At 50.2% G+C, this 144,179-nt stretch overlaps 2 protein-coding genes and 4 long non-coding RNA genes across 6 annotated transcripts; 2 read left to right on the plus strand and 4 right to left on the minus strand.

Moving 5' to 3' along the window:
* The first annotated feature begins 15,174 nt into the window (after positions 1-15,174).
* On the plus strand, positions 15,175-40,274 carry LOC144732963 (uncharacterized). The gene is made up of 3 exons (XR_013588287.1): positions 15,175-16,459; positions 38,070-38,130; positions 39,769-40,274. It is a non-coding gene; the product is annotated as an uncharacterized LOC144732963 (long non-coding RNA).
* LOC144732966 (uncharacterized) lies at positions 27,061-28,483 on the minus strand. Its single transcript, XR_013588290.1, has 2 exons — positions 28,074-28,483; positions 27,061-27,166 (listed from the first exon to the last, which is right to left on the minus strand). It is a non-coding gene; the product is annotated as an uncharacterized LOC144732966 (long non-coding RNA).
* A 1,481-nt stretch (positions 40,275-41,755) lies between the features above and the next one.
* LOC144732964 (uncharacterized) lies at positions 41,756-45,535 on the minus strand. Its single transcript, XR_013588288.1, has 4 exons — positions 44,615-45,535; positions 43,007-43,713; positions 42,605-42,921; positions 41,756-42,220 (listed from the first exon to the last, which is right to left on the minus strand). It is a non-coding gene; the product is annotated as an uncharacterized LOC144732964 (long non-coding RNA).
* Positions 44,549-107,473, plus strand: LOC144732965 (uncharacterized). The gene is made up of 3 exons (XR_013588289.1): positions 44,549-46,847; positions 47,222-47,282; positions 104,732-107,473. It is a non-coding gene; the product is annotated as an uncharacterized LOC144732965 (long non-coding RNA).
* Positions 107,474-112,877: 5,404 nt separating this feature from the next.
* On the minus strand, positions 112,878-113,819 carry LOC144732962 (aerolysin-like protein). The gene has a single exon (XM_078614633.1). It carries the CDS (start codon positions 113,817-113,819, stop codon positions 112,878-112,880), a length of 942 nt encoding a protein of 313 aa, XP_078470759.1.
* An 18,917-nt stretch (positions 113,820-132,736) lies between these two features.
* On the minus strand, positions 132,737-133,678 carry LOC144732967 (aerolysin-like protein). Its single transcript, XM_078614634.1, has one exon. The coding sequence runs from the start codon at positions 133,676-133,678 to the stop codon at positions 132,737-132,739; it is 942 nt and encodes a 313-aa protein (XP_078470760.1).
* Positions 133,679-144,179: the final 10,501 nt, after the last annotated feature.

Raw genomic sequence — 144,179 nt, forward strand, 5'->3', positions numbered from 1 at the left:
CTGCCCCAAGAATTGATGAAACTCCGGCGAGATGTAGGGAGAAGATTGTTAAGTTAACAGAAGCCCCTGTGTAAGCTAAGTTCCCCACTAGAGGGGGTAGACGGTTCATCCTGTTCCTACCCCTGCTTCAATTCCTACGGAGGCTAAACGTAGAAGTAGTGAAGGTGGAAGTAGTCAAAAGCTTATATTGTTTATGCGAGGGAAGGCTATGTCAGGGGCACCGAGTATTAGTGGTACAAGTCAGTTACCAAAACATCCGATTATAATTGGTATAACCATTTAAAAAATTATGACAAAAGCATGGGCAGTTACGATAACATTATAATTTGATTGTCCCCGAGTAAAGTACCTGGTTGGCTTAATTCTGTTCGAATTAGGATGCTTAAAGCGGTTCCTACTATTCTTGCTCAAGCCCCGGCTACTCGCCATTTTTTTATGTACGGGAGAGAACAATGACACCCCAATTGATGTCCAATTATGAGCCGAGCCAAACAAGGCTAAATCAAAAATTTAGGAGTCCATGCGCCTTACCCTTCAGAGGCTTTCGGAAGCATGCGAGGCTTTCAGGGAAAATTCCAATTCATGCCAATTGGCAAATGAGCGGCTGAGGGGTCTCCGTCTTTGCACACATAAATGGGCTCCAGGTGACAAAGCCTGGCTGCACTGTCCCGAGGTACCGGTGGGTTTATCACCCAAATTGTGTAAACCTTGGAGGGGGCCAGTTTTCAGATTCGGGCCGTTCGGCCCCAGTGTGTTCAAATTCGCTGGGGTCGACAGAGTTGGTTTGAACATCCCTCTCACCTAAAATCTTTCATCGCGCCACGTGAATTCATCCCATCTCCACTACACAGGGGCCGAGTGTCGGGTGTGTCAGGCAAGCTGAGGAGTGTTCCCACTGAGGTTGGTCCTCAGGGAAGTTATGTGATCCCATCCTCAGGTTCTGCGCGTTTAACTTTCCCCGAGCCGCCTGCGCCGTCTCCGGAAGCTTCGGGAGTGGAGGGCCCATCTGCCCGGCCGACTGCTCTTCGATGGGACATTTTCAAATTCCCTCCGGGACCCCCAGGGAGATTACACCCACCTCGCCTGGGGGCCCGACCACAAGGAATCGATCCAAGACTGTTCAGTTTTCGTGAGCCCTATACACACAAACACTCCCACACCGTCAGTTGGTTCTCACACTCATCATGTCGTATTGGACATTGGCTGAACCTGGCCTTTATTTTGCTTGCGGGTGTTGTTACACGGTGAGGGTGGGAGATGCTGGTGCTGGAGGGAGTCCCGAGGTTTAGTGTGATACCGCGTGTTTTTTTTATTTTCTCCTTATCCTCTCTTCTCTCTCTTCTCTTCTCTCTTCCGTTGTGTTTTGCCTACTGTTGGTTCTGTACCTTTGTTCCCTTTCCCCATTCGTCACTGCATATATCGTAAATATTGTACATATGGGATGGGGTATTTATTTGTTGAGGCACACTAAGGGGATTTTGTTTGTTTTGTTGAGGGGGAGTTGACAGCCGGAATGGCCGAGTTTTACGAAGGGGGAGGGCAGGTGCTGTAGTGACATCGCTAGATGTAAACATGCTGGGTGCAGTGCCGGCCCTAGAGGGGCATGGCTTGCGGTGGAGCGACATCGCGGATACCACAATGGTGTGGGTGTAGTACCGGCCCTAGTGGGACCATGTAAGTGCTAAATAATAGCTCTAGATGGCACCACGCTTTACGTGCAGTGCCGACCCTACAGGACAGGATGTGTGGGTGCCGGCCGAAGGATGAAGTTACGTGATGCCATGGCACTTGGGTTGACCCAGGAGGACATGTGACCGGTTAAGTTGACAAAGGGGGCCCAAGAGGGGGCTAGGGGGGGTCACGTGATTAGGACCCATATCCTTCCCGAGGATTTTGGAAGGTGGACATGGCCAAGGGCAGAGCCGGCCACGCCACAGAGAATATAAGCCGGGTCCGGAGAGGGACCAGGGTTGTTGTTCATCCTGGAAGAAACCCTTCGTCTACATTCTCCGTTCAATGAGTCTCCAACACATGGACCTGGGCCGAAGCTGTTGGTCCTGGTCCATAGTAGCAGTTACGTTGTAACTAGTGTAGTAAGCATGGTGGTCACCACCAGAGGTTGTGATTCTGTTAACGGGAAAGTTACCCCGTGTGTTGGAACTTAATAAATGTGTTGCCTCCAAGTCTACGTCTGCGACTCAGTTGAACCCATTCCAAGTGCATAGACCCTTGCTTCACTGGTCCTTTCGTACTGAGGAAGCAGCAAACATAGATAGAAACTGACCTGGATTACTCCGGTCTGAACTCAGATCACGTGGGGCTTTAATTGTTGAATAAACGAAATAGCTTTTGTGCCATTGGGGTGCCCCGATCCAACATCGAGGTCGTAAACTCTTTAGTTGATTCGGGCTCGTGGAAAGGATTGCGCTGTTATCCCTGGGGTAACTTGTTTCGTTAGGCAGCAAGTGATGCTGGGTCTATTAACATTAGTTTAACTAGTGCTTAGAGCTGTTACTCTAGGCTAAGAAAATTGTATTTTTGTCGTCGTGGATATTACTTTGTTCCGTGGTTACTTAATAGTGGTTATAGTGTCTTTATATATTATGGTATTTGTAATCTAATAAACTTAAGCTGTAACGCTTTTCTTTTTGATGGCTGCTTTTAGGCCTACTTAAGTTTATAAATTGGGATATTATTCAATTAATAGGAGGTATATCTCTGTTCACTAGGGCTGTACCTCTAGTGAATACAACTTTAAATATAGAGTGGTAGGGTGTTTAAATTATCCAGTAGTTTTGTTGCTCATCTATAAATTAAGATCAAGCTTAAACTTGTTTCTTAAGTAACCAGCTATCACTAGGCTCGGTAGGCTTTTTACCTCTGACCAGGATTCTTTCCAATCTTTTGCCACAGATACAGATTAACCCTCATAGGTAATCCCGGGGTAGTTCGTCTAGTTTCTGGATGGCGGCAATATATTCGGGTCTATTTTCTAAGCCATGATGCAAAAGGTACAATATTTTATATTTGCTTAGGTTTTGCTTGATCGAGCTATTTCATGTATTTTTCAATATTCCCTTGCGGTACTATTATGTTTAAAAAAAAATACTATCATTTATACTAGAAATGGGGTAATGGTTTGCGATAAGATTTGATTGTTTAATAATCAGAGATTAAGAATTGTTAGATAGCTATATTTAGATCAGTAGTCAGAAGATATTGAATCGCACAATACTATTTTCGTGTAAGGGAAATGCTTAACTTTTAAGCTATATTATTTTTCCAAGCGCACCTTCCGGTACGCTTATCATGTTACGACTTTTCTCTTGAAGGATGGGGAGAGTGATGGGCAGTTTGTGTGTTAGTCGACTCTGCGTTGCATTGGATTACATTTCCAAAAATTTGCTAAGCTTGTTTTCTCAAACTGCCGATTTCTCTATCTAAAATTTACCAGGCTCTCATAGGTCCATTGGCTCTTTCTCTCCCCCAGCCGCTTCGGGGTGTATTTCCATACAACTCTCTCTAAAAAAATGTTTTTACCAGACTTGCTGGGTCTTTCTGTCCCCCTGCCGCCGCGGGGTGGATTTCCGCACAGCTCTCTCATTGACATGCTAATTTATCTGCTCCAGCAGACCCACCTCTCTCTCTATCCCCCCCTCTCTCTATTTAAGGCGATGACACAGATGCATTGGGTCTCTGTGTGTCTATGTTGTGTGTCTCTCTCTCTCTGTGTCTCTGTGTTGTCACTTTCTGCTTGTGTGTCTGTCTGTGTGTCTCACTGTCTGTGTTTTGTCTCTCGCTCAAATTTAGGTCTACCTGATGACGAATGCTTGTGTTGCAATCAAAACGTCGTATTCTATTATTTAATTTATGTTATTTCTACGTGACTTGACCGAAAGAACCAAAGAGTAAATGTAAAGTTAACATGATTGCTAAGTTCAACATCCTGTCAACAAAGAAGCCAGATCCACACATTAAAAAGTTAGATGTTAACAAGATTGTCATCAATCAGAGTAACAGCCCAATTTCTGATAGACTAAAATCGGTACGAGCTAGAGGACTGAACATTGGAGTCACCCCCAAACACATCCCAGTGGATGATATCATTGCCCAGGCTGACGTAGCCCTCAAAGGTTTAGGTCACATTCCAGCAGACGTGGCAAAATCTGAAATCGCCGCCATCCTCAAAAACGCTAAGAAACCCATTAGTAACATCAGCAGGGACGAGCGCTCTGAACTCGCTCAATTGAAAAAGAGAGATGACATTGTCATCCTTTCAGCCGACAAGGGCAATACCACGGTCATCATGGATAAAACCACATACAACAACAAAATCCAGGACCTTCTTAATTATGGCAGTTATACCAAAATCAACAAATATCCTACAAACCGCCTGGCTAAAAAAAACAACAATATTATCACTAATTAGACTTCTCTAATCAAACCGACCAAGCTGCTCTCTCTAAAACCTTCAGCTACGAGACCACCCATATTTTATGGCCTTCCAAAAATCCATAAACACGGTACTCCACTCTGTCCGATCGGTTCTACCATCCACTCACCTACCTACAATCTGGCCCGATTTCTGTCTAAGACCCTGCTTCCATTCACGGGCAAGACCACCTCAGCAGTACTTAACTCAGCTCACTTGGTTTCTCTAATCAAGGACATTTCACTGTCTCCAGATGATTTGCTTGTCAGCTTCGATGTATAATGGTAGGTTTTTACCCTTTTAACTGGTACAAAACTGACACCTTTATTCAAGGCATCATGTTTGCAATGACCACAACACAAGTAGTCAATAAAGCAAACAAAAAGAAGCAACTCTGAGAAGGATAATAATATGCACTGTCCTTGAAGTTGATTAGCCCACACCCGAGACGGCTTTCTTTAGAGCCTAGTCCCCATTGGTGTAGGGCCAGATGACACCAGAAGGCGTACAACTCAAAAACAGTGCAATATCAGAGTATTGAGAGTTCGGGGTAAACATTTACACTATGAGATCTCTTTTACCAGTGGCAAAATATAATGGTAGGTTTTTACCCTTTTAACTGGTACAAAACTGACACCTTTATTCAAGGCATCATGTTTGCAATGGCCACAACACAAGTAGTCAATAAAGCAAACAAAAAGAAGCAACTCTGATAAGGAAAATAATATGCACTGTCCTTGAAGTTGATTAGCCCACACCCGAGACGGCTTTCTTTAGAGCCTAGTCCCCATTGGTGTAGGGCCAGATGACACCAGAAACGTACAACTCAAAAACAGTGCAATATCAGAGTATTGAGAGTTCGGGGTAAACATTTACACTATGAGATCTCTTTTACCAGTGGCAAAATATAATGGTAGGTTTTTACCCTTTTAACTGGTACAAAACTGACACCTTTATTCAAGGCATCATGTTTGCAATGACCACAACACAAGTAGTCAATAAAGCAAACAAAAAGAAGCAACTCTGATAAGGATAATAATATGCACTGTCCTTGAAGTTGATTAGCCCACACCCGAGACGGCTTTCTTTAGAGTCTAGTCCCCATTGGTGTAGGGCCAGATGACACCAGAAGGCGTACAACTCAAAAACAGTGCAATATCAGAGTATTGAGAGTTCGGGGTAAACATTTACACTATGAGATCTCTTTTACCAGTGGCAAAATATAATGGTAGGTTTTTACCCTTTTAACTGGTACAAAACTGACACCTTTATTCAAGGCATCATGTTTGCAATGACCACAACACAAGTAGTCAATAAAGCAAACAAAAAGAAGCAACTCTGATAAGGATAATAATATGCACTGTCCTTGAAGTTGATAAGCCCACACCCGAGACGGCTTTCTTTAGAGCCTAGTCCCCATTGGTGTAGGGCCAGATGACACCAGAAGGCGTACAACTCAAAAACAGTGCAATATCAGAGTATTGAGAGTTCGGGGTAAACATTTACACTATGACATCTCTTTTACCAGTGGCAAAATATAATGGTAGGTTTTTACCCTTTTAACTGGTACAAAACTGACACCTTTGTTCAAGGCATCATGTTTGCAATGGCCACAACACAAGTAATCAATAAAGCAAACAAAAAGAAGCAACTCTGATAAGGATAATAATATGCACTGTCCTTGACGTTGATTAGCCCACACCCGAGACGGCTTTCTTTAGAGCCTAGTCCCCATTGGTGTAGGGCCAGATGACACCAGAAGGCGTACAACTCAAAAACAGTGCAATATCAGAGTATTGAGAGTTCGGGGTAAACATTTACACTATGAGATCTCTTTTACCAGTGGCAAAATATAATGGTAGGTTTTTACCCTTTTAACTGGTACAAAACTGACACCTTTATTCAAGGCATCATGTTTGCAATGGCCACAACACAAGTAGTCAATAAAGCAAACAAAAAGAAGCAACTCTGATAAGGATAATAATATGCACTGTCCTTGAAGTTGATTAGCCCACACCCGAGACGGCTTTCTTTAGAGCCTAGTCCCCATTGGTGTAGGGCCAGATGACACCAGAAGGCGTACAACTCAAAAACAGTGCAATATCAGAGTATTGAGAGTTCGGGGTAAACATTTACACTATGAGATCTCTTTTACCAGTGGCAAAATATAATGGTAGGTTTTTACCCTTTTAACTGGTACAAAACTGACACCTTTATTCAAGGCATCATGTTTGCAATGACCACAGCACATGTAGTCAAGAAAGCCGTCTCGGGTGTGGGCTAATCAACTTCAAGGACAGTGCATATTATTATCCTTATCAGAGTTGCTTCTTTTTGTTTGCTTTATTGACTACTTGTGTTGTGGTCATTGCAAACATGATGCCTTGAATAAAGGTGTCAGTTTTGTACCAGTTAAAAGGGTAAAAACCTACCATTATATTTTGCTACTGGTAAAAGAGATCTCATAGTGTAAATGTTTACCCCGAACTCTCAATACTCTGATATTGCACTGTTTTTGAGTTGTACGCCTTCTGGTGTCATCTGGCCCTACACCAATGGGGACTAGGCTATAAAGAAAGCCGTCTCGGGTGTGGGCTAATCAACTTCAAGGACAGTGCATATTATTATCCTTATCAGAGTTGCTTCTTTTTGTTTGCTTTATTGACTACTTGTGTTGTGGTCATTGCAAACATGAAGCCTTGAATAAAGGTGTCAGTTTTGTACCAGTTAAAAGGGTAAAAACCTACCATTATATTTTGCCACTGGTAAAAGAGATCTCATAGTGTAAATGTTTACCCCGAACTCTCAATACTCTGATATTGCACTGTTTTTGAGTTGTACGCCTTCTGGTGTCATCTGGCCCTACACCAATGGGGACTAGGCTCTAAAGAAAGCCGTCTCGGGTGTGGGCTAATCAACTTCAAGGACAGTGCATATTATTATCCTTATCAGAGTTGCTTCTTTTTGTTTGCTTTATTGACTACTTGTGTTGTGGTCATTGCAAACATGAAGCCTTGAATAAAGGTGTCAGTTTTGTACCAGTTAAAAGGGTAAAAACCTACCATTATATTTTGCCACTGGTAAAAGAGATCTCATAGTGTAAATGTTTACCCCGAACTCTCAATACTCTGATATTGCACTGTTTTTGAGTTGTACGCCTTCTGGTGTCATCTGGCCCTACACCAATGGGGACTAGGCTCTAAAGAAAGCCGTCTCGAGTGTGGGCTAATCAACTTCAAGGACAGTGCATATTATTATCCTTATCAGAGTTGCTTCTTTTTGTTTGCTTTATTGACTACTTGTGTTGTGGTCATTGCAAACATGATGCCTTGAATAAAGGTGTCAGTTTTGTACCAATTAAAAGGGTAAAAACCTACCATTATATTTTGCCACTGGTAAAAGAGATCTCATAGTGTAAATGTTTACCCCGAACTCTCAATACTCTGATATTGCACTGTTTTTGAGTTGTACGCCTTCTGGTGTCATCTGGCCCTACACCAATGGGGACTAGGCTCTAAAGAAAGCCGTCTCGGGTGTGGGCTAATCAACTTCAAGGACAGTGCATATTATTATCCTTATCAGAGTTGCTTCTTTTTGTTTGCTTTATTGACTACTTGTGCTGTGGTCATTGCAAACATGATGCCTTGAATAAAGGTGTCAGTTTTGTACCAGTTAAAAGGGTAAAAACCTACCATTATATTTTGCCACTGGTAAAAGAGATCTCATAGTGTAAATGTTTACCCCGAACTCTCAATACTCTGATATTGCACTGTTTTTGAGTTGTACGTCTTCTGGTGTCATCTGGCCCTACACCAATGGGGACTAGGCTCTAAAGAAAGCCGTCTCGGATGTGGGCTAATCAACTTCAAGGACAGTGCATATTATTATCCTTATCAGAGTTGCTTCTTTTTGTTTGCTTTATTGACTACTTGTGTTGTGGTCATTGCAAACATGATGCCTTGAATAAAGGTGTCAGTTTTGTACCAGTTAAAAGGGTAAAAACCTACCATTATATTTTGCCACTGGTAAAAGAGATCTCATAGTGTAAAGCTTCGATGTAGTCTCTCTGTTCACCAAGGTACCTGTACCTGACACCATAGCAATCATTCAAGACTTGGTCCAACAGGGACTGAATCCTGATGTACCAACTGTTGGTGAGGCACTGCCTTACCAACACTTACTTCATCTGGATTGGTACATTCTACAAACAAAATGAAGGTACCCCTATGGATTCTCCCTTATCGCCAGTGGAAGCAAATGTTTTCATGGATAAATTTGAAACAGATGCCATCCTGACATCCACCCTACGTCCTTCCCTGTGGAAGAGATACGTAGATACTCTTAGGTTTTTTCCGGTAAAGTCACGTAGGTAAAAAATACAATTAAAATTTGAATAAAGTAATAATGAAAATAAAATAAAATAATAAATCACGACGTTTCAGAGGCAACACAAGTCTCCGTCATCAGGTGGGACCGTCACAGCTAAAATTACTGCATCAAGTGAGGAAAATTCCAAAAGACCAGCCCTTAAATACAAGTTAAGGGGGGAGGGGCTTATCTTAATGTGGTAATCAGGGAATGGAACGTGGGGGTGGTGGGCTAGGCTACAAGAGAAATTGGTCAACGTCGACCTGTGCAAGAAAACAATCGGTGTACCTCGACCTAAACCGGTGTTGGTTGAATACCCAAATACAAAAAAGCAGTACTGTTAAACGCTGGGGATGTCAACACTCAGTAAAGTAGAAAAGTACCTGTCAAATAAGATGGTACAAATATGTGTAGTTAAATCTTTTTTACATGGTTAATAACATCTTTCCAATGATTGCTCAGTTTGTACCCATCATCACGGTTGAAGTTATGTCTATGTTTGTATATCTGAATGGCTTCGTGTACAAACCTTTGATGGTAGCCAGAGGATTTGCAGAGCACCTTGGTCTCGGAAAAAACAATATCATGAGAGCCCACAGCGTTGTAGCAATGATCGGCAACGGCAGAAGACTCAATTTTGCCGTGTTTCAGATCTGACTTGTGCTCGCAGGCACGATCAGAGACATGACGTTTCGTTTCACCAATGTAACAATCACCCAGCTGCAACTCAGTTTATAGACTCCAGGGTATTGCAAGGCAGGGATGACATCCTTCCCAGATGGAATTAGATCACGGATTTTATGTACTGTACTGAATCGGACTTGGATCTTATGTTTGTTTAAAAATTTGGAGATCTTTTTGGTCACGCCTGCTATGTATGGCAACGTGATAGTTTTGATCGGAGTTTCAAGTGGCTGTTTCTGTATGGTGGGAGAAACAGCTTGGCGGATGGTACGGTCAGAGTATCCGTTCATCCTGAGAGCCCGATGTACATGTCTTAATTCACTGGCCAGGTGGTGTTGGTCAGAAATGCCATGAGCTCTGTGGTATAGCGTTTTGATGAGATAATTATTTTGAGATGGGTGGTGGTGGGAATCAGGTTTCAAGTAGGAATCTGTGTGGGTGGCTTTTCTGTAGACAGAATGTCCCAAGGATCCGTCAGGTCTCCTCTCAAACAGAATATCTAAGAATGGTAGTTTGCCATCTTTCTCCACTTCCATGATGAATCTGATGAATGGGTGTCTGGAATTGATGTGGTCCAAGAAGTGGTTCAATGCTGGGAGGCCATGTGGCCAAATGACGAAAGTGTCATCCACATACGTCTTCCACAGGGAAGGACGCAGGGTGGATGTCTGGATGGCGTCTGATTCAAACTTTTCCATGAACATATTGGCTATCACTGGTGACAAGGGGAAGCCCATAGGGGTACCCTCATTCTGTTTGTAGAAGGTGCTATTCCAGGTAAAATAAGTGTTGGTGAGGCAATGCCTAACCAGCACAGGTACATCCGAATTCAATCCATGTTGGACCAAGTCCTCAATTAGTGTTAGGGTGTCAGGCACTGGGACTTTGGTAAACAGAGATACTACATCAAAACTGACGAGGATATCATCAGGAGATAGTACCATGTCCTTGACCACAGAGACCAATTGGGTTGAGTTGAGTACTGCCGAAGAGGTCTTGCCTGTGAAGGGAAGCAGAGTGTCTGATAGAAAACGAGCTAGTTTGTAGGTAGCAGAGTTGATCGTCGACACGATGGGTCGTAGCGCGGTGCCTTCTTTATGGATCTTGGGAAGACCATAGAGTCTGGGAGGTCTTGCCGCCGAGGGTTTTAGAGAGGGACGTTTGGTTGGTTCGATTAGGGACGTCGAACTCGTGATGATCTTGTTAGTTTTTGTCGTTAGGCTGTTAGTAGGATCGCTTTTAATTTTGGAGTAACTCCCATCATTGAGTAGGTCCAGGATTTTGTTGTTGTATGATTCTTTATCCATGATGACCGTGGCATTGCCCTTTTCTACCGAGAGGATGACTATATCATCTCTCTTTTTTATGTTCGCGAGTTCAGAGCATTCGTTTTTACTAATGTTGCTAGTGGGTTTCTTAGCATTCTTAAGAATAGTGGCTATTTCAGCTCTTGCTACATCTGCATGGATGTGTCCTATGCCTCTGAGGGCTACATCAACCTGAGAAATCACATCATCTACTGCTATATATTTAGGTGTGACAGCAAAATTGAGACCTTTGGCCAGTACCGTTTTCAGATTGTCAGAAATTGGGATGTTACTCTGATTCATAACGGTCTTGTTGACATCCAGCTTTGTGATGTGTGGCTCTGGTTTCTTCTTAGATAAGAGGTTGAATTTAGAAATCAGGTTAGCTTTGCATTTGGCTGACATTGAGTCAGCAGAAGCAGAAGTCATGTTGTCAACGTGGTTCCAATCAGATGGGGACATTTTTTGTGTTAACATTAAATGTGTTTTTAAGAGAGTCTTGTCTAAATCGGAGTAACCTTATACTCTCCGAGATTAGTGATAGGCTAGCTTTAAATATAATCTGTTTAGAGTTCGGTCAGGACACAGCAGCAGATGTGAGTGTGAAAGCGATGGGTATTACCTTGTTATCACGGCATCTCTTGAGGAAGGCCAGCATCTCGATAAGCTGTGACTTCGTGTCTCGTTGTCTTTTTTTGCATTTTGACTGCTTGTGTTGTGGTTATTGCAAACATGATGCCTTGTATAAAGGTGTCAGTTTTGTACCAGTTTAAAGGGTAAAAACCTACTACTATATTTTGCCACTGGTAAAGGAGGTCTCATAGTGTACATGCTTACCCCGAGCTCTCAATACTCTGATAGTGCGCTGTTTATGAGTTGTACGCCTTTTGGCGTCATCTGGTCCAACACCAATGGAGACTAGGCTCTAAGAAAAGCTGTCTCGGGTGTGGACCAATCAACTTCAAGGACAGTGCATATCATTACCATTGTCAGAGTTGTTTCTTTTTGTTTGCATTTTGACTGCTTGTGTTGTGGTTATTGCAAACATGATGCCTTGTATAAAGGTGTCAGTTTTGTACCAGTTTAAAGGGTAAAAACCTACTACTAAGTTCACTATCGTTTATTCTTAGGCACGGATTTAGTGCAGGCTCAACAGATTCGCCAAAGAACCGCAAAAGCACTTACATTAAATGATGGCACCATGCAGATACCATCCAGCAGTGGATTGTTCCATGTCTTCTGATCATTATTTTGTCGAGGAGGTGTCGAGGTGTCTCAGAGGTTTGATTGATAAGCTGGCACTGCTAAGGTCCTGGATTCGAAATCAGGTCAGCACTCAGACCTCTGAGCGATGTGGCCATAATTCTCTTTCGCGCAATTGAAATTCGAATTAAAAAGCAAGATATCACTTCTGCTACGAGTTATCCGCACACCTACTAGCTTACGTGTTGATAACCTTGATGGAAGGGGTTGTATTCGTGCAGTCATTCGTGACCAGGTTGAGACAATCAAATCACCACACATGACTGTGCAGTTTAATCACAGGCGACTGCCTGGATTCGATCAGAGGTTTTCAGTGATGCTGGCTCAAAGGGTTGTGGATGTGATAATGATGATACTGAATGCAAACACAATGCAATGTATTTTTTAAGATATTTTATTTTGCATAACAATCCCAAAGCATTGCATAACATGCAAATGACTAGTTGCATGCAACTTCCTACAATTGAAGAACATGCAATTGTAATCTAAATACATTAATCCAGATGGTGATGCTGATGGAAGTGATGGTACTGCAAGAGCAGTTCTTGAATTCTTTGGTGTCATCTTTGTATAAATTGGTGCCAATTCGAGGCCAGTTATCATTATTTGTATTTTCATTGCAGTGTGAAATGGAAAACAAATATGCGCGTTTCTGAAAATAGGTGTCCCAACACAAATGAAGATTGTTTGATTGTATGGGGAATCTTTATCTTTCTGTCATCGTTTTGTTTAGTATCATTCACACGTGGATGTCGTCTCTCTACAATTTTGATAGAAATGTTGGTCAAGTCCATCGATTATTCTGTTCATGGCAGCATGCAGTTGTAATGCGAGCAAGGATTGAGGGGGGGTGGAGTCTGGGTCACGTGGGGAGTGGGTGGAGTTAGGGTCACGTGGGGTAGAGGATTTAGGGATAGAACCGGAAAAGGAAAGGACAACGGAGATCGACATCTGAGAGAGAGTCCTTTATTACACAGAGACTGTATTGTCAAGATATATGTTTGTATTATTTTGCCGTGGAGAATGTCCTTAGCTGTGTGCTCCGTGTGGGTTTTCACTGTTCGCCTTCTCATTTCTGAAGCCCATACAGCTTCCAGCTCTTTTACCTCCTTCCAGTCATTTATGTCGGTCATCCAACTTGTACTTTGATTTTCGATTTAAAGCTTTCATGACTGCAGGGATTCATCTTCTTGGTTCTTTCGGTAAAGTCACGTAGAAGGGAAATAATAAAATAATAAAATAATAAAACATAATAAAATACAATTCTCACGACGTTTCGGCCACAACGCAAGCAGCCGTCCTCAGGTGAAGAACAGGGCTGTCGGAAAGACAGCGTCTGAATGAACGCCACCAAGCTTGGCAGCGTATATTTATGCTGGGTTAGAGGAGGAGGGTGCCTTGACAAAGGAATTTGCATATCAACAGAGGGATTTAGCATATTTATGGAAAATGCAGGGATTAGTCACTACTTGTGGAATGTGTAGGTGGTCGGGGGGTATCAAAGTCATATTATGCTCGTGTATTATGTAGGATTATTAGTAATAAAGGGAAGGAATTTTAATAGGAGCTGCAGCAGCCAAACCACCACGTAAAAAAACTAAAATATAAACTACATCAATATCATCAATATACTCAATATACGCTCCAATAAGCTGAGCTACTAACAGTAAGTCATACATTACAATTCTATGTCACAAAAAAATATAATATGCCTCCAGCTAAACTTTTTTCTTACATCACACGGATATACGGTGAGGGAAAAAAGTATTTGATCCCCTGCTGATTTTGTACGTTTGCCCACTGACAAAGAAATGATCAGTCTATAATTTTAATGGTAGGTTACTTTGAACAGTGAGAGACAGAAAAACAACAACAAAATCCGGAAAAACGCATGTCAAAAATGTTTTAAATTGATTTGCATTTTAATGAGGGAAATAAGTATTTGACCCCTCTGCAAAACATGACTTAGTACCTGGTGGAAAAACCCTTGTTGGCAATCACAGAGGTCAGACGTTTCTTGTAGTTGGCCACCAGGTTTGCACACATCTCAGGAGGGATTTTGTCCCACTCCTCTTTGCAGATTTTCTCCAAGTCATTAAGGTTTCGAGGCTGACGTTTTGCAACTCGAACCTTCAGCTCCCTCCACAGATTTTCTATGGGATTAAGGTCTGGAGACTGGCTAGGCCACTCCAGGACCTTAATGTGCTTCTTCTTGAGCCACTCCTTTGATGCCTTGGCCGTGTGTTTAGGGTCATTGTCATGCTGGAATACCCGTCCATGACCCATTTTCAATGCCCTGGCTGAGGGAAGGAGGTTCTCACCCAAGATTTTATGGTACATGACCCCGTCCATCGTCCCTTTGATGCGGTGAAGTTGTCCTGTCCCCTTATCAGAAAAACACCCCCAAAGCATAATGTTTCCACCTCCATGTTTGACGGTGGGGATGGTGTTCTTGGGATCATAGGCAGCATTCCTCCTCCTCCAAACACGGCGAGTTGAGTTGATGCCAAAGAGCTCCATTTTGGTCTCATCTGACCACAACACTTTCACCCAGTTGTCCTCTGAATCATTCAGATGTTCATTGGCAAACTTCAAACGGGCATGTATATGTGCTTTCTTGAGCAGGGGGACCTTGCGGGCGCTGCAGGATTTCAGTCCTTCACGGCGTAGTGTGTTACCAACTGGTTTCTTGGTGACTATGGTCCCAGCTGCCTTGAGATCATTGACCAGATCCTCCCGTGTAGTTCTGGGCTGATTCCTCACCGTTCTCATGATCATTGCAACTCCACGAGGTGAGATCTTGCATGGAGCCCCAGGCCGAGGGAGATGGACAGTTCTTTTGTGTTTCTTCCATTTGCGAATAATCGCACCAACTGTTGTCACTTTCTCACCAAGCTGCTTGGCGATGGTCTTGTAGCCCATTCCAGCCTTGTGTAGGTCTACAATCTTGTCCCTGACATCCTTGGAGAGCTCTTTGGTCTTGGCCATGGTGGAGAGTTTGGAATCTGATTGATTGATTCCTTCTGTGAACAGGTGTCTTTTATACAGGTAACAAGCTGAGATTAGGAGCACTCCCTTTAAGAGTGTGCTCCTAATCTCAGCTCGTTACCTGTATAAAAGACACCTGGGAGCCAGAAATATTTCTGATCGAGAGGGGGTCAAATACTTATTTCCCTCATTAAAATGCAAATCAATTTATAATATTTTTGACATGCGTTTTTCTGGATTTTGTTGTTGTTATTCTGTCTCTCACTGTTCAAATAAACCTACCATTAAAATTATAGACTGATCATTTATTTGTCAGTGGGCAAACGTACAAAATCAGCAGGGGATCAAATACTTTTTTTCCCTCACTGTACCCCGTACTATATACTGCCATAGACAAACCCAACATTAAATTACACACTACATTACTATACACCACCTTAGACTATACATTGTAATATTACACTATGTATTATTCTACCGACCCTGTATACCACACTGCTGTATATTCACTATACAATTACGATACTATATATTACCTTATACATTATATTAAACATTACACTTTTATACTATTCATTATTATACAATCTGCTATACACTATACCATTGACCGTCGCGTGAAAGGTACTAAGAGGAAGCAACGAAATATGTCAATGGGAGAGTGGTGATAGGAGACTTGCAGCGGAGCAAAGACTCCATTCCCTCCGGAGACTACAAAAGTCAATGCCAGTGAGTGGACTGTGGTCTGAAAGTCACCGTAAACGGGAACACAATCAGTTAAGACCCGAAATGGTTTATTACGTCCTTCCAATGATTGCTCATGGTAGCCATCTGGAACTCTTTATAAGAATGGAAACAGTCAAGAAGTTAAAACATCACACACATGCAGCTGAAGTCAGATCTGTTCATCACAGCATTCAAGGACATCGTGAACCTAGCTGGCTTCACACCTCTAAGTTGCGATTGAACATTCATTTATGCATTTCTAGATAACACAAATAGTATTATTTTCAACACCTTTTGCTATGTCGACTGAATTTAACTTTTATAAATATTCCTTTTGTACCCAGACATCTGAAATTGTGTGCTCGGAGTATTGGACTAACATCATTTTGAAGATACTAGGGCTTCCAGGCACGTTTGTGACCATTTGCCCTCTCATTGTGTGCCATAACAACCCATGGGATGAATTTGGGAAACTTTTTCACTATACTGTATCATGAATATATAAATAAGTATAGACGTGTAAGTCAAGTATGACTGTGTATATATGCATTCCTCTGTGCCTCGATACTGACGTGTAGATTGTGTGGATATTCTTTTTTTCTGTCTGCAGCTGTTGCTTCCTCTGCACAATTGGTCTGATGGAGCAAAGGCACTTGGCACAGCTCGGTACCACAATGCAACAATGCGACCGGTGTGCATACTGCATGGATCGTCCTTGACATTTGACACGGCACAAGAGAACTCACACAGGAGAGAAACCATAATCTTTGGTTCTTTCGGTAAAGTCACGTAGGTATAAAATAAATCACGACGTTTCGGGCACTACACAAGCGTCCATCATCAGGTGGGAAAGCATGGTCTGCTGCTGAGGCAGACTGTTTTAAAGGGTTTGAAATAGGAGTAGCTCAAGGGTTATAAAGCAGTGGCCGGGGCTAGTGATGTTAATGTGAGAAGTTAGCATGTAAAAGTAAGCTAGAAGAGCGGCCTCCTAGACGAGGGCATGGAAGTGGCTATGTTAATGTGAGGGATTAGCATAATGTTAACGTGAGAAATTAGAGGGCACGAAAGTGGCTATGTTAATGTGACAGATTAGCATGATGTTAATGTGAGAAATTAGCATGTAACTGTGGAAAAGAAGAAGAGGAGCGGCCTCCTCGACGAGGGAGTGTAACCCAACGGGTGTAATCCAAAGGGCCTGTGAGTATGGATGAGAGTGCAATGCAATGGACATGTGAGCATGAGAGATCTGAGAGGCATAGAGAGACAGAGTCGAAAAAACAGCTGACATAGGCAGGTTGGATGGAAACATCACAGTCAGTTAAGACTTTACCTGGTTAATAACGTCCTTCCAATGATTGCTCAGTTCACTAAGAAGTTACGTGAGCCGTAACTTCTGAGCCGCAGCTCACGTAACTTCTGCCGCGACAATATCTGAATTTTTTCGCCTGAGGACGACTGCTCGTGTTGCGATTGAAACGTCGAGATTTATTTTTTCCTTTCTTTTTTCTACCGACGTGACTTTACCAAAATAACCAAAGAGTATGAAAGACATATTGTCTGCTGATCTTGTTCATAGCTGTGTACATCGATATCCCACATTGCTTACACGTGTAGGGGTGTTAGAGAGAGAGCCCGTTATGCATGGCAGCTTAGGGCAAACAAACATAGTGAGCGGGGCTACGTGAGTGCACAGGGGAGGTGCTCTCTACGACGTCCGCGCCAGGCACCCGGGGGGGCCCCACCCCTCAGCGGGGGGTTGGGTATAAAAGGGGACGTATCGGAGGGCTCGGGGTTCTTGTTAAGCTAACCAGTGAAGACTGAAGACGTCTTAGCTAGAGCCCTGGACTCCCCTGGTTCGCCGTCCTTATCAGGGCCGAACAGGACCGAGCCAGCGGCGTGGTCCCGAGATCCAGAGCCGGTGCTCCTGTCAGCGCTGGTCTGGGACTCAGGGTACCGGGCCCGACTTACCAGTGTCGGGCCAGATAGCCTCCCCTAGCCCGTTAGAGGAGGACTAGGAGGCAGGCTAGAAAGTAGCTAGCACGTGTATCCCCAGCTAGCCGGGTGAGGGGGCCGACACCCCCTCTAGAGTTGTATGCCACAACCGTGCTGTGTGTAATAAACCCGTGTGCCTCCAACTCCGGCGTCCAAGAGTCGTGAACTCTACTACATCTGGTGTCAGAAGTAAAGATCTACGAACATGGACACGCGCCGGACAGCTCGAGTCAGGGTACCGGAGGGGGAGGACACCGTTGCAGTCGGGGAGCCCGGGACGGCTGAAGAAAATACGGAGCAGTCGGGGTCGGATGCGTCCACACCGCAGCAACAGGAGAATGGGGAGCCGTCGACAGAGGGGCTGAGGGAGGCGCACGCTAAGCTGGCGGAGCTGCTGTACGCCGCTGCCGCCATGCTGGACCACATCATACAGCTGGGGGCTGCTGGACCGCCACGGGGCGACGGCAGCCGGCGACCACAGCGCCTTCCCGCCATTTCGACGGAGCACCACTTTGAAAATCCCGCCATCGCCGCAGCTGCTGTTGAGGGCGTGGCCGGGTTGAGCATCGAGTCCAACGGCGGGCATACACTACCTGCCGCGTCATCACCAACGGACGACACGTCACCACGGGTGCGACCGGCGATGCCATCGGTTGTTCGCGCCGAGGCAGAGCCGGGTGAGGGGGACGGGGGAGTGCGACCTTCCACGGCAGCCGCTGCGTTACATCAGCGACTACCTCCACTTAAAGAATTTGTGGGCGAGGAAGGCGACTGGGGCGGCTTCCAGCGGCGCTTCCTCGCTCACCAGGAAATGGTGCAGTGGACAGACGCCGAGGCTCTCCGCGCGCTGCCGGCACTCCTCGACAGCGACGCCCTCGCCACTCTAACATCGGCACCGAAGGAGAGGCGCTCCACGCTGCAGACGGCGATGCAGCTGCTGGCTGCAGTATACGGTCCGCCGTCGGACTGTCGCCAACATCTTTTACGATCGCCAGCGGGGGGCAAAGGAGTCGCCCCTGGCGTACCGCACAAGCCTCCTGGCACTGGCGAAGGCGGCCTTTCCACGGATGGACATCGAAGGGGTCGACGCCATGGTTACGGAAAAGATACTCCTGCTGGCGGACGACCTGGATATCGTCATCGTCGCACAAGACGACGCGGAGATGTGCTCCCTCCAAGCGGCACGACTCCTCCACGCAAACCTGCTCGCGCAATGACGGAAGGCCAGCAAGGCGGCGAGCGGGCGTGCCGTGGCTGCAGCCACCCTCCCGGCGGAAGAGATTTGCGCCATCGACCATCAACGGCAGCAGGGAGCGGGAGTACGGGCGGACCGGGGCGGTTCGAGCCATCTCGACCATCCATCGTCGTCGCCAGCGCTCCCGCACTGTTACAACTGCGGCATCCGGGGCCATGTCGCCTCAGGGTGCCGCTCTCCTCGGCAGCGGGGGACGACACCTCGACGGGACACCGGCCCTCTTCCCAAGCTCCATCATCATAACCCGGCGAGTCGCGGCACCCCCCATGTTTGGCCCACGCACACGCCCGTCACACACTCAAACACCGCAGCAAATGGGGGGTCGATATCGCGCACCATCGCACCAACACGCACCACTCTGGGTACTCATATCGAACCCAGCCAGTGGTCCGTGTTGGCCCATCGTGTTGTAGCCGCATCGTCGGGGTCGTCGGCCGTTGTGGGGCACATCGACGGGGTTGAGGTGCGCATCCTGGTCGATACGGGAGCATCGGCGACCATTATTTCGGAATTGATTTACAATATTCTCCCTGTCCAGAGCCGTCCTTTGATGCCCGTTAACGTGCCATTCTATGCTGCGAATGGGAGCTCACTTGGCATCATTGGACAAATTCGAGCCCAAATTTGTGTCGGGGATATTAAATTGTCTGGGCCGATTTTTGTTTCCTCCTCACTGGCGGTTCCGTGCCTGCTGGGGACGGACTTCCTGGCCAAAATGCCGATTAGGATATTAATCGACCAGGGATGCATTGAGCTCCCGTCGGGCCGACGCATGGTGTTTCTGCCATCCCCCGTTACGAGTCGGATGGCGTTCGCGACGGTGCCGGCGTTCGTAGATAGAACGGTGCGCGTTCCTCCGGGGGCACAAATGTTGATTCCTTTGAAACTTCGGCGGCCCTTCGCTAAGGGCATTGGGGCCCAGGGGGTTCTGCTGGGTCCGTCTAGGGCCGGGGTTAGTGGACCTCATTTACTTCCGGCCCAGACCATAGTAAGAGGGGACGGAGACCCCTTCATCGCGGTCCTCAATGTGGGCTCGCAGACGGTGGTGGTCCCACAGGGGACCGTGCTTGCTCACGCAACGCCGGTGCCCTGTGAGGAACCCGTCGCGAATCACGTGAGTGCTGTCTCTGCGCCGCGACCACATTCGGACAGCGATGAAGGGTGGCTCGAGGCGCTTTGTGCGGGATCGACGGACCTGTCAAATTCAGAGCATCACCAACTTAAAGCACTACTGTGAGAATTTTCTGACGTTTTCAGTCGGGACAAATACGATTTGGGCTGCACCCATCTGCTGCGTCACCATATTGATACGGGTGACAGCGCGCCGATACGCCAGAATCCTTTTCGGTTAAGTCCCACCGAAAAGGACCATGTCAAATCGGCTGTTGATGACATGTTAGCCGCTGACATCATTTCTCCTTCCACCAGCCCTTGGGGAGCGCCGATCGTCCTAGTTAAGAAACAGGACGGCTCGTTGCGGTTTTGCGTTGATTTTCGGCGCCTTAACAAAATTTTGGTGGCCGACGCATACCCGCTCCCACGGATGGACGAATCGCTTGACGCCTTGGCGGGAGCGTGATTCTTCTCCACATTGGATTTACTTTCGGGATTCTGGCAGCTTCCTCTGGACGATGATTCAAAGCCTAAAACTGCTTTCCGTACACCGCACGGCCTCTTCCAATTCAACCGGTTGCCGATGGGACTCCACTCAGCGCCGGCAACTTTCCAGCGTTTGATGGAATTAGTTTTGGCTGGATTGCAATGGGACTCGTGCTTGATTTATTTGGATGACGTTATCGTCTTTGGTAAAACATTTGACGAACATCTCCAGAGGTTGCGGGCGGTTTTCCAAAAGATGCGGGCTGCTAATTTGAAATTCAAACCCCAAAAATGTCATCTATTACGCGAATCGGTGCGTTATTTGGGACACATCGTGGGACGCTCAGGTATTGCTACCGATCCCGCCAAAACGCAGTGCGTCAGCTCCTGGCCGACTCCCACCTCGGTGGGGGAGGTCACGAGTTTCATTGGCTTCGCGTCCTATTACCGACGGTTTGTCGCGGATTTTGCGACGATTGCGAAACCCCTACACGCTTTAACATCAAAAGGGGTTCGGTTCCACTGGGGACAGGAGGAGGAGGCTGCTTTCGGCTCCCTTCGGGACGCTCTGGTGAAAGCTCCTCCCTTGGTTTACCCCGATTTTTCTAAGCCCTTTTTGCTTGACACCGATGCGAGCAACACGGGTATTGGGGGCGTGCTTTCCCAGGTGGTTGACGGTGTGGAACGGGTGGTCGCGTACGGTAGTCGGGTGTTGTCTCCTGCGGAGCAGAGATATTGTGTCACCCGTCGGGAACTGTTGGCAATTGTCTATTTCATCCAACAGTATCGCCCATATCTGTACGGTCGGCATTTCACCGTCCGCACAGATCATGCGGCACTACAGTACGCCCTGCGAGTTCAACAACCATCGGGACAATTGTCTCGATGGTTGGAGATTCTCCAGGACTTTGATTTTGAAACCACCTACCGTAAGGGCGTTCGCCACACCAATGCGGACGCTCTGTCGCGCATGCCAACCACCTCCGAATGTGCATGCCTCCTGGGGTCTGGACGTTGCAGGCCTCCGCGGGACATATCGGTTCCGGTCTTGGCGGCCGCCGACGACGACGAAACATTGATTACTAATTCGATCGCACAACAGGGAAAAGATTCCCTGTTGGGGTTGCCCGTCACTGAATGGGGGCGCCTCCAGATGGAGGATACCTCCCTCCTCGGGTGGCGTCGTCGCGTCGGCGGTGCTGGGCGGGGGAGGGGTGGTGCCAACGCATGGGAAATGGTGCAAGGTCTGCTGATGCATTGGGACGGGAAATCCCATCGACACCGGCTGGTGGTCCCTTCTGGGTTGTGGGGCAAGGTGGTGTGGGCCGCTCACGAGCGCCTCCTACACCTGGGGACCCAAAAGAACCTCGCCTTGCTACAACTTGATTTTTTTTGGCCAGGCATGACGAGGGATGTCGGGGATTTATTGGGGTCATGCCCTCGGTGCGCGCAACGAAAACCGCCAGCACGGGAGTCTTACCCACCCTTGCAATCAATCAAAGTGTCCAGAATAAATGAGCTTGTCGCGCTGGATATTTTGGGCCCATTCCCCGCCACCCCCAGGGGCAATAGATATTTGTTGACTGGTGTGGAGTATTTTATGCGCTGGCCTATGGCCTGGCCCCTTGCCAACCAGTCGGCAGCAGCCATCGTGGAGGCCTTTGTTCAGGGATATGTCCTGGACAAAGGTGCTCCGGAGCGGCTGCTGACCGACCAGGGCAGAAATTTTTCCGGCAAACTACTCCAACAAGTCTGTGAGCTCCTGGGCACGAAGAAAATTTGTACCTCCCCGTATCACCCGCAAACTGACGGGATGGTCGAGCGTCTGCATCGCACCATCACGTCAATGTTGTCACAGCAGGTTTCGGACTCACAGACCGATTGGGACCTGCAAATTCAAGGGGTCTTGGCGGCATACCGAATGGCCCCCCATGCAGCTACGGGATTTTCCCCCTTCTACCTCATGTACGGCCGCGAACCTGACCTGCCTGTTCGTGCCCAGCTGCAGATCCCCGCGCCGCAGGGAAAAACTAAATTGGCTGACCATGTAAAATTTAATCTGGCCAAATTAACAGAGGCACGGGATGCTGCCATGCAAAACTCTGACCTCCGTCAGAAAGCGAATGAGCGGCTCAGACTGGGTCGGGCGCACATGCTGCAGTGGAAGCCGGGGGACAAGGCATGGCTGCACTGTCCCCAGGTGCCACTTGCAACCTCCTCTAAGCTGGTGCGACCGTGGCGGGGCCCTGTGGAGGTGGTCGAGGTTTTGCGGCCGCAGTGCGTGCGCATCAAATGGGGGAAGCGGCGGTGGTTCGTGCACCCCTCTAGATTAAAACCCTTTGTTGCGGTACACATCCCCACTTCACACACGCGTGGCCAAACATGTGGGGGGTCGACCGACTCACTGGGTCCGTCTCCGTCGCTCTCATCTAATGTCTTGCCGGCTGTGCCACCTCCAGGTGCATCAGGAGTGACGGGCTCACGCCCGATCACCCCTCCTGGGGAGGCCAAGGGTCAAGCGGCGTCGGATGAGGACTCACTCCAAGACGGACAGTTGCCACCTGACGGTCCGCCACCCGGGGTTACCCCGTGTGAGGGGCCCGCTGCAAGGACGCGCGCTAAAATGCGCAGACTGTTGTGAGGCCGGAAGATGTGTACATAGGTTGTGTTCATTGTGTGTTGTGTGTGTGGGGTGTTCCCTGCTCATTGGATGTACATATGTTGGGTTCGCCATGTGTTGTGTGTGTGGTGGATTCCCTGCAAATTGTATATAGGCTGTTTTTACGGAATTCGAATTTATTCGGGGGGGGTGCGTCTGGTTGTTTCTCTTCTCGCTGTTGCGTTCTTGTTGTGTTCTTGTTGTTGTTCTTGTTATTGTTGAAAAATAGTGAAGCACACGCGCGCTCAGGGGGTAAATGCGCTTTTATTGTCGTTTTTTTGTGTGTTGGCAGCCGGGACGGCTGCAAGCTATGCGGGGGGGGGGGGGGGGGTGATGTAGGGGTGTTAGAGAGAGAGCCCGTTATGCATGGCAGCTAAGGGCAAACAAACACAGTGGGCGGGGCTACGTGAGTGCACAGGGGAGGTGCTCTCTACGACGTCTGCGCCAGGCACCCGGGGGGGTGGGGCGGGGGGGCCGGGGGGGGCCCCACCCCTCAGCGGGGGGTTGGGTATAAAAGGGGATGTATCGGAGGGCTCGGGGTTCTTATTAAGCTAACCAGTGAAGACTGAAGACGTCTTAGCTAGAGCCCTGGACTCCCCTGGTTCGCCGTCCTTATCAGGGCCGAACAGGACCGAGCCAGCGGCGTGGTCCCGAGATCCAGAGCCGGTGCTCCTGTCAGCGCTGGTCTGGGACTCAGGGTACCGGGCCCGACTTACCAGTGTCGGGCCAGATAGCCTCCCCTAGCCCGTTAGAGGAGGACTAGGAGGCAGGCTAGAAAGTAGCTAGCGCGTGTATCCCCAGCTAGCCGGGTGAGGGGGCCGACACCCCCTCTAGAGTTGTATGCCACAACCGTGCTGTGTGTAATAAACCCGTGTGCCTCCAACTCCGGCGTCCAAGAGTCGTGAACTCTACTACACACGTGTAGAGGAGTAAAATGGGGACGTGACGTCATGTGTGCCGTTCAGTGTGATGACGTCACGTCTCCTAGAGTACTTAAGGGAGACCCCGTGATGAAAGCGGGGTCACTGTGGGAACGGGTAGAGTACGAAGGGTGAAGAGGGAACCAGGGGTAGAGAGGGATCGAGTAGTGAGTCTGGGGAGAAGCCGGTGGTAGCCGATAGAGGTGCTCTCTCCGGTCGGTGGAGTCGGCAGAGTCCCCGATCCGACATGAGAGAGACCGGAGCTAGCCGGGCAGGGACCAGAACTCAGTGTAGGACCCCTAGCCCCTTGGAGTTGTGTACCTTTGTGTGTATTGTGAAGTCTTTAATAAACCCTTGGCGAAAGCCCATAAGGTACCTCCGTCTCCGAGTGCGTCCGTGGGAACTCCTCAACACACGTACACACCACACACAATGAAATAAATATAAACTAGAACGACTTCCAGGGATGGGCAAAGATCGAGGAATCTCTTTCAATGGAGCGAGTTAAGTGTATTCGATTCAACATCTCTCTGTCCGTCTGTGTCTCTGTTCCCCTCTGTGTGTCTCTCTCTGCCTGTCTCTGTGTCTATGTCGTCTCTGTATATCTGTGTTCCTCTTGTCTGTCTGTCTGCCTGTCTTGTCTGTCTGTGTGTGTCTATCAGCGTCTGTCCAACCGTAATCAACGACTGTCAGTAGCAGCAGGCGCCCGTTCAACTCCCAGGACTGCACGCCACTCAAACTTGCTCCCAACACACAAAGACAAAGATCCCCCGTATAGCCAGAGGTGTAAAAAGTACTCAAAAATGTTACTCAAGTAAAGTACAAGTACTTGAGTATTAAAGAAGTAAAAGTAACAACAAGAATGAAAACTAGAGATTCTTGTTTAAGCTTTTAATCTCAAAAAACATTAAATGAAATGCATACAATGTTTTATCCTGCTTTAGAACTGTTTGTATTTAATCATCAAACTATAAGTCTATCTAATGCCAGTATGCAACATGCTACTCAAAGTTGTCAAACCTCAGATTTAACTTAAGCAGAAGATGATTTTCAAAATTTTGAGTGTCAAGCCTAGCTCTTTTGGGGCTGAAAAACAATCCTGCAGTGCTGAAAAGCCTCTCACAGGCAGCCGATGCAGGAAGAGGTGTATTAGTCTTGATAGAGAGGCTGCAAATAGCAGGGAACGTGAGCAGAGACTCCCTGGTGTCTGAAACACAGGCCAGATATCCATCCAACTCTTTGCTGGCTTCATGTGTTGTCGGTTTCAAAGAAGCGAAAAAATCTTCATCATCAGATGAACTGTTGGCCAATTCCTTATTGTGGTCCAAAGGCTCCAGATGCACTCTGATGTAGCCCATGCCTACAAGCAGAGTAAGCAGACACAAAGAAAGGTTTGGTTGAGGGGCTTCTGACTGGGAACAAACTTTATGGATTTTGTCATTAACTACATTTACGTGCAGTCATCTACATCTAAATGTCTAAAATCATGCAAATCCCTTATTTTAGCATAAATTTTAACAGCATTTCCAAGCCACATATGATACGAGAGTTTTGTTTCACGAAACACTGAGGGATAACTACAACCTGCTGCAAGTATACTATACATCAATATTCATATTGAGATCACAGCCAAAGATCGGATCATAATATTCCTAAAAAGTGCAAAAAAATAGGAAATATTGGTATGGCTCAAATGTTGCCCATATTAGAATTCGCAGCAGCCACCCCAGCTGTGTATTCGTTTCCGCTTGCAAGATGTCGAGTACTTTTGCAACTGGACGCATTGTGTTGGCCCACTCTGTCAGGAACAGCATTTCTGCTGGATTAAACCTACAGGAGAAATCGGCATAATCAAAGAGTATACAACAACAACAACCCACATTTGTTTACATCAATAGAGGGGAAAAACACTTACATTGGAACCTCAAGAGAGGTGCATATATTCCTAAGTGCGCCTTCTCCTGCTTCTTTGCAAATTTGAAAAATTCTGTCAACAGCCATAAAAGTTGACTTCCACCGCGTTTGGTTTGGCCTTAAAAGCTGAAGCCTGCTTTTTGCTTCAACAGCTTAAGCTGCTAGAGCCGATTGGCTGCTTTTATTCCATAAAGCTTGGCATTTGCCAAAGACAGATCTGTAGAGTTTCTTGTAGTGTTCATTTGAGAGAGCTTTTTGGGCATCAACGTTTGAGACTAGGTTAAGTAAGTGACAGGCACACTTTTGATGTTTTGGTAGCTGGAATTCGAAGTCATCGTCTTGGTCCAGGACTCGAGAGGCATCTTGGAATTCCACACCATCACTTCCCTCACCACAGCCTTCAGAATCAGTGTCATCACTTTCACACCTTCTTGCCTCAGTCTCGATATCATTGTTTTCCACACCAAAAACTCTGAAAGCCTTCAGAAAGTTGGAACCACTGTCTGTGGTTGTGCAAACAACCTTGTCACGTATTTCATACTCTGAGTGGATATCATTCATAGCACTGGCCAGTACCTCAAAAGTATGAGAGCCCATTAATCTTTTGCAGGCAAGTGCAGCGGAATGTCTTTCAAGACTTTCAGGGTTGATCCAGTGAGCAGTTACACCAATGAATGACTATCTACGTGCAGTCCAACAATCCGTTGTGGTTGCAATCCATTCAACTTCACTCATGGCAGCAGTCACTTTCTGTTTCATGATCAGAGCAGCTTCAGCTATCTTGGAGCGTAAAGTAGGCCTTGTAATGACAGAAATGCCAGGCTGCAGTGTACTAATCAGCTCTTTAAATGATGGCAAATCAACAGTGCTGAAAGGATGAGTCCTTGAATGATGTACCTTAATATAGCTTTGTTCACGGTGACTGGAGACACATGTTTGACTGGGAAAACTGAGTCAACTTTCAGTTGCTTACTGCTGGAAGCCATGGGTGGAGGTCCCGATCTTTCTCTTCTGTGCTGTCAATTTAGAGTAGTTTTTGAGGTGATTTGGGTGCATTCTCTGTAAAAACAACAAATAAATATTTATATTCAATATAAATGTAACAATTACACATGCACTCTCTGATTACAGCATTAATAAAACTGACATTTGCATCCAATTGCACACTTTATAATGTTAGATACTTGTTGATTTTAGAAATACAGTAGCATTTAGTGACTATCAAACATTAATTTTATTTCTGATTATATTGACAAAAAAACAGGACTGTAAGGCTGACATGACAGGGTGAATTGATTTCATTACATTAGTTTTGACGGTAACACTTTACAATAAGGTTCGTTAGTTAACTACATTAGTTAACATGAACTAATAATGAACTGCACGTATACAGCATTTATTAATCTTTGTTCATGTTAATTTCAACATTTACTAATACTTTATTAAAATCTTGTTAACATTAGTTAATGCACTGTGAACTAACATGAACAAACAATGAACAGCTGTATTTCTATTAACTAACGTTAACAAAGATTAACAGATACAGTAACAAATGTATTGCTCATGGTTAGTTAATGTTAGTTAATACATTAACTAATGAACCTTATTGTAAAGTGTTACCGTTTTGACAATGCAACATGATGTTTGGTAATTATTAAAAATAAAAATTTCTCGCTTGGTTTTCTTGTGTTGTGCATGAATTCAAACACAATGAGAGCACGGAATGATAATGATGATTCAAAGCAATACTGCTATAGGCGCCAAATTTCCCGTGGACCTAACGTTACCATAGCAAATCATTTACAGACAATTACAAATGCATTTTAGCATTTTATTACGTGAGCCTGGTATTGTCAATCGCATGCATTAGTGAAAATAGGCCTACTACACATATAAAAGGCGCGCCGTCAAGGTCAAAACATGCACAAAAAAACTATCAGTAAAACAAAATACTTAACGTACCTACCTCAATATGCTTCCTTAAGTTTGATGGCGAACTTTTGAAGGCCGATATTTCCTTATAAAGCGGGAGACAAAGGACACATTTCATCTTGAATGAATCCTTATTAATACCACAAAAAAAAGATTTCGCTAAGATACGGCCACGGGTGCTCTTGATCCTGTGGCTGATTTTGGACTGTGCTCGCAGCTGAATCACGTTCTTCCTCCATTTTCTTCCACTGATTGACTGTTATAATTTCTCTAATTTCCAGGTCAAGGTGCTGTGCATTGTGGTAATAGATGTGACATGACGTCACTTCCAAAGGACCAATGAACATGTCTGACCAATTTCATGTAATGTGAAAACGATTTTCATAGGCAGAATAAATAACATTTAAATTAAACTGGGCATCAGTGCAATTCAATTGGTTTGGTAATAGTGTAATGTAGTAACTCCACGGGAGACGACTTCACGGGTAACACACTCTTTATTTTATCAAACTTGGTTACAGGTGACTAACACCTACTTTGTATCTCGGGTGACAAACACCCACTTCGCTACTTGGCGACTAACGCCCACTGAGTTACTCGGATGACCCACATCCACTTAGTACTCGGGTGACAAACATCCACTTAGCTACTTGGCGACTAACGCCCACTGAGTTACTCGGATGACCAACATCCACTTAGTACTCGGGTGACAAACACCCACTTAGCTACTTGGCGACTAACGCCCACTGAGCTACTCGGATGACCCACATCCTCTTAGCTACTTGGCGACTAACGCCACTGAGCTACTCGGATGACCAACATCCACCTAGTACTCGGGTGACAAACACCCACTTAGCTACTTGGCGACTAACGCCCACTGAGCTACTCGGATGACCAACATCCACTTAGCTACTCGGCGACTAACGCCACTGAGCTACTCGGATGACCAACATCCACTTAGCTACTCGGCGACTAACGCCACTGAGCTACTCGGCTTCACTAGGTCTTCAGCTCCGTCTTCGGGTCTTCAACTGGGTAACTCTCCCCGAGTGCTCTCGCGCGTCCCCCTTTATACCCCACCTGCGGACGTCGCTGCGAGCACCCACTTATTCGACCAATCACCGGGTGCCGGCTACGATCCTCTTTTCCCACATCTCATCGTGCCTCACCACTCACTCCGCGCCGCCTCGTCATCTGTCACTCCCGGCGCGCGCGTCCACACCACGCCCACAACGCGTGCCCAACCCCGCACCCCGCGCCGCCCCGTGATCCATCACTGTCACAGTCGGCGCACGTCAATACCACCACTACATCACCCCCTACCACATAGCTCGCAGCCGCCCCGGCTGCTACAAAAATTACAAACCCTCCCTGTGTGCCCCGTAACACAACACAACAACAAGAACAACAACTAAGCTAACAACACAACACGACGCGAACACCACCATCCGCAACCCTCAACCAATGCCACCGCGACAACAGAACAATATATACAAACCGGCGAGTGACAATAGCAATGTGTATACAAAAAAAATAAATGGAAAATTTTTTTTTTCTTTCGACTCGTGCAGTGTCCCCTTTTCTTCCGAGCGTCCCTACAACGGGACATTATCCCGGCAGAGGGGAACACCGGGCGAGCTCGGTGTAGAGCACAAACAAAACCCGTCCTCATGAAAATTGTTGAGACCTAGCCCGAGTCCGCCTTGCCGGTCCGTCGTACGGCACCAGACGCGGTTGAACGTCCGGTGGTGCCGGCGGTTCAGGAAGACATCGGCCAGGCATCGAGGACTCGTGCGTGCCCCGGGGTTCAGGCTCTCGATGGTCAGCAGCCGTCAAGCCCGAGGCACCTGGGGGTGGGTCAGGTGGAGACACGTGAGGAGCAGACTGCGACACCTCCCTCCCCGAGTCGACGGTCACATCACACGCCCGGTCGTCACGGCACAGAACGGGGTCACACGGTGCCGCATAGGGCTTCAGTCGGGAGGGGTGCACATACCAACGGCGTTTCCCCCATTTAATCTGTATACTCTGGGGCCGTGCAACCCGCACAATTTCCACCGGTCCCCTCCAAGGTCTCAACAACTTGGGGGACGTAGCCAACGGTGCGTGTGGACAATGCAGCCAGGCCTTATCGCCTGGTTTCCAATCATGCGTATGCACCCTCCGCTCATGCAATTTCTCGTTTGCAATTTGCCGCGACCGCGAATTCAACCTTGCCCCCTCCCGCGCTTCAGTCAATTTGGCGATATTAAATTTGATGTGGTCTGCCAATTTAGATTTTGCACGTGGCTGGGAAATCCCCAGTTGGACGTCCATGGCCGGATCGGCCTCCCGCCCATACATAAGAAAAAATGGGGAAAACCCTGTCGCCGCATGAGGGGCCATTCGATAGGCCGCGAGTACCCCCGGCACCTGTAAGTCCCAATCAACCTGATCGTCGCAGACCTGTTGGCACAACATAGACGTAATCGTTCTGTTCAGACGCTCAACCATCCCGTCAGTCTGCGGGTGGTAGGGGGAAGTACGCACTTTCTTTGTACCCAACAGGTCGCACACCTCGCGCAACAAAACGCTCGAAAAATTCTTCCCTTGATCCGTCAGCAAGCGTTCGGGGGCGCCCTTGTCCAACACATAACCCTGGACAAAGGCGTCCGCCACCGCCGCAGCCGACTGGTTGGCGAGCGGCCATGCCATAGGCCATCGGGTGAAGTATTCCACGCCAACCAGCAGGAACCTATTTCCCCTTGGTGTAACCGGAAAGGGCCCCAAGATGTCCAACGCTACCAATTCGTTTATACGCGAAACCTGAATGGATTGCAGCGGTGGATTAGCCGCCAATGGTGGCGGTTTCCTTTTGGCGCACTCTACGCATCCCTTAAGAATATTCGCCACGTCGTTACCCATCCCCGGCCAATAATAGTCTCGCTGGATTAGGGCGAGCGTTTTGTGAAAACCCAGATGCATGAGCCGTTCATGAGCTGCCAGAACAATCCTACCCCGCATAGCAACAGGCACCACGAGCACGTGACGCCGGGACATGTTGTCCCACCTCATCAACAGGCCCTGTCTGCACACCCAGGAACCGACCCGCGCCTCCCCTTGTTCGGGAGCGCCAACTTTCCGACGCAGCGTAAGTAGGGAGCTGTCGGACATCTGGAGGCGGCCCCACTCAATGAGGGGCAACGACAACAGCGAATCCCTCCCCGTGGGGGCGTCCTCTCCCGGGGTGTCAGTGGCGGCGAGCGCAACTCCCGGGGCGCCGGCGACCGGGGGTTTGCACCGCGCTGATCCCAACAAACATGTGCAGTCCGTGCACGGCGGCAACCGCGACAAGGCGTCCGCGTTTGAGTGCCGCAACCCTTTTCGGTAAATCGTCGTGAATTGGTAGTCTTGAAGGACCTCCAACCATCGGGACAATTGGCCCGATGGCTGCGCCACGCGCATAGCGTATTGTAGAGCCGCATGGTCCGTCCGGACCGTAAAATGACGGCCGTAAAGATACGGCCTGAATTGCTGTGTAAAAAACACAATGGCTAACAATTCACGACGAGTTACGCAATAGCGTTGTTCTGCGGGGGAAAGAACCCTACTACCGTAGGCGACCACCCGTTCAACCCCCCCGACCAACTGTGAGAGCACCCCCCCGATACCCGTATTGCTGGCGTCCGTGTCAAGCAAAAACGGTTGTGTGAAATCGGGGTAACACAAGGGGGGAGCCTGCACCAAAGCGTCACGGAGGGAGCAGAACGCATCCTCCTCCTCTGCCCCCCAGTGAAACCTCACACCCTTAGCCGTCAAAGCGTGCAGGGGCTTGGCTATGGTGGCAAATTGCTTGACAAAACGACGGTAATAGGAGGCAAAACCAATGAAACTACGAACCTCCGTGACCGAGGTTGGCGTTGGCCATGAGCTGACGCAATGCGTCTTAGCAGGGTCCGTCGAGATCCCTGAACGACTCACGATATGGCCCAAATACCTGACAGATTCCCGAAGCAGAAAACATTTAGCCGGTTTAAATTTTAGCTTAGCGGAACGCATCCTGAGGAACACCGCTCTCAGTCGCTGGAGGTGCTCCTCGAAAGTCCGACTAAAGACGATAATATCGTCAAGATAAATCAAACAGGTATCCCATTGGAGGCCTGACAAAACCAATTCCATGAGTCTCTGGAACGTGGCGGGGGCGGAATGTAAGCCCATGGGCAAACGGTTGAATTCAAAAAGGCCCCCAGGTGTGCGGAAAGCAGTTTTAGGTTTAGACTCGTTATCGAGTGGCAATTGCCAAAATCCAGAAAGCAGATCGAGTGTGGAAAAAAACTGCGCTCCCGCCAAGGCATCCAGCGACTCATCCATCCTGGGGAGCGGATACGCATCCGCCATCGAGATTTTGTTTAAGCGGCGGAAATCGACACAAAATCGCAAGGACCCGTCCTGTTTCTTTACTAGGACAATAGGAGCACCCCACGGACTAGAAGAGGGCGAAATGATATCGGCCGCCAACATATCATTAACCGCCGATTGCACATGTTCCTTCTCGGCCGGGCTGAGCCGGAAAGGATTCTGACGAATAGGGGCCGCGTCCCCTGTAGCTATGTGGTGGCGCAACAGGTCAGTGCAGCCGATATCGTACTTATGTTTGCTGAACACGTCAGCAAACTCGATGAACAAACCCCTCAATGCTCCCAATTGCACCCCGGACAAGTTAGCAGAACCCGCACACAGCGAGTCCAACCACTCAGTCCCCTCATCACTTTGAGGATGCGACTCGACAGTAAAATCTGCTTGAGCCACGAGCCGTTCCTCAACGGGCAGCGGCGCGGCGTGAGCCAGCACCGTTCCCTGCGCAATTACGGCCGGCCGCGACCCCGTATTCAGGACCATTACGAACGGCTCACTGTCCCCTCTCACCATGGTTTGAGCAACCGCTAAGTCGAGGCCCTTACTGGCTCTGTTTGACGGCCCCAACAGCACCCCCTGTGCCTCCGCACCCACCTCGAGTGGCTTCCTGAACCGAAGGGGTACTAACATTTGCGATCCCGGGGGTACCCGTACAGTGTGAGTCGCCAGCGCCTGCACCGTCGCACAAACCGTGCGCACTTTGATAGGGCTTGACAAGAAGGCAACCCGCCGACCTGACGGAAGCTCTATGCAGGCCTGATCAATAAGAATTTTGATGGGCATTTTTGACAAAAAGTCCGTACCTAGCAAACAGGGAACGGCCAGCGATGATGATACAAAAATAGGGCCCGCTAATTTAATGTCCCCAATGCAAATAGTCGCCCGAATCTGGCCGATGATCCCCAGGGATCCCCCATTCGCCGCATAAAATGGCACATCTACCGGCAGAAGGGGTCTACTTTGGACGGGAAGGATGTTATAAATAAGGTCCGAGATGATGGTGGCCGACGCACCCGTGTCAACAAGCACCCGGACCTCAACCCCGTCAATGAACCCCGTTACCACGGACGACCCGGCTGACGCAGCCACGATCCTGTGGGCCAATTCGGACCACTCGACTGCTTGCGGGCCGCGTACGGACCCCCCCCGCCGAATTGAACCCCCGGCACCCAGCCGCGAACCCCCCACCGCGAAGCGGCGACCCGAATGTGCCGTGTTTGTGGACCGAACGTGTGAGGTGCCGCGACTTGCCGGGTTTTGTTGGGACGACTTGTGGCCCTGGTCGTCGTCCCGACGTGGTCCTGCGATGCGCGGACGCGGGGCCCGGCACCCGGCTGCGACGTGACCCCGAAGGCCGCAGTTGTAGCAGACGACGGACGTCGTAGGTTTCGGTTGCTCCAGCTTGCGGGGCGAACGTGTGGGCGAACGACCTCCCGTTCTCCACTCCCCCGGACACGGTGCAGCGAAGGCCCGCTCCTGCACCGCAGCTGGCTGAGGTTCGGCGATCGTGGCGGCCAGTGCCGCATTCCCCGGCCATTTGCAGACGACCCCCGGCTTGCGTTTGAGGACCTCGTACGCGTGAATGCTCGTGGCGATCGCCAGGGAGCAGATCTCCATCTCGTCTGCCACGTTGATGGGGACCCCCAACTCGTGGGCCAACACCAGCAGCTGCTCCGTCACCATGGCGTCCTTCCCCTCCTTATCCATGCGGGGAAAAGCCGCGTCCGCCAAGGCGAGCAGTGCCGTGCGGTAGGCTAGCGTCGTTTCCCCAGCCACCTTCCGCCGATCGTAGAACTGGTGGCGGCACGTGGAGGGCGGCCCGAACACCTTCGCCATCAGGTGTAGTGCGGCCTGGAGCGTAGAGCGGGACGACCTTGCAGCAGATGTGAAGGCTGCAAGCGCGTCGTCGTCAAGCATCGCTGGCAACGCACGCAGGGCAGTGGTGTCGGACCACCCCGACATCTCCTGATGAGCGAGGAACCTTCGTTGGAAGGCTCCCCAGTCGCCCCCATCCGCCTTGAACGCCGACAGCGCGGGCAATCTTTGCTGGAGGACCCGATCGTCGTCGACGTCGGAGAGATTTTCCCGCGCTCCGCTGGAGTTGTGTAAAATGTCGGCTCGGTTGTCAGGCGCAAAATGGAGGGCTCCGGCGCGCGCCGATGACGTGGGCTGCGCTGCGCGGAGGTGTCCGGCCACGTGGCGTCCGTCTTTCCCGCCAATCGGTGGCGGCCCCCCAAAAACGGCGGCAACTTCCAGGCTTTTGGCGCGAAGCGCCCTTTGGCGGGAATCCTCCACCGTCGCTTCCTCCACGACCCCCGCAGCCGTTTTTCCGCTCGCCGGAACGGAGATGTCGGCCAAGACAGCGGCGGCGGCGAGTACCAACTCCGCCAAGCGGGCGTGCGCGTCCTGGAGGCCGGTGTCGGAGGCAAGCGGAGCGTCGGCCATCACCGCGAAGTGCTGCATCGGCGGCAACTCCTCGTCCTCTACTCCCGAGGTCGGTGTCCCCGGTACGCAGTCGTCATCCCGACCTCGCTCGTGGGTACGGGTAGTCTTCCTTGTGTCCATACTTCTTGAAGACAGGTTTACTTCTGACGCCAGTTGTAATGTAGTAACTCCACGGGAGACGACTTCACGGGTAACACACTCTTTATTTTATCAAACTTGGTTACAGGTGACTAACACCTACTTTGTATCTCGGGTGACAAACACCCACTTCGCTACTTGGCGACTAACGCCCACTGAGTTACTCGGATGACCCACATCCACTTAGTACTCGGGTGACAAACATCCACTTAGCTACTTGGCGACTAACGCCCACTGAGTTACTCGGATGACCAACATCCACTTAGTACTCGGGTGACAAACACCCACTTAGCTACTTGGCGACTAACGCCCACTGAGCTACTCGGATGACCCACATCCTCTTAGCTACTTGGCGACTAACGCCACTGAGCTACTCGGATGACCAACATCCACTTAGTACTCGGGTGACAAACACCCACTTAGCTACTTGGCGACTAACGCCCACTGAGCTACTCGGATGACCAACATCCACTTAGCTACTCGGCGACTAACGCCACTGAGCTACTCGGATGACCAACATCCACTTAGCTACTCGGCGACTAACGCCACTGAGCTACTCGGCTTCACTAGGTCTTCAGCTCCGTCTTCGGGTCTTCAACTGGGTAACTCTCCCCGAGTGCTCTCGCGCGTCCCCCTTTATACCCCACCTGCGGACGTCGCTGCGAGCACCCACTTATTCGACCAATCACCGGGTGCCGGCTACGATCCTCTTTTCCCACATCTCATCGTGCCTCACCACTCACTCCGCGCGGCCTCGTCATCTGTCACTCCCGGCGCGCGCGTCCACACCACGCCCACAACGCGTGCCCAACCCCGCACCCCGCGCCGCCCCGTGATCCATCACTGTCACAGTCGGCGCACGTCAATACCACCACTACAATAGCAAGGGAAAATAGAATGAAGTGATCTCCAAAAAATAAGTACTTTTTGACTGTAGATAAAATTGTAAGGAGTAAAAAGTACTTTTTTTTCTAAAAAAATGTAATTAAGTAAAAGTATTGATTTTTATTCATACTCAAGTAAAGTAAAAATCCCCAAAAATAATACTTAAGTACAGTAATCAAGTAAAATTACTCAAGTACTTTACACCTCTGCGTATAGCCTTAACATACTGTAGGGGCAAGTGCTGTTAGCGAGCACCTATTAAGGGTGGGACGGCACACGAGGGGGTGGGTGGCCAGCACCACGCCCGGCCGCCTTTGTCTCCCTAGTGGCGATGTTTACACACAGAACAGGGTACTCGTTTGAGGCTGAGTCGACGTAGGGGAGGCTCAGGACCGGTTTAGAAAGTCGTCACTGGCGGTGTTGGCCACGAGCGGGAATGGAACTCGGCTGGTCGGGTGCGGAGCGCAGCGTTCACCACGACACTGCCGCTCCCTTCTGTCAACAAACTTGAACTCTGACTCCGCTCTCTGACGTCACCGCTCAGCGTGACCTCATCGGCGTCAAACGCCAGGGAGAGATGTACCTCGCTAGTAACGTCATGTCACCACCCCCCGACCACCGTGCTCTTGAGCGTGACGTTACCTCCGCTCGGCCGCTGCCGATATCTGTTCCAGTGCCAATCCTTATTTGGGCAAAGCTATGCCCGGTGACTGGCGCCTCATTAACATAATGTATCGTGAAAGCCGTCGCGAGTTTATTGCGACGGTTTCAGCACCCACGCCCCATCTCTTGTGCACCAGATCTTATTTATTCACGATGTACTTACAAAAAAATACGCAGATTACCTGCTGGATCTCCTCTCTGTTTTAAAGAACAAATTTGACCTAAGGTCTACACTCATTTACCAGCTTCATATTCCCTATTGCCGTAGATATACTGGAGGAAGGGCCTTTGCTATTGATGCCCCCAGGGTCTGGAATGCTGTTGCCAATAAATTGAAACTTGAGTCACTACCTATGAGATCTTCACCCAAAACTGCTCTAGAGGAGTTGTACACCCCTAGCTGCCAGTGCTATTCAGTGGCCTAAAATAAAATGTTTCGCTCCGGATGATCGCTACAAAGTATGATCTGTGTTTTGATTTAGTGTGCTGATCTTAAAGGTGCATTGAAAAATTATAATACTCCGATTGATGCTCCTGCTGTTGTGGAGTGACTCATGCAGCCAGCTATGGCTGCAGGGTTTTGGTAGTACATGTTGTTTATGCCATTTATTGTGAAAATTCCGTCACAGTTCCTATGATCACTGTTTCATTGCTTTCATGGCATTATTTTGGTGATTTCGAAAAGTGTATTGGTTTAGCCATGTTTGTTTGTTGTAGTACATAGTTAGACTGATGGCATTAATCTAAGTTGTCTTGTGGTTGTTGTTGGTTGTTTGACTTACATCCCACTGGGATTTTTGCACACAGCGTTGGTGTACAGTGCTTTTTCTGCAATATTTTGCTGTCTTTTCTCGTATTTTCTGTTTGCACTCAGTCACATATTCACTTTAAGATGTTTTTTTGTTCATGTTTATGTTTTTTGTTTGTTGCGGTTGCACCCGATTCAAGAGCCGAATGGTTCACAGGGCTACACCTAATAAATGAACATGAACTTGATCCCTCGACATATGGGCTGGGCTCATTAACATAAGTTAAGACCCACTCGTTGTGGGAGGGCAGTGTCCTGTACCCCGCAAGTGACGTCATGTCACCTGCCGCGTGACGTCGCGAGGTAACAGGAAGCTGCTGCTCCTCGCGTGCACTAAAATCCGAGGTGAGAAATTCTCATCGCGGTTGTGGCGGTGGTTGTTGTTGTTTGTGGTGGTTGTTGTTTGTGGTGGTTGTGGTGGTGGTTGTTGTTGTTTGTGGTGGTTGTTTGTGGTGGTTGTGGTTGTTGTCTACCAAGGTCGATCCTCGCTCTCTCGTAGGGGTGTCAATTGAGTAGCAGCGAGCATGGAAGCGATGTCCCGGTTGGATCTTACAACCCGGGGCCTAGCCACACAGGGCCTTGCCTCCTGCCCTTGCCTGCTTTAATTATCTTGCTTAAGTTCAATTTGTCACGACCTGGCTCACTACTTTGTAACTTTTTTTAAATATTCACACATATTTTTTTTCATTTTACCAGGCCAAGCCAACCTGAGCTATACCGCTCTTGTCTTCAGAAGCGACCTGCCCACAACAACAAGGTGAGGCTTTGTCAACAGCGTGGTGGTGTTCACTCTAGACGCGTGGTGGTGTTCACTCAAGACGCGTGGCGGTGTTCACTCTAGACACGTGGTGGTGTTCACTCTTGACGCGTGGTGGTGTTCACTTTAGATGCGTGGTGGTGTTTACTCTAGACGCGTTGTGGTGTTCACTCTAGACGCTTGGTGGTGTTCACTCTAGACACGTGGTGGTGTTCACTCTAGACGCGTGGTGGTGTTCACTCTAGACGCGTGGTGGTGTTCACTCTAGACACGTGGCGGTGTTCACTCTAGACGCGTGGCGGTGTTCACTCTAGACGCGTGGCGGTGTTCACTCTAGACACGTGGCGGTGTTCACTCTGGACGTGTGGTGGTGTTCACTCTAGACGCGTGGTGGTGTTCACTCTGGACGTGTGGCGGTGTTCACTCTAGACGCGTGGCGGTGTTCACTCTGGACGCGTGGCGGTGTTCACTCTAGACATGTGGCGGTGTTCACTCTGGGCACGTGGCGGTGTTCACGCCTCCTACACCTGGGGACCCAAAAGAACCTCGCCTTGCTACAACTTGATTTTTTTTGGCCAGGCATGACGAGGGATGTCGGGGATTTATTGGGGTCATGCCCTCGGTGCGCGCAACGAAAACCGCCAGCACGGGAGTCTTACCCACCCTTGCAATCAATCAAAGTGTCCAGAATAAATGAGCTTGTCGCGCTGGATATTTTGGGCCCATTCCCCGCCACCCCCAGGGGCAATAGATATTTGTTGACTGGTGTGGAGTATTTTACGCGCTGGCCTATGGCCTGGCCCCTTGCCAACCAGTCGGCAGCAGCCATCGTGGAGGCCTTTGTTCAGGGATATGTCCTGGACAAAGGTGCTCCGGAGCGGCTGCTGACCGACCAGGGCAGAAATTTTTCCGGCAAACTACTCCAACAAGTCTGTGAGCTCCTGGGCACGAAGAAAATTCGTACCTCCCCGTATCACCCGCAAACTGAAGGGATGGTCGAGCGTCTGCATCGCACCATCACGTCAATGTTGTCACAGCAGGTTTCGGACTCACAGACCGATTGGGACCTGCAAATTCAAGGGGTCTTGGCGGCATACCGAATGGCCCCCCATGCAGCTACGGGATTTTCCCCCTTCTACCTCATGTACGGCCGCGAACCTGACCTGCCTGTTCGTGCCCAGCTGCAGATCCCCGCGCCGCAGGGAAAAACTAAATTGGCTGACCATGTAAAATTTAATCTGGCCAAATTAACAGAGGCACGGGATGCTGCCATGCAAAACTCTGACCTCCGTCAGAAAGCGAATGAGCGGCTCAGACTGGGTCGGGCGCACATGCTGCAGTGGAAGCCGGGGGACAAGGCATGGCTGCACTGTCCCCAGGTGCCACTTGCAACCTCCTCTAAGCTGGTGCGACCGTGGCGGGGCCCTGTGGAGGTGGTCGAGGTTTTGCGGCCGCAGTGCGTGCGCATCAAATGGGGGAAGCGGCGGTGGTTCGTGCACCCCTCTAGATTAAAACCCTTTGTTGCGGTACACATCCCCACTCCACACACGCGTGGCCAAACATGTGGGGGGTCGACCGACTCACTGGGTCCGTCTCCGTCGCTCTCATCTAATGTCTTGCCGGCTGTGCCACCTCCAGGTGCATCAGGAGTGACGGGCTCACGCCCGATCACCCCTCCTGGGGAGGCCAAGGGTCAAGCGGCGTCGGATGAGGACTCACTCCAAGACGGACAGTTGCCACCTGACGGTCCGCCACCCGGGGTTACCCCGTGTGAGGGGCCCGCTGCAAGGACGCGCGCTAAAATGCGCAGACTGTTGTGAGGCCGGAAGATGTGTACATAGGTTGTGTTCATTGTGTGTTGTGTGTGTGGGGTGTTCCCTGCTCATTGGATGTACATATGTTGGGTTCGCCATGTGTTGTGTGTGTGGTGGATTCCCTGCAAATTGTATATAGGCTGTTTTTACGGAATTCGAATTTATTCGGGGGGGTGCGTCTGGTTGTTTCTCTTCTCGCTGTTGCGTTCTTGTTGTGTTCTTGTTGTTGTTCTTGTTATTGTTGAAAAATAGTGAAGCACACTCGCGCTCAGGGGGTAAATGCGCTTTTATTGTCGTTTTTTTGTGTTGGCAGCCGGGACGGCTGCAAGCTATGCGGGGGGGGGGGGGGGTGATGTAGGGGTGTTAGAGAGAGAGCCCGTTATGCATGGCAGCTAAGGGCAAACAAACACAGTGGGCGGGGCTACGTGAGTGCACAGGGGAGGTGCTCTCTACGACGTCTGCGCCAGGCACCCGGGGGGGCCCCACCCCTCAGCGGGGGGTTGGGTATAAAAGGGGATGTATCGGAGGGCTCGGGGTTCTTATTAAGCTAACCAGTGAAGACTGAAGACGTCTTAGCTAGAGCCCTGGACTCCCCTGGTTCGCCGTCCTTATCAGGGCCGAACAGGACCGAGCCAGCGGCGTGGTCCCGAGATCCAGAGCCGGTGCTCCTGTCAGCGCTGGTCTGGGACTCAGGGTACCGGGCCCGACTTACCAGTGTCGGGCCAGATAGCCTCCCCTAGCCCGTTAGAGGAGGACTAGGAGGCAGGCTAGAAAGTAGCTAGCGCGTGTATCCCCAGCTAGCCGGGTGAGGGGGCCGACACCCCCTCTAGAGTTGTATGCCACAACCGTGCTGTGTGTAATAAACCCGTGTGCCTCCAACTCCGGCGTCCAAGAGTCGTGAACTCTACTACACACGTGTAGAGGAGTAAAATGGGGACGTGACGTCATGTGTGCCGTTCAGTGTGATGACGTCACGTCTCCTAGAGTACTTAAGGGAGACCCCGTGATGAAAGCGGGGTCACTGTGGGAACGGGTAGAGTACGAAGGGTGAAGAGGGAACCAGGGGTAGAGAGGGATCGAGTAGTGAGTCTGGGGAGAAGCCGGTGGTAGCCGATAGAGGTGCTCTCTCCGGTCGGTGGAGTCGGCAGAGTCCCCGATCCGACATGAGAGAGACCGGAGCTAGCCGGGCAGGGACCAGAACTCAGTGTAGGACCCCTAGCCCCTTGGAGTTGTGTACCTTTGTGTGTATTGTGAAGTCTTTAATAAACCCTTGGCGAAAACCCATAAGGTACCTCCGTCTCCGAGTGCGTCCGTGGGAACTCCTCAACACACGTACACACCACACACAATGAAATAAATATAAACTAGAACGACTTCCAGGGATGGGCAAAGATCGAGGAATCTCTTTCAATGGAGCGAGTTAAGTGTATTCGATTCAACATCTCTCTGTCCGTCTGTGTCTCTGTTCCCCTCTGTGTCTCTCTCTCTGCCTGTCTCTGTGTCTATGTCGTCTCTGTATATCTGTGTTCCTCTTGTCTGTCTGTCTGCCTGTCTTGTCTGTCTGTGTGTGTCTATCAGCGTCTGTCCAACCGTAATCAACGACTGTCAGTAGCAGCAGGCGCCCGTTCAACTCCCAGGACTGCACGCCACTCAAACTTGCTCCCAACACACAAAGACAAAGATCCCCCGTATAGCCAGAGGTGTAAAAAGTACTCAAAAATGTTACTCAAGTAAAGTACAAGTACTTGAGTATTAAAGAAGTAAAAGTAACAACAAGAATGAAAACTAGAGATTTTTGTTTAAGCTTTTAATCTCAAAAAACATTAAATGAAATGCATACAATGTTTTATCCTGCTTTAGAACTGTTTGTATTTAATCATCAAACTATAAGTCTATCTAATGCCAGTATGCAACATGCTACTCAAAGTTGTCAAACCTCAGATTTAACTTAAGCAGAAGATGATTTTCAAAATTGTGAGTGTCAAGCCTAGCTCTTTTGGGGCTGAAAAACAATCCTGCAGTGCTGAAAAGCCTCTCACAGGCAGCCGATGCAGGAAGAGGTGTATTAGTCTTGATAGAGAGGCTGCAAATAGCAGGGAACGTGAGCAGAGACTCCCTGGTGTCTGAAACACAGGCCAGATATCCATCCAACTCTTTGCTGGCTTCATGTGTTGTCGGTTTCAAAGAAGCGAAAAAATCTTCATCATCAGATGAACTGTTGGCCAATTCCTTATTGTGGTCCAAAGGCTCCAGATGCACTCTGATGTAGCCCATGCCTACAAGCAGAGTAAGCAGACACAAAGAAAGGTTTGGTTGAGGGGCTTCTGACTGGGAACAAACTTTATGGATTTTGTCATTAACTACATTTACGTGCAGTCATCTACATCTAAATGTCTAAAATCATGCAAATCCCTTATTTTAGCATAAATTCTAACAGCATTTCCAAGCCACATATGATACGAGAGTTTTGTTTCACGAAACATTGAGGGATAACTACAACCTGCTGCAAGTATACTATACATCAATATTCATATTGAGATCACAGCCAAAGATCGGATCATAATATTCCTAAAAAGTGCAAAAAAATAGGAAATATTGGTATGGCTCAAATGTTGCCCATATTAGAATTCGTCAAGTGTATGTTGCTTGCATTCATTTACCTCGTTTTATGATGGTTTCATCATTTGTCCAAGAGGTCCGAAATTTAGGGAGAAGGATGGCAGCTGCGATGATCTCAGGATCTTCAAACATATGCTTGAATCGTGTTTGGATTCCTTGTTGTAGGGCATCCACAAGTGGGTCACAGTACCTGAGAGAATGGTGAAGTCGCTGAAGTTTCAAGCTTAACTGATGGACACTAGGCAGCAGCCACCCCAGCTGTGTATTCGTTTCCGCTTGCAAGATGTCGAGTACTTTTGCAACTGGACGCATTGTGTTGGCCCACTCTGTCAGGAACAGCATTTCTGCTGGATTAAACCTACAGGAGAAATCGGCATAATCAAAGAGTATACAACAACAACAACCCACATTTGTTTACATCAATAGAGGGGAAAAACACTTACATTGGAACCTCAAGAGAGGTGCATATATTCCTAAGTGCGCCTTCTCCTGCTTCTTTGCAAATTTGAAGAATTCTGTCAACAGCCATAAAAGTTGACTTCCACCGCGTTTGGTTTGGCCTTAAAAGCTGAAGCCTGCTTTTTGCTTCAACAGCTTAAGCTGCTAGAGCCGATTGGCTGCTTTTATTCCATAAAGCTTGGCATTTGCCAAAGACAGATCTGTAGAGTTTCTTGTAGTGTTCATTTGAGAGAGCTTTTCGGGCATCAACGCTTGAGACTAGGTTAAGTAAGTGACAGGCACACTTTTCCAGGACTCGACCAATGAATGACTATCTACGTGCAGTCCAACAATCCGTTGTGGTTGCAATCCATTCAACTTCACTCATGGCAGCAGTCACTTTCTGTTTCATGATCAGAGCAGCTTCAGCTATCTTGGAGCGTAAAGTAGGCCTTGTAATGACAGAAATGCCAGGCTGCAGTGTACTAATCAGCTCTTTAAATGATGGCAAATCAACAGTGCTGAAAGGATGAGTCCTTGAATGATGTACCTTAATATAGCTTTGTTCACGGTGACTGGAGACACATGTTTGACTGGGAAAACTGAGTCAACTTTCAGTTGCTTACTGCTGGAAGCCATGGGTGGAGGTCCCGATCTTTCTCTTCTGTGCTGTCAATTTAGAGTAGTTTTTGAGGTGATTTGGGTGCATTCTCTGTAAAAACAACAAATAAATATTTATATTCAATATAAATGTAACAATTACACATGCACTCTCTGATTACAGCATTAATAAAACTGACATTTGCATCCAATTGCACACTTTATAATGTTAGATACTTGTTGATTTTAGAAATACAGTAGCATTTAGTGACTATCAAACATTAATTTTATTTCTGATTATATTGACAAAAAAACAGGACTGTAAGGCTGACATGACAGGGTGAATTGATTTCATTACATTAGTTTTGACGGTAACACTTTACAATAAGGTTCGTTAGTTAACTACATTAGTTAACATGAACTAATAATGAACTGCACGTATACAGCATTTATTAATCTTTGTTCATGTTAATTTCAACATTTACTAATACTTTATTAAAATCTTGTTAACATTAGTTAATGCACTGTGAACTAACATGAACAAACAATGAACAGCTGTATTTCTATTAACTAACGTTAACAAAGATTAACAGATACAGTAACAAATGTATTGCTCATGGTTAGTTAATGTTAGTTAATACATTAACTAATGAACCTTATTGTAAAGTGTTACCGTTTTGACAATGCAACATGATGTTTGGTAATTATTAAAAATTTCTCGCTTGGTTTTCTTGTGTTGTGCATGAATTCAAACACAATGAGAGCACGGAACGATAATGATGATTCAAAGCAATACTGCTATAGGCGCCAAATTTCCCGTGGACCTAACGTTACCATAGCAAATCATTTACAGACAATTACAAATGCATTTTAGCATTTTATTACGTGAGCCTGGTATTGTCAATCGCATGCATTAGTGAAAATAGGCCTACTAGACATATAAAAGGCGCGCCGTCAAGGTCAAAACATGCACAAAAAAACTATCAGTAAAACAAAATACTTAACGTACCTACCTCAATATGCTTCCTTAAGTTTGATGGCGAACTTTTGAAGGCCGATATTTCCTTATAAAGCGGGAGACAAAGGACACATTTCATCTTGAATGAATCCTTATTAATACCACAAAAAAAAGATTTCGCTAAGATACGGCCACGGGTGCTCTTGATCCTGTGGCTGATTTTGGACTGTGCTCGCAGCTGAATCACGTTCTTCCTCCATTTTCTTCCACTGATTGACTGTTATAATTTCTCTAATTTCCAGGTCAAGGTGCTGTGCATTGTGGTAATAGATGTGACATGACGTCACTTCCAAAGGACCAATGAACATGTCTGACCAATTTCATGTAATGTGAAAACGATTTTCATAGGCAGAATAAATAACATTTAAATTAAACTGGGCATCAGTGCAATTCAATTGGTTTGGTAATAGCAAGGGAAAATAGAATGAAGTGATCTCCAAAAAATAAGTACTTTTTGACTGTAGATAAAATTGTAAGGAGTAAAAAGTACTTTTTTTTCTAAAAAAATGTAATTAAGTAAAAGTATTGATTTTTATTCGTACTCAAGTAAAGTAAAAATCCCCAAAAATAATACTTAAGTACAGTAATCAAGTAAAATTACTCAAGTACTTTACACCTCTGCGTATAGCCTTAACATACTGTAGGGGCAAGTGCTGTTAGCGAGCACCTATTAAGGGTGGGACGGCACACGAGGGGGTGGGTGGCCAGCACCACGCCCGGCCGCCTTTGTCTCCCTAGTGGCGATGTTTACACACAGAACAGGGTACTCGTTTGAGGCTGAGTCGACGTAGGGGAGGCTCAGGACCGGTTTAGAAAGTCGTCACTGGCGGTGTTGGCCACGAGCGGGAATGGAACTCGGCTGGTCGGGTGCGGAGCGCAGCGTTCACCACGACACTGCCGCTCCCTTCTGTCAACAAACTTGAACTCTGACTCCGCTCTCTGACGTCACCGCTCAGCGTGACCTCATCGGCGTCAAACGCCAGGGAGAGATGTACCTCGCTAGTAACGTCATGTCACCACCCCCCGACCACCGTGCTCTTGAGCGTGACGTTACCTCCGCTCGGCCGCTGCCGATATCTGTTCCAGTGCCAATCCTTATTTGGGCAAAGCTATGCCCGGTGACTGGCGCCTCATTAACATAATGTATCGTGAAAGCCGTCGCGAGTTTATTGCGACGGTTTCAGCACCCACGCCCCATCTCTTGTGCACCAGATCTTATTTATTCACGATGTACTTACAAAAAAATACGCAGATTACCTGCTGGATCTCCTCTCTGTTTTAAAGAACAAATTTGACCTAAGGTCTACACTCATTTACCAGCTTCATATTCCCTATTGCCGTAGATATACTGGAGGAAGGGCCTTTGCTATTGATGCCCCCAGGGTCTGGAATGCTGTTGCCAATAAATTGAAACTTGAGTCACTACCTATGAGATCTTCACCCAAAACTGCTCTAGAGGAGTTGTACACCCCTAGCTGCCAGTGCTATTCAGTGGCCTAAAATAAAATGTTTCGCTCCGGATGATCGCTACAAAGTATGATCTGTGTTTTGATTTAGTGTGCTGATCTTAAAGGTGCATTGAAAAATTATAATACTCCGATTGATGCTCCTGCTGTTGTGGAGTGACTCATGCAGCCAGCTATGGCTGCAGGGTTTTGGTAGTACATGTTGTTTATGCCATTTATTGTGAAAATTCCGTCACAGTTCCTATGATCACTGTTTCATTGCTTTCATGGCATTATTTTGGTGATTTCGAAAAGTGTATTGGTTTAGCCATGTTTGTTTGTTATAGTACATAGTTAGACTGATGGCATTAATCTAAGTTGTCTTGTGGTTGTTGTTGGTTGTTTGACTTACATCCCACTGGGATTTTTGCACACAGCGTTGGTGTACAGTGCTTTTTCTGCAATATTTTGCTGTCTTTTCTCGTATTTTCTGTTTGCACTCAGTCACATATTCACTTTAAGATGTTTTTTTGTTCATGTTTATGTTTTTTGTTTGTTGCGGTTGCACCCGATTCAAGAGCCGAATGGCTCACAGGGCTACACCTAATAAATGAACATGAACTTGATCCCTCGACATATGGGCTGGGCTCATTAACATAAGTTAAGACCCACTCGTTGTGGGAGGGCAGTGTCCTGTACCCCGCAAGTGACGTCATGTCACCTGCCGCGTGACGTCGCGAGGTAACAGGAAGCTGCCGCTCCTCGCGTGCACTAAAATCCGAGGTGAGAAATTCTCATCGCGGTTGTGGCGGTGGTTGTTGTTGTTTGTGGTGGTTGTTGTTTGTGGTGGTTGTTGTTTGTGGTGGTTGGTGGTTGTGGTGGTGGTTGTTGTTGTTTGTGGTGGTTGTTTGTGGTGGTTGTGGTTGTTGTCTACCAAGGTCGATCCTCGCTCTCTCGTAGGGGTGTCAATTGAGTAGCAGCGAGCATGGAAGCGATGTCCCGGTTGGATCTTACAACCCGGGGCCTAGCCACACAGGGCCTTGCCTCCTGCCCTTGCCTGCTTTAATTATCTTGCTTAAGTTCAATTTGTCACGACCTGGCTCACTACTTTGTAACTTTTTTTAAATATTCACACATATTTTTTTTCATTTTACCAGGCCAAGCCAACCTGAGCTATACCGCTCTTGTCTTCAGAAGCGACCTGCCCACAACAACAAGGTGAGGCTTTGTCAACAGCGTGGTGGTGTTCACTCTAGACGCGTGGCGGTGTTCACTCTAGACACGTGGTGGTGTTCACTCTAGACGCGTGGTGGTGTTCACTCTAGACACGTGGCGGTGTTCACTCTAGACGCGTGGCGGTGTTCACTCTAGACGCGTGGCGGTGTTCACTCTAGACACGTGGCGGTGTTCACTCTGGACGTGTGGTGGTGTTCACTCTAGACGCGTGGCGGTGTTCACTCTGGACGTGTGGCGGTGTTCACTCTAGACGCGTGGCGGTGTTCACTCTGGACGCATGGCGGTGTTCACTCTAGACGTGTGGCGGTGTTCACTCTGGGCACGTGGCGGTGTTAACTCTAGACGCGTGGCGGTGTTCACTCTAGACGCGTGGTGGTGTTCATTCTGGACACATGGCAGTGTTCACTCTAGACACGTGGCTGTGTTCACTCTAGACGTGTGGTGGTGTTCACTCTAGACACGTGTTCACTCTAGACGTGTGGTGGTGTTCACTCTAGACGCGTGGCGGTGTTCACTCTAGACGCGTGGTGGTGTTCACTCTAGATGCTTGGCGGTGTTCACTCTAGACGCTTGGCGGTGTTCACTCTAGACGCGTGGAGGTGTTCACTCTAGACGCGTGGCGGTGTTCACTCTAGACGCGTGGCGGTGTTCACTCTAGACGCGTGGTGGTGTTCACTCTAGATGCTTGGTGGTGTTCACTCTAGACACGTGGTGGTGTTCACTCTAGACGCGTGGTGGTGTACACTCTAGACGCGTGGGGTGTACACTCTAGACGCGTGGCGGTGTTCACTCTGGATGCGTGGCGGTGTTCACTCTGGACGCGTGGTGGTGTTCATTCTGGACGCGTGGCGGTGTTCACTCTGGATGCGTGGCGGTGTTCACTCTAGACGCGTGGCGGTGTTCACTCTAGATGCGTGACGGTGTTCACTCTAGACGCGTGGCGGAGTTCACTCTGGACGCGTGGCGGTGTTCACTCTGGACGCGTGGTGGTGTTCATTCTGGACGCGTGGCGGTGTTCACTCTGGATGCGTGGCGGTGTTCACTCTAGACGCGTGGCGGTGTTCACTCTAGATGCGTGATGGTGTTCACTCTAGACGCGTGACGGAGTTCACTCTGGACGCGTGGCGGTGTTCACTCTGGACGCGTGGCGGTGTTCACTCTGGACGCGTGGCGGTGTTCACTCTGGACGCGTGGCGGTGTTCACTCTAGATGCGTGGCAGTGTTCACTCTGGATGCGTGGCGGTGTTCACTCTGGACGCGTGGCGGTGTTCACTCTGGACGCGTGGCGGTGTTCACTCTAGACGTGTGGCGGTGTTCACTCTGGGCGTGTGGCGGTGTTCACTCTAGATGCATGGCGGTGTTCACTCTGGACGCGTGGCGGTGTTCACTCTGGACGCGTGGTGGTGTTCACTCTAGACATGTGGTGGTATTCACTCTGGACGCGTGGCGGTGTTCACTCTAGACGTGTGGCGGTGTTCACTCTGGGCATGTGGCGGTGTTCACTCTAGACGCGTGGCGGTGTTCACTCTAGACGCGTGGCGGTGTTCACTTTAGACGCGTGGCGGTGTTCACTCTAGACGCGTGGCGGTGTTCACTCTAGACGCGTGGCGGTGTTCACTCTGGACGCGTGGCGGTGTTCACTCTGGACGCGTGGCGGTGTTTATTCTGGACGCGTGGCTGTGTTCACTCTAGACGCGTGGCGGTGTTCACTCTAGACGCGTGACGGTGTTCACTCTAGACGCGTGGCGGAGTTCACTCTAGACGTGTGGCGGTGTTCACTCTGGACGCGTGGCGGTGTTCACTCTGGACGCGTGGCGGTGTTCACTCAAGACGCGTGGCGGTGTTCACTCTGGAAGCGTGGCGGTGTTCACTCTGGACGCGTGGCGGTGTTCACTCTGGACGCGTGGCGGTGTTCACTCTGGACGCGTGGCGGTGTTCACTCTGGACGCGTGGCGGTGTTCACTCTAGTCGTGTGGTGGTGTTCACTCTAGATGCTTGGTGGTGTTCACTCTAGACATGTGGTGGTGTTCACTCTAGACACGTGGTGGTGTTCACTCTAGACGCGTGGTGGTGTACACTCTAGACGCGTGGGGTGTACACTCTAGACGCGTGGCGGTGTTCACTCTGGATGCGTGGCGGTGTTCACTCTGGACGCGTGGTGGTGTTCATTCTGGACGCGTGGTGGTGTTCACTCTGGATGCGTGGCGGTGTTCACTCTAGACGCGTGGCGGTGTTCACTCTAGATGCGTGACGGTGTTCACTCTAGACGCGTGGCGGAGTTCACTCTAGACGTATGGTGGTGTTCACTCTGGACGCGTGGTGGTGTTCACTCTGGTCGCGTGGCGGTGTTCACTCAAGACGCGTGGCTGTGTTCACTCTGGACGCGTGGCGGTGTTCACTCTGGACGCATGGCGGTGTTCACTCTGGACGCGTGGTGGTGTTCACTCTGGTCGCGTGGCGGTGTTCACTCAAGACGCGTGGCGGAGTTCACTCTGGACGCATGGCGGTGTTCACTCTGGACGCGTGGCGGTGTTCACTCTGGACGCGTGGCGGTGTTCACTCTGGACGCGTGGCGGTGTTCACTCTGGACGCGTGGCGGTGTTCACTCTGGACGCGTGGCGGTGTTCACTCTGGACGCGTGGCGGTGTTCACTCTAGTCGTGTGGCGGTGTTCACTCTGGGCATGTGGCAGTGTTCACTCTAAACGCGTGGCGGTGTTCACTCTGGACGCGTGGTGGTGTTCACTCTAGACATGTGGTGGTATTCACTCTGGACGCGTGGCGGTGTTCACTCTAGACGTGTGGCGGTGTTCACTCTGGGCATGTGGCGGTGTTCACTCTAGACGCGTGGCGGTATTCATTCTGGACGCGTGGTGGTGTTCACTCTAGACATGTGGTGGTATTCACTCTGGACGTGTGGTGGTGTTCACTCTAGACGCGTGGCGGTGTTCAATCTGGACACGTGGCGGTGTTCACTCTAGACGTGTGGCGGTGTTCACTCTGGACACGTGGCAGTGTTCACTCTGGACACGTGGCGGTGTTCACTCTAGACACGTGGCTGTGTTCACACTAGACGCGTGGTGGTGTTCACTCTAGACACGTGTTCACTCTAGACGCGTGGTGGTGTTCACTCTAGTCGCGTGGTGGTGTTCACTCTAGATGCTTGGCGGTGTTCACTCTAGATGCGTGGTGGTATTCACTCTAGACGCGTGGTGGGGTGTTCACTCTAGACGCGTGGCGGTGTTCACTTTGGATGCATGGTGGTGTTCACTCTAGACGCGTGGCGGTGTTCACTCTAGATGCTTGGCGGTGTTCACTCTAGATGCGTGGTGGTTTTCACTCTAGTCGCGTGGTGGTGTTCACTCTTGATGCTTGGCGGTGTTCACTCTAGACGCGTGGCGGTGTTCACTCTAGACGCGTGGCGGTGTTCACTCTAGACGCGTGGCGGTGTTCACTCTAGACGCTTAGTGGTGTTCACTCTAGATGCGTGGTGGTGTTCACTCTAGACGCGTGGTGCTGTACACTCTAGACGCGTGGGGTGTTCACTTTAGACGCGTGGCGGTGTTCACTCTAGATGCGTGGCGGTGTTCACTTTAGATGCGTGGCGGTGTTCACTCTAGACACGTGGCGGTGTTCACTCTAGACGCGTGGCGGTGTTCACTCTGGACGCGTGGCGGTGTTCACTGGACGCGTGGCGGTGTTCACTCTAGACGCGTGGTGGTGTTCACTCTAGACGCGCGACGGTGTTCACTCTAGACGCGTGGCGGAGTTCACTCTAGACGTGTGGCGGAGTTCACTCTGGACGCATGGCGGTGTTCACTCTGGACGCGTGGCGGTGTTCACTCTGGACGCGTGGCGGTGTTCACTCTGGACGCGTGGCGGTGTTCACTCTGGACGCGTGGCGGTGTTCACTCTGGACGCGTGGCGGTGTTCACTCTAGTCGTGTGGCGGTGTTCACTCTGGGCATGTGGCGGTGTTCACTCTAAACGCGTGGCGGTGTTCACTCTGGACGCGTGGTGGTGTTCACTCTAGACATGTGGTGGTATTCACTCTGGACGCGTGGCGGTGTTCACTCTAGACGTGTGGCGGTGTTCACTCTGGGCATGTGGCGGTGTTCACTCTAGACGCGTGGCGGTATTCATTCTGCACGCGTGGTGGTGTTCACTCTAGACATGTGGTGGTATTCACTCTGGACGTGTGGTGGTGTTCACTCTAGACGCGTGGCGGTGTTCAATCTGGACACGTGGCGGTGTTCACTCTAGACGTGTGGCGGTGTTCACTCTGGACACGTGGCAGTGTTCACTCTGGACACGTGGCGGTGTTCACTCTAGACACGTGGCTGTTCACACTAGACGCTTGGTGGTGTTCACTCTAGACACGTGTTCACTCTAGACGCGTGGTGGTGTTCACTCTAGTCGCGTGGTGGTGTTCACTCTAGATGCTTGGCGGTGTTCACTCTAGATGCGTGGTGGTATTCACTCTAGACGCGTGGTGGGGTGTTCACTCTAGACGCGTGGCGGTGTTCACTTTGGATGCATGGTGGTGTTCACTCTAGACGCGTGGCGGTGTTCACTCTAGATGCTTGGCGGTGTTCACTCTAGATGCGTGGTGGTTTTCACTCTAGTCGCGTGGTGGTGTTCACTCTTGATGCTTGGCGGTGTTCACTCTAGACGCGTGGCGGTGTTCACTCTAGACGCGTGGCGGTGTTCACTCTAGACGCGTGGCGGTGTTCACTCTAGACGCTTAGTGGTGTTCACTCTAGATGCGTGGTGGTGTTCACTCTAGACGCGTGGTGCTGTACACTCTAGACGCGTGGGGTGTTCACTTTAGACGCGTGGCTGTGTTCACTCTAGATGCGTGGCGGTGTTCACTTTAGACGCGTGGCGGTGTTCACTCTAGACGCATGGCGGTGTTCACTCTAGACGCGTGGCGGTGTTCACTCTGGACGCGTGGCGGTGTTCACTGGACGCGTGGCGGTGTTCACTCTAGACGCGTGGTGGTGTTCACTCTAGACGCGCGACGGTGTTCACTCTAGACGCGTGGCGGAGTTCACTCTAGACGTGTGGCGGTGTTCACTCTGGATGCGTGGCGGTGTTCACTCTGGACGCGTGGCGGTGTTCACTCAAGACGCGTGGCGGTGTTCACTCTGGACGCATGGCGGTGTTCACTCTGGACGCGTGGCGGTGTTCACTCTGGACGCGTGGCGGTGTTCACTCTGGACGGGTGGCGGTGTTCACTCTGGACGCGTGGCGGTGTTCACTCTGGACGCGTGGCGGTGTTCACTCTGGACGCGTGGCGGTGTTCACTCTGGACGCATGGCGGTGTTCACTCTGGACGCGTGGCGGTGTTCACTCTGGACGCGTGGCGGTGTTCACTCTGGACGCGTGGCGGTGTTCACTCTGGGCATGTGGCGGTGTTCACTCTAGACGCGTGGCGGTGTTCAATCTGGACGCGTGGCGGTGTTCACTCTAGACGTGTGGCGGTGTTCACTCTGGGCATGTGGCGGTGTTCACTCTAGATGCTTGGCGGTGTTCACTCTAGATGCATGGTGGTGTTCACTCTAGTCGCGTGGTGGTGTTCACTCTTGATGCTTGGCGGTGTTCACTCTAGACGCGTAGCGGTGTTCACTTTTGATGCTTGGCAGTGTTCACTCTAGATGCGTGGTGGTGTTCACTCTAGTCGCGTGGTGGTGTTCACTCTTGATGCTTGGCGGTGTTCACTCTAGACGCGTGGCGGTGTTCACTCTAGATGCGTGGCGGTGTTCACTCTAGACGCGTGGCGGTTTTCACTCTAGACGCTTAGTGGTGTTCACTCTAGACGCGTGGCGGTGTTCACTCTAGACGCTTAGTGGTGTTCACTCTAGAAGCGTGGTGGTGTTCACTCTAGACGCGTGGTGCTGTATACTCTAGACGCGTGGGGTGTTCACTTTAGACGTGTGGCGGTGTTCACTCTAGACGCGTGGCGGAGTTCACTCTAGACGTGTGTCGGTGTTCACTCTGGATGCGTGGCGGTGTTCACTCAAGACGCGTGGCGGTGTTCACTCTGGACGCATGGCGGTGTTCACTCTGGACGCGTGGCGGTGTTCACTCTGGACGCGTGGCGGTGTTCACTCTGGACGGGTGGCGGTGTTCACTCTGGACGCGTGGCGGTGTTCAATCTGGACGCGTGGCGGTGTTCACTCTGGACGCGTGGCGGTGTTCACTCTGGACGCATGGCGGTGTTCACTCTGGACGCGTGGCGGTGTTCACTCTGGACGCGTGGCGGTGTTCACTCTGGATGCGTGGCGGTGTTCACTCTGGGCATGTGGCGGTGTTCACTCTAGACGCGTGGCGGTGTTCAATCTGGACGCGTGGCGGTGTTCACTCTAGACGTGTGGCGGTGTTCACTCTGGGCATGTGGCGGTGTTCACTCTAGATGCTTGGCGGTGTTCACTCTGGGCATGTGGCGGTGTTCACTCTAGACGCGTGGCGGTGTTCAATCTGGACGCGTGGCGGTGTTCACTCTAGACGTGTGGCAGTGTTCACTCTGGGCATGTGGCGGTGTTCACTCTAGATGCTTGGCGGTGTTCACTCTAGATGCGTGGTGGTGTTCACTCTAGTCGCATGGTGGTGTTCACTCTTGATGCTTGGCGGTGTTCACTCTGGACGCGTGGCGGTGTTCACTCTGGACGCGTGGCGGTGTTCACTCTGGGCATGTGGCGGTGTTCACTCTAGACGCGTGGCGGTGTTCAATCTGGACGCGTGGCGGTGTTCACTCTAGACGTGTGGCGGTGTTCACTCTGGGCATGTGGCGGTGTTCACTCTAGATGCTTGGCGGTGTTCACTCTAGATGCGTGGTGGTGTTCACTCTAGTCGCGTGGTGGTGTTCACTCTTGATGCTTGGTGGTGTTCACTCTAGACGCGTAGCGGTGTTCACTCTAGATGCTTGGCGGTGTTCACTCTAGATGCGTGGTGGTGTTCACTCTAGTCGCGTGGTGGTGTTCACTCTTGATGCTTGGCGGTGTTCACTCTAGACGCGTGGCGGTGTTCACTCTAGACGTGTGGCGGTGTTCACTCTAGACGCGTGGCGGTGTTCACTCTAGACGCTTAGTGGTGTTCACTCTAGACGCGTGGCGGTGTTCACTCTAGACGCTTAGTGGTGTTCACTCTAGACGCGTGGTGGTGTTCACTCTAGACGCGTGGTGCTGTATACTCTAGACGTGTGGGGTGTTCACTTTAGACGTGTGGCGGTGTTCACTCTAGACGCGTGGCGGAGTTCACTCTAGACGTGTGGCGGTGTTCACTCTGGATGCGTGGCGGTGTTCACTCTGGACGCGTGGCGGTGTTCACTCTAGATGCTTGGCGGTGTTCACTCTAGACGCGTGGCGGTGTTCACTCTAGACGCGTGGCGGTGTTCACTCTAGATGCGTGGCGGTGTTCACTCTAGACGCTTAGTGGTGTTCACTCTAGACGCGTGGCGGTGTTCACTCTAGACGCTTAGTGGTGTTCACTTTAGACGCGTGGTGGTGTTCACTCTAGACGCGTGGTGCTGTATACTCTAGACGCGTGGGGTGTTCACTTTAGACGTGTGGCGGTGTTCACTCTAGACGCGTGGCGGAGTTCACTCTAGACGTGTGGCGGTGTTCACTCTGGATGCGTGGCGGTGTTCACTCTGGACGCATGGCGGTGTTCACTCTGGACGCATGGCGGTGTTCACTCTGGACGCGTGGCGGTGTTCACTCTGGACGCGTGGCGGTGTTCACTCTGGACGGGTGGCGGTGTTCACTCTGGACGCGTGGCGGTGTTCACTCTGGACGCGTGGCGGTGTTCACTCTGGACGCGTGGCGGTGTTCACTCTGGACGCATGGCGGTGTTCACTCTGGACGCGTGGCGGTGTTCACTCTGGACGCGTGGCGGTGTTCACTCTGGACGCGTGGCGGTGTTCACTCTGGGCATGTGGCGGTGTTCACTCTAGACGCGTGGCGGTGTTCAATCTGGACGCGTGGCGGTGTTCACTCTAGACGTGTGGCGGTGTTCACTCTGGGAATGTGGCGGTGTTCACTCTAGACGCGTGGCGGTGTTCAATCTGGACGCGTGGCGGTGTTCACTCTAGACGTGTGGCGGTGTTCACTCTGGGCATGTGGCGGTGTTCACTCTAGATGCTTGGCGGTGTTCACTCTAGATGCGTGGTGGTGTTCACTCTAGTCGCGTGGTGGTGTTCACTCTTGATGCTTGGCGGTGTTCACTCTGGACGCGTGGCGGTGTTCACTCTGGACGCGTGGCGGTGTTCACTCTGGGCATGTGGCGGTGTTCACTCTAGACGCGTGGCGGTGTTCAATCTGGACGCGTGGCGGTGTTCACTCTAGACGTGTGGCGGTGTTCACTCTGGGCATGTGGCGGTGTTCACTCTAGATGCTTGGCGGTGTTCACTCTAGATGCGTGGTGGTGTTCACTCTAGTCGCGTGGTGGTGTTCACTCTTGATGCTTGGCGGTGTTCACTCTAGACGCGTAGCGGTGTTCACTCTAGATGCTTGGCGGTGTTCACTCTAGATGCGTGGTGGTGTTCACTCTAGTCGCGTGGTGGTGTTCACTCTGGATGCGTGGCGGTGTTCACTCTGGACGCGTGGCGGTGTTCACTCTGGACGCGTGGTGGTGTTCACTCTGGATGCGTGGCGGTGTTCACTCTGGACGCGTCGCGGTGTTCACTCTGGACGCGTGGCGGTGTTCACTCTGGACGTGTGGCGGTGTTCACTCTGGGCGTGTGGCGGTGTTCACTCTAGACACGTGGCGGTGTTCACTCTAGACGCGTGGCGGTGTTCAATCTGGACGCGTGGCGGTGTTCACTCTAGACGTGTGGCGGTGTTCACTCTGGGCATGTGTCGGTGTTCAATCTGGACGCGTGGCGGTGTTCACTCTAGACGCGTGGCGGTGTTCACTCTAGACGCGTGGCGGTGTTCACTCTGGACGCGTGGCGGTGTTCACTGGACGCGTGGCGGTGTTCACTCTAGATGCGTGGCGGTGTTCACTCTAGACGCGCGACGGTGTTCACTCTAGACGCGCGGCGGAGTTCACTCTAGACGTGTGGCGGTGTTCACTCTAGACGCGTGGCGGTGTTCACTCTGGACGCGTGGCGGTGTTCACTCTGGACGCGTGGCGGTGTTCACTCAGGACGCGTGGCGGTGTTCACTCTGGACGCGTGGCGGTGTTCACTCTGGACGCGTGGCGGTGTTCACTCTGGACGGGTGGCGGTGTTCACTCTGGACGGGTGGCGGTGTTCACTCTGGACGCGTGGCGGTGTTCACTCTGGACGCGTGGCGGTGTTCACTCTAGACGCGTGGCGGTGTTCACTATAGACGCGTGGCGGTGTTCACTCTGGACGCGTGGCGGTGTTCACTCTGGACGCGTGGTGGTGTTCATTCTGGACGCGTGGCGGTGTTCACTCTAGACACGTGGCTGTGTTCACTCTAGACGCGTGGTGGTGTTCACTTTAGACACGTGTTCACTCTAGACGCGTGGTGATGTTCACTCTAGTCGTGTGGTGGTGTTCACTCTAGATGCTTGGCGGTGTTCACTCTAGACGCGTGGTGGTGTTCACTCTAGATGCGTGGCGGTGTTCACTCTAGACGCGTGGCGGTGTTCACTCTAGATGCTTAGTGGTGTTCTCTCTAGACGCATGGTGGTGTTCACTCTAGACGCGTGGCGGTGTTCACTCTAGACGCGTGGCGGTGTTCACTCTAGACGCGTGGCGGTGTTCACTCTAGACGCGTGGCGGTGTTCACTCTAGACGCTTAGTGGTGTTCACTCTAGACGCGTGGCGGTGTTCACTCTAGACGCTTAGTGGTGTTCACTTTAGACGCGTGGTGGTGTTCACTCTAGACGCGTGGTGCTGTATACTCTAGACGCGTGGGGTGTTCACTTTAGACGTGTGGCGGTGTTCACTCTAGACGCGTGGCGGAGTTCACTCTAGACGTGTGGCGGTGTTCACTCTGGATGCGTGGCGGTGTTCACTCTGGACGCGTGGCGGTGTTCACTCTGGACGCATGGCGGTGTTCACTCTGGACGCGTGGCGGTGTTCACTCTGGACGCGTGGCGGTGTTCACTCTGGACGGGTGGCGGTGTTCACTCTGGACGCGTGGCGGTGTTCACTCTGGACGCGTGGCGGTGTTCACTCTGGACGCGTGGCGGTGTTTACTCTGGACGCGTGGCGGTGTTCACTCTGGACGCGTGGCGGTGTTCACTCTGGGCATGTGGCGGTGTTCACTCTAGACGCGTGGCGGTGTTCAATCTGGACGCGTGGCGGTGTTCACTCTAGACGTGTGGCGGTGTTCACTCTGGGAATGTGGCGGTGTTCACTCTAGACGCGTGGCGGTGTTCAATCTGGACGCGTGGCGGTGTTCACTCTAGACGTGTGGCGGTGTTCACTCTGGGCATGTGGCGGTGTTCACTCTAGATGCTTGGCGGTGTTCACTCTAGATGCGTGGTGGTGTTCACTCTAGTCGCGTGGTGGTGTTCACTCTTGATGCTTGGCGGTGTTCACTCTGGACGCGTGGCGGTGTTCACTCTGGACGCGTGGCGGTGTTCACTCTGGGCATGTGGCGGTGTTCACTCTAGACGCGTGGCGGTGTTCAATCTGGACGCGTGGCGGTGTTCACTCTAGACGTGTGGCGGTGTTCACTCTGGGCATGTGGCGGTGTTCACTCTAGATGCTTGGCGGTGTTCACTCTAGATGCGTGGTGGTGTTCACTCTAGTCGCGTGGTGGTGTTCACTCTTGATGCTTGGCGGTGTTCACTCTAGACGCGTAGCGGTGTTCACTCTAGATGCTTGGCGGTGTTCACTCTAGATGCGTGGTGGTGTTCACTCTAGTCGCGTGGTGGTGTTCACTCTGGATGCGTGGCGGTGTTCACTCTGGACGCGTGGCGGTGTTCACTCTGGACGCGTGGTGGTGTTCACTCTGGATGCATGGCGGTGTTCACTCTGGACGCGTCGCGGTGTTCACTCTGGACGCGTGGCGGTGTTCACTCTGGACGTGTGGCGGTGTTCACTCTGGGCGTGTGGCGGTGTTCACTCTAGACACGTGGCGGTGTTCACTCTAGACGCGTGGCGGTGTTCAATCTGGACGCGTGGCGGTGTTCACTCTAGACGTGTGGCGGTGTTCACTCTGGGCATGTGTCGGTGTTCAATCTGGACGCGTGGCGGTTTTCACTCTAGACGCGTGGCGGTGTTCACTCTAGACGCGTGGCGGTGTTCACTCTGGACGCGTGGCGGTGTTCACTGGACGCGTGGCGGTGTTCACTCTAGATGCGTGGCGGTGTTCACTCTAGACGCGCGACGGTGTTCACTCTAGACGCGCGGCGGAGTTCACTCTAGACGTGTGGCGGTGTTCACTCTGGACGCGTGGCGGTGTTCACTCTGGACGCGTGGCGGTGTTCACTCAAGACGCGTGGCGGTGTTCACTCTGGACGCGTGGCGGTGTTCACTCTGGACGCGTGGCGGTGTTCACTCTGGACGGGTGGCGGTGTTCACTCTGGACGCGTGGCGGTGTTCACTCTGGACGCGTGGCGGTGTTCACTCTAGACGCGTGGCGGTGTTCACTATAGACGCGTGGCGGTGTTCACTCTGGACGCGTGGCGGTGTTCACTCTGGACGCGTGGTGGTGTTCATTCTGGACGCGTGGCGGTGTTCACTCTAGACACGTGGCTGTGTTCACTCTAGACGCGTGGTGGTGTTCACTTTAGACACGTGTTCACTCTAGACGCGTGGTGATGTTCACTCTAGTCGTGTGGTGGTGTTCACTCTAGATGCTTGGCGGTGTTCACTCTAGACGCGTGGTGGTGTTCACTCTAGATGCGTGGCGGTGTTCACTCTAGACGCGTGGCGGTGTTCACTCTAGATGCTTAGTGGTGTTCTCTCTAGACGCATGGTGGTGTTCACTCTAGACGCGTGGCGGTGTTCACTTTAGACGCGTGGTGGTGTTCACTCTATACGCGTGGGGTGTTCACTCCAGACGCGTGGCGGTGTTCACTATAGACGCGTGGCGGTGTTCACTCTAGACGCGTGGCGGTGTTCACTCTGGACGCGTGGTGGTGTTCACTTTAGACGCGTGGCGGTGTTCACTCTAGACGCGTGGCGGTGTTCACTCTGGACGCGTGGTGGTGTTCATTCTGGACGCGTGGCGGTGTTCACTCTGGATGCGTGGCGGTGTTCACTCTAGACGCGTGGCGGTGTTCACTCTGGACGTGTGGCGGTGTTCACTCTGGACGCGTGGCAGTGTTCACTCTGGTACGCGTGGCGGTGTTCACTCTAGACGCGTGGCGGTGTTCACTCTAGACGCGTGGCGGTGTTCACTTTAGACGCGTGGCGGTGTTCACTCTAGACGCGTGGCGGTGTTCACTCTAGACGCGTGGCGGTGTTCACTCTGGACGCGTGGCGGTGTTCACTGGACGCGTGGCGGTGTTCACTGGACGCGTGGCGGTGTTCACTCTAGACGCGTGGCGGTGTTCACTCTAGACGCGCGACGGTGTTCACTCTAGACGCGCGGCGGAGTTCACTCTAGACGTGTGGCGGTGTTCACTCTGGACGCGTGGCGGTGTTCACTCTGGACGCGTGGCGGTGTTCACTCAGGACGCGTGGCGGTGTTCACTCTGGACGCGTGGCGGTGTTCACTCTGGACGCGTGGCGGTGTTCACTCTGGACGGGTGCGGGTGTTCACTCTGGACGCGTGGCGGTGTTCACTCTGGACGCGTGGCGGTGTTCACTCTGGACGCGTGGCGGTGTTCACTCTGGACGCGTGGTGGTGTTCACTCTGGATGCGTGGCGGTGTTCACTCTGGACGCGTCGCGGTGTTCACTCTGGACGCGTGGCGGTGTTCACTCTGGACGTGTGGCGGTGTTCACTCTGGGCGTGTGGCGGTGTTCACTCTAGACACGTGGCGGTGTTCACTCTAGACGCGTGGCGGTGTTCAATCTGGACGCGTGGCGGTGTTCACTCTAGACGTGTGGAGGTGTTCACTCTGGGCATGTGTCGGTGTTCAATCTGGACGCGTGGCGGTGTTCACTCTAGACGCGTGGCGGTGTTCACTCTAGACGCGTGGCGGTGTTCACTCTGGACGCGTGGCGGTGTTCACTGGACGCGTGGCGGTGTTCACTCTAGACGCGCGACGGTGTTCACTCTAGACGCGCGGCGGAGTTCACTCTAGACGTGTGGCGGTGTTCACTCTGGACGCGTGGCGGTGTTCACTCTGGACGCGTGGCGGTGTTCACTCAAGACGCGTGGCGGTGTTCACTCTGGACGCGTGGCGGTGTTCACTCTGGACGCGTGGCGGTGTTCACTCTGGACGGGTGGCGGTGTTCACTCTGGACGCGTGGCGGTGTTCACTCTGGACGCGTGGCGGTGTTCACTCTAGACGCGTGGCGGTGTTCACTATAGACGCGTGGCGGTGTTCACTCTGGACGCGTGGCGGTGTTCACTCTGGACGCGTGGTGGTGTTCATTCTGGACGCGTGGCGGTGTTCACTCTAGACACGTGGTTGTGTTCACTCTAGACGCGTGGTGGTGTTCACTTTAGACACGTGTTCACTCTAGACGCGTGGTGATGTTCACTCTAGTCGTGTGGTGGTGTTCACTCTAGATGCTTGGCGGTGTTCACTCTAGACGCGTGGTGGTGTTCACTCTAGATGCGTGGCGGTGTTCACTCTAGACGCGTGGCGGTGTTCACTCTAGATGCTTAGTGGTGTTCACTCTAGACGCGTGGCGGTGTTCACTCTGGACGTGTGGCGGTGTTCACTCTGGACGCGTGGCAGTGTTCACTCTGGTACGCGTGGCGGTGTTCACTCTAGACGCGTGGCGGTGTTCACTCTAGACGCGTGGCGGTGTTCACTTTAGACGCGTGGCGGTGTTCACTCTAGACGCGTGGCGGTGTTCACTCTGGACGCGTGGCGGTGTTCACTGGACGCGTGGCGGTGTTCACTGGACGCGTGGCGGTGTTCACTCTAGACGCGTGGCGGTGTTCACTCTAGACGCGCGACGGTGTTCACTCTAGACGCGCGGCGGAGTTCACTCTAGACGTGTGGCGGTGTTCACTCTGGACGCGTGGCGGTGTTCACTCTGGACGCGTGGCGGTGTTCACTCAGGACGCGTGGCGGTGTTCACTCTGGACGCGTGGCGGTGTTCACTCTGGACGCGTGGCGGTGTTCACTCTGGACGGGTGCGGGTGTTCACTCTGGACGCGTGGCGGTGTTCACTCTGGACGCGTGGCGGTGTTCACTCTGGACGCGTGGCGGTGTTCACTCTGGATGCGTGGCGGTGTTCACTCTGGACGCGTCGCGGTGTTCACTCTGGACGCGTGGCGGTGTTCACTCTGGACGTGTGGCGGTGTTCACTCTGGGCGTGTGGCGGTGTTCACTCTAGACACGTGGCGGTGTTCACTCTAGACGCGTGGCGGTGTTCAATCTGGACGCGTGGCGGTGTTCACTCTAGACGTGTGGCGGTGTTCACTCTGGGCATGTGTCGGTGTTCAATCTGGACGCGTGGCGGTGTTCACTCTAGACGCGTGGCGGTGTTCACTCTAGACGCGTGGCGGTGTTCACTCTGGACGCGTGGCGGTGTTCACTGGACGCGTGGCGGTGTTCACTCTAGATGCGTGGCGGTGTTCACTCTAGACGCGCGACGGTGTTCACTCTAGACGCGCGGCGGAGTTCACTCTAGACGTGTGGCGGTGTTCACTCTGGACGCGTGGCGGTGTTCACTCTGGACGCGTGGCGGTGTTCAATCAAGACGCGTGGCGGTGTTCACTCTGGACGCGTGGCGGTGTTCACTCTGGACGCGTGGCGGTGTTCACTCTGGACGGGTGGCGGTGTTCACTCTGGACGCGTGGCGGTGTTCACTCTGGACGCGTGGCGGTGTTCACTCTAGACGCGTGGCGGTGTTCACTATAGACGCGTGGCGGTGTTCACTCTGGACGCGTGGCGGTGTTCACTCTGGACGCGTGGTGGTGTTCATTCTGGACGCGTGGCGGTGTTCACTCTGGATGCGTGGCAGTGTTCACTCTAGACGCGTGGCGGTGTTCACTCTGGACGTGTGGCGGTGTTCACTCTGGACGTGTGGCGGTGTTCACTCTGGACGCGTGGCGGTGTTCACTCTGGACGCGTGGCGGTGTTCACTCTGGACGCGTGGCGGTGTTCACTCTAGACGCGTGGCGGTGTTCACTTTAGACACGTGGCGGTGTTCACTCTAGACGCGCGGCGGTGTTCACTCTAGACGCGCGGCGGTGTTCACTCTAGACGCGCGACGGTGTTCACTCTGGACGCGCGGCGGTGTTCACTCTGGACGCGTGGCGGTGTTCACTCAAGACGCGTGGCGGTGTTCACTCTGGATGCGTGGCGGTGTTCACTCTGGACGCGTGGCGGTGTTCACTCTGGACGGGTGGCGGTGTTCACTCTGGACGCGTGGCGGTGTTCACTCTGGACGCGTGGCGGTGTTCACTCTGGACGCGTGGCGGTGTTCACTCTGGACGCGTGGCGGTGTTCACTCTGGACGTGTGGCGGTGTTCACTCTGGGCATGTGGCGGTGTTCACTCTAGACACGTGGCGGTGTTCACTCTAGACGCGTGGCGGTGTTCAATCTGGACGCGTGGCGGTGTTCACTCTAGACGTGTGGCGGTGTTCACTCTGGGCATGTGTCGGTGTTCAATCTGGACGCGTGGCGGTGTTCACTCTAGACGTGTGGTGGTGTTCACTCTAGATGCTTGGCGGTGTTCACTCTAGATGCGTGGTGGTGTTCACTCTAGTCGCGTGGTGGTGTTCACTCTTGATGCTTGGCGGTGTTCACTCTAGACGCGTGGCGGTGTTCACTCTAGATGCTTGGCGGTGTTCACTCTAGATGCGTGGTGGTGTTCACTCTAGTCGCGTGGTGGTGTTCACTCTTGATGCTTGGCGGTGTTCACTCTAGACGCGTGGCGGTGTTCACTCTAGACGCGTGGCGGTGTTCACTCTAGACGCGTGGCGGTGTTCACTCTAGACGCTTAGTGGTGTTCACTCTAGACGCGTGGTGGTGTTCACTCTAGACGCGTGGTGCGGTACACTCTAGACGTGTGGGGTGTTCACTTTAGACGCGTGGCGGTGTTCACTCTAGACGCGTGGCGGTGTTCACTTTAGACGCGTGGCGGTGTTCACTCTAGACGCGTGGCGGTGTTAACTCTAGACGCGTGGCGGTGTACACTCTGGACGCGTGGCGGTGTTCACTCTGGACGCGTGGCGGTGTTCATTCTGGACGCGTGGCGGTGTTCACTCTGGACGCGTGGCGGTGTTCACTCTAGACGCGTGGCGGTGTTCACTCTAGACGCGCGACGGTGTTCACTCTAGACGCGTGGCGGAGTTCACTCTAGACGTGTGGCGGTGTTCACTCTGGACGCGTGGCGGTGTTCACTCTGGACGCGTGGCGGTGTTCACTCAAGACGTGTGGCGGTGTTCACTCTGGACGCGTGGCGGTGTTCACTCTGGACGCGTGGCGGTGTTCACTCTGGACGCGTGGCGGTGTTCACTCTGGACGCGTGGCGGTGTTCACTCTGGACGCGTGGCGGTGTTCACTCTGGGCTTGTGGCGGTGTTCACTCTAGACACGTGGCGGTGTTCACTCTAGACGCGTGGCGGTGTTCAATCTGGACGCGTGGCGGTGTTCACTCTGGACGCGTGGCGGTGTTCACTCTGGACGCGTGGCGGTGTTCACTCTGGACGCGAGGCGGTGTTCACTCTGGACGCGTGGCGGTGTTCACTCTGGACGCGTGGCGGTGTTCACTCTGGGCTTGTGGCGGTGTTCACTCTAGACACGTGGCGGTGTTCACTCTAGACGCGTGGCGGTGTTCAATCTGGACGCGTGGCGGTGTTCACTCTAGACGTGTGGCGGTGTTCACTCTGGGCTTGTGGCGGTGTTCACTCTAGACGTGTGGCGGTGTTCACTCTAGACGCGTGGTGGTGTTCACTCTGGACACGTGGCGGTGTTCACTCTAGACGCGTGGCGGTGTTCACTCTAGATGCTTAGTGGTGTTCTCTCTAGACGCGTGGTGGTGTTCACTCTAGACGCGTGGCGGTGTTCACTCTAGACGCGTGGTGGTGTTCACTCTAGACGCGTGGTGGTGTACACTCTATACGCGTGGGGTGTTCACTCTAGACGCGTGGCGGTGTTCACTATAGACGCGTGGAGGTGTTCACTCTGGACGTGTGGTGGTGTTCACTCTGGACGCGTGGCGGTGTTCACTCTGGACGCGTGGCTGTGTTCACTCTGGATGCGTGGCGGTGTTCACTCTAGACGCGTAGCGGTGTTCACTCTGGACGTGTGGCGGTGTTCACTCTGGACGCGTGGCGGTGTTCACTCTGGACGAGTGGCGGTGTTCACTCTGGACGAGTGGCGGTGTTCACTCTGGATGCGTGGCGGTGTTCACTCTGGACGCGTGGCGGTGTTCACTCTAGACGCGTGGCGGTGTTCACTTTAGACGCGTGGCGGTGTTCACTCTAGACGCGCGGCGGTGTTCACTCTAGACGCGCGGCGGTGTTCACTCTAGACGCGCGACGGTGTTCACTCTGGACGCGCGGCGGTGTTCACTCTGGACGCGTGGCGGTGTTCACTCAAGACGCGTGGCGGTGTTCACTCTGGATGCGTGGCGGTGTTCACTCTGGACGCGTGGCGGTGTTCACTCTGGACGGGTGGCGGTGTTCACTCTGGACGCGTGGCGGTGTTCACTCTGGACGCGTGGCGGTGTTCACTCTGGACGCGTGGCGGTGTTCACTCTGGACGTGTGGCGGTGTTCACTCTAGATGCTTAGTGGTGTTCTCTCTAGACGCGTGGTGGTGTTCACTCTAGACGCGTGGCGGTGTTCACTCTAGACGCGTGGTGGTGTTCACTCTAGACGCGTGGTGGTGTACACTCTATACGCGTGGGGTGTTCACTCTAGACGCGTGGCGGTGTTCACTATAGACGCGTGGAGGTGTTCACTCTGGACGTGTGGTGGTGTTCACTCTGGACGCGTGGCGGTGTTCACTCTGGACGCGTGGCTGTGTTCACTCTGGATGAGTGGCGGTGTTCACTCTAGACGCGTAGCGGTGTTCACTCTGGACGTGTGGCGGTGTTCACTCTGGACGCGTGGCGGTGTTCACTCTGGACGAGTGGCGGTGTTCACTCTGGACGAGTGGCGGTGTTCACTCTGGATGCGTGGCGGTGTTCACTCTGGACGCGTGGCGGTGTTCACTCTAGACGCGTGGCGGTGTTCACTTTAGACGCGTGGCGGTGTTCACTCTAGACGCGCGGCGGTGTTCACTCTAGACGCGCGGCGGTGTTCACTCTAGACGCGCGACGGTGTTCACTCTGGACGCGCGGCGGTGTTCACTCTGGACGCGTGGCGGTGTTCACTCAAGACGCGTGGCGGTGTTCACTCTGGATGCGTGGCGGTGTTCACTCTGGACGCGTGGCGGTGTTCACTCTGGACGGGTGGCGGTGTTCACTCTGGACGCGTGGCGGTGTTCACTCTGGACGCGTGGCGGTGTTCACTCTGGACGCGTGGCGGTGTTCACTCTGGACGTGTGGCGGTGTTCACTCTGGGCATGTGGCGGTGTTCACTCTAGACACGTGGCGGTGTTCACTCTAGACGCGTGGCGGTGTTCAATCTGGACGCGTGGCGGTGTTCACTCTAGACGTGTGGCGGTGTTCACTCTGGGCATGTGTCGGTGTTCAATCTGGACGCGTGGCGGTGTTCACTCTAGACGTGTGGTGGTATTCACTCTAGATGCTTGGCGGTGTTCACTCTAGATGCGTGGCGGTGTTCACTCTAGTCGCGTGGTGGTGTTCACTCTTGATGCTTGGCGGTGTTCACTCTAGACGCGTGGCGGTGTTCACTCTAGATGCTTGGCGGTGTTCACTCTAGATGCGTGGTGGTGTTCACTCTAGTCGCGTGGTGGTGTTCACTCTTGATGCTTGGCGGTGTTCACTCTAGACGCGTGGCGGTGTTCACTCTAGACGCGTGGCGGTGTTCACTCTAGACGCGTGGCGGTGTTCACTCTAGACGCTTAGTGGTGTTCACTCTAGACGCGTGGTGGTGTTCACTCTAGACGCGTGGTGCGGTACACTCTAGACGTGTGGGGTGTTCACTTTAGACGCGTGGCGGTGTTCACTCTAGACGCGTGGCGGTGTTCACTTTAGACGCGTGGCGGTGTTCACTCTAGACGCGTGGCGGTGTTAACTCTAGACGCGTGGCGGTGTACACTCTGGACGCGTGGCGGTGTTCACTCTGGACGCGTGGCGGTGTTCATTCTGGACGCGTGGCGGTGTTCACTCTGGACGCGTGGCGGTGTTCACTCTAGACGCGTGGCGGTGTTCACTCTAGACGCGCGACGGTGTTCACTCTAGACGCGTGGCGGAGTTCACTCTAGACGTGTGGCGGTGTTCACTCTGGACGCGTGGCGGTGTTCACTCTGGACGCGTGGCGGTGTTCACTCAAGACGTGTGGCGGTGTTCACTCTGGACGCGTGGCGGTGTTCACTCTGGACGCGTGGCGGTGTTCACTCTGGACGCGTGGCGGTGTTCACTCTGGACGCGTGGCGGTGTTCACTCTGGACGCGTGGCGGTGTTCACTCTGGACGCGTGGCGGTGTTCACTCTGGGCTTGTGGCGGTGTTCACTCTAGACACGTGGCGGTGTTCACTCTAGACGCGTGGCGGTGTTCAATCTGGACGCGTGGCGGTGTTCACTCTGGACGCGTGGCGGTGTTCACTCTGGACGCGTGGCGGTGTTCACTCTGGACGCGAGGCGGTGTTCACTCTGGACGCGTGGCGGTGTTCACTCTGGACGCGTGGCGGTGTTCACTCTGGGCTTGTGGCGGTGTTCACTCTAGACACGTGGCGGTGTTCACTCTAGACGCGTGGCGGTGTTCAATCTGGACGCGTGGCGGTGTTCACTCTAGACGTGTGGCGGTGTTCACTCTGGGCTTGTGGCGGTGTTCACTCTAGACGTGTGGCGGTGTTCACTCTAGACGCGTGGTGGTGTTCACTCTGGACACGTGGCGGTGTTCACTCTAGACGCGTGGCGGTGTTCACTCTAGATGCTTAGTGGTGTTCTCTCTAGACGCGTGGTGGTGTTCACTCTAGACGCGTGGCGGTGTTCACTCTAGACGCGTGGTGGTGTTCACTCTAGACGCGTGGTGGTGTACACTCTATACGCGTGGGGTGTTCACTCTAGACGCGTGGCGGTGTTCACTATAGACGCGTGGAGGTGTTCACTCTGGACGTGTGGTGGTGTTCACTCTGGACGCGTGGCGGTGTTCACTCTGGACGCGTGGCTGTGTTCACTCTGGATGCGTGGCGGTGTTCACTCTAGACGCGTGGCGGTGTTCACTCTGGACGTGTGGCGGTGTTCACTCTGGACGCGTGGCGGTGTTCACTCTGGACGAGTGGCGGTGTTCACTCTGGACGAGTGGCGGTGTTCACTCTGGATGCGTGGCGGTGTTCACTCTAGATGCGTGGCGGTGTTCACTTTAGACGCGTGGCGGTGTTCACTCTAGACGCGTGGCGGTGTTCACTGGACGCGTGGCGGTGTTCACTCTAGACGCGTGGCAGTGTTCACTCTAGACGCACGATGGTGTTCACTCTAGACGCGTGGCGGAGTTCACGCTAGACGCGTGGCGGAGTTCACGCTAGACGTGTGGCGGTGTTCACTCTGGACCCGTGGCGGTGTTCACTCTGGACGCTTGGCGGTGTTCACTCAAGACGCGTGGCGGTGTTCACTCTGGACGCGTGGCGGTGTTCACTCTGGACGCGTGGCGGTGTTCTCTCTGGACGGGTGGCGGTGTTCACTCTGGACGCGTGGCGGTGTTCACTCTGGACGCGTGGCGGTGTTCACTCTGGACGTGTGGCGGTGTTCACTCTGGGCTTGTGGCGGTGTTCACTCTAGACGTGTGGCGGTGTTCACTCTAGACGTGTGGTGGTGTTCACTCTGGACACGTGGCGGTGTTCACTCTAGACACGTGGCTGTGTTCACTCTAGACGCGTGGTGGTGTTCACTTTAGACACGTGTTCACTCTAGACGCGTTTTGGTGTTCACTCTAGTCGTGTGGTGGTGTTCACTCTAGATGCTTGGCGGTGTTCACTCTAGACGTGTGGTGGTGTTCACTCTAGATGCGTGGCGGTGTTCACTCTAGACGCGTGGCGGTGTTCACTCTAGATGCTTAGTGGTGTTCTCTCTAGACGCGTGGTGGTGTTCACTCTAGACGCGTGGCGGTGTTCACTCTAGACGCGTGGTGGTGTTCACTCTAGACGCGTGGTGGTGTTCACTCTAGACGCGTGGAGGTGTTCACTCTGGACGTGTGGAGGTGTTCACTCTGGACGCATGGCGGTGTTCACTCTAGACGCGTGGCGGTGTTCACTATGGACGCGTGGCGGTGTTCACTCTGGACCCGTGGCGGTGTTCACTCTGGACGCGTGGCGGTGTTCACTCTGGACGCGTGGCGGTGTTCACTCTAGATGCGTGGCGGTGTTCACTTTAGACGCGTGGCGGTGTTCACTCTAGACGCGTGGCGGTGTTCACTCTAGACGCGTGGCGGTGTTCACTCTGGACGCGTGGCGGTGTTCACTGGACGCGTGGCGGTGTTCACTCTAGACGCGTGGCAGTGTTCACTCTAGACGCGCGACGGTGTTCACTCTAGACGCGTGGCGGAGTTCACGCTAGACGTGTGGCGGTGTTCACTCTGGACCCGTGGCGGTGTTCACTCTGGACGCGTGGCGGTGTTCACTCAAGACGCGTGGCGGTGTTCACTCTGGACGCGTGGCGGTGTTCACTCTGGACGCGTGGCGGTGTTCACTCTGGACGGGTGGCGGTGTTCACTCTGGACGCGTGGCGGTGTTCACTCTGGACGCGTGGCGGTGTTCACTCTGGACGCGTGGCGGTGTTCACTCTGGACGCGTGGCGGTGTTCACTCTGGACGCGTGGCGGTGTTCACTCTGGACGCGTGGCGGTGTTCACTCTGGACGCGTGGCGGTGTTCACTCTGGACGCGTGGCGGTGTTCACTCTGGACGTGTGGCGGTGTTCACTCTGGGCATGTGGCGGTGTTCACTCTAGACGCGTGGCGGTGTTCAATCTGGACGCGTGGCGCTGTTCACTCTAGACGTGTGGCGGTGTTCACTCTGGGCATGTGGCGGTGTTCACTCTAGATGCTTGGCGGTGTTCACTCTAGATGCGTGGTGGTGTTCACTCTAGTCGCGTGGTGGTTGTTCACTCTTGATGCTTGGCGGTGTTCACTCTAGACGCGTGGCGGTGTTCACTCTAGATGCTTGGCGGTGTTCACTCTAGATTCGTGGTGGTGTTCACTCTAGTCGCGTGGTGGTGTTCACTCTTGATGCTTGGCGGTGTTCACTCTAGACGCGTGGCGGTGTTCACTCTAGACGCGTGGCGGTGTTCACTCTAGACGCGTGGCGGTGTTCACTCTAGACGCTTAGTCGTGTTCACTCTAGACGCGTGGTGGTGTTCACTCTAGACGCGTGGTGCTGTACACTCTAGACGTGTGGGGTGTTCACTTTAGACGCGTGGCGGTGTTCACTCTAGACGCGTGGCGGTGTTCACTTTAGACGCGTGGCGGTGTTCACTCTAGACGCGTGGCGGTGTTCAATCTGGACGCGTGGCGGTGTTCACTCTAGACGTGTGGCGGTGTTCACTCTGGGCATGTGTCGGTGTTCAATCTGGACGCGTGGCGGTGTTTACTCTAGACGTGTTGCGGTGTTCACTCTGGGCATGTGGCGGTGTTCACTCTAGATGCTTGGCAGTGTTCACTCTAGATGCGTGGTGGTGTTCACTCTAATCGCGTGGTGGTGTTCACTCTTGATGCTTGGCGGTGTTCACTCTAGACGCGTGGCGGTGTTCACTCTAGATGCTTGGCGGTGTTCACTCTAGATGCGTGGTGGTGTTCACTCTAGTCGCGTGGTGGTGTTCACTCTTGATGCTTGGCGGTGTTCACTCTAGACGCGTGGCGGTGTTCACTCTAGACGCGTGGCGGTGTTCACTCTAGACGCTTAGTGGTGTTCACTCTAGACGCGTGGTGGTGTTCACTCTAGACGCGTGGTGCTGTACACTCTAGACGTGTGGGGTGTTCACTTTAGACGCGTGGCGGTGTTCACTCTAGACGCATGGCGGTGTTCACTTTAGACGCGTGGCGGTGTTCACTCTAGACGCGTGGCGGTGTTCACTCTAGATGCTTAGTGGTGTTCTCTCTAGACGCGTGGTGGTGTTCACTCTAGACGCGTGGCGGTGTTCACTCTAGACGCGTGGTGGTGTTCACTCTAGACGCGTGGTGGTGTACACTCTATACGCATGGGGTGTTCACTCTAGACGCGTGGCGGTGTTCACTATAGACGCGTGGCGGTGTTCACTCTGGACGCGTGGTGGTGTTCATTCTGGACGCGTGGCGGTGTTCACTTTGGATGCGTGGCGGTGTTCACTCTAGACGCGTGGCGGTGTTCACTCTAGACGCGTGGCGGTGTTCACTCTGGATGCGTGGCGGTGTTCACTCTAGACGCGTGGCGGTGTTCACTATAGACGCGTGGCGGTGTTCACTCTGGACGCATGGTGGTGTTCATTCTGGACGCGTGGCGGTGTTCACTTTGGATGCGTGGCGGTGTTCACTTTAGACGCGTGGCGGTGTTCACTCTGGACGTGTGGCGGTGTTCACTCTGGACGTGTGGTGGTGTTCACTCTGGACGCGTGGCGGTGTTCACTCTGGACGCGTGGCGGTGTTCACTCTAGATGCGTGGCGGTGTTCACTTTAGACGCGTGGCGGTGTTCACTCTAGACGCGTGGCGGTGTTCACTCTAGACGCGTGGCGGTGTTCACTCTGGATGCGTGGCGGTGTTCACTGGACGCGTGGCGGTGTTCACTCTAGACGCGTGGCGGTGTTCACTCTAGACGCGCGACGGTGTTCACTCTAGACGCGTAGCGGAGTTCACTCTAGACGTGTGGCGGTGTTCACTCTGGTCGCGTGGCGGTGTTCACTCTGGACGCGTGGCGGTGTTCACTCTGGACGCGTGGCGGTGTTCACTCTGGACGCGTGGCGGTGTTCACTCTGGACGGGTGGCAGTGTTCACTCTGGACGCGTGGCGGTGTTCACTCTGGACGCGTGGAGGTGTTCACTCTGGACGCGTGGCGGTGTTCACTCTGGACGCGTGGCGGTGTTCACTCTGGACGCATGGCGGTGTTCACTCTGGACGCGTGGCGGTGTTCACTCTGGACGCGTGGCGGTGTTCACTCTGGACGCGTGGCGGTGTTCACTCTGGACGTGTGGCGGTGTTCACTCTGGGCATGTGGCGGTGTTCACTCTAGACACGTGGCGGTGTTCACTCTAGACGCGTGGCGGTGTTCAATCTGGACGCGTGGCGGTGTTCACTCTAGACGTGTGGCGGTGTTCACTCTGGGCATGTGTCGGTGTTCAATCTGGACGCGTGGCGGTGTTCACTCTAGACGTGTGGCGGTGTTCACTCTGGGCATGTGGCGGTGTTCACTCTAGATGCTTGGCGGTGTTCACTCTAGATGCGTGGTGGTGTTCACTCTAGTCGCGTGGTGGTGTTCACTCTTGATGCTTGGCGGTGTTCACTCTAGATGCGTGGCGGTGTTCACTCTAGATGCTTGGCGGTGTTCACTCTAGATGCGGGGTGGTGTTCACTCTAGTCGCTTGGTGGTGTTCACTCTTGATGCTTGGCGGTGTTCACTCTAGACGCGTGGCGGTGTTCACTCTAGACGCATGGCGGTGTTCACTCTAGACGCGTGGCGGTGTTCACTCTAGACGCTTAGTGGTGTTCACTCTGGATGCGTGGCGGTGTTCACTTTAGACGCGTGGCGGTGTTCACTCTAGACGCGTGGCGGTGTTCACTCTAGACGCGTGGCGGTGTTCACTCTGGATGCATGGCGGTGTTCACTGGACGCGTGGCGGTGTTCACTCTAGACGCGTGGCGGTGTTCACTCTAGACGCGCGACGGTGTTCACTCTAGACGCGTTGCGGAGTTCACTCTAGACGTGTGGCGGTGTTCACTCTGGACGCGTGGCGGTGTTCACTCTGGACGCGTGGCGGTGTTCACTCAAGACGCGTGGCGGTGTTCACTCTGGACGCGTGGCGGTGTTCACTCTGGACGCGTGGCGGTGTTCACTCTGGACGCGTGGCGGTGTTCACTCTGGACGGGTGGCGGTGTTCACTCTGGACGCGTGGCGGTGTTCACTCTGGACGCGTGGCAGTGTTCACTCTGGACGCGTGGCTGTGTTCACTCTGGACGCGTGGCGGTGTTCACTCTGGACGCATGGCGGTGTTCACTCTGGACGCGTGGCGGTGTTCACTCTGGACGCGTGGCGGTGTTCACTCTGGACGCGTGGCAGTGTTCACTCTGGACGTGTGGTGGTGTTCACTCTGGGCATGTGGCGGTGTTCACTCTAGACACGTGGCGGTGTTCACTCTAGACGCGTGGCGGTGTTCAATCTGGACGCGTGGCGGTGTTCACTCTAGACGTGTGGCGGTGTTCACTCTGGGCATGTGTCGGTGTTCAATCTGGACGCGTGGCGGTGTTCACTCTAGACGTGTGGCGGTGTTCACTCTGGGCATGTGGCGGTGTTCACTCTAGATGCTTGGCGGTGTTCACTCTAGATGCGTGGTGGTGTTCACTCTAGTCGCGTGGTGGTGTTCACTCTTGATGCTTGGCGGTGTTCACTCTAGACGCGTGGCGGTGTTCACTCTAGATGCTTGGCGGTGTTCACTCTAGATGCGTGGTGGTGTTCACTCTAGTCGCGTGGTGGTGTTCACTCTTGATGCTTGGCGGTGTTCACTCTAGACGCGTGGCGGTGTTCACTCTAGACGCGTGGCGGTGTTCACTCTAGACGCGTGGCGGTGTTCACTCTAGACGCTTAGTGGTGTTCACTCTAGATGCGTGGTGGTGTTCACTCTAGACGCGTGGTGCTGTACACTCTAGACGTGTGGGGTGTTCACTTTAGACGCGTGGCGGTGTTCACTCTAGACGCGTGGCGGTGTTCACTTTAGACGCGTGGCGGTGTTCACTCTAGACACGTGGCGGTGTTCACTCTAGACGCGTGGCGGTGTACACTCTGGACGCGTGGCGGTGTTCACTCTGGACGCGTGGCGGTGTTCATTCTGGACGCGTGGCGGTGTTCATTCTGGACGCGTGGCGGTGTTCACTCTGGACGCGTGGCGGTGTTCACTCTGGACGCGTGGCGGTGTTCACTCTAGACGCGCGACGGTGTTCACTCTAGACGCGTGGCGGAGTTCACTCTAGACGTGTGGCGGTGTTCACTCTGGACGCGTGGCGGTGTTCACTCAAGACGCGTGGCGGTGTTCACTCTGGACGCGTGGCGGTGTTCACTCTGGACGCGTGGCGGTGTTCACTCTGGACGCGTGGCGGTGTTCACTCTGGACGGGTGTCGGTGTTCACTCTGGACGCGTGGCGGTGTTCACTCTGAACGCGTGGCGGTGTTCACTCTGGACGCGTGGCGGTGTTCACTCTGGACGCGTGGCGGTGTTCACTCTGGACGCGTGGCGGTGTTCACTCTGGACGCGTGGCAGTGTTCACTCTGGACGCGTGGCGGTGTTCACTCTGGGCATGTGGCGGTGTTCACTCTAGACACGTGGCGGTGTTCACTCTAGACGCGTGGCGGTGTTCAATCTGGACGCGTGACGTTGTTCACTCTAGACGTGTGGCGGTGTTCACTCTGGGCATGTGGCGGTGTTCACTCTAGACACGTGGCGGTGTTCACTCTAGACGCGTGGTGGTGTTCACTCTGGACACGTGGCGGTGTTCACTCTAGACATGTGGCTGTGTTCACTCTAGACGCGTGGTTGTGTTCACTTTAGACACGTGTTCACTCTAGACGCGTGGTGGTGTTCACTCTAGTCGCGTGGTGGTGTTCACTCTAGATGCTTGGCGGTGTTCACTCTAGACGCGTGGTGGTGTTCACTCTAGATGCGTGGCGGTGTTCACTCTAGACGCGTGGCGGTGTTCACTCTAGATGCTTAGTGGTGTTCACTCTAGACCCGTGGCTGTGTTCACTCTAGACGCGTGGTTGTGTTCACTCTAGACGCGTGGTGGTGTACACTCTATACGCGTGGGGTGTTCACTCTAGACGCGTGGCGGTGTTCACTCTAGACGCGTGGCGGTGTTCACTCTAGACGCGTGGTGGTGTTCACTCTGGACGCGTGGTGGTGTTCATTCTGGACGCGTGGCGGTGTTCACTCTGGATGCGTGGCGGTGTTCACTCTAGACGCGTGGCGGTGTTCACTCTGGACGTGTGGCGGTGTTCACTCTGTACGCGTGGCGGTGTTCACTCTGGACGCGTGGCGGTGTTCACTCTGGACGCGTGGCGGTGTTCACTCTGGACGCGTGGCGGTGTTCACTCTGGACGCGTGGCGGTGTTCACTCTGGACGCGTGGCGGTGTTCACTCTGGACGCGTGGAGGTGTTCACTCTGGACGCGTGGCGGTGTTCACTCTAGACGTGTGGCGGTGTTCACTCTGGGCATGTGGCGGTGTTCACTCTAGACGCGTTTTGGTGTTCACTCGACGCGTGGTGGTGTTCACTCTAGACACGTGTTCACTCTAGACGCGTGGTGGTGTTCACTCTAGTCGCGTGGTGGGGTTCACTCTAGATGCTTGGCGGTGTTCACTCTAGACGCGTGGTGGTGTTCACTCTAGACGCGTGGCGGTGTTCACTCTGGACGGGTGGCGGTGTTCACTCTGGAAGCGTGGTGGTGTTCACTCTGGACGCGTGACGGTGTTCACTCTGGACGCGTGGCGGTGTTCACTCTGGGCATGTGGCGGTGTTCACTCTAGACGCGTGGCGGTGTTCACTCTAGACACGTGGTGGTGTTCACTCTGGACACGTGGCGGTGTTCACTCTAGACACGTGGCTGTGTTCACTCTAGACGCGTGGTGGTATTCACTTTAGACACGTGTTCACTCTAGACGCGTGGTGGTGTTCACTCTAGTCGCGTGGTGGTGTTCACTCTAGATGCTTGGCGGTGTTCACTCTAGACGCGTGGTGGTGTTCACTCTAGACGCGTGGCGGTGTTCACTCTAGACGCGTGGCGGTGTTCACTCTAGATGCTTAGTGGTGTTCTCTCTAGACGCGTGGTGGTGTTCACTCTAGATGCGTGGTGGTGTTCACTCTAGACGCATGGTGGTGTACACTCTATACGCGTGGGGTGTTCACTCTAGACGCGTGGCGGTGTTCACTCTAGACGCGTGGCGTTGTTCACTCTAGACGCGTGGCGGTGTTCACTCTGGACGCGTGGTGGTGTTCATTCTGGACGCGTGGCGGTGTTCACTCTGGATGCGTGGCGGTGTTCACTCTAGACGCGTGGCGGTGTTCACTCTGGACGTGTGGCGGTGTTCACTCTGGACGTGTGGCGGTGTTCACTCTAGACGCGTGGTGGTGTTCACTCTAGACGCGTGGTGCTGTACACTCTAGACGTGTGGGGTGTTCACTTTAGACGCGTGGCGGTGTTCACTCTAGACGTGTGGCGGTGTTCACTTTAGACGCGTGGCGGTGTTCACTCTAGACGCGTGGCGGTGTTCACTCTGGACGCGTGGCGGTGTTCACTCTGGACGCGTGGCGGTGTTCATTCTGGACACGTGGCGGTGTTCACTCTGGACGCGTGGCGGTGTTCACTCTGGACGCGTGGCGGTGTTCACTCTAGACGCGCGACGGTGTTCACTCTAGACGCGTGGCGGAGTTCACTCTAGACGCGTGGCGGTTTTCACTCTGGACGCCTGGCGGTGTTCACTCTGGACGCGTGGTGGTGTTCACTCTAGATGCTTGGCGGTGTTCACTCTAGACGCGTGGTGGTGTTCACTCTAGATGCGTGGCGGTGTTCACTCTAGACGCGTGGCGGTGTTCACTCTAGATGCTTAGTGGTGTTCACTCTAGACGCGTGGCGGTGTTCACTCTAGACGCGTGGTGGTGTTCACTCTAGACGCGTGGTGGTGTACACTCTATACGCGTGGGGTGTTCACTCTAGACGCGTGGCGGTGTTCACTCTAGACGCGTGGCGGTGTTCACTCTAGACGCGTGGTGGTGTTCACTCTGGACACGTGGTGGTGTTCATTCTGGACGCGTGGCGGTGTTCACTCTGGATGCGTGGCGGTGTTCACTCTAGACGCGTGGCGGTGTTCACTCTGGACGCGTGGCGGTGTTCACTCTAGATGCGTGGCGGTGTTCACTCTAGACGCGTGGCGGTGTTCACTCTAGACGCTTAGTGGTGTTCACTCTAGACGCGTGGTGGTGTTCACTCTAGACCCGTGGTGCTGTACACTCTAGACGCGAGGGGGTGTTCACTTTAGACGCGTGGCGGTGTTCACTCTAGACGCGTGGCGGTGTTCACTTTAGACGCGTGGCGGTGTTCACTCTAGACGCGTGGCGGTGTTCACTCTGGACGCGTGGTGGTGTTCACTCTGGACGCGTGGTGGTGTTCATTCTGGACGCGTGGTGGTGTTCACTCTGGATGCGTGGCGGTGTTCACTCTAGACGCGTGGCGGTGTTCACTCTGGACGTGTGGCGGTGTTCACTCTGTACGCGTGGCGGTGTTCACTCTGGACGCGTGGCGGTGTTCACTCTGGACGCGTGGCGGTGTTCACTCTGGATGCGTGGCGGTGTTCACTCTGGACGCGTGGCGGTGTTCACTCTGGACGCGTGGCGGTGTTCACTCTGGACGCGTGGCGATGTTCACTCTGGATGCGTGGCGGTGTTCACTCTAGACGTGTGGCGGTGTTCACTCTGGGCATGTGGCGGTGTTCACTCTGGGCATGTGGCGGTGTTCACTCTAGACGCGTGGTGGTGTTCACTCGACGCGTGGTGGTGTTCACTCTAGACACGTGTTCACTCTAGACGCGTGGTGGTGTTCGCTCTAGTCGCGTGGTGGTGTTCACTCTAGATGCTTGGCGGTGTTCACTCTAGACGCGTGGTGGTGTTCACTCTAGACGCGTGGCGGTGTTCACTCTGGACGGGTGGCGGTGTTCACTCTGGACGCGTGGCGGTGTTCACTCTGGACGCGTGGCGGTGTTCACTCTGGACGCGTGGCGGTGTTCACTCTGGACGCGTGGCGGTGTTCACTCTGGACGCGTCGCGGTGTTCACTCTGGACGCGTGGCGGTGTTCACTCTGGACGCGTGGCGGTGTTGACTCTTGACGCGTGGCGGTGTTCAATCTGGACGCGTGGCGGTGTTCACTCTAGACGTGTGGCGGTGTTCACTCTGGGCGTGTGGCGGTGTTCACTCTGGGCATGTGGCGGTGTTCACTCTATAGCCACGTGGCGGTGTTCACTCTAGACACTTGGCGGTGTTCACTCTAGACGTGTGGCGGTGTTCACTCTAGACGCGTGGCGGTGTTCACTCTAGACACGTGGCGGTGTTTACTCTGGACGCGTGGCGGTGTTCATTCTGGACGCGTGGCGGTGTTCACTCTGGATGCGTGGCAGTGTTCATTCTAGAGGCGTGGCGGTGTTCACTCTAGACGCGTGACGGTGTTCACTCTAGACGCGTGGCGGAGTTCACTCTAGACGTGTGGTGGTGTTCACTCTGGACGCGTGGTGGTGTTCACTCTGGACGCGTGGCGGTGTTCACTCAAGACGCGTGGCGGTGTTCACTCTGGACGCGTGGCGGTGTTCACTGTGGACGCATGGCGGTGTTCACTCTGGATGCGTGGCGGTGTTCACTCTGGACGCGTGGCGGTGTTCACTCTGGACGCGTGGCAGTGTTCACTCTGGACGCGTGGCGGTGTTCACTCTGGACGCGTGGCGGTGTTCACTCTAGACGCGTGGCGGTGTTCACTCTAGACGCATGGTGGTGTTCACTCTGGACACGTGGCAGTGTTCACTCTAGGCACGTGGCTGTGTTCACTCTAGACGTGTGGTGTTGTTCACTCTAGACACGTGTTCACTCTAGACGCGTAGTGGTGTTCACTCTAGTCGCGTGGCGGTGTTCACTCTAGACGCGTGGTGGTGTTCACTCTAGACGTTTGGCTGTGTTCACTCTAGACGCGTGGCAGTGTTCACTCTAGATGCGTGGCGGTGTTCACTCTAGACGCGTGGCGGTGTTCACTCTAGACGCTTGTTGGTGTTCACTCTAGACGCGTGGTGGTGTTCACTCTAGACGTGTAGTGGTGTTCATTCTAGACGCGTGGTGTTGTTCACTCTAGACACGTGGTGGTGTTCACTCTAGACGCGTGGTGGTGTTCACTCTAGTCGCGTGGCGGTGTTCACTCTAGACGCGTGGTGGTGTTCACTCTAGACGCGTGGCAGTGTTCACTCTAGATGCGTGGCGGTGTTCACTCTAGACGCGTGGCAGTGTTCACTCTAGACGCTTGTTGGTGTTCACTCTAGACGCGTGGTGGTGTTCACTCTAGACGTGTGGTGGTGTTCATTCTAGATGCTTGGTGGTGTTCACTCTAAACACGTGGTGGTGTTCACTCTAGACGCGTGGTGGTGTTCACTCTAGACGCGTGGTGGTGTTCACTCTAGACACGTGGCGGTGTTCACTCTGGATGCGTGGTGGTGTTCACTCTATACGCGTGGTGGTGTTCACTCTAGACGCGTGGCGGTGTTCACTCTAGACGCGTGGCGGTGTTCACTTTAGACGCGTGGTGGTGTTCACTCTAGACACGTGGTGTTGTTCACTCTGGATGCGTGGTGGTGTTCACTCTAGACGCATGGTGGTGTTCACTCTAGACGTGTGGCGGTGTTCACTCTAGTCGCGTGGTGGTGTTCACTCTAGATGCTTGGTGGTGTTCACACTAGACGCGTGGTGGTGTTCACTCTAGATGCGTGGCGGTGTTCACTCTACTCTGGACGTGTGGTGGTGTTCACTCTAGACGCGTGGCGGTGTTCACTCTGGACACGTGGCGGTGTTCACTCTAGACATGTGGCGGTGTTCACTCTGGGCACGTGGCGGTGTTCACTCTAGACGCGTGGCGGTGTTCACTCTAGACGCGTTGTGGTGTTCACTCTAGACACGTGGCGGTGTTCACTCTAGACACGTGGCTGTGTTCACTCTATACGCGTTGTGGTGTTCACTCTAGACACGTGGTGGTGTTCACTCTAGATGCTTGGCGGTGTTCACTCTAGACGCGTGGTGGTGTTCACTCTAGACACGTGGCGGTGTTCACTCTAGACTCGTGGCGGTGTTCACTCTAGATGCTTGGTGGTGTTCACTCTAGACGCGTGGCGGTGTTCACTCTAGACTCGTGGCAGTGTTCACTCTAGACGCGTGGTGGTGTACACTCTAGACGCATGGGGTGTTCACTCTAGACGCGTGGCGGTGTTCATTCTGGACGCGTGGCGGTGTTCACTCTGGATGCGTGGCAATGTTCATTCTAGAGGCGTGGCGGTGTTCACTCTAGACGCGTGACGGTGTTCACTCTAGACGCGTGGCGGTGTTCACTCTAGACGCGTGGCGGTGTTCACTCTAGACGCGTGGCGGTGTTCACTCTAGACGCGTGGGGGTGTTCACTCTAGACGCGTGGCGGTGTTCACTCTAGACGCGTGGCGGTGTTCACTCTGGACACGTGGAGGTGTTCACTCGAGACACGTGGTTGTGTTCACGCTAGACGCGTGTTGGTGTTCACTCTAGACACGTGTTCACTCGAGATGCGTGGTGGTGTTCACTCTAGTCGCGTGGTGGTGTTCACTCTAGATGCTTGGCGGTGTTCACTCTAGACGCGTGGTGGTGTTCTCTCTAGACGCGTGGCGGTGTTCAATCTAGACGCGTGGTGGTGTACACTCAGACGCATGGGGTGTTCACTCTAGACACGTGGCGGTGTTCACTCTAGACACGTGGCGGTGTTCACTCTAGACGTGTGGCGGTGTTCACTCTAGACGCGTGGCGGTGTTCACTCTAGACGCGTGGCGGTGTTTACTCTGGACGCGTGGCGGTGTTCATTCTGGACGCGTGGCGGTGTTCACTCGAGATGCGTGGTGGTGTTCACTCTAGTCGCGTTGTGGTGATCACTCTAGATGCTTGGCGGTGTTCACTCTAGACGCGTGGTGGTTTTCCCTCTAGACGTGTGGCGGTGTTTACTCTAGACGCGTGGTGGTGTTCACTCTAGCCGCGTGGCGGTGTTCACTCTAGACGCGTGGCGGTGTTCAATCTAGACGCGTGGTGGTGTACACTCAGACGCATGGGGTGTTCACTCTAGACACGTGGCGGTGTTCACTCTAGACACGTGGCGGTGTTCACTCTAGACGCGTGGCGGTGTTCACTCTAGACGCGTGGCAGTGTTCACTCTGGACGCGTGGCGGTGTTCACTCTGGACGCGTGGCAGTGTTCACTCTGGACGCGTGGCGGTGTTCACTCTGGACGCGTGGCGGTGTTCACTCTAGACGCGTGGCGGTGTTCACTCTAGACGCGTGGCGGTGTTCACTCTAGACGCATGGTGGTGTTCACTCTGGACACGTGGCAGTGTTCACTCTAGGCACGTGGCTGTGTTCACTCTAGACGCGTGGTGGTGTTCACTCTAGACGTTTGGCTGTGTTCACTCTAGACGCATGGCAGTGTTCACTCTAGATGCGTGGCGGTGTTCACTCTAGACACGTGGCGGTGTTCACTCTAGACACTTGTTGGTGTTCACTCTAGACGCGTGGTGGTGTTCACTCTAGACGTGTAGTGGTGTTCATTCTAGACGCGTGGTGTTGTTCACTCTAGACGCGTGGTGGTGTTCACTCTAGTCGCGTGGCGGTGTTCACTCTAGACGCATGGTGGTGTTCACTCTAGACGCGTGGCAGTGTTCACTCTAGATGCGTAGCGGTGTTCACTTTAGACGCGTGGCAGTGTTCACTCTAGACGCTTGTTGGTGTTCACTCTAGACGCGTGGTGGTGTTCACTCTAGACGTGTGGTGGTGTTCATTCTAGATGCTTGGTGGTGTTCACTCTAAACACGTGGTGGTGTTCACTCTAAACACGTGGTGGTGTTCACTCTAGACGCGTGGTGGTGTTCACTCTAGACGCGTGGTGGTGTTCACTCTAGACACGTGGCGGTGTTCACTCTGGATGCGTGGTGGTGTTCACTCTATACGCGTGGTGGTGTTCACTCTAGACGCGTGGCGGTGTTCACTCTAGACGCGTGGCGGTGTTCACTCTAGACGCGTGGTGGTGTTCACTCTAGACACGTGGTGTTGTTCACTCTGGATGCGTGGTGGTGTTCACTCTAGATGCATGGTGGTGTTCACTCTAGACGTGTGGCGGTGTTCACTCTAGTCGCGTGGCTGTGTTCACTCTAGACGCGTTGTGGTGTTCACTCTAGACACGTGTTCACTCTAGACGCGTGGGTGTGTTCACTCTAGTCGCGTGGTGGTGTTCACTCTAGATGCTTGGCGGTGTTCACTCTAGACGCGTGGTGGTGTTCACTCTAGACACGTGGCGGTGTTCACTCTAGACTCGTGGCGGTGTTCACTCTAGATGCTTGGTGGTGTTCACTCTAGACGCGTGGCGGTGTTCACTCTAGACTCGTGGCAGTGTTCACTCTAGACGCGTGGTGGTGTACACTCTAGACGCATGGGGTGTTCACTCTAGACGCGTGGCGGTGTTCATTCTGGACGCGTGGCGGTGTTCACTCTGGATGCGTGGCAATGTTCATTCTAGAGTCGTGGCGGTGTTCACTCTAGACGCGTGACGGTGTTCACTCTAGACGCGTGGCGGTGTTCACTCTAGACGCGTGGCGGTGTTCACTCTAGACGCGTGGGGGTGTTCACTCTAGACGCGTTGCGGTGTTCACTCTAGACGCGTGGCGGTGTTCACTCTGGACGCGTGGAGGTGTTCACTCGAGACACGTGGTTGTGTTCACGCTAGACGCGTGTTGGTGTTCACTCTAGACACGTGTTCACTCGAGATGCGTGGTGGTGTTCACTCTAGTCGCGTGGTGGTGTTCACTCTAGATGCTTGGCGGTGTTCACTCTAGACGCGTGGTGGTGTTCCCTCTAGACGCGTGGCGGTGTTCAATCTAGACGCGTGGTGGTGTACACTCAGACGCATGGGGTGTTCACTCTAGACACATGGCGGTGTTCACTCTAGACGTGTGGCGGTGTTCACTCTAGACGCGTGGTGGTGTTCCCTCTAGACGCGTGGCGGTGTTCAATCTAGACGCGTGGTGGTGTACACTCAGACGCATGGGGTGTTCACTCTAGACACGTGGCGGTGTTCACTCTAGACGTGTGGCGGTGTTCACTCTAGACGCGTGGCGGTGTTCACTCTAGACGCGTGGCGGTGTTTACTCTGGACGCGTGGCGGTGTTCATTCTGGACGCGTGGCGGTGTTCATTCTGGACGCGTGGCGGTGTTCACTCGAGATGCGTGGTGGTGTTCACTCTAGTCGCGTTGTGGTGATCACTCTAGATGCTTGGCGGTGTTCACTCTAGACGCGTGGTGGTTTTCCCTCTAGACGTGTGGCGGTGTTTACTCTAGACGCGTGGTGGTGTTCACTCTAGCCGCGTGGCGGTGTTCACTCTAGACGCGTGGCGGTGTTCAATCTAGACGCGTGGTGGTGTACACTCAGACGCATGGGGTGTTCACTCTAGACACGTGGCGGTGTTCACTCTAGACACGTGGCGGTGTTCACTCTAGACGTGTGGCGGTTTTCACTCTAGACGCGTGGCGGTGTTCACTCTAGACGCGTGGCAGTGTTCACTCTGGACGCGTGGCGGTGTTCACTCTGGACGCGTGGCAGTGTTCACTCTGGACGCGTGGCGGTGTTCACTCTGGACGCGTGGCGGTGTTCACTCTAGACGCGTGGCGGTGTTCACTCTAGACGCGTGGCGGTGTTCACTCTAGACGCATGGTGGTGTTCACTCTGGACACGTGGCAGTGTTCACTCTAGGCACGTGGCTGTGTTCACTCTAGACGCGTGGTGTTGTTCACTCTAGACATGTGTTCACTCTAGACGCGTGGTGGTGTTCACTCTAGTCGCGTGGCGGTGTTCACTCTAGACGTGTGGTGGTGTTCACTCTAGACGTTTGGCTGTGTTCACTCTAGACGCGTGGCAGTGTTCACTCTAGATGCGTGGCGGTGTTCACTCTAGACGCGTGGCGGTGTTCACTCTAGACGCTTGTTGGTGTTCACTCTAGACGCGTGGTGGTGTTCACTCTAGACGTGTAGTGGTGTTCATTCTAGACGCGTGGTGTTGTTCACTCTAGACACGTGGTGGTGTTCACTCTAGACGCGTGGTGGTGTTCACTCTAGACGCGTGGTGGTGTTCACTCTAGTCGCGTGGCGGTGTTCACTCTAGACGCGTGGTGGTGTTCACTCTAGACGCGTGGCAGTGTTCACTCTAGATGCGTGGCGGTGTTCACTCTAGACGCGTGGCAGTGTTCACTCTAGACGCTTGTTGGTGTTCACTCTAGACGCGTGGTGGTGTTCACTCTAGATGTGTGGTGGTGTTCATTCTAGATGCTTGGTGGTGTTCACTCTAAACACGTGGTGGTGTTCACTCTAGACGCGTGGTGGTGTTCACTCTAGACGCGTGGTGGTGTTCACTCTAGACACGTGGCGGTGTTCACTCTGGATGCGTGGTGGTGTTCACTCTATACGCGTGGTGGTGTTCACTCTAGACGCGTGGCGGTGTTCACTCTAGACGCGTGGCGGTGTTCACTCTAGACGCGTGGTGGTGTTCACTCTAGACACGTGGTGTTGTTCACTCTGGATGCGTGGTGGTGTTCACTCTAGATGCATGGTGGTGTTCACTCTAGACGTGTGGCGGTGTTCACTCTAGTCGCGTGGTGGTGTTCACTCTAGATGCTTGGTGGTGTTCACACTAGACGCGTGGTGGTGTTCACTCTAGACGCGTGGCGGTGTTCACTCTACTCTGGACGTGTGGTGGTGTTCACTTTAGACGCGTGGCGGTGTTCACTCTGGACACGTGGCGGTGTTCACTCTAGACATGTGGCGGTGTTCACTCTGGGCACGTGGCGGTGTTCACTCTAGACGCGTGGCGGTGTTCTCTCTAGACGCGTTGTGGTGTTCACTCTAGACACGTGGCAGTGTTCACTCTAGACACGTGGCTGTGTTCACTCTAGACGCGTTGTGGTGTTCACTCTAGACACGTGTTCACTCTAGACGCGTGGTGGTGTTCACTCTAGTCGCGTGGTGGTGTTCACTCTAGATGCTTGGCGGTGTTCACTCTAGACGCGTGGTGGTGTTCACTCTAGACACGTGGCGGTGTTCACTCTAGACTCGTGGCGGTGTTCACTCTAGATGCTTGGTGGTGTTCACTCTAGACACGTGGCGGTGTTCACTCTAGACTCGTGGCAGTGTTCACTCTAGACGCGTGGTGGTGTACACTCTAGACGCATGGGGTGTTCACTCTAGACGCGTGGCGGTGTTCATTCTGGACGCGTGGCGGTGTTCACTCTGGATGCGTGGCAATGTTCATTCTAGAGTCGTGGCGGTGTTCACTCTAGACGCGTGACGGTGTTCACTGTAGACGCGTGGCGGTGTTCACTCTAGACGCGTGGCGGTGTTCACTCTAGACGCGTGGGGGTGTTCACTCTAGACGCGTGGCGGTGTTCACTCTAGACGCGTGGCGGTGTTCACTCTGGACGCGTGGAGGTGTTCACTCGAGACACGTGGTTGTGTTTATGCTAGACGCGTGTTGGTGTTCACTCTAGACACGTGTTCACTCGAGATGCGTGGTGGTGTTCACTCTAGTCGCGTGGTGGTGTTCACTCTAGATGCTTGGCGGTGTTCACTCGAGACGCGTGGTGGTGTTCCCTCTAGACGCGTGGCGGTGTTCAATCTAGACGCGTGGTGGTGTACACTCAGACGCATGGGGTGTTCACTCTAGACACGTGGCGGTGTTCACTCTAGACACGTGGCGGTGTTCACTCTAGACGTGTGGCGGTGTTCACTCTAGACGCGTGGCGGTGTTCACTCTAGACGCGTGGCGGTGTTTACTCTGGACGCGTGGCGGTGTTCATTCTGGACGCGTGGCGGTGTTCACTCGAGACGCGTGGTGGTGTTCACTCTAGACACGTGGTGTTGTTCACTCTGGATGCGTGGTGGTGTTCACTCTAGACGCATGGTGGTGTTCACTCTAGACGTGTGGCGGTGTTCACTCTAGTCGCGTGGTGGTGTTCACTCTAGATGCTTGGTGGTGTTCACACTAGACGCGTGGTGGTGTTCACTCTAGACACGTGGCGGTGTTCACTCTACTCTGGACGTGTGGTGGTGTTCACTCTAGACGCGTGGCGGTGTTCACTCTGGACACGTGGCGGTGTTCACTCTAGACATGTGGCGGTGTTCACTCTGGGCACGTGGCGGTGTTCACTCTAGACGCGTGGCGGTGTTCACTCTAGACGCGTTGTGGTGTTCACTCTAGACACGTGGCAGTGTTCACTCTAGACACGTGGCTGTGTTCACTCTAGACGCGTTGTGGTGTTCACTCTAGACACGTGTTCACTCTAGACGCGTGGTGGTGTTCACTCTAGTCGCGTGGTGGTGTTCACTCTAGATGCTTGGCGGTGTTCACTCTAGACGCGTGGCGGTGTTCACTCTGGACGCGTGGAGGTGTTCACTCGAGACACGTGGTTGTGTTCACGCTAGACGCGTGTTGGTGTTCACTCTAGACACGTGTTCACTCGAGATGCGTGGTGGTGTTCACTCTAGTCGCGTGGTGGTGTTCACTCTAGATGCTTGGCGGTGTTCACTCTAGACGCGTGGTGGTGTTCCCTCTAGACGCGTGGCGGTGTTCAATCTAGACGCGTGGTGGTGTACACTCAGACGCATGGGTGTTCACTCTAGACACGTGGCGGTGTTCACTCTAGACGTGTGGCGGTGTTCACTCTAGACGCGTGGCGGTGTTCACTCTAGACGCGTGGCGGTGTTTACTCTGGACGCGTGGCGGTGTTCATTCTGGACGCGTGGCGGTGTTCATTCTGGACGCGTGGCGGTGTTCACTCGAGATGCGTGGTGGTGTTCACTCTAGTCGCGTTGTGGTGATCACTCTAGATGCTTGGCGGTGTTCACTCTAGACGCGTGGTGGTTTTCCCTCTAGACGTGTGGCGGTGTTTACTCTAGACGCGTGGTGGTGTTCACTCTAGCCGCGTGGCGGTGTTCACTCTAGACGCGTGGCGGTGTTCAATCTAGACGCGTGGTGGTGTACACTCAGACGCATGGGGTGTTCACTCTAGACACGTGGCGGTGTTCACTCTAGACACGTGGCGGTGTTCACTCTAGACGTGTGGCGGTGTTCACTCTAGACGCGTGGCGGTGTTCACTCTAGACGCGTGGCAGTGTTCACTCTGGACGCGTGGCGGTGTTCACTCTGGACGCGTGGCAGTGTTCACTCTGGACGCGTGGCGGTGTTCACTCTGGACGCGTGGCGGTGTTCACTCTAGACGCGTGGCGGTGTTCACTCTAGACGCGTGGCGGTGTTCACTCTAGACGCATGGTGGTGTTCACTCTGGACACGTGGCAGTGTTCACTCTAGGCACGTGGCTGTGTTCACTCTAGACGCGTGGTGTTGTTCACTCTAGACATGTGTTCACTCTAGACGCGTGGTGGTGTTCACTCTAGTCGCGTGGCGGTGTTCACTCTAGACGCGTGGTGGTGTTCACTCTAGACGTTTGGCTGTGTTCACTCTAGACGCGTGGCAGTGTTCACTCTAGATGCGTGGCGGTGTTCACTCTAGACGCGTGGCGGTGTTCACTCTAGACGCTTGTTGGTGTTCACTCTAGACGCGTGGTGGTGTTCACTCTAGACGTGTAGTGGTGTTCATTCTAGACGCGTGGTGTTGTTCACTCTAGACACGTGGTGGTGTTCACTCTAGACGCGTGGTGGTGTTCACTCTAGACGCGTGGTGGTGTTCACTCTAGTCGCGTGGCGGTGTTCACTCTAGACGCGTGGTGGTGTTCACTCTAGACGCGTGGCAGTGTTCACTCTAGATGCGTGGCGGTGTTCACTCTAGACGCGTGGCAGTGTTCACTCTAGACGCTTGTTGGTGTTCACTCTAGACGCGTGGTGGTGTTCACTCTAGATGTGTGGTGGTGTTCATTCTAGATGCTTGGTGGTGTTCACTCTAAACACGTGGTGGTGTTCACTCTAGACGCGTGGTGGTGTTCACTCTAGACGCGTGGTGGTGTTCACTCTAGACACGTGGCGGTGTTCACTCTGGATGCGTGGTGGTGTTCACTCTATACGCGTGGTGGTGTTCACTCTAGACGCGTGGCGGTGTTCACTCTAGACGCGTGGCGGTGTTCACTCTAGACGCGTGGTGGTGTTCACTCTAGACACGTGGTGTTGTTCACTCTGGATGCGTGGTGGTGTTCACTCTAGATGCATACTGGTGTTCACTCTAGACGTGTGGCGGTGTTCACTCTAGTCGCGTGGTGGTGTTCACTCTAGATGCTTGGTGGTGTTCACACTAGACGCGTGGTGGTGTTCACTCTAGACGCGTGGCGGTGTTCACTCTACTCTGGACGTGTGGTGGTGTTCACTCTAGACGCGTGGCGGTGTTCACTCTGGACACGTGGCGGTGTTCACTCTAGACATGTGGCGGTGTTCACTCTGGGCACGTGGCGGTGTTCACTCTAGACGCGTGGCGGTGTTCACTCTAGACGCGTTGTGGTGTTCACTCTAGACACGTGGCAGTGTTCACTCTAGACGCGTTGTGGTGTTCACTCTAGACACGTGTTCACTCTAGACGCGTGGTGGTGTTCACTCTAGTCGCGTGGTGGTGTTCACTCTAGATGCTTGGCGGTGTTCACTCTAGACGCGTGGTGGTGTTCACTCTAGACACGTGGCGGTGTTCACTCTAGACTCGTGGCGGTGTTCACTCTAGATGCTTGGTGGTGTTCACTCTAGACACGTGGCGGTGTTCACTCTAGACTCGTGGCAGTGTTCACTCTAGACGCGTGGTGGTGTACACTCTAGACGCATGGGGTGTTCACTCTAGACGCGTGGCGGTGTTCATTCTGGACGCGTGGCGGTGTTCACTCTGGATGCGTGGCAATGTTCATTCTAGAGGCGTGGCGGTGTTCACTCTAGACGCGTGACGGTGTTCACTGTAGACGCGTGGCGGTGTTCACTCTAGACGCGTGGCGGTGTTCACTCTAAACGCGTGGGGGTGTTCACTCTAGACGCGTGGCGGTGTTCACTCGAGACATGTGGTTGTGTTCATGCTAGATGCGTGTTGGTGTTCACTCTAGACACGTGTTCACTCGAGATGCGTGGTGGTGTTCACTCTAGTCGCGTGGTGGTGTTCACTCTAGATGCTTGGCGGTGTTCACTCTAGACGCGTGGTGGTGTTCCCTCTAGACGCGTGGCGGTGTTCAATCTAGACGCGTGGTGGTGTACACTCAGACGCATGGGGTGTTCACTCTAGACACGTGGCGGTGTTCACTCTAGACACGTGGCGGTGTTCACTCTAGACGTGTGGCGGTGTTCACTCTAGACGCGTGGCGGTGTTCACTCTAGACGCGTGGCGGTGTTTACTCTGGACGCGTAGCGGTGTTCATTCTGGACGCGTGGCGGTGTTCACTCGAGACGCGTGGTGGTGTTCACTCTAGACACGTGGTGTTGTTCACTCTGGATGCGTGGTGGTGTTCACTCTAGACGCATGGTGGTGTTCACTCTAGACGTGTGGCGGTGTTCACTCTAGTCGCGTGGTGGTGTTCACTCTAGATGCTTGGTGGTGTTCACACTAGACGCGTGGTGGTGTTCACTCTAGACACGTGGCGGTGTTCACTCTACTCTGGACGTGTGGTGGTGTTCACTCTAGACGCGTGGCGGTGTTCACTCTGGACACGTGGCGGTGTTCACTCTAGACATGTGGCGGTGTTCACTCTGGGCACGTGGCGGTGTTCACTCTAGACGCGTGGCGGTGTTCACTCTAGACGCGTTGTGGTGTTCACTCTAGACACGTGGCAGTGTTCACTCTAGACACGTGGCTGTGTTCACTCTAGACGCGTTGTGGTGTTCACTCTAGACACGTGTTCACTCTAGACGCGTGGTGGTGTTCACTCTAGTCGCGTGGTGGTGTTCACTCTAGATGCTTGGCGGTGTTCACTCTAGACGCGTGGTGGTGTTCACTCTAGACACGTGGCGGTGTTCACTCTAGACTCGTGGCGGTGTTCACTCTAGATGCTTGGTGGTGTTCACTCTAGACACGTGGCGGTGTTCACTCTAGACTCGTGGCAGTGTTCACTCTAGACGCGTGGTGGTGTACACTCTAGACGCATGGGGTGTTCACTCTAGACGCGTGGCGGTGTTCATTCTGGACGCGTGGCGGTGTTCACTCTGGATGCGTGGCAATGTTCATTCTAGAGGCGTGGCGGTGTTCACTCTAGACGCGTGACGGTGTTCACTGTAGACGCGTGGCGGTGTTCACTCTAGACGCGTGGCGGTGTTCACTCTAGACGCGTGGGGGTGTTCACTCTAGACGCGTGGCGGTGTTCACTCTAGACGCGTGGCGGTGTTCACTCTGGACGCGTGGAGGTGTTCACTCGAGACACGTGGTTGTGTTCATGCTAGACGCGTGTTGGTGTTCACTCTAGACACGTGTTCACTCGAGATGCGTGGTGGTGTTCACTCTAGTCGCGTGGTGGTGTTCACTCTAGATGCTTGGCGGTGTTCACTCTAGACGCGTGGTGGTGTTCCCTCTAGACGCGTGGCGGTGTTCAATCTAGACGCGTGGTGGTGTACACTCAGACGCATGGGGTGTTCACTCTAGACACGTGGCGGTGTTCACTCTAGACACGTGGCGGTGTTCACTCTAGACGTGTGGCAGTGTTCACTCTAGACGCGTGGCGGTGTTCACTCTAGACGCGTGGCGGTGTTTACTCTGGACGCGTGGCGGTGTTCATTTTGGACGCGTGGCGGTGTTCACTCGAGACGCATGGTGGTGTTCACTCTAGACACGTGGTGTTGTTCACTCTGGATGCGTGGTGGTGTTCACTCTAGACGCATGGTGGTGTTCACTCTGGACACGTGGTGGTGTTCACTCTAGACGCATGGTGGTGTTCACTCTAGACGTGTGGCGGTGTTCACTCTAGTCGCGTGGTGGTGTTCACTCTAGATGCTTGGTGGTGTTCACACTAGACGCGTGGTGGTGTTCACTCTAGACACGTGGCGGTGTTCACTCTACTCTGGACGTGTGGTGGTGTTCACTCTAGACGCGTGGCGGTGTTCACTCTGGACACGTGGCGGTGTTCACTCTAGACATGTGGCGGTGTTCACTCTGGGCACGTGGCGGTGTTCACTCTAGACGCGTGGCGGTGTTCACTCTAGACGCGTTGTGGTGTTCACTCTAGACACGTGGCAGTGTTCACTCTAGACACGTGGCTGTGTTCACTCTAGACGCGTTGTGGTGTTCACTCTAGACACGTGTTCACTCTAGACGCGTGGTGGTGTTCACTCTAGACACGTGGCGGTGTTCACTCTAGACTCGTGGCGGTGTTCACTCTAGATGCTTGGTGGTGTTCACTCTAGACACGTGGTGGTGTTCACTCTAGACTCGTGGCAGTGTTCACTCTAGACGCGTGGTGGTGTACACTCTAGACGCATGGGGTGTTCACTCTAGACGCGTGACGGTGTTCATTCTGGACGCGTGGCGGTGTTCACTCTGGATGCGTGGCAATGTTCATTCTAGAGGCGTGGCGGTGTTCACTCTAGACGCGTGACGGTGTTCACTGTAGACGCGTGGCGGTGTTCACTCTAGACGCGTGGCGGTGTTCACTCTAGACGCGTGGGGGTGTTCACTCTAGATGCGTGGCGGTGTTCACTCTAGACGCGTGGCGGTGTTCACTCGAGACACGTGGTTGTGTTCATGCTAGACGCGTGTTGGTGTTCACTCTAGACACGTGTTCACTCGAGATGCGTGGTGGTGTTCACTCTAGTCGCGTGGTGGTGTTCACTCTAGATGCTTGGCGGTGTTCACTCTAGACGCGTGGTGGTGTTCCCTCTAGACGCGTGGCGGTGTTCAATCTAGACGCGTGGTGGTGTACACTCAGACGCATGGGGTGTTCACTCTAGACACGTGGCGGTGTTCACTCTAGACACGTGGCGGTGTTCACTCTAGACGTGTGGCAGTGTTCACTCTAGACGCGTGGCGGTGTTCACTCTAGACGCGTGGCGGTGTTTACTCTGGACGCGTGGCGGTGTTCATTCTGGACGCGTGGCGGTGTTCACTCGAGACGCGTGGTGGTGTTCACTCTAGACACGTGGTGTTGTTCACTCTGGATGCGTGGTGGTGTTCACTCTAGACGCATGGTGGTGTTCACTCTAGACGTGTGGCGGTGTTCACTCTAGTCGCGTGGTGGTGTTCACTCTAGATGCTTGGTGGTGTTCACACTAGACGCGTGGTGGTGTTCACTCTAGACACGTGGCGGTGTTCACTCTACTCTGGACGTGTGGTGGTGTTCACTCTAGACGCGTGGCGGTGTTCACTCTGGACACGTGGCGGTGTTCACTCTAGACATGTGGCGGTGTTCACTCTGGGCACGTGGCGGTGTTCACTCTAGACGCGTGGCGGTGTTCACTCTAGACGCGTTGTGGTGTTCACTCTATACACGTGGCGGTGTTCACTCTAGACACGTGGCTGTGTTCACTCTAGACGCGTTGTGGTGTTCACTCTAGACACGTGTTCACTCTAGACGCGTGGGTGTGTTCACTCTAGTCGCGTGGTGGTGTTCACTCTAGATGCTTGGCGGTGTTCACTCTAGACGCGTGGTGGTGTTCACTCTAGACATGTGGCGGTGTTCACTCTAGACTCGTGGCGGTGTTCACTCTAGATGCTTGGTGGTGTTCACTCTAGACGCGTGGCGGTGTTCACTCTAGACTCGTGGCAGTGTTCACTCTAGACGCGTGGTGGTGTACACTCTAGACGCATGGGGTGTTCACTCTAGACGCGTGGCGGTGTTCATTCTGGACGCGTGGCGGTGTTCACTCTGGATGCGTGGCAATGTTCATTCTAGAGGCGTGGCGGTGTTCACTCTAGACGCGTGACGGTGTTCACTCTAGACGCGTGGCGGTGTTCACTCTAGACGCGTGGCGGTGTTCACTCTAGACGCGTGGGGGTGTTCACTCTAGACGCGTGGCGGTGTTCACTCTAGACGCGTGGCGGTGTTCACTCTGGACGCGTGGAGGTGTTCACTCGAGACACGTGGTTGTGTTCACGCTAGACGCATGTTGGTGTTCACTCTAGACACGTGTTCACTCGAGATGCGTGGTGGTGTTCACTCTAGTCGCGTGGTGGTGTTCACTCTAGATGCTTGGCGGTGTTCACTCTAGACGCGTGGTGGTGTTCCCTCTAGACGCGTGGCGGTGTTCAATCTAGACGCGTGGTGGTGTACACTCAGACGCATGGGGTGTTCACTCTAGACACGTGGCGGTGTTCACTCTAGACACGTGGCGGTGTTCACTCTAGACACGTGGCGGTGTTCACTCTAGACATGTGGCGGTGTTCACTCTAGACGCGTGGCGGTGTTCACTCTAGACGCGTGGCGGTGTTTACTCTGGACGCGTGGCGGTGTTCACTCGAGATGCGTGGTGGTGTTCACTCTAGTCGCGTTGTGGTGATCACTCTAGATGCTTGGCGGTGTTCACTCTAGACGCGTGGTGGTGTTCCCTCTAAACGTGTGGCGGTGTTTACTCTAGACGCGTGGTGGTGTTCACTCTAGTTGCGTGGCGGTGTTCACTCTAGACGCGTGGCGGTGTTCAATCTAGACGCGTGGTGGTGTACACTCTAGACGTGTGGCGGTGTTCACTCTAGACGCGTGGCGGTGTTCACTCTAGACGCGTGGCGGTGTTCACTCTGGACGCGTGGCGGTGTTCACTCTGGACGCGTGGCAGTGTTCACTCTGGACGCGTGGCGGTGTTCACTCTGGACGCGTGGCGGTGTTCACTCTAGACGCGTGGCGGTGTTCACTCTAGACGCGTGGCGGTGTTCACTCTAGACGCATGATGGTGTTCACTCTGGACACGTGGCAGTGTTCACTCTAGGCACGTTGCTGTGTTCACTCTAGACGCGTGGTGTTGTTCACTCTAGACACGTGTTCACTCTAGACGCGTGGTGGTGTTCACTCTAGTCGCGTGGCGGTGTTCACTCTAGATGCGTGGTGGTGTTCACTCTAGACGTTTGGCTGTGTTCACTCTAGACGCGTGGCAGTGTTCACTCTAGATGCGTGGCGGTGTTCACTCTAGACGCGTGGCGGTGTTCACTCTAGACGCTTGTTGGTGTTCACTCTAGACGCGTGGTGGTGTTCACTCTAGACGTGTAGTGGTGTTCATTCTAGACGCGTGGTGTTGTTCACTCTAGACACGTGGTGGTGTTCACTCTAGACGCGTGGTGGTGTTCACTCTAGTCGCGTGGCGGTGTTCACTCTAGACGCGTGGTGGTGTTCACTCTAGACGCGTGGCAGTGTTCACTCTAGATGCGTGGCGGTGTTCACTCTAGACGCGTGGCAGTGTTCACTCTAGACGCTTGTTGGTGTTCACTCTAGACGCGTGGTGGTGTTCACTCTAGACGTGTGGTGGTGTTCATTCTAGATGCTTGGTGGTGTTCACTCTAAACACGTGGTGGTGTTCACTCTAGACGCGTGGTGGTGTTCACTCTAGACGCGTGGTGGTGTTCACTCTAGACACGTGGCGGTGTTCACTCTGGATGCGTGGTGGTGTTCACTCTATACGCGTGGTGGTGTTCACTCTAGACACGTGGCGGTGTTCACTCTAGACGCGTGGCGGTGTTCACTCTAGACGCGTGGTGGTGTTCACTCTAGACACGTGGTGTTGTTCACTCTGGTTGCGTGGTGGTGTTCACTCTAGATGCATGGTGGTGTTCACTCTAGACACGTGGCGGTGTTCACTCTAGACGTGTGGCGGTGTTCACTCTAGACGCGTGGCGGTGTTCACTCTAGACGCGTGGCGGTGTTCACTCTGGACGCGTGGCGGTGTTCACTCTACTCTGGACGTGTGGTGGTGTTCACTCTAGACGCGTGGCGGTGTTCACTCTGGACACGTGGCGGTGTTCACTCTAGACATGTGGCGGTGTTCACTCTAGACACGTGGCTGTGTTCACTCTAGACGCGTTGTGGTGTTCACTCTAGACACGTGTTCACTCTAGACGCGTGGTGGTGTTCACTCTAGTCGCGTGGTGGTGTTCACTCTAGATGCTTGGCGGTGTTCACTCTGGACGCGTGGTGGTGTTCACTCTAGACACGTGGCAGTGTTCACTCTAGACTCGTGGCGGTGTTCACTCTAGATGCTTGGTGGTGTTCACTCTAGACACGTGGCGGTGTTCACTCTAGACTCGTGGCAGTGTTCACTCTAGACGCGTGGTGGTGTACACTCTAGACGCATGGGGTGTTCACTCTAGACGCGTGGCGGTGTTCATTCTGGACGCGTGGCGGTGTTCACTCTGGATGCGTGGCAATGTTCATTCTAGAGGCGTGGCGGTGTTCACTCTAGACGCGTGACGGTGTTCACTCTAGACGCGTGGCGGTGTTCACTCTAGACGCGTGGCGGTGTTCACTCTAGACGCGTGGGGGTGTTCACTCTAGACGCGTGGCGGTGTTCACTCTAGACGCGTGGCGGTGTTCACTCTGGACGCGTGGAGGTGTTCACTCGAGACACGTGGTTGTGTTCACGCTAGACGCGTGTTGGTGTTCACTCTAGACACGTGTTCACTCGAGATGCGTGGTGGTGTTCACTCTAGTCGCGTGGTGGTGTTCACTCTAGATGCTTGGCGGTGTTCACTCTAGACGCGTGGTGGTGTTCCCTCTAGACGCGTGGCGGTGTTCAATCTAGACGCGTGGTGGTGTACACTCAGACGCATGGGGTGTTCACTCTAGGCACGTGGCGGTGTTCACTCTAGACACGTGGCGGTGTTCACTCTAGACGTGTGGCGGTGTTCACTCTAGACGCGTGGCGGTGTTCACTCTAGACGCGTGGCGGTGTTTACTCTGGACGCGTGGCGGTGTTCATTCTGGACGCGTGGCGGTGTTCACTCGAGATGCGTGGTGGTGTTCACTCTAGTCGCGTTGTGGTGTTCACTCTGGACGCGTGGCGGTGTTCACTCTGGACGCGTGGCGGTGTTCACTCTGGACGCGTGGCGGTGTTCACTCTAGACGCGTGGCGGTGTTCACTCTAGACGCATGGCGGTGTTCACTCTAGACGCGTGGTGGTGTTCACTCTGGACACGTGGCAGTGTTCACTCTAGGCACGTGGCTGTGTTCACTCTAGACGCGTGGCGGTCTTCACTCTAGACGCGTGGCGGTGTTCATTCTAGATGCTTGGTGGTGTTCACTCTGGACACGTGGCAGTGTTCACTCTAGACGTGTGGTGGTGTTCATTCTCGACACGTGCTCACTCTAGACGTGTGGTGGTGTTCACTAGTTGCATGGTGGTGTTCACTCCAGATGCTTGGCTGTATCACTCTAGACACGTGGTGGTGTTCACTCTAGATGCGTGGTGGTGTTCACTCTAGACACGTGGTGGTGTTCACTCTCGACGTGTGGCGGTGTTCACTCTAGACGCGTGGTGGTGTTCACTCTAGCCACGTGGTGGTGTTCACTATAGACGCGTGGCGGTGTTCACTCTAGACGCTTGGTGGTGTTCACTCTAGACGTGTGGTTGTGTTCACTCTAGACGCGTGGCGGTGTTCACTCTAGACGCGTGGTGGTGTTTACTCTCGACGCGTGGCGGTGTTCACTCTAGACGCATGGCGGTGTTCACTCTGGACGCGTGGCGGTGTTCACTCTGGACGCGTGGCGGTGTTCACTCTGGATGCGTGGCGGTGTTCACTCTGGACGCGTGGCGTTGTTCACTCTAGACGCGTGGCGTTGTTCACTCTAGACGCGTGGCGGTGTTCACTCTGGATGCGTGGTGGTGTTCACTCTAGACGCATGGCGGTGTTCACTCTAGACGCGTGGCGGTGTTCACTCTAGACGCGTGGTGGTGTTCACTCTAGACGCGTGGTGGTGTTCACTCTAGACACGTGGTGGTGTTTACTCTGGATGCGTGGTGGTGTTCACTCTAGACGCATGGTGGTGTTCACTCTAGACGCGTGGCGGTGTTCACTCTAGATGCATGGCGGTGTTCACTCTAGACGCATGGCGGTGTTCACTAGATGTGTGGCGGTGTTCACTCTAGACGCGTGGCGGTGTTCACTCATGACACGTGGTGGTGTTCATTCTGGAAGCGTGGCGGTGTTCACTCTGGATGCGTGGCGGTGTTCATTCTAGATGCGTGGCGGTGTTCACTCTAGACGCGTGACGGTGTTCACTCTAGACGCGTGGCGGAGTTCAATCTAGATGTGTGGTGGTGTTCACTCTAGACGTGTGGCGGTGTTCACTCTAGACGCGTGGCGGTGTTCACTCTAGACGCGTGGTGGTGTTCACTCTAGGCACGTGGCTGTGTTCACTCTAGACGCGTGGTGTTGTTTACTCTAGACACGTGTTCACTCTAGACGCGTGGTGGTGTTCACTCTAGTCGCGTGGTGGTGTTCACTCTAGATGCTTGGCGGTGTTCACTCTAGACGCGTGGTGGTATTCACTCTAGACGCGTGGCAGTGTTCACTCTAGACGCGTGGCGGTGTTCACTCTGGATGCGTGGTGGTGTTCACTCTAGACGCGTGGTGGTGTTCACTCTAGACGCGTGGCGGTGTTCACTCTAGACGCGTGGCGGTGTTCACTCTAGACGCGTGGCGGTGTTCACTCTAGACACGTGGTGGTGTTCACTCTAGACGCGTGGCGGTGTTCACTCTAGACGCGTGGCGGTGTTCACTCTAGACGCGTGGCAGTGTTCACTCTAGACGCGTGGCGGTGTTCACTCTAGACGCGTGGTGGTGTTCACTCTAGACATTTGGCGGTGTTCACTCTGGACGTGTGGTGGTGTTCACTCTAGACACGTGGCGGTGTTCACTCTGGACACGTGGCGGTGTTCACTCTAGACGTGTGGCGGTGTTCACTCTGGGCACGTGGCGGTGTTCACTCTAGACGCGTGGCGGTGTTCACTGTAAACGCGTGCTGGTGTTCACTCTGGACACGTGGCGGTGTTCACTCTTGACACGTGGCTGTGTTCACGCTAGACGCATGGTGGTGTTCACTCTAGACACGTGTTCACTCTAGACGCGTGGTGGTGTTCACTCTAGTCGCTTGGTGGTGTTCACTCTAGATGCTTGGCGGTGTTCACTCTAGACGCGTGGTGGTGTTCCCTCTAGACGCGTGGCGGTGTTTACTCTAGACGCGTGGCGGTGTTCACTCTAGACGCGTGGCGGTGTTCACTCTAGATGCTTGGTGGTGTTCACTCTAGACGCGTGGTGGTGTTCACTCTAGCCGCGTGGCGGTGTTCACTCTAGACGCGTGGCGGTGTTCAATCTAGACGCGTGGTGGTGTACACTCAGACGCATGGGGTGTTCACTCTAGACACGTGGCGGTGTTCACTCTAGACACGTGGCGGTGTTCACTCTAGATGTGTGGCGGTGTTCACTCTAGACGCATGGCGGTGTTCACTCTAGACGCGTGGCGGTGTTTACTCTGGACGCGTGGCGGTGTTCATTCTGGACGCGTGGCGGTGTTCACTCTGGATGCGTGGCAGTGTTCATTCTAGACGTGTGGCGGTGTTCACTCTAGACGCGTGACGGTGTTCACTCTAGACGCGTGGCGGAGTTCACTCTAGACGCGTGGTGGTGTTCACTCTGGACGCGTGGTGGTGTTCACTCTGGACGCGTGGCGGTGTTCACTCAAGACGCGTGGCGGTGTTCACTCTGGACGCGTGGCGGTGTTCAATGTGGACGCATGGGGGTGTTCACTCTGGACGCGTGGCAGTGTTCACTCTGGACGCGTGGCGGTGTTCACTGGACGCGTGGCGGTGTTCACTCTGGACGCGTGGCGGTGTTCACTCTAGACGCGTGGCGGTGTTCACTCTAGACGCGTGGCGGTGTTCACTCTAGACGCGTGGTGGTGTTCACTCTGGACACGTGGCAGTGTTCACTCTAGGCACGTGGCTGTGTTCACTCTAGACGCGTGGCGGTGTTTACTCTAGACGCGTGGCGGTGTTCACTCTATACGCGTGGCGGTGTTCACTCTAGATGCTTGGTGGTGTTCACTCTAGACGCGTGGTGGTGTACACTCAGACGCATGGGGTGTTCACTCTAGACACGTGGCGGTGTTCACTCTAGACACGTGGCGGTGTTCACTCTAGACGTGTGGCGGTGTTCACTCTAGACGCGTGGCGGTGTTCACTTTAGACGCGTGGCGGTGTTTACTCTGGACGCGTGGTTGTGTTCACTATGGACGCGTGGCGGTGTTCACTCAAGACGCGTGGCGGTGTTCACTCTGGATGCGTGGCGGTGTTCAATGTGGACGCATGGCGGTGTTCACTCTGGACGCGTGGCGGTGTTCACTCTGGACGCGTGGCGGTGTTCACTCTGGACGCGTGGCGGTGTTCACTCTAGACGCGTGGCGGTGTTCACTCTAGACGCATGGCGGTGTTCACTCTAGACGCGTGATGGTGTTCACTCTGGACACGTGGCAGTGTTCACTCTAGGCACGTGGCTGTGTTCACTCTAGACGCGTGGCGGTGTTCACTCTAGACGCGTGGCGGTGTTCATTCTAGATGCTTGGTGGTGTTCACTCTGGACACGTGGCAGTGTTCACTCTAGACGTGTGGTGGTGTTCATTCTCGACACGTGCTCATTCTAGATGCGTGGTGGTGTTCACTAGTTGCATGGTGGTGTTCACTCCAGATGCTTGGCTGTATCACTCTAGACACGTGGTGGTGTTCACTCTAGATGCGTGGTGGTGTTCACTCTAGACACGTGGCGGTGTTCACTCTCGACGTGTGGCGGTGTTCACTCTAGACGCGTGGTGGTGTTCACTCTAGCCACGTGGTGGTGTTCACTATAGACGCGTGGCGGTGTTCACTCTAGACGCTTGGTGGTGTTCACTCTAGACGTGTGGTTGTGTTCACTCTAGACGCGTGGCGGTGTTCACTCTAGATGCGTGGTGGTGTTTACTCTAGACGCGTGGTGGTGTTCACTCTAGACGCGTGGGGTGTTCATTCTAGACACGTGGGGTGTTCACTCTCGACGCGTGGCGGTGTTCACTCTAGACGCATGGCGGTGTTCACTCTGGACGCGTGGCGGTGTTCACTCTGGACGCGTGGCGGTGTTCACTCTGGATGCGTGGCGGTGTTCACTCTGGACGCGTGGCGGTGTTCACTCTAGACGCGTGGCGTTGTTCACTCTAGACGCGTGGCGGTGTTCACTCTAGACGCGTGGTGGTGTTCACTCTGGACACGTGGCAATGTTCAGTCTAGGCACGTGGCTGTGTTCACTCTAGACGCGTGGCGGTGTTTACTCTAGACGCGTGGCGGTGTTCACTCTAGACGCGTGGCGGTGTTCACTCTAGATGCTTGGTGGTGTTCACTCTAGACGCGTGGTGGTGTTCACTCTAGCCGCGTGGTGGTGTTCACTCTAGATGCGTGGTGGTGTTCACTCTAGATGCTTGGTGGTGTTCACTCTAGACGCGTGGTGGTGTACACTCAGACGCATGGGGTGTTCACTCTAGACACGTGACGGTGTTCACTCTAGACACGTGGCGGTGTTCACTCTAGACGTGTGGCGGTGTTCACTCTAGACGCGTGGCGGTGTTCACTTTAGACGCGTGGCGGTGTTTACTCTGGACGCGTGGTGGTGTTCACTATGGACGCGTGGCGGTGTTCACTCAAGACGCGTGGCGGTGTTCACTCTGGATGCGTGGCGGTGTTCAATGTGGACGCATGGCGGTGTTCACTCTGGACGCGTGGCGGTGTTCACTCTGGACGCGTGGCGGTGTTCACTCTGGACGCGTGGCGGTGTTCACTCTGGACGCGTGGCGGTGTTCATTCTAGACGCGTGGCGGTGTTCACTCTAGACGCATGGCGGTGTTCACTCTAGACGCGTGGTGGTGTTCACTCTGGACACGTGGCAGTGTTCACTCTAGGCACGTGGCTGTGTTCACTCTAGACGCGTGGCGGTGTTCACTCTAGACGCGTGGCGGTGTTCATTCTAGATGCTTGGTGGTGTTCACTCTGGACACGTGGCAGTGTTCACTCTAGACGTGTGGTGGTGTTCATTCTCGACACGTGCTCACTCTAGACGCGTGGTGGTGTTCACTAGTTGCATGGTGGTGTTCACTCCAGATTCTTGGCTGTATCACTCTAGACACGTGGTGGTGTTCACTCTAGATGCGTGGTGGTGTTCACTCTAGACACGTGGCGGTGTTCACTCTCGACGTGTGGCGGTGTTCACTCTAGACGCGCGGTGGTGTTCACTCTAGCCACGTGGTGGTGTTCACTATAGACGCGTGGCGGTGTTCACTCTAGACGCTTGGTGGTGTTCACTCTAGACGTGTGGTTGTGTTCACTCTAGACGCGTGGCGGTGTTCACTCTAGACGCGTGGTGGTGTTTACTCTAGACGCGTGGTGGTGTTCACTCTAGACGCGTGGGGTGTTCATTCTAGACGCGTGGGGTGTTCACTCTCGACGCGTGGCGGTGTTCACTCTAGACGCATGGCGGTGTTCACTCTGGACGCGTGGCGGTGTTCACTCTGGACGCGTGGCGGTGTTCACTCTGGATGCGTGGCGGTGTTCACTCTGGACGCGTGGCGGTGTTCACTCTAGACGCGTGGCGTTGTTCACTCTAGACGCGTGGTGGTGTTCACTCTAGACGCGTGGTGGTGTTCACTCTGGACACGTGGCAGTGTTCAGTCTAGGCACGTGGCTGTGTTGACTCTAGACGCGTGGCGGTGTTTACTCTAGACGCGTGGCGGTGTTCACTCTAGACGCGTGGCGGTGTTCACTCTAGATGCTTGGTGATGTTCACTCTAGACGCGTGGTGGTGTTCACTCTAGCCGCGTGGTGGTGTTCACTCTAGATGCGTGGTGGTGTTCACTCTAGACACGTGGCGGTGTTCACTCTCGACGTGTGGCGGTGTTCACTCTAGACGCGTGGTGGTGTTCACTCTAGCCACGTGGTGGTGTTCACTATAGACGCGTGGCGGTGTTCACTCTAGACGCTTGGTGGTGTTCACTCTAGACGTGTGGTTGTGTTCACTCTAGACGCGTGGCGGTGTTCACTCTAGACGCGTGGTGGTGTTTACTCTAGACGCGTGGTGGTGTTCACTCTAGACGCGTGGTGGTGTTCACTCTAGACGCGTGGGGTGTTCATTCTAGACGCGTGGGGTGTTCACTCTCGACGCGTGGCGGTGTTCACTCTAGACGCATGGCGTTGTTCACTCTGGACGCGTGGCGGTGTTCACTCTGGACGCGTGGCGGTGTTCACTCTGGACGCGTGGCGGTGTTCACTCTAGACGCGTGGCGTTGTTCACTAGACGCGTGGCGGTGTTCACTCTAGACGCGTGGTGGTGTTCACTCTGGACACGTGGCAGTGTTCACTCTACGCACGTGGCTGTGTTCACTCTAGACGCGTGGCGGTGTTTACTCTAGACGCGTGGCGGTGTTCACTCTAGACGCGTGGCGGTGTTCACTCTAGATGCTTGGTGGTGTTCACTCTAGACGCGTGGTGGTGTTCACTCTAGCCGCGTGGTGGTGTTCACTCTAAACGCGTGGCGGTGTTCAATCTAGACGCGTGGTGGTGTACACTCAGACGCATGGAGTGTTCACTCTAGACACGTGGCGGTGTTCACTCTAGATACGTGGCGGTGTTCACTCTAGACGTGTGGCGGTGTTCACTCTAGACGCGTGGCGGTGTTCACTGTAGACGCGTGGCGGTGTTTACTCTGGACGCGTGGTGGTGTTCACTCTGGACGCGTGGCGGTGTTCACTCAAGACGCGTGGCGGTGTTCACTCTGGATGCGTGGCGGTGTTCAATGTGGACGCATGGCGGTGTTCACTCTGGACGCGTGGCGGTGTTCACTCTGGACGTGTGGCGGTGTTCACTCTGGACGCGTGGCGGTGTTCACTCTGGACGCGTGGCGGTGTTTACTCTAGACGCGTGGCGGTGTTCACTCTAGACGCGTGGCTGTGTTCACTCTAGACGCGTGGTGGTGTTCACTCTGGACACGTGGCAGTGTTCACTCTAGGCACGTGGCTGTGTTCACTCTAGACGCGTGGCGGTGTTCATTCTAGATGCTTGGTGGTGTTCACTCTGGACACGTGGCAGTGTTCACTCTAGACGCGTGGTGGTGTTCATTCTCGACACGTGCTCACTCTAGACGCGTGGTGGTGTTCACTAGTCGCATGGTGGTGTTCACTCCAGATGCTTGGCTGTATCACTCTAGACACGTGGTGGTGTTCACTCTTGATGCGTGGTGGTGTTCACTCTAGACGCGTGGCGGTGTTCACTCTAGACGTGTGGCGGTGTTCACTCTAGACGCGTGGTGGTGTTCACTCTAGCCACGTGGTGTTGTTCACTATAGACGCGTGGCGGTGTTCACTCTAGACGCTTGGTGGTGTTCACTCTAGACGTGTGGTTGTGTTCACTCTAGACGCGTGGCGGTGTTCACTCTAGACGCGTGGTGGTGTTTACTCTAGACGCGTGGTGGTGTTCACTCTAGACGCATGGGGTGTTCATTCTAGACGCGTGGGGTGTTCACTCTCGACCCGTGGCGGTGTTCACTCTAGACGCGTGGCTGTGTTCACTCTAGACGCGTGGGGTGTTCACTCTAGACGCGTGGCGGTGTTCACTCTAGACACGTGGCGGTCTTCACTCTAGACACGTGGCGGTGTTCACTCTAGACGCGTGGCGGTGTTCACTCTAGAAGCGTGGCGGTGTTTACTCTAGACGCGTGGCAGTGTTCACTCTAGACGCGTGGCGGTGTTCACTCTAGACGCGTGGTGGTGTTCACTCTAGACGCGTGGCGGTGTTCACTCCAGATGCGTGGCGGTGTTTACTCTGGACGCGTGGCGGTGTTCATTCTGGATGCGTGGCAGTGTTCATTCTAGACGCGTGGCGGTGTTCACTCTAGACGCGTCACGGTGTTCACTCTAGACGCGTGGCGGAGTTCACTCTAGACGCGTGGTGGTGTTCACTCTGGACGCGTGGCGGTGTTCACTCTGGACGCGTGGCGGTGTTCACTCTGGACGCGTGGCGGTGTTCACTCTGGACGCGTGGCGGTGTTCACTCTAGACGCGTGGCGGTGTTCACTCTAGACGCGTGGCGGTGTTCACTCTAGACGCGTGGTGGTGTTCACTCTGGACACGTGGCAGTGTTCACTCTAGGCACGTGGTTGTGTTCACTCTAGACGCGTGGCGGTGTTCACTCTAGATGCGTGGCGGTGTTCATTCTAGATGCTTGGTGGTGTTCACTCTGGACACGTGGCAGTGTTCACTCTAGACGCGTGGTGGTGTTCATTCTCGACACTTGCTCACTCTGGACGCGTGGTGGTGTTCACTCCAGATGCTTGGCTGTATCACTCTAGACACGTGGTGGTGTTCACTCTAGATGCGTGGTGGTGTTCACTCTAGACGCGTGGCGGTGTTCACTCTAGACGTGTGGCGGTGTTCACTCTAGACGCGTGGTGGTGTTCACTCTAGCCACGTTGTGGTGTTCACTATAGACGCATGGCGGTGTTCACTCTAGACGCTTGGTGGTGTTCACTCTTGACGTGTGGTTGTGTTCACTCTAGACGCGTGGCGGTGTTCACTCTAGACGCGTGGTGGTGTTTACTCTAGACGCGTGGTGGTGTTCACTCTAGACGCGTGGGGTGTTCATTCTAGACGCGTGGGGTGTTCACTCTAGACACGTGGCGGTGTTCACTCTAGACGCGTGGCTGTGTTCACTCTAGACGCGTGGGGTGTTCACTCTAGATGCGTGGCGGTGTTCACTCTAGACGCGTGGCGGTGTTCACTCTAGACGCGTGGCTGTGTTCACTCTAGACGCATGGCGGTGTTCACTCTAGACACCTGGTGGTGTTCACTCAAGACGCGTGGCGGTGTTCACTCTCTACATGTGGAGGGGAAACCTTGGGCTCGGGAAGGAAATCCACTCGACCACGGATAGAGAGAGAGAGAGACACACACAGCCTCGGCTGTGTTGATTGGTCCTCAATGGATTACTTGGGGGAGTGAGGAAGCATTAATACTGAGCAGATGAAGGTGGCCAGGCGTGGGTCTGGACACACAACCACCTCTGAACCATGCCAGTGCATGAAAGTGACGGAGCCAGTGGGGGTGGCGTGGCACATGCCCCCCCAACGATCCGATCGAAATCCCTAATTCATTTTGAAGATACTCGGGCTTCCAGGCATGTTTATAACCATTTGCCCTCTCATTGTGTTCCATAACAGCCCGTGTGATGAATTTGGGACACTTTTTCACTATATCATGAATTTATGAATAAGTATAGACGTGTAAGTCATGTGTTACTGTGTATGTGTGCTTTCCTCTGTGCATCGATACTTACGTGTAGATGGTGTGGATATTCTTTTTTTTTGTCTGCCGCTGTCGCTTCCGCTGTCGCTTCCTCTGCAGAATTTTTCTGATGGAGAAAAGGCACTCGCCGCAGCTCGGTGCAAAAAGGCAACAATGCGACCGGTGTGCATACAGCGCGGATTGCCCTGAACATTTGACACGGCACCAGAGAACTCACACACGAGAGAAACCCTTCAAGTGCAGTGTGTGTGGGAAGGCGTTTGCACAGTCATCTGATCTTAAACAACACCAGACAACACACCCGGGAGAGAAACCCTTCAAGTGCAGTGTGTGTGGGAAGGTCTTTGCACTTTCATCTCCTCTTGTAGCACACGAGAGAATACACACGGGAGAGAAACCCTTCAAGTGCAATGTGTGTGGGAAGGCGTTTGCACGTTCATCTACTCTTGTAACACACCAAAGAACACACACGGGAGAGAAACCCTTCAAGTGCAGTGTGTGTGGGAAGGCATTTTCAGATTTATCTGCTTTTGTAGCACACCAGAGAACACACACTGGAGTGAAACCCTTCAGGTGCACTCCGTGCGGGATGGCATTTACAATTTCTAGATTTGAAGCTTTCGTGACTGCAAGGATTCATACTCTTCGGTTTTTTCGGTAAAGTCACGTAGGAAAAAAATAAAAATAAAATTAATAAAAGTAAAATAAAAATCACGACGTTTCGGAAGCAACACAAGCTTCCATCTTCAGGTGGAACCGTCACAGCACGATTGCTGTATCAAGTAAAGAGAAATTCCAAGAGACCCGACCTTGTATATATACTGGTTGAGGGGGAAGGAGCCAGGGTAGGCCCCTGGATCGGAGTTTTTTATTATGGTAAGGTTGGTGCGGCTGAGGCTGCTGCTAGGACTGAGCCTTTGTTATGTAGACTGGTTGAGCTGGGAGGTGCCAGAGTTGTTAAAGTGCGGCTGCTGCTAATGGGACTGAGCCTTTGTTATGTAGATGGTAGAAGCAGAAAAGCAGGTCAGGAAGAAACAGCCCCTTGCTATGTTGCTGGGTGAGTAAAACTTAAAGCAGGAAACCAGTGTGTGAAAAGAAGCTAAACATGATAAAACAAAACTGACTGTCTATCAGTAAATGGTACGGTAACTAAAGAATAGTGCCTGTCAAATAAGATGGTCCAAATGTGTAGTTAAATATGTTTTGCATGGTTAATAACATCTTTCCAATGATTTCTCAGTTTGTACCCATCATCACGGTTGAAATTATGTCTGTGTTTGTATATTTGGATGGCTTCGTGTACAAACCTTTGATGGTACCTAGGAGGCAAAATTGAGTCTTCTGCCATTGCCGATCATTGCTACAACGCTGTGGGCTCTCATGAGATTGTCTTTTCCGAGACCAAGGTACTCTGCAAACCTCCTGGCTACCATCAAAGGTTTGTACACATCGGACCTTCACATCGATGGAGGCAACGTGAAGCAGGAGGAGAATTCTGACTGCGCGGCAGAGCGAGGCAACTCCCAGCAGTTTGTGGAAGTGGAGGTGTGGGTGGACTTCCTCAGAGACAATACAAAATCAAATGGAGACCCGGTAGATGTGTAAGCCTGAGATGATGTCGCTCCAATAGATGAACCTTTGTCACAGGCCTTTAATGAAAAGAATGTGAAGTTGAACACTTAATTCCTAGGTGCAACTTGTAGGGTAAGAGCGACCAGTGTTTGTGGACCTGTGGGTTGCGTAGATCTCTAACCAGGAGTGAAAGCCAATAAGCTCCCAAGCATTCGCTATGTCATCATAATTGCATTCATATGGTGCCTGCTTAATCACCCAGCAACTCGGAGTTTCGTATCGTATCGCGTCTCAAACACTCAAAGAGCATCCCCAAGTCGCAGCTGCCCCTGTGTGGCATAAGGTGGTGGCCCTGCACCGGCCTGCATGTGGACAAGAGCCTGTCAGTAGGGGGTGATGGTTGATGTGGCATCTTAGTTGTGGAACTTGTAGGTAATGTTTAGACTTTCATCAATTTTGACCCAGACGCCAGCATGCAATGGACTCCTCGTTTTGAATGGCGCAATAGTATGTTGTACATACACTGTTAAGCAGACGGTGATATTTTTTAAAAATAGCTTCTTGTTAATTAATACGATGTAATCTGATGCAGCATATTTCAGTGCAGTAATTACATTTTGTTAAAATGACTCAATAATTTAGAATTAATACTTGTTTGATTGTGTGTGTACATGTAACATTTTGTCTAGAAGGGTCAAACATTTATTAAGTGATGTTAGGACAAAGTGTGTTTATGGAGTAACCTGTACAGATAACTCGGGTGAGACCCGTTATTCCGGTGATACATTATAATACTCCGATTGATGCTCCTGCTGTTGTGGAGTGACTCATGCAGCCAGCTATGGCTGCAGGGTTTTGGTAGTACATGTTGTTTATGCCATTGTGAAAATTCCGTCACAGTTCCTATGATTGCTTTTTCATTGCTTTCATGGCTTTATTTTGGTGATTTCGAAAAGTGTATTGGTTTAGCCATGTTTGTTTGTTGTAGTACAGAGTTAGATTGATGGCCTTAATCTAAGTTGTCTTGTGGTTGTTGTTGTTTGACTTGCATCCCACTGGGATTTTTGCACACAGCGTTGGTGTACGGTGTATTTTTTCTGCAATATTTTGCTGTCTCTTCTTGGATTTTCTGTTTGCACTTAGTCACATATTCACGTTAAGATGTTTTTTGTTCATGTTTTTGTTTTTTGTTTGTTGAGGTTGCACCCGATTCAAGAGCCGAATGGCTCACAGGGCTATACCTAATAAATGAACTTGAACTCGAACAAAGGGTATTTTTGTGTTTTCAGGAAGCATCTGTCTCTGGAGCAACTCATTGTATTTGAAATAGGGAGTGCACTCGGATCATTCATCAGTTACAAGGCATACCACTTAAAAGTTACACGTAGTGGAGATATATACTCTACAACACGAATTATAATTTTGTACTACGTGTTGACGTAGATTTTGTCTAACTAGGACTAGAAATGCTCCTTGCTGATTAACGTCTGGATGTTCGAAACTATCGGTTGAAGCAAGCCCGGCTGCTCTTGAGACGCTGTGCACCAATAATGGTCCAAAGGTGGCTTGCACTGACACAGCCCAGAAGGATGTGTTAGTTATAGCTTGTGTAAAACATTCCTTTGTTTCGTGGAGAGATCGATAAATGAAAGATGTCGTGTTTGTTGATCTGCTTCATAGCAAGGAGGTAATTTTGAGAGCACATTTGAAATGCATTTTTGATACAGATTTGTATTCTTCATAATCAACGATTTTTGGGTTTAGATCGCGTTATTTATAAATGTGTCGTAACCCTCCACCACCCGACACGGCCAATCAGTAAAAAAATGTCACGTTGACAAAAGACAAATAGTTCACTGCTTTAGCCCACCGGTGTGTTGAAGCGTGAAACCACAACATTTACAATTTGAGTACGACGTTTCGCTGGTAATTGCATCCAGCATCATCGGGCAATTCGCCAGAATGGTGAGGCTCTGCTGTGTCTCCCGTTCTTATATAGAGCAGCAGCAGGGTGACGTCATCATTAACTCATTAACTCATCAGGTGCAAAGATTTGAGGGGGGGGTTATTGTAATTATATACTTGATTAGTAATAAGGCTATTGTTACGATGCGAGTTGTAGATTAGTAATCGTTTGGAATGTGTTCTATTGTGATTATGCTAAAGCAGTGAACTATTTGTCTTTTGTCAACGTGACACTTTTTTTACTGATTGGCCGTGTCGGGTGGTGGAGGGTTACGACACATTTATAAATAACGCGATCTAAACCCAAAAATCATTGATTATGAACAATATTGGTCGCGAAAGCCTACGTGTTAAACAGATTTGTATTCTGTTACAAGGCAGAGCACATCGAGTAGATACATTCTCCACATCACTCATTGGACTTTTGCATGATGTCTTGTATGTTGGCGAACTAGGACAAGAAATGGTCCTTGTCAATTAACGTCTGGATCTTCTCAACCATGGGTTGAAGCAACCAGGACCGCCTACGGTGCCCCTCAACCATTTACGGCCTTCAGCCAGGAAAGTCACGAAAACTAATTCCCATGAATGATGCTGGAACCTCAAAGGTTGACATAAGTAGCCACCATTGTGATTGACTGGCTGGTCTGCCATCTGGCAAGGGAAATACAAAGCAAGTTTTACTTGATTTGGTTAGCCAGGTCACTTGGTGCATGTGTGATGGGTGGCGGCACACGGACAAGAGACTAGTTTTCACCTGCGATGACACTCGGCTAAGGGTGGTTTGTCTTAATTTGGGAGACAGGCCACCACTGGCTCATGCAGCTTTTTGGAGCGTGGGGAAAAGGTTGAATGTATCCCAAAAACTCCAAGGAAAGTACACCCAAACCCATACTCTCTCACTTATGCCCTCGTGCATTCTCAAACTCGCATGCACTGTGAAACAATGTTTCAGCTACCGCTAGACCACCGAGGCTGTTCTGGATATCTACACTGGGGTATTGCCACAGCGATTGACACTAGAACACATCTCTTCCGGTCTGTGATACCTCAGAGCCGAAGTAATTGTGGTGGTTCTTGATGCATGGACCATATGCATAGTCCGGTATCCTTCGTTGCTGTCAGTGGAGTACAGATAGATGTGCACATCGCCATGCCGCAGCGAAACAGCCACACGCTAGCAGTGGCAGCTGACATCTGATGAACGACAGCCCTGTCAGAGTGCTGACGCAGTCATGGGTCGTTAATCACAGCACAGCGACGCTTCTGGTATCAGCGGTGACGAAGTGTAGACGCGATCTTCTCATGGATATCGACAGCGAAGTATTCTCGTCCCGTCAGGTGACGGCTGAGCATATAATTATAATAGTTCCATTCATTCTTAATTTTGGAGCTTTCGTGACTGCAGGAATTATTCTTTGGTTCTTTCGGTTAAGTCACGTCTAAAGATAAAATAATAAATTAAAACGTCGTAATATGCTATTATTTGATTTAATATTTTATCTTTAGACGTGACTTAACCGAAAGAACCAAATAATAGTTCCATTCATATCGCGCTTTTCATCAATGATCTCAAAGTGGGGTACAGGACAGAGCAGCAGCAGACAATCGTAAACATAATATTATAAATACATTTACTAAATATATCTTCACCGTGGTGATAGTGCATGGATTTGTAGTTATCGAGTCACTATTTACCCGGAGTTGATTACTGTTTGTGACTTGATTGGCAGTCCAGTGCAGTGGGTGTTCTCTCCTCTGTGTGGATATATAATGTCTGCATTAACCACAATACTTGTGGTCAGAATGCAAAACAAAAACATACTCAGATAATATATGCATTGTCTTTGATACTGATTGGTCCACACCAGAGAGCTTTCTTTTGAGCCTAGTCTCAAACAGTGTTAATGCAGACATGATTCCTTGGAAAAGGTTTCAGTTTGGTGTTTTAACATCTTAACACCTGTTTTGTTGCCAGAAAAGGGGGAAACCAGTTTTTTTTTCAGTTTCATTTATTTGGTATAGCCAAAATAAAGCCATAAAAGCAATGTATCAGTGATCATAGGAACTGTGACTGAAATTTCACAATAAACGACATAAACAACATGTACCACCCAAACCCTATAGCCATAGCTGGCTGCATGAGTCATTCCACAACAGGAGGAACATCAGTTGGAGTATCTAAAATTGTTAATGCACCTTTAAAGATTAGCATACTTAATCTGAACACAACATCATACTTTGCAGCAGTCATCCGGAGCGAAACATTTTATTTTAGGCCTCTGAATAGCAGTGGCAGCTAGGGGTGTACAACTCCTCTCGAGCAGTTTTGAGTGAAGATCTTATAGGTAGCGATTCAAGTTTCAGTTTATTGGCAATAGCATTCCAGACCCTAGGGGCATCAATAGCAAAGGCCCTTCCTTCAGTATTTGTACGGCAATAAGAAATGTGAAGCTGGTAAATGAGCGAAGACCTTAGGTCAAATTTGTTCTTTGAAACATAGAGGAGATCCAGCAGGTAGTCTGCGGATTTTTTTGTAAGTACATCGTGAATAAATAAGGGTCACCTATTCTCATATTTTGGAACTGGTAAAGGAGGTCCCATGATGTATCATTAGTTTGTATCATTAGTTTGAAACAATTGTTTGATAAATCATTCATTTCAAAAATATAACAGTAACATTTTCCGTTTCAATGTTGAGGGAATAATTCCTCTATTTCGTTGGCTCTCAACAAAAAAATAATATCAACTAATTCCTCCCAAGTTCACTTTCATTTATTCTGAGGCACGGATTTAGTGCAGGCTCAGCAGATCCGCCAAAGAACCGCAAAAGCACTTCCATTAAATGATGGCACCATGCAGAGACCATCCAGCAGTGGATTGTTCCATGTCTGCTGATGATTATTACTTTGTCGAGGATGTGTTGAGGTGTCTCAGAGGTTTGATTGATGAGCTGGCACTGCTAAGGTCCTGGATTCGAAATCAGGTCAGCACTCAGACCTCTGAGCGATGTGGCCATATCTCTCTTTCGAGAATCGAGAATATAGGTTTATCATGCGCGATTGAAATTATATTTAAAAACCAAGATCTACCTTCTGCGAGTTATCCGCACACATACTAGCTTACGTTTTGATAACTGTGATGGAAGGGGTTATCTTCGTGCAGTCATTCGTGACCGGGTTGAGACCATCAACTCACCACACTTGACTGCAGTTTTATTAAAGGCGAATGCCTGGATTCGAACAAAGGTTTTCAGTGATGCTGGCTCGAAGGGTTGTGGATGTGATAATGATGATAGTGAATGCAAACACAATCCAATGTATTTTTTAAGATATTTTATTTTGCATCACAATCCCAAAGCATTGCATAACATGTAAATGACTAGTTGCATGCAATTCCCTACAATTAAAGAGCATGCAATTGTAATCTAAATACATTAATCCAGATGGTGGTGCTGATGAAAGTGATGGTACTGCAAGAGCAGTTGTTGAATTTTTTGGTGTCACCTTTGGAGAAAGTTGTTGCTAATTCGAGGCCAGTTATCATTATATGTATTTTCATTGTAGTGTGAAATGGAAAACAAATATGAGCGTTTCTGAAAATAGGTGTTCCAACACAAATGAAGATTGGTTAATTGTTTGGGGAATCTTTATCTTTCCGTCATCGTTTTGTTTGGTATCATTCATACGTGGATGTCTTCTCTATACAATTTTAGTAGAAATGTTGGTAAAGTCCATAGATTATTCTGTTCGTGGCAGCATGCAGAAACTTTATTGTCAAGATATATGTTTGTATTATTTTGCCGTGGAGAACATCCTTTGCTGTGTGCTCTTCACCTTCTCATTTCTGAAGCCCATAAAGCTTCACCTCTTTTACCTCCTTCCAGTCATTTATGTCGGTCATCCAACTTGTACTTTGATGTATCGAACCCCTCCAGATTTGCACTCTACCGATCAGCGTTGCCTATGCCAGTGTGTATTGTCTTGTTACATTGCCCAAGCCACTGCAATAAGTTTACTTCCATTTGCTTTTGCTAGTCGGGGCTCATTCTCACGTAAGTTAATGGCAAATGTGACGTTTAAGTTGGTTTCTTATCTGTGAATTGATAGTTAGATTATAAAATCCAATATTATGAAGATATCCTCTGCAGTGTTGGTTTGATCTGGAACTGTTTTTGTTGTCGTTTTGTTGCTTTGCCCAAGTTTGCATTTAGTGTTGAAAAATCGGCAAAATGTACTTATGCTATTTGAACTTATATACTTTATTTATTGCTATTTCTTTATATAAGTTTTAGCTACTTGCTTACCATTGATCTACTTTGTACTCATATCGTGTTTTGTATTGTTTGTTGTTGTAACTTGCTGACTCGCCCCTACTGGACATCTGTAAAAAAGAGATTCATTGATCGTTGGATTCCTCCGGGATAAATAAAGATTATGATCATTCCATTGTGATGTCTGAGCGAACAGACTAAATTATGTACGGTAGGTGGGAGAAAAATTCGTTGAAATAACTATCTCCGTGTTAATTATTTTTTCACCGATTCAAAGGTTCCTTAATTACAACAACTGAACTCTCCCAAATGGCATATGTATTGCATCATATTTTATACCACATGTTTCAATAAACTATTAAATAAAGATAGGCAGCGTTGAATGCAGCATGCAGCTAGTAAAGCGCAGCACGTGCGTGCTTTTCAGATGCCGTTTCACTTTTCTTTTATTTCTGCAGTAGCCTTGGTGTAGGCGAGACCCTTGTAGACACCCTCCATTGGTATGTGGTAGGTGGCGCCGTTCAATAAGGACATGCGCACCGTACCCTTGTAGGGGAGGTCGATTTCCGCGCGACCGATATTGACGTCGATCGCCGTGGTCTTGCCTGCAGGAACCGTGACGTCGAATGAGAGGAGCTCGGTTTTCGATTCTGAATTCTCCACGGCGTGTGTACTCTCGGTGCCAACGGTAAAACTAAAGCCACTTTCAACGTCCACGACATCCGGAATGCCGGCTGAGACGCTGATGCTCACGGTTGCCTCCAGCTTGTTTGAGATCGACCAGGAGGAGGTTTTGGTCACGGTCTTGGAGGTTTCCATTTTATAGGTTTGGGGGACAGAACCAGTATTTTTGTAACTGAGTGATTTGATCTCTTCCATCTGGACTTTTGGAAGCTGCTTGTGCAGTGTAGGATATGTCACGTTGATCAATTCTGAACATTTCACCGAATTGATGAAGAGGAAGCCCATGCAGTCGATGTCTGAACCGCCTTTGCCCTGAATTCCAAGGCAGATCCCAGAGCGGATGTCGACCGGGTACTCGGTCTTTAGGCCCCAGTCTGTCATCTTCACGAAGAATTCCCTGCCTTTGTTTGTCCTGAACTTGAAGGCGCCCATGCGTGAGCCAGCCCCATTCCCCCACAGTGAGAGGGACGAAAACAGCTCCCCAGGCTGGAACACAAACTCTTTGTGAGATCCCGAGGGATTACCGTACTGTGCAGACCTTCCGTCCGTCAGCCAGGCCTTTACGCACTTGATCTGCCACCCTCCAACCCACACCCAGATTTTTTCCAGCGTTGCTCCATTTCTCCTCCCATCAAGACTGAAGCTTGTTCCTCCTTGTCCTCCACAGGTGTGTAAGGCCAATGCATAAGGCATTTTCTCCTTTCTTCCTGCACATTACAAGATACAGATTTGTTTTAATTATGAAAGGAATTTCAAACATTGTGATATTCACAGTTTTGACTTTCAAAACCACATTTTACTGACACATTTGTAAGAGTAATGCACTTCTAAATTTGCATGTCGACTCAGACGTTATCGACAATTCAATAACAAACATCACTATTGCGAAAAAAACGGTGAAAAAGCAGTACATCATCATATTCTCAGGTTTTTTCGGTAAAGTCACGTAGGTAAAACATTAAAAGTAATGAAAGTAAAATAAAACAAAACAAAAATAAAAATAAAATTCACGACGTTTCGGAGGCAACACAAGTCTCCGTCATCAGGTGGGACCGTCACAGCCAGATTAGCTGCATCAAGTGAAGCAATGATTCAAAATGTAATCCCTTATAAGCAAGTTGAAGGGGGGGAGGAGAGGGGGGGGGAGTTCATCAGAATGTGGTAGCCAATGAATGGAACGTATCGGGAGGGAGGGGGGTGGGAGGGGGAGGGAGCCAACAAAACATTTGGCGACGGCTTGGACGCGGCTGCTGCGCACGCCAACACAATGGGCAGAAAGGGGGGAGGGGAGGTCTGATACACATGATAGAACAAAGGAACGAAAATGCCCATGTTTATACCAATGCAGGCTGAAAAATGAAGAGAGTACTGTTAAAAATAACTGGGGATGTTAACACTCGGTGAAGTAAATTAAAATAGTGCCTGTCAGATAAGATGGTCCAAAAAGTGTAATTAAGTCTTTTTTGCGTGGTTAATAACATCTTTCCAGTGATTACTGAGTTTGTACCCATCATCACGGTTGAAATTATGTCTGTGTTTGTATATTTGTATGGCTTCGTGTACAAACCTTTGATGGTAGCCAGGAGGCTTGCAGAGAACCTTGGTCTCGGAAAAGACAATATCATGAGAGCCCGCCGAGTTGTAGCAATGATCGGCAACGGCCGAAGAATCAGTTCTGCCGTGTTTCAGATCTGACTTGTGCTCGCGGACACGATCAGCAACATGACGTTTTGTTTCTCCAATGTAGCAATCACCACAAATGCAACTCAATTTGTAGACTCCAGGATACTGTAAGTCAGGAACGACATCCTTCACAGATGGAATCAGATCACGGATTTTATGCACTGTGCTGAATCGGACTTGGATCTTATGTTTGTTTAGAATTTTGGAGATCTTTTTGGTCACGCCTGCTATGTATGGTAACGTGATAGTTTTGGTCGGAGTTTCATGTGGTTGTTTCTGTGTGGTGGGAGAGACAGCTTGGCGGATAGTACGGTCAGAGTATCCGTTCATCCTGAGGGCCCGATGTACATGTCTTAATTCATCAGTCAGGTGGTGTTGGTCAGAAATGCCATGGGCTCTGTGGTATAGCGTTTTGATGAGAGAATTCTTTTGAGATGGGTGGTGGTGGGAATCCGGTTTCAGGTAGGAATCTGTGTGGGTGGCTTTCCTGTAGACAGAATGTCCCAAGGATCCGTCAAGCCTCCTCTTAAACAGAATATCCAAGAATGGTAGTTTACCGTCTTTCTCCACTTCCATGGTGAATCTGATAGATGGGTGTCTAGAATTGATGTGGTCCAAGAAGTGGTTCAATGCTGGGAGGCCATGTGGCCAGATGACGAAAGTGTCATCCACATATCTCTTCCACAGGGAAGGACGCAGGGTGGATGTCTGGATGGCGTCTGATTCAAACTTTTCCATGAAAATGTTGGCTATAACTGGTGACAAGGGGGAGCCCATAGGGGGTACCCTCATTCTGTTTGTAGAAGGTGCCATTCCAGGTAAAATAGGTGTTGGTGAGGCAATGCCTAACCAGCGCAGGTACATCAGAATTCAATCCCTGTTGGACTAAGTCCTCAATTATTGTTAGGGTGTCCGGTACTGGGACTTTGGTAAACAAAGATACTACATCAAAGCTGACGAGAATGTCATCAGGAGATAGTACCATGTCCTTAACCATAGAGACTAATTGGGTTGAGTTGAGTACTGCCGAAGAGGTCTTGCCTGTGAAGGGGAGCAGAGTATCTGATAGAAAACGGGCTAGTTTGTACGTCGGAGAGTTTATCGTCGACACGATGGGTCGTAGCGGGGTGCCTTCTTTATGGATTTTAGGAAGACCATAGAGTCTGGGAGGTCTTGCCGCCGATGGTTTTAGAGAGGGACGTTTGCTTGGTTCGATTAGGGAAGTCGAACTCATGATGATACTGTTGGTTTTTGTCGTTAGGCTTTTAGTGGGATCGTTTTTAATTTTGGAGTAACTCCCATCATTAAGAAGGTCCAGGATTTTGTTGTTGTATGAATCTTTATCCATGATGACCGTGGCATTGCCCTTGTCTGCCGAGAGGATGACTATATCATCTCTCTTTTTTAAATTCGCGAGTTCAGAGCGTTCGTTTTTGCTGATGTTACTAGTGGGTTTCTTAGCATTCTTGAGAATAGTAGCTATTTCAGCTCTTGCTACATCAGCATGGATGTGTCCTATGCCTCTGAGGGCTACATCAATCTGAGAAATCATATCCTCTACTGGTATATATTTAGGGGTGACGGCGAAATTTAGTCCTTTGGCCAGTACCGTTTTTAGATTGTCAGAGATTGGAATGTTACTCTGATCAATCACGGTCTTGTTAACATCCAGCTTTGCGATGTGTGGCTCTGGTTTCTTTTTAGATAGGAGGTTGAATTTAGAAATCAGGTTAGCTTTGCATTTGGCTGACATTGAGTCAGTAGAAGCAGAAGTCATGTTATCAACGTGGTTCCAATCAGAAGGTGACATTTTTTGTGTTAACATTAGATGTGTTTGTAAGAGAGTCTTGTCTAAATTATCGAGTTCAGATCGGAGTAACCTTATTCTCTCCGAGATTAGTGATAGGCTAGCTTTAAATAAGATCTGTTTGGAGTTCGGTGAGGACACAGCAGCGGATGTGAGTGTGAAAGCGATGGGTATTACCTTGTTATCGCGGCATCTCTTGAGGAAGGCAAGCGTCTCGAGAAGCTGTGACTTCTTGTCTCGTTGTCTGTTAAAAACTCTAACAGATAGGTGGAATTCCTCCCCGTAGAGGGCATTAATTCTAGATTTGAAGCTTTCGTGACTGCAATGATTCATATTCTCAGGTTTTTTCGGTAAAGTCACTTTGTTCTATCATGTGTATCAGACCTCCCCTCCCCCCTTTCTGCCCATTGTGTTGGCGTGCGCAGCAGCCGCGTCCAAGCCGTCGCCAAATGTTTTGTTGGCTCCCTCCCCCTCCCACCCCCCTCACACCCGATACGTTCCATTCATTGGCTACCACATTCTGATGAACTCCCCCCCCCCCTCTCCTCCCCCCCTTCAACTTGCTTATAAGGGATTACATTTTGAATCATTGCTTCACTTGATGCAGCTAATCTGGCTGTGACGGTCCCACCTGATGACGGAGACTTGTGTTGCCTCCGAAACGTCGTGAATTTTATTTTTATTCTTGTTTTGTTTTATTTTACTTTCATTACTTTTAATGTTTTACCTACGTGACTTTACCGAAAAAACCTGAGAATATGAATCATTGCAGTCACGAAAGCTTCAAATCTAGAAGTACATCATCATGTTGGGAAAATGTTGGGAAAATGTAAAAAACACACATTGGATCAGATTATTAACTGATAATGGCTAATTTACAGCTAAAGACAATGAAGAGGAGCGGACAGTGACAAGGTTAGATAATTTACAAGAATAACTGTTTGAGGTTAAGAGAGCCTTGTCTGCAAGAGAAATACAACTTCTCTGAAATTAACTTCGACACGACACAACACAGTACAGCAAACCCGTACTCTTTGGTTCTTTCGGTAAAGTCACGTAGGTGAAAATAAAATGAAAGATAAAACAACTAAATTAAATCACGACGTTTCAGAGGCAACACAAGCTTCCGTCATCAGGTGGGAAAACCACAGCAATTTTTTTTTACTGTAGTGGGCAGAGAGAGCTGTATGACAAGCGATTATATAAGGTAAGAGGTGGGGGGGGGGGGAGAGCCAGGGAGGAGGGATGCAGGGGGGGCGCCATATCGAGTCGAGGTTTTGCTGTTTTGGGCAAAATGTATTTAGGTACTGTTCGCCGATTGTGCCCCTGTGGCTCGACCATTCGCAGTTGATCTTGAGATTCCTGTATGCATGGTAACTGTACTGCTTGCGATTATGCTGCCATGGAAGTACACAATGCGCCATCTTGTACCCATCTCATCGCCCAAGTGGCCCGTCGCGGTATCCTAGGCTACGTGGTGTTCCTAAACTCCAAGGGGGGGGGGGGGACAGTGAGATTCAACCACTCACGATTTTAACTTCCCGTAGTAAACCGTACTGTACACGGTTACCTATACAGTATTGTACACTACATTTTGTTTTCATTCTATTTACTTTAACACGTAGGCTTTCACGACCAATATTCTTAAGTCAGGTTTTTTGTGGTAGATCGCATAAATATATAAATGTGTCGTTAAACCTGCCACCACCCGACACAGACAATTAGTAAGGCTTGTCACTTGAACAAAACATGCCGATTGGTTACCAGTAGAGCACACCGGTGTGTTGGCTTTGGGTTTACGCACACCGGTTTGTGAATGATTAATTATTGATTCATCCTTATCCCTTAACCCTCCCGGTTTGCTCAGTCATTCGGTTGCATCGGTGATGCTCCGGTTTAGCAATAATTGTCACATTGCTGGTGCCCATGATTAGTGTTTGGCACGTAGCTTCTGGTCGCTGGACAACCAACTCCTGGATCAGATGCTGATGATGGAGGAAGTCAGAAAGGAGGTCAGAGAATTAATGTCGTTCAATTCAAATATCAGAAACAAGCAACGTGTACTGGAAGAGAAACTTGACTCCCTGCAGGAAGACTACAATAACATACAATCACAAAGTACCATGAGAGAGATCAACAAACTGGAACTAGAGAAAGTTTTAATGACCAAGCCATCCTTTTATATAAGAAAGCCAAGATCCCCTTTCATGATCCTTCTCCCTCTGAAAGGACATCCTGGCGAGGATGTTTCAATCTCGGGGGAACCGGACACATATCGTATACGGCCGAACTTTAGATGGCGTTCCATTGGGTAGGGGCACAAACAAGGCTATCCCTTCTCGCTGCTGATATTCAAAGGGCTATCGAAACCTTTACTGAGAGCATTCCGAAATGCCAACAGGTGGTGGGGGTGAGAAAAGAGACAGAAACATAAAATCAATCTATTAATGGATGACGTCGTCATCACCCAAACAGATCCAGCATCTTCGATCCCTGTATTATTGTTCCTGGTCAAGGAATACGGGGAGTTGTCAGAGTTGATGCCCTTATCCCCTGCTACCCCGAAGCCACCTGAAGGGCTTTCACCCTCTCGCCCTTCAGGTGGTGCCCACTGCCCATTAAGTATCTTTAGATAATCGTCCCTTCCTATCTCGCATCTCTCTTCAGACAAATCCCACCCCCCAATAATCCAGCAAATCAATATTTCACTGGAGACATGGACAGATATTAACCTTTCCCTTTCCAACAGGGCACACCTACTCAAGATGATGGTATTGCAGAAGCTCCGTTACCATTTACGAATAGCCCCCTCCTGTATTCAAAAAGCTTTCTTTAAGATGCTTCATTCACGCATAGCCTCATTAATCCCCTTACGCTACTTAGGAGAGATCGGGGCTTGGCCCTTTGCAGATTTCCTAAAATAGGATAAAGCAATCGCTTTCAGAACTTTAGTCAATAGATCAACTAGAAAAATAAGGGGACATGGAAAAGTGGGAGAAGGCTCAGTGAGCCCCTGGTTATTTACTGGGGTTACCTACGCTCCTATCAAAGATAGATCCAGGGTCGTGGAACCATTATTCACGGTTTGTAACACCTTGGGGAAATACAACCACAGGCGAATCTCATTTCACTCCTTCATACGTAGACATATGCCTCTGTGGGGCAGCCAATCACTAACAATAGAAAGCACAAGGGCTAACTGGACTGGCTGGAGAGCGACAGGCTTGGAAATGGTGGGGGACCTTCCAAATAAGGATACCAAAATATCAGGGATACCATCTCCAAAACTACAAACAAAAACTTTGACCGCAGCACTAACCCCATCTTGGATGGTCTGGTAGACAAAAAGGAAGTTAAAAGTTTCTACAGGCATAGCACTAGATTTTTATGGAGATTGAGACCGGGTTAGAGCCAAAACTAGAAAGCTGAGGGGAAAAGACTGCTGGGACAGGACATTCTTCACCAAAAATGGACTCAAATATGGTTGGGCTCAGACAGCAGGCCGCAGGTCGCTTCTGCTAAACATTAGTTCAAATTCAGGCATGGGTCCTATCTTACTAATGACAGGACAGCCAAATTCACACATTCATCTATGAATTGCCTTAGATACCACAAGGCATGGTACAGACGTAACTGAATGCCTTTTGGACGTGCCCAGATATTTTAGAATTTTACGATAATGTAACGGATTATTTCAATCTGAACTTGGGCACAGAGCTGATCCCTCAGTGGACTCAACTCTGCGGGGCTTGAAACCAAGAGGGCTATCGGTACGCCAATGTGCCTTACTGCAAACCGGCTATATTGTAGCAAGAAAGACTATACGAGCAAATTGTTAACATCAAGAACCCCCTCTTGGGGACTCTGCACAGAACTCTCCTTGCCTTTGCGGTAGTGGAGCACCTTAACTAAGACCTACAAGGGATATAATTAAAGAGGCAATGTGGTCCCCGTTTTTAGTGAACCTGCGTGAATAAGCAGAATTGTAGGGAGCGGGGAAAGGGGATGAACTCTGGACACTGAAACATTGTAGTAGGCACCGTTGCTCCTAGGGGAAAATAAGAAGGATAAGCCCAGACATCATGCTTATGTTACTTTGTTTCCTGTCCAGTTTGGTTAAATTACTCCCCTTCCTCCCACTTTTCCTTCTTCTTCCCCTTCCCGGTTAATCTGCTGCTCCCCATCGTTGCCTCTACTGTGGTAGTCAGCGAGCCCAAGGGCCTCTAGACGGGTCCCCATTTGAGGGTTTTTTGTACCGGGTTCAACACATGTTCGTAATTTGTATCTCCCTCTGTGATGGCCATGTTCTGGACTCTTGAAAAAAAAGACATGCATTGGATAAATAAAGGGTGGACGATTGACACAGGACATCAAGAGTAGTGTTTTTCTTCTTCATGTGATGCAGTGTGGATAGCAAAGAGAGATAGAGAGAAACAGGAAGAGAGCAAAGTGATGGAGGAGGCACGAGTATTGTGCAATCGACGTAACTTTTAGACAGACAAACATGATCAATGCATTTGTAGGTAAAGTTTTTTCCTGAACATTTAAACTAACGTTGTATTATTGTCGATTGAATTCACATCTTTATTTTTTCGGAGTTGCTTGCTGCTGATGCTGTTATCAGTTGTTTTTTTTTTCACTGATTTCGAGACATTACCTTACAGAACGGATTTGTAATGAAAATAAACACAGAAATTTGATAGCATCTTGTTTATAATATAGGTTTTTGGGTCAGATTGCGTTATTTATCAATGTGTCGTAACCCTCCACCACCCGACACGGCCTAACAGTAAAAAATGTGTCACGTTTTTCAAAGTACAAAATAATTCACTTCTTTAGCCCACCGGTGTGCTGAAGAGAGAATCAACAGCATTTTAAAATTTGAGTACGACGTTTCGCTGCTAAATACAATCAGCTTCATCGGGCAATGAAGCTGATTGTAATTAGCAGCGAAACGTCGTACTCAAATTTTCGGGCAATGAAGCTGATTGTAATTAGCAGCGAAACGTCGTACTCAAATTTTAAAATGCTGTTGATTCTCTCTTCAGCACACCGGTGGGCTAAAGAAGTGAATTATTTTTTCCTTTGAAAAACGTGACACATTTTTTACTGTTTGGCCGTGTCGGGTGATGGAGGGTTACGACACATTTATAAATAACGCGATCTGACCCAAAAACCTATATTATGAATAATATTGGTCGCGAAAGCCTACGTGTTAAGCATATTGTTTGCCAACATCACACCAGGCAGGCAGTGTCTCAAGGGGTGCCAGCTCAGAGGCACTTACCTGCGAGTCACCTGTACATCACACACACCACCTGAATTGTTAATAACGAGACCAGTCAGGAGTAACCCACACACTCACCTTAAGGTTCTCTTCCCAGAGCATGATCTTCTATCCCCAGAACACTGTCATTTATACGACTGTTGCACGGGCCACGTGACCCAGCCACAGCCAAAATTATAGATCGCTTCGCATCACTCACGTCAGAATAGTTTATGTAAATATAGTTGGGCATATTTACAGAAATTATGAATATTTAATCTATTATACATGTACATTTTTCAAACTTGAACCTCTCTTTATTTTTTAGGATTACGAGGTGGAGTGAATCAATGAGTGCTGTATTATCAAATAAGGTTCTTCCAACATTATGGAACGACTTGTTTCCTCGACAAACATCCTCAACCTTCCATTAAAATATTCTGAAGCAGAAGGTTAGTAGTGTCAGATACACCAGCCACATTTGGAAATGTGTTTTGTAACATCGATCCTTACTCACAGTGGAGCAATATTTTAACGTCAATGTAAAATACAATTGAGGGACGTTATTATCTTGGTATGTTCTGGGACTGTTGTTGTACATATCCGGGAATGATCTGAGACTGTTGTTGTTGTCTTGGTGTGGGATCGTTGTTGCTGTTGTCTTGGAGTTGTCTGGGACTGTTGTTATTGTTTTGGTGTGTAACTCTTGTATTTTTCATGGTGTAGTTTTGAACTCTTGCTGTTGTTGTTTTTGTCCTTTTGCTGTTTTGCCCCAGGCGTGCATTTGGTGTAAAAAAGTTGGCAGGAATGTATGTTCTTGTGCAATTTGTACATCTATACAGGCGTATCTCACTTAACGAGCATTCTTTCTCTGAAAATTCGCAATAACGAGCGATTTGAATATAGATTCATTTGTTCCAAAACGAGCAACACTCGCACGGCACTACTTTTAGTTGAGGATATGATCACCTTAAGCAGCGTTAAAACACGGAACATATGCCTCGTGTTCCTCCAAAGAGACCTCATTAGGTAACGCGTGTTGGGCTGAAACACGCGTTCGATAACTCCTCGTTGGGTAAGGATTTCGTGTAATTGTATTCTGTTGGTGTACCCAGAAAATCCTTACTGACTCTCAAGATACATTTTCGAAAGGGCCTCTCTAAGTTTCACATTAGGGGGCGATTTAGCTGCTCTGTGTAATCCCAATTGAGTAATTTGCAGATACATTTTCAACATTGGATTGTTCGGCCACACCAGAAACATTAAAACATAAATTGTGAAAGAAGACAAACAGAGAACCCATAGAAAATCTTAATTTTATAACTTTCGTGACTGCAGGAATAATTATTTGTTTCTTTCGGTTAAGTCACGTCTAAAGATAAAATAATAAATTAAATTAAATAATAGAATACGACGTTTCGATTGCAACACAAGCAATCATCATCAGGTATAATGAAATAGCGACAAAATCTAACCAGAAAACTATAGACAGACATATTAGCAGACAGATATCACCAAGATACATAGCGAGAGCAACACAGGTAACAGAGAGGGGTGATCGTCTCTGTGGGGTGGCCTTAAATAGACAGAGGGGGGGGGGGGCGGAGGCAGAGAGAGGGAGGAGGGTTAGAGAACAAATTAGCATATCAATGAGTGGTCAACAGACGTGGTGCTGCGAATGCGATGGCACGGCAAGCAAGCCTGAAAATCAGGAGAAGGACACACTAAAATGAAATAACCTAGTAAAATATCGAAATGTAATGTAATACAACACAGAGGGTCGGTCAACACACAATTAACGCATAGCCTGGTTGATTACGTATTTCAAAGATTGCTAAGTTAGAATTTAAGTGTGAACAATCTAAAGAGAGGACACAGGCAGAGAAAACAAGTCGCCAGAGAGAGAGAAAAAAGATAAGCTTAAAACTTCCCCGTAGAAGTGGTTCAATCTTAATTTTAGAACTTTCGTGACTGCAGGAATAATTATTTGTTTCTTTCGGTTAAGTCACGTCTAAAGATAAAATAATAAATTAAATTAAATAATAGAATACGACGTTTCGATTGCAACACAAGCAATCATCATCAGGTATAAGGAAATAGCGACAAAATCTAACCAGAAAACTATAGACAGACATATTAGCAGACAGATATCACCAAGATACATAGCGAGAGCAACACAGGTAACAGAGAGGGGTGATCGTCTCTGTGGGGTGGCCTTAAATAGACAGAGGGGGGGGGCGGAGGCAGAGAGAGGGAGGAGGGTTAGAGAACAAATTAGCATATCAATGAGTGGTCAACAGACGTGGTGCTGCGAATGCGATGGCACGGCAAGCAAGCAAATACGTAATCAACCAGGCTATGCGTTAATTGTGTGTTGACCGACCCTCTGTGTTGTATTACATTACATTTCGATATTTTACTAGGTTATTTCATTTTAGTGTGTCCTTCTCCTGATTTTCAGGCTTGCTTGCCGTGCCATCGCATTCGCAGCACCACGTCTGTTGACCACTCATTGATATGCTAATTTGTTCTCTAACCCTCCTCCCTCTCTCTGCCTCCGCCCCCCCCTCTGTCTATTTAAGGCCACCCCACAGAGACGATCACCCCTCTCTGTTACCTGTGTTGCTTTCGCTATGTATCTTGGTGATATCTGTCTGCTAATATGTCTGTCTATAGTTTTCTGGTTAGATTTTGTCGCTATTTCATTATACCTGATGATGATTGCTTGTGTTGCAATCGAAACGTCGTATTCTATTATTTAATTTAATCTATTATTTTATCTTTAGACGTGACTTAACCGAAAGAAACAAATAATTATTCCTGCAGTCACGAAAGTTCTAAAATTAAGATTGAACCACTTCTACGGGGAAGTTTTAAGCTTATCTTTTTTCTCTCTCTCTGGCGACTTGTTTTCTCTGCCTGTGTCCTCTCTTTAGATTGTTCACACTTAAATTCTAACTTAGCAATCTTTGAAATACGTAATCAACCAGGCTATGCGTTAATTGTGTGTTGACCGACCCTCTGTGTTGTATTACATTACATTTCGATATTTTACTAGGTTATTTCATTTTAGTGTGTCCTTCTCCTGATTTTCAGGCTTGCTTGCCGTGCCATCGCATTCGCAGCACCACGTCTGTTGACCACTCATTGATATGCTAATTTGTTCTCTAACCCTCCTCCCTCTCTCTGCCTCCGCCCCCCCCTCTGTCTATTTAAGGCCACCCCACAGAGACGATCACCCCTCTCTGTTACCTGTGTTGCTCTCGCTATGTATCTTGGTGATATCTGTCTGCTAATATGTCTGTCTATAGTTTTCTGGTTAGATTTTGTCGCTATTTCATTATACCTGATGATGATTGCTTGTGTTGCAATCGAAACGTCGTATTCTATTATTTAATTTAATTTATTATTTTATCTTTAGACGTGACTTAACCGAAAGAAACAAATAATTATTCCTGCAGTCACGAAAGTTCTAAAATTAAGATTGAACCACTTCTACGGGGAAGTTTTAAGCTTATCTTTTTTCTCTCTCTCTGGCGACTTGTTTTCTCTGCCTGTGTCCTCTCTTTAGATTGTTCACACTTAAATTCTAACTTAGCAATCTTTGAAATACGTAATCAACCAGGCTATGCGTTAATTGTGTGTTGACCGACCCTCTGTGTTGTATTACATTACATTTCGATATTTTACTAGGTTATTTCATTTTAGTGTGTCCTTCTCCTGATTTTCAGGCTTGCTTGCCGTGCCATCGCATTCGCAGCACCACGTCTGTTGACCACTCATTGATATGCTAATTTGTTCTCTAACCCTCCTCCCTCTCTCTGCCTCCGCCCCCCCCTCTGTCTATTTAAGGCCACCCCACAGAGACGATCACCCCTCTCTGTTACCTGTGTTGCTCTCGCTATGTATCTTGGTGATATCTGTCTGCTAATATGTCTGTCTATAGTTTTCTGGTTAGATTTTGTCGCTATTTCATTATACCTGATGATGATTGCTTGTGTTGCAATCGAAACGTCGTATTCTATTATTTAATTTAATTTATTATTTTATCTTTAGACGTGACTTAACCGAAAGAAACAAATAATTATTCCTGCAGTCACGAAAGTTCTAAAATTAAGATTGAACCACTTCTACGGGGAAGTTTTAAGCTTATCTTTTTTCTCTCTCTCTGGCGACTTGTTTTCTCTGCCTGTGTCCTCTCTTTAGATTGTTCACACTTAAATTCTAACTTAGCAATCTTTAAAATACGTAATCAACCAGGCTATGCGTTAATTGTGTGTTGACCGACCCTCTGTGTTGTATTACATTACATTTCGATATTTTACTAGGTTATTTCATTTTAGTGTGTCCTTCTCCTGATTTTCAGGCTTGCTTGCCGTGCCATCGCATTCGCAGCACCACGTCTGTTGACCACTCATTGATATGCTAATTTGTTCTCTAACCCTCCTCCCTCTCTCTGCCTCCGCCCCCCCCTCTGTCTATTTAAGGCCACCCCACAGAGACGATCACCCCTCTCTGTTACCTGTGTTGCTCTCGCTATGTATCTTGGTGATATCTGTCTGCTAATATGTCTGTCTATAGTTTTCTGGTTAGATTTTGTCGCTATTTCATTATACCTGATGATGATTGCTTGTGTTGCAATCGAAACGTCGTATTCTATTATTTAATTTAATTTATTATTTTATCTTCAGACGTGACTTAACCGAAAGAAACAAATAATTAACCCATAGAAAACCCATCCAGGAGCGGAGGAGAACACACAAACCCCACCCACAAAAAGAAACCGAGTCAGAAATCGAACACAGGACGTCTAAACTGTGAGGCACAAGTGTTACCACTCTACCACCCCGCCTATCTAATTGAATCCACGAATTGAAATAGAATTGGGAAAAAAAGCTCCGCGTCAACTACAATGAAAGTCAAATAGTAATGAATTTGAATTATGACTAAAGTTTTGCATCAGAATGCCTAAAGATATGATGTATAATGTAGTACATTTAGTAAAACATATAACCCATAACTGGTGCATTAGATTAATCTGTAATACCAGTCGTTCCCAACCAGTGTGCTTGATGTGCACACCTCCCAGCCTAATTACTTGTCTTCATTCCCTGACCAGCACATAATCTACTGCGAATCATGCCTAACTTTAATTTACAATCCCTGTTCGTACCCCCTTTGGAGATGTTACACCAGACAGCCACTAACAGAAGCTTAATACAGTAATTTCTCCAAACGTGTAGGTTCCACAGTCCCAGAGTGTCAGTCCACTTTATTCCCAATAACTCGTTTGGTTTGATCGACTACTTTCTACTTCTTAAAAAACCTTAAAATAAACAGACCATTAAACTAGACGTGACAAATGAAACACTACAGTAAAGCAGACAGAGGTTACGCATCAAGCCATATGACACAATACAAATGAGAAAGACATGCAATGCACGTTTAAGATACACGACATAGAAAATTAAACAATGCAAATTAGACAAACAGCAGAGACAACACATAAGATGCAGGGCATTTTAGATGAGTTATTACGAATTGGATATTAGATGTGCAAAGGGAATAGGGAGGATATGTTAAACAGTAACAATTGATGGCGAATTAAAAAGTAAATAATCATGAGCATCCCCACGCTGAGAAACATGCAAGGAAAGCAATCTTGCGAGCAAGCTGTTACGAGTTGCAAAAACATGTTGTGATAAGCAGACGTGTTGCGTAAGAAGTACCGATATAGTTGTCTCTTCTCTTCCATCAGCTGTCAACAGGTGGTTGACAACGAGGCTAAATGAAATAGTTCCTTTAATTTCGGTCACTGGACACGACATTCGCTATGCCGTGAGGTATGGTGAATTGAATATTGGCTTGGCAAAATTGATCTGTAATATTTAACGAATAAATTATCAATAAATAACCGTGATAGTGTTGATGTATTGAGCCACGACTTAAGCAAACCTTGTTTGGCTTTGTAACAAGGATATAGGGCAACAGATTACCAACAGTGGCTTTGCACCGTAATGTGAAAGGAGTAGAAAGTAGAGGTCGACCGTGAATAAGGTGGGTCTATAACACAACAGAGGACCTCAAACAGGAAAACGTAGAACTGTGGAAAGAGATATCCATGGCCAGGAGTCGGAAACCAACATAACAAGAAGAGACATTTTTTCGAATTCGGTAAAAAAACCCTCAATATTTTAAGAGCCTCAATGCAAGCGAATATCAGACGGGACTTAATAAACAACGTCACAAAGTAGTCCTTCAAGGGCCGCATGCAGCTCCTGAGCCTCAGGTTGCCAATCCCTGCCCACTGGAAAGACAGCCGACATTAAATTCAGCCTCATTTTCGACTGCCTGTTGACAGCTAACGGAAGTGCAGAAGACAACTCTACTTACACTACACGTCTACTTAACAGAACGCATTTCACTTATTATGAAGGCTTGCTCACAATATTTTTCATTTGACTCGACGTGATTATAGCCATGATTATTTAGATCTTAATTAAGTCATCAATTGTTACCACCGCGTTTCCCCATCTAATATTCAAAATTTTTGTACTCATCTCAAATTCTCTTACTCGTATTTACTCTCTGTGTTGTTGGTCTAATTAGCCTTCACTGCATTTTATATATGTTGTGTATTTTCCATGTTTTTATGCCTTGTGTGCATTATTTGTTTCATAGGTCATGATTCACATGATCTGTCTGTCCGAGTCGTAGTGTCTAATTTATAATGTCCTTTTATTTAGATAGTATTTTTGGGGGTTTTCTTTGCAAGCGGAAATTCCTTAGCCAACAAAAAAAGCATCATGGGGAAGGAAGTGGGGTGGCATTGCTGTGACTCTGGAACGTCAAAGGTCGACAGAAGTAGCCACCATTGTGATTGGCTGGCTGGTCTGTCATCTGGCAAGGGAAACATATTTTTTTACACTAAATCAAGCGTCTAGCAAGTTTTACTTGATTTGGTTAGCCAGGTCACCTGGTGCATATGTGATGGGTGGCGGCGCACGGACAAGAGACTAGTTTTCACCTGTGATGACACTCGTCTAAGGGCAGTTTGTCTTCATTTGGTAGACAGGGCACTACTGGCTCATGCAGCTTTATGGAGCGAGGGGAAAAGGTTGAATGTATCCCAAAAACTCAAAGGAAAGTCCACCCACACCCATACTCTCACACTTATGCCCTCGTGCATTCTCGAACTCACATGCACTGAGAAACAATGTTGTCTCAGCTACCGCTAGGCTGTTCTGGAGAGCTACACTGGGGTATTGCCACAGCGATTGACACTAGAACACATCTCTTCCGTTCTATGATACCTCAGACCCGAAGTAGTTGTGATGCTTCTTGATGCATGGACCATTTGCATAGTCCGGTATACTTCGTCGCAGTCAGTGGAGTGCAGATAGCTGTGCACATCGCCATGCCGCAGCGAAACAGCCACACGCCAGCAGTGGCAGCTGACATCTGATGAACGACAGCCCCGTCAGAGTGCTGACACAGTCGCGGGCCGTTAATCACAGCACAGCGACGCTTCTGGTATCAGCGGTGACGAAGTGTAGATGCGATCTTCTCATGGATATCGACAGCGAAGTATTCTGGTCCCATCAGGTGCCAGCTGAGCATATCATTGCAATAGTTCCATTCATATCGCGCTTTTCATCAATGATCTCAAAGCGGGGTACAGGACACAGCAGCAGCAATCATAATATTATAAATACATTTACTAAATGTATCTTTCACCATGGTAATAGTGCATGGATTTGTAATTATCGAGTTACTATTTGCCCCGAGTTGATTCCGGTTTGTGACTTGATTGGCACAGTCCAGTGCAGTGGGTGTTCTCTCCTCTGTGTGGATATATAATGTCTGCATTAACCACAATACTTGTGTTCAGAATGCAAAACAAAAACATACTCGGATAATACATGCATTGTCTTTGATACTGATTGGTCCACACCAGAGACAGCTTTCTTTTGAGCCTAGTCTCAAACAGTGTTAATGCAGACATGCTTCTTTTGAAAACGTTTCAGTTTGGTGTTTTAACATCTTAACAACTGTTTTGTTGCCAGAAAAAAGGGGAAAACCAGATTTTTTTCAGTTTCATTTATTTGGTATAGACCTGTGAACCATTCGGCTCTTGAATCGGGTGCAACCGCAACAAACAAAAAAGAAAAAACATGAACAAGAAAACATCTTAAAGTTACTATGCGCAAACACAAAAATCCTGGAAAAAACAGCAAAAATCTTCCAGAAAAAAGCACCATACACCAACGCTCTGTGCAAAAATCCCAGTGGGATACATCAAACAACCACAAGACAACTTAGATTAAAGCCATCATTCTGCACCTTTAAAGATTAGCACATTAAATCTGAACACAAGATCATTCTTTGCAGCAGTCATCCGTAGCGAAACATTTTATTTTAGGCCTCTGAATAGCAGTGGCAGCTAGGGGTGTACAACTCCTCTAGAGCAGTTTTGAGTGAAGATCTTAAAGGTAGTAATTCAAGTTTCAGTTTATTGGCAATAGGATTCCAGACCCTATGGGCATCAATAGCGAAGGTCCTTCCTCCAGTATTTGTACGGCAATAAGCAATGTGAAGCTGGTAAATGAGCGAAGACCTTAGGTCAAATTTGTTCTTTGAAACATAGAGGAGATCCAGCAGGTAGTCTGAGGATCTTTTTTGTAAGTACATTGTGAATAAATAAGATCACATATTCTCATACTTTTTGTACTGGTAATGGAGGTCCCATGATGTATCATTAGTTTGTATCATTAGCTTGAAACAATTGTTTGATAAATCATTCATTTCAAAAATATCACAATAACATTTTCCGTTTCAATGTTGAGGGAATAATTCCTCTATTTTGTTGGCTCTCAACAAAAAAACAAATATCTACTAATTCCTCCCAAGTTCACTTTCGTTTATTCTGAGGCACGGATTTCGTGCAGGCTCAGCATAACCGCCAAAGAACCGCAACAACACTTCCATTAAATGATGGCACCATGCAGAGACCATCCAGCAGTGGATTTTTCCATGTCTGCTGATGATTATTACTTTGTCGAGGATGTGTTGAGGTGTCTCAGAGGTTTGATTGATGAGCTGGCACTGCTAAGGTCCTGGATTCGAAATCAGGTCAGCACTCAGACCTCTGAGCGATGTGGCCATATCTCTCTTTCGAGAATCGAGAATATAGGTTTATCATGCGCAATTGAAATTATATTTAAAAACCAAGATCTACCTTCTGCGAGTTATCCGCACACATACTAGCTTACGTTTTGATAACTGTGATGAAAGGGGTTATCTTCGTGCAGTCATTCGTGACCGGGTTGAGACCATCAACTCACCACACTTGACTGCAGTTTTATTACAGGCGAATGCCTGGATTCGAACAAAGGTTTTCAGTGATGCTGGCTCAAAGGGTTGTGGATGTGATAATGATGATAGTGAATGCAATCACAATCCAATGTATTTTTTAAGATTTTTTATTTTGCATCACAATCCCAAAGCATTGCATAACATGTAAATGACTAGTTGCATGCAATTTCCTACAATTAAAGAGCATGCAATTGTAATCTAAATACATTAATCCAGATGGTGGTGCTGATGAAAGTGATGGTACTGCAAGAGCAGTTGTTGAATTTTTTGGTGTCACCTTTGGAGAAAGTTGTTGCTAATTCGAGGCCAGTTATCATTATATGTATTTTCATTGTAGTGTGAAATGGAAAACAAATATGAGCGTTTCTGAAAATAGGTGTTCCAACACAAATGAAGATTGGTTGATTGTTTGGGGAATCTTTATCTTTCCGTCATCGTTTTGCTTGGTAACATTCATACGTGGATGTCTTCTCTATACAATTTTAGTAGAAATGTTGGTCAAGTCCATCGATTATTCTGTTCGTGGCAGCATGCAGAAACTTTATTGTCAAGATATATGTTTGTATTATTTTGCCGTGGAGAACGTCCTTTGCTGTGTGCTCTTCACCTTCTCATTTCTGAAGCCCATAAAGCTTCACCTCTTTTACCTCCTTCCAGTCATTTATGTCGGTCATCCAACTTGTACTTTGATGTATCGAACCCCTCCAGATTTGCACTCTACCGATCAGCGTTGCCTATGCCAGTGTGTATTGTCTTGTTACATTGCCCAAACCACTGCAATAAGTTTACTTCCATTTGCTTTTGCTAGTCGGGGCTCATTCTAACGGAAGTTAATGGCAAATGTGACGTTTAGGTTGGTTTCTTATCTGTGAATTGATAGTTAGATTATAAAATCCAATATTATGAAGATATCCTCTGCAGTGTTGATTTGATCTGGAACTGTTTTTGTTGTCGTTTTGTTGCTTTGCCCAAGTTTGCATTTAGTGTTGAAAAATCGGCAAAATGTACTTATGCTATTTGCACTTATATACTTTATTTATTGTTATTTCTTTATATAAGTTTTAGCTACTTGCTTACCATTGATCTACTTTGTACTCATATCGTGTTTTGTATTGTTTATTGTTGTAACTTGCTGACTCGCCCCTACTGGACATCTGTAAAAAAGAGATTCATTGATCGTTGGATTCCTCCGGGATAAATAAAGATTATGATCATTCCATTGTGATGTCTGAGCGAACAGACTAAATTATGTACGGTAGGTGGGAGAAAAATTCGTTGAAATAACTATCTCCGTGTTAATTATTTTTTCACCGATTCAAAGGTTCCTTAATTGCAACAACTGAACTCTCCCAAATGGCATATGTATTGCATCATATTTTATACCACATGTTTCAATAAACTATTAAATAAAGATAGGCAGCGTTGAATAAAGCATGCAGCTAGTAAAGAGCAGCACGTGCGTGCTTTTCAGATGCCGTTTCACTTTTCTTTTATTTCTGCAGTAGCCTTGGTGTAGGCGAGACCCTTGTAGACACCCTCCATTGGTATGTGGTAGGTGGCGCCGTTCAATAAGGACATGCGCACCGTACCCTTGTAGGGGAGGTCGATTTCCGCGCGACCGATATTGACGTCGATCGCCGTGGTCTTGCCTGCAGGAACCGTGACGTCGAATGAGAGGAGCTCGGTTTTCGATTCTGAATTCTCCACGGCGTGTGTACTCTCGGTGCCAACGGTAAAACTAAAGCCACTTTCAACGTCCACGACATCCGGAATGCCGGCTGAGACGCTGATGCTCACGGTTGCCTCCAGCTTGTTTGAGATCGACCAGGAGGAGGTTTTGGTCACGGTCTTGGAGGTTTCCATTTTATAGGTTTGGGGGACAGAACCAGTATTTTTGTAACTGAGTGATTTGATCTCTTCCATCTGGACTTTTGGAAGCTGCTTGTGCAGTGTAGGATATGTCACGTTGATCAATTCTGAACATTTCACCGAATTGATGAAGAGGAAGCCCATGCAGTCGATGTCTGAACCGCCTTTGCCCTGAATTCCAAGGCAGATCCCAGAGCGGATGTCGACCGGGTACTCGGTCTTTAGGCCCCAGTCTGTCATCTTCACGAAGAATTCCCTGCCTTTGTTTGTCCTGAACTTGAAGGCGCCCATGCGTGAGCCAGCCCCATTCCCCCACAGTGAGAGGGACGAAAACAGCTCCCCAGGCTGGAACACAAACTCTTTGTGAGATCCCGAGGGATTACCGTACTGTGCAGACCTTCCGTCCGTCAGCCAGGCCTTTACGCACTTGATCTGCCACCCTCCAACCCACACCCAGATTTTTTCCAGCGTTGCTCCATTTTTCCTCCCATCAAGACTGAAGCTTGTTCCTCCTTGTCCTCCACAGGTGTGTAAGGCCAATGCATAAGGCATTTTCTCCTTTCTTCCTGCACATTACAAGATACAGATTTGTTTTAATTATGAAAGGAATTTCAAACATTGTGATATTCACAGTTTTGACTTTCAAAACCACATTTTACTGACACATTTGTAAGAGTAATGCACTTCTAAATTTGCATGTCGACTCAGACGTTATCGACAATTCAATAACAAACATCACTATTGCGAAAAAACGGTGAAAAAGCAGTACATCATCATGTTGGGAAATTGTAAAAAACACACATTGGATCAGATTATTAACTGATAATGGCTAATTTACAGCTAAAGACAATGAAGAGGAGCGGACAGTGACAAGGTTAGATAATTTACAAGAATAACTGTTTGAGGTTAAGAGAGCCTTGTCTGCAAGAGAAATACAACTTCTCTGAAATTAACTTCGACACGACACAACACAGTACAGCAAACCCGTACTCTTTGGTTCTTTCAGTAAAGTCACGTAGGTGAAAATAAAATGAAAGATAAAACAACTAAATTAAATCACGACGTTTCAGAGGCAACACAAGCTTCCGTCATCAGGTGGGAAAACCACAGCAATTTGTTTTTACTGTAGTGGGCAGAGAGAGCTGTATGTGACAAGCGATTACATAAGGTAAGAGGTGGGGGGGGAGCCAGGGAGGAGGGATGCAGGGGGGGCGCCATATCGAGTCGAGGTTTTGCTGTTTTGGGCCAAATGTATTTAGGTACTGTTCGCCGATTGTGCCCCTGTGGCTCGACCATTCGCAGTTGATCTTGAGATTCCTGTATGCATGGTAACTGTACTGCTTGCGATTATGCTGCCATGGAAGTACACAATGCGCCATCTTGTACCCATCTCATCGCCCAAATGGCCCGTCGCGGTGTCCTAGGCTACGTGGTGTTCCTAAACTCCAAGGGGGGGGGGGGGGGACAGTGAGATTCAACCACGCACGATTTTAACTTCCCGTAGTGAACCGTACGGTACACGGTTACCTATACAGTATTGTACACTACATTTTGTTTTCATTCTATTTACTTTAACACGTAGGCTTTCACGACCAATATCATTCTTAAGTCAGGTTTTTTGTGGTAGATCGCATAAATATATAAATGTGTCGTTAAACCTGCCACCACCCGACACAGACAATTCGTAAGGCTTGTCACTTGAACAAAACATGCCGATTGGTTACCAGTAGAGCACACCGGTGTGTTGGCTTTGGGTTTACGCACACCGGTTTGTGAATGATTAATTATTGATTCATCCTTATCCCTTAACTCTCCCGGTTTGCTCAGTCATTCGGTTGCATCGGTGATGCTCCGGTTTAGAAATAATTGTCACATTGCTGGTGCCCATGATTAGTGTTTGGCACGTAGCTTCTGGTCGCTGGACAACCAACTCCTGGATCAGATGCTGATGATGGAGGAAGTCAGAAAGGAGGTCAGAGAATTAATGTCGTTCAATTCAAATATCAGAAACAAGCAACGTGTACTGGAAGAGAAACTTGCCTCCCTGCAGGAAGACTACAATAACATACAATCACAAAGTACCATGAGAGAGATCAACAAACTGGAACTAGAGAAAGTTTTAATGACCAAGCCATCCTTTTATATAAGAAAGCCAAGATCCCCTTTCATGATCCTTCTCCCTCTGAAAGGACATCCTGGCGAGGATGTTTCAATCTCGGGGGAACCGGACACATATCGTATACGGCCGAACTTTCGATGGCGTTCCATTGGGTAGGGGCACAAACAAGGCTATCCCTTCTCGCCGCTGATATTCAAAGGGCTATCGAATCCTTTACTGAGAGCATTCCGAAATGCCAACAGGTGGTGGGGGTGAGAAAAGAGACAGAAACATAAAATCAATCTATTAATGGATGACGTCATCATCACCCAAACAGATCCAGCATCTTCGATCCCTGTATTATTGTTCCTGGTCAAGGAATACGGGGAGTTGTCAGAGTTGATGCCCTTATCCCCTGCTACCCCGAAGCCACCTGAAGGGCTTTCACCCTCTCGCCCTTCAGGTGGTGCCCACTGCCCATTAAGTATCTTTAGATAATCGTCCCTTCCTATCTCGCATCTCTCTTCAGACAAATCCCACCCCCCAATAATCCAGCAAATCAATATTTCACTGGAGACATGGACAGATATTAACCTTTCCCTTTCCAACAGGGCACACCTACTCAAGATGATGGTATTGCAGAAGCTCCGTTACCATTTACGAATAGCCCCCTCCTGTATTCAAAAAGCTTTCTTTAAGATGCTTCATTCACGCATAGCCTCATTCATATGGAATCACAAAATAGCGAAAATTTACTTTAATCCCCTTACGCTACTTAGGAGAGATCGGGGCTTGGCACTTTGCAGATTTCCTAAAATAGGATAAAGCAATCGCTTTCAGAACTTTAGTCAATAGATCAACTAGAAAAATAAGGGGACATGGAAAAGTGGGAGAAGGTTCAGTGAGCCCCTGGTTATTTACTGGGGTTACCTACGCTCCTATCAAAGATAGATCCAGGGTCGTGGAACCATTATTCACGGTTTGTAACACCTTGGGGAAATACAACCACAGGCGAATCTCATTTCACTCCTTCATACGTAGACATATGCCTCTGTGGGGCAGCCAATCACTAACAATAGAAAGCACAAGGGCTAACTGGACTGGCTGGAGAGCGACAGGCTTGGAAATGGTGGGGGACCTTCCAAATAAGGATACCAAAATATCAGGGATACCATCTCCAAAACTACAAACAAAAACTTTGACCGCAACACTAACCCCATCTTGGATGGTCTGGTAGACAAAAAGGAAGTTAAAAGTTTCTACAGGCATAGCACTAGATTTTATGGAGATTGAGACCGGGTTAGAGCCAAAACTAGAAAGCTGAGGGGAAAAGACTGCTGGGACAGGACATTCTTCACCAGAAATGGACTCAAATATGGTTGGGCTCAGACAGCAGGCCGCAGGTCGCTTCTGCTAAACATTAGTTCAAATTAAGGCATGGGTCCTATCTTACTAATGACAGGACAGCCAAATTCACACATTCATCTCTTAATTGCCTTAGATACCACAAGGCATGGTACAGACGTAACTGAATGCCTTTTGGACGTGCCCAGATATTTTAGAATTTTACGATAATGTAACGGATTATTTCAATCGGAACTTGGGCACAGAGCTGAGCCCTCAGTGGACTCAACTCTGCGGGGCTTTTAACCAAGAGGGCTATCGGTACGCCAATGTGCCTTACTGCAAACCGGCTATATTGTAGCAAGAAAGACTATACGAGCAAGTTGTTAACATCAAGAACCCCCTCTTGGGGACTCTGCACAGAACTCTCTTTGCCTTTGCGGGAGTGGAGCACCTTAACTAAGACCTACAAGGGATATAATTAAAGAGGCACTGTGGTCCCCGTTTTTAGTGAACCTGCGTGAATAAGCAGAATTGTAAGGAGCGGGGCAAGGGGATGAACTCTGGACACTGAAACATTGTAGTAGGCACCGTTGCTCCTAGGGGAAAATAAGAAGGATAAGCTCAGACATCATGCTTATGTTACTTTGTTTCCTGTCCAGTTTGGTTAAATTACTCCCCTTCCTCCCACTTTTCCTTCTTCTTCCCCTTCCCGGTTAATCTGCTGCTCCCCATCGTTGCCTCTACTGTGGTAGTCAGCGAGCCCAAGGGCCACTAGACGGGTCCCCATTTGAGGGTTTTTTGTACCGGGTTCGACACATGTTCGTAATTTGTATCTCCCTCTGTGATGGCCATGTTCTGGACTCTTGAAAAAAAAGACATGCATTGGATAAATAAAGGGTGGACGATTGACACAGGACATCAAGAGTAGTGTTTTTCTTCTTCATGTGATGCAGTGTGGATAGCAAAGAGAGATAGAGAGAAACAGGAAGAGAGCAAAGTGATGGAAGAGGCACGAGTATTGTGCAATCGACGTAACTTTTAGACAGACAAACATGATGAATGCATTTGTAGGTAAAGTTTTTTCCTGAACATTTAAACTAACGTTGTATTATTGTCGATTGAATTCACATCTTTATTTTTTCGGAGTTGCTTGCTGCTGATGCTGTTATCAGTTGTTTTTTTTCACTGATTTCGAGACATTACCTTACAGAACGGATTTGTAATGAAAATAAACACAGAAATTTGATAGCATCTTGTTTATAATATAGGTTTTTGGGTCAGATCGCGTTATTTATCAATGTGTCGTAACCCTCCACCACCCGACACGGCCTAACAGTAAAAAATGTGTCACGTTTTTCAAATTACAAAATAATTCACTTATTTAGCCCACCGGTGTGCTGAAGAGAGAATCAACAGCATTTTAAAATTTTAGTACGACGTTTCGCTGCTAATTACAATCAGCTTCATCGGGCAATGAAGCTGATTGTAATTAGCAGCGAAACGTCGTACTCAAATTTTCGGGCAATGAAGCTGATTGTAATTAGCAGCGAAACGTCGTACTCAAATTTTAAAATGCTGTTGATTCTCTCTTCAGCACACCGGTGGGCTAAAGAAGTGAATTATTTTTTCTTTGAAAAACGTGACACATTTTTTACTGTTTGGCCGTGTCGGGTGATGGAGGGTTACGACACATTTATAAATAACGCGATCTGACCCAAAAACCTATATTATGAATAATATTGGTCGCGAAAGCCTACGTGTTAAGCATCTTGTTTGCCAACATCACACCAGGCAGGCAGTGTCTCAAGGGGTGCCAGCTCAGAGGCACTTACCTGCGAGTCACCTGTACATCACACACACCACCTGAATTGTTAATAACGAGACCAGTCAGGAGTAACCCACACACTCACCTTAAGGTTCTCTTCCCAGAGCATGATCTTCTATCCCCAGAACACTGTCATTTATACGACTGTTGCACGGGCCACGTGACCCAGCCACAGACAAAATTATAGATCGCTTCGCATCACTCACGTCAGAATAGTTTATGTAAATATAGTTGGGCATATTTACAGAAATTATGAATATTTAATCTATTATACATGTACATTTTTCAAACTTGAACCTCTCTTTATTTTTTAGGATTACGAGGTGGAGTGAATCAATGAGTGCTGTATTATCAAATAAGGTTCTTCCAACATTATGGAACGACTTGTTTCCTCGACAAACATCCTCAACCTTCCATTAAAATATTCTGAAGCAGAAGGTTAGTAGTGTCAGATACACCAGCCACATTTGGAAATGTGTTTTGTAACATCGATCCTTACTCACAGTGGAGCAATATTTTAACGTCAATGTAAAATACAATTGAGGGACGTTATTATCTTGGTATGTTCTGGGACTGTTGTTGTACATATCCGGGAATGATCTGAGACTGTTGTTGTTGTCTTGGTGTGGGATCGTTGTTGCTGTTGTCTTGGAGTTGCCTGGGACTGTTGTTATTGTTTTGGTGTGTAACTCTTGTATTTTTCATGGTGTAGTTTTGAACTCTTGCTGTTGTTGTTTTTGTCCTTTTGCTGTTTTGCCCCAGGCGTGCATTTGGTGTAAAAAAGTTGGCAGGAATGTTTGTTCTTGTGCAATTTGTACATCTATACAGGCGTATCTCACTTAACGAGCATTCTTTCTCTGAAAATTCGCAATAACGAGCGATTTGAATATAGATTCATTTGTTCCAAAACGAGCAACACTCGCACGGCACTACTTTTAGTTGAGGATATGATCACCTTAAGCAGCGTTAAAACACGGAACATATGCCTCGTGTTCCTCCAAAGAGACCTCATTAGGTAACGCGTGTTGGGCTGAAACACGCGTTCGATAACTCCTCGTTGGGTAAGGATTTCGTGTAATTGTATTCTGTTGGTGTACCCAGAAAATCCTTACTGACTCTCAAGATACATTTTCGAAAGGGCCTCTCTAAGTTTCACATTAGGGGGCGATTTAGCTGCTCTGTGTAATCCCAATTGAGTAATTTGCAGATACATTTTCAACATTGGATTGTTCGGCCACACCAGAAACATTAAAACATAAATTGTGAAAGAAGACAAACAGAGAACCCATAGAAAATCTTAATTTTATAACTTTCGTGACTGCAGGAATAATTATTTGTTTCTTTCGGTTAAGTCACGTCTAAAGATAAAATAATAAATTAAATTAAATAATAGAATACGACGTTTCGATTGCAACACAAGCAATCATCATCAGGTATAATGAAATAGCGACAAAATCTAACCAGAAAACTATAGACAGACATATTAGCAGACAGATATCACCAAGATACATAGCGAGAGCAACACAGGTAACAGAGAGGGGTGATCGTCTCTGTGGGGTGGCCTTAAATAGACAGAGGGGGGGGGCGGAGGCAGAGAGAGGGAGGAGGGTTAGAGAACAAATTAGCATATCAATGAGTGGTCAACAGACGTGGTGCTGCGAATGCGATGGCACGGCAAGCAAGCCTGAAAATCAGGAGAAGGACACACTAAAATGAAATAACCTAGTAAAATATCGAAATGTAATGTAATACAACACAGAGGGTCGGTCAACACACAATTAACGCATAGCCTGGTTGATTACGTATTTCAAAGATTGCTAAGTTAGAATTTAAGTGTGAACAATCTAAAGAGAGGACACAGGCAGAGAAAACAAGTCGCCAGAGAGAGAGAAAAAAGATAAGCTTAAAACTTCCCCGTAGAAGTGGTTCAATCTTAATTTTAGAACTTTCGTGACTGCAGGAATAATTATTTGTTTCTTTCGGTTAAGTCACGTCTAAAGATAAAATAATAAATTAAATTAAATAATAGAATACGACGTTTCGATTGCAACACAAGCAATCATCATCAGGTATAAGGAAATAGCGACAAAATCTAACCAGAAAACTATAGACAGACATATTAGCAGACAGATATCACCAAGATACATAGCGAGAGCAACACAGGTAACAGAGAGGGGTGATCGTCTCTGTGGGGTGGCCTTAAATAGACAGAGGGGGGGGGGGGGGCGGAGGCAGAGAGAGGGAGGAGGGTTAGAGAACAAATTAGCATATCAATGAGTGGTCAACAGACGTGGTGCTGCGAATGCGATGGCACGGCAAGCAAGCCTGAAAATCAGAAGGACACACTAAAATGAAATAACCTAGTAAAATATCGAAATGTAATGTAATACAACACAGAGGGTCGGTCAACACACAATTAACGCATAGCCTGGTTGATTACGTATTTCAAAGATTGCTAAGTTAGAATTTAAGTGTGAACAATCTAAAGAGAGGACACAGGCAAAGAAAACAAGTCGCCAGAGAGAGAGAAAAAAGATAAGCTTAAAACTTCCCCGTAGAAGTGGTTCAATCTTAATTTTAGAACTTTCGTGACTGCAGGAATAATTATTTGTTTCTTTCGGTTAAGTCACGTCTAAAGATAAAATAATAAATTAAATTAAATAATAGAATACGACGTTTCGATTGCAACACAAGCAATCATCATCAGGTATAATGAAATAGCGACAAAATCTAACCAGAAAACTATAGACAGACATATTAGCAGACAGATATCACCAAGATACATAGCGAGAGCAACACAGGTAACAGAGAGGGGTGATCGTCTCTGTGGGGTGGCCTTAAATAGACAGTGGGGGGGGGGGCGGAGGCAGAGAGAGGGAGGAGGGTTAGAGAACAAATTAGCATATCAATGAGTGGTCAACAGACGTGGTGCTGCGAATGCGATGGCACGGCAAGCAAGCAAATACGTAATCAACCAGGCTATGCGTTAATTGTGTGTTGACCGACCCTCTGTGTTGTATTACATTACATTTCGATATTTTACTAGGTTATTTCATTTTAGTGTGTCCTTCTCCTGATTTTCAGGCTTGCTTGCCGTGCCATCGCATTCGCAGCACCACGTCTGTTGACCACTCATTGATATGCTAATTTGTTCTCTAACCCTCCTCCCTCTCTCTGCCTCCGCCCCCCCCTCTGTCTATTTAAGGCCACCCCACAGAGACGATCACCCCTCTCTGTTACCTGTGTTGCTTTCGCTATGTATCTTGGTGATATCTGTCTGCTAATGTGTCTGTCTATAGTTTTCTGGTTAGATTTTGTCGCTATTTCATTATACCTGATGATGATTGCTTGTGTTGCAATCGAAACGTCGTATTCTATTATTTAATTTAATCTATTATTTTATCTTTAGACGTGACTTAACCGAGAAGAAACAAATAATTATTCCTGCAGTCACGAAAGTTCTAAAATTAAGATTGAACCACTTCTACGGGGAAGTTTTAAGCTTATCTTTTTTCTCTCTCTCTGGCGACTTGTTTTCTCTGCCTGTGTCCTCTCTTTAGATTGTTCACACTTAAATTCTAACTTAGCAATCTTTGAAATATGTAATCAACCAGGCTATGCGTTAATTGTGTGTTGACCGACCCTCTGTGTTGTATTACATTACATTTCGATATTTTACTAGGTTATTTCATTTTAGTGTGTCCTTCTCCTGATTTTCAGGCTTGCTTGCCGTGCCATCGCATTCGCAGCACCACCTCTGTTGACCACTCATTGATATGCTAATTTGTTCTCTAACCCTCCTCCCTCTCTCTGCCTCCGCCCCCCCCTCTGTCTATTTAAGGCCACCCCACAGAGACGATCACCCCTCTCTGTTACCTGTGTTGCTCTCGCTATGTATCTTGGTGATATCTGTCTGCTAATATGTCTGTCTATAGTTTTCTGGTTAGATTTTGTCGCTATTTCATTATACCTGATGATGATTGCTTGTGTTGCAATCGAAACGTCGTATTCTATTATTTAATTTAATTTATTATTTTATCTTTAGACGTGACTTAACCGAAAGAAACAAATAATTATTCCTGCAGTCACGAAAGTTCTAAAATTAAGATTGAACCACTTCTACGGGGAAGTTTTAAGCTTATCTTTTTTCTCTCTCTCTGGCGACTTGTTTTCTCTGCCTGTGTCCTCTCTTTAGATTGTTCACACTTAAATTCTAACTTAGCAATCTTTGAAATACGTAATCAACCAGGCTATGCGTTAATTGTGTGTTGACCGACCCTCTGTGTTGTATTACATTACATTTCGATATTTTACTAGGTTATTTCATTTTAGTGTGTCCTTCTCCTGATTTTCAGGCTTGCTTGCCGTGCCATCGCATTCGCAGCACCACGTCTGTTGACCACTCATTGATATGCTAATTTGTTCTCTAACCCTCCTCCCTCTCTCTGCCTCCGCCCCCCCCTCTGTCTATTTAAGGCCACCCCACAGAGACGATCACCCCTCTCTGTTACCTGTGTTGCTCTCGCTATGTATCTTGGTGATATCTGTCTGCTAATATGTCTGTCTATAGTTTTCTGGTTAGATTTTGTCGCTATTTCATTATACCTGATGATGATTGCTTGTGTTGCAATCGAAACGTCGTATTCTATTATTTAATTTAATTTATTATTTTATCTTTAGACGTGACTTAACCGAAAGAAACAAATAATTATTCCTGCAGTCACGAAAGTTCTAAAATTAAGATTGAACCACTTCTACGGGGAAGTTTTAAGCTTATCTTTTTTCTCTCTCTCTGGCGACTTGTTTTCTCTGCCTGTGTCCTCTCTTTAGATTGTTCACACTTAAATTCTAACTTAGCAATCTTTAAAATACGTAATCAACCAGGCTATGCGTTAATTGTGTGTTGACCGACCCTCTGTGTTGTATTACATTACATTTCGATATTTTACTAGGTTATTTCATTTTAGTGTGTCCTTCTCCTGATTTTCAGGCTTGCTTGCCGTGCCATCGCATTCGCAGCACCACGTCTGTTGACCACTCATTGATATGCTAATTTGTTCTCTAACCCTCCTCCCTCTCTCTGCCTCCGCCCCCCCCTCTGTCTATTTAAGGCCACCCCACAGAGACGATCACCCCTCTCTGTTACCTGTGTTGCTCTCGCTATGTATCTTGGTGATATCTGTCTGCTAATATGTCTGTCTATAGTTTTCTGGTTAGATTTTGTCGCTATTTCATTATACCTGATGATGATTGCTTGTGTTGCAATCGAAACGTCGTATTCTATTATTTAATTTAATTTATTATTTTATCTTCAGACGTGACTTAACCGAAAGAAACAAATAATTAACCCATAGAAAACCCATCCAGGAGCGGAGGAGAACACACAAACCCCACCCACAAAAAGAAACCGAGTCAGAAATCGAACACAGGACGTCTAAACTGTGAGGCACAAGTGTTACCACTCTACCACCCCGCCTATCTAATTGAATCCACGAATTGAAATAGAATTGGGAAAAAAAGCTCCGCGTCAACTACAATGAAAGTCAAATAGTAATGAATTTGAATTATGACTAAAGTTTTGCATCAGAATGCCTAAAGATATGATGTATAATGTAGTACATTTAGTAAAACATATAACCCATAACTGGTGCATTAGATTAATCTGTAATACCAGTCGTTCCCAACCAGTGTGCTTGATGTGCACACCTCCCAGCCTAATTACTTGTCTTCATTCCCTGACCAGCACATAATCTACTGCGAATCATGCCTAACTTTAATTTACA

The sequence above is a fragment of the Lampetra planeri genome, chromosome 45 (assembly GCF_965212315.1).
Source record: "Lampetra planeri chromosome 45, kcLamPlan1.2.h2, whole genome shotgun sequence".
Taxonomy (NCBI): domain Eukaryota; kingdom Metazoa; phylum Chordata; class Hyperoartia; order Petromyzontiformes; family Petromyzontidae; genus Lampetra; species Lampetra planeri.

Excerpts from the sequence above, each read along its gene's own strand:
- LOC144732962 (XM_078614633.1), bottom strand. The coding sequence starts at position 113,819 with ATGCCTTATGCATTGGCCTTACACACCTGTGGAGGACAAGGAGGAACA.
- LOC144732967 (XM_078614634.1), bottom strand. The coding sequence starts at position 133,678 with ATGCCTTATGCATTGGCCTTACACACCTGTGGAGGACAAGGAGGAACA.